Source organism: Procambarus clarkii, chromosome 47 (genome assembly GCF_040958095.1).
Source record: "Procambarus clarkii isolate CNS0578487 chromosome 47, FALCON_Pclarkii_2.0, whole genome shotgun sequence".
Taxonomy (NCBI): Eukaryota; Metazoa; Arthropoda; class Malacostraca; order Decapoda; family Cambaridae; genus Procambarus; species Procambarus clarkii.
The window spans coordinates 20,802,791-20,930,254 of NC_091196.1; the positions used below are offsets into that span (position 1 = coordinate 20,802,791).

The 127,464-nt window shown below is 41.7% G+C and overlaps 7 protein-coding genes across 11 annotated transcripts in view; 2 read left to right on the forward strand and 5 right to left on the reverse strand.

The window, feature by feature from the left end:
• LOC123762939 (hyccin) overlaps nt 1-28,599 on the reverse strand; it is a 39,181-nt gene extending 10,582 nt beyond the window's left edge. Inside the window, exons 1-10 of one of the 3 annotated variants that reach the window (XM_045749743.2) lie at nt 28,476-28,599; nt 25,314-25,476; nt 24,125-24,269; nt 21,509-21,634; nt 21,025-21,242; nt 19,857-20,009; nt 9,263-9,340; nt 6,479-6,574; nt 5,056-5,186; nt 2,624-2,740 (exon numbers count right to left, since the gene is read on the reverse strand). In XM_045749743.2, the coding sequence (XP_045605699.1) occupies nt 2,624-2,740; nt 5,056-5,186; nt 6,479-6,574; nt 9,263-9,340; nt 19,857-20,009; nt 21,025-21,242; nt 21,509-21,634; nt 24,125-24,269; nt 25,314-25,456 (1,207 nt within the window). In that variant the 5' untranslated portion in view covers nt 25,457-25,476; nt 28,476-28,599. The remainder of the gene's footprint in view (nt 1-2,623; nt 2,741-5,055; nt 5,187-6,478; nt 6,575-9,262; nt 9,341-19,856; nt 20,010-21,024; nt 21,243-21,508; nt 21,635-24,124; nt 24,270-25,313; nt 25,477-28,475) is intronic. The other 2 variants (XM_045749746.2, XM_045749747.2) reach the window with 2 other exon arrangements.
• Nucleotides 28,600-29,910: 1,311 nt separating this feature from the next.
• On the forward strand, nt 29,911-33,349 carry mRpL52 (mitochondrial ribosomal protein L52). Of its 2 annotated transcripts, none has more exons than XM_045749742.2 (4): nt 29,911-30,004; nt 30,653-30,722; nt 31,195-31,321; nt 32,298-33,349. In XM_045749742.2, the coding sequence occupies exons 1-4, from the start codon at nt 29,965-29,967 to the stop codon at nt 32,436-32,438; spliced, it is 378 nt and encodes a 125-aa protein (XP_045605698.2). In that variant the 5' UTR covers nt 29,911-29,964; the 3' UTR covers nt 32,439-33,349. The 2 variants fall into 2 exon arrangements, with proteins under 2 accessions (XP_045605698.2, XP_045605697.2); XM_045749741.2 differs by having other exon boundaries at nt 29,948-30,047.
• Nucleotides 33,350-34,489: 1,140 nt separating this feature from the next.
• On the reverse strand, nt 34,490-52,430 carry LOC123762935 (uncharacterized). Of its 2 annotated transcripts, XM_045749739.2 has the most exons (13): nt 52,247-52,430; nt 47,886-48,021; nt 47,608-47,717; nt 47,009-47,104; nt 45,695-45,785; nt 43,675-43,796; nt 42,946-43,065; nt 42,170-42,339; nt 41,685-41,890; nt 40,344-40,565; nt 37,701-37,825; nt 36,328-36,446; nt 34,490-36,090 (listed from the first exon to the last, which is right to left on the reverse strand). In XM_045749739.2, the coding sequence occupies exons 2-13, from the start codon at nt 48,001-48,003 to the stop codon at nt 35,619-35,621; spliced, it is 1,971 nt and encodes a 656-aa protein (XP_045605695.2). In that variant the 5' UTR covers nt 48,004-48,021; nt 52,247-52,430; the 3' UTR covers nt 34,490-35,618. The 2 variants fall into 2 exon arrangements, with proteins under 2 accessions (XP_045605695.2, XP_069158173.1); XM_069302072.1 differs by lacking the exons at nt 40,344-40,565; nt 52,247-52,430 and having other exon boundaries at nt 47,886-49,256.
• Nucleotides 49,319-52,239, reverse strand: LOC123762934 (meckelin). The gene has a single exon (XM_045749738.2). The coding sequence runs from the start codon at nt 52,217-52,219 to the stop codon at nt 49,319-49,321; it is 2,901 nt and encodes a 966-aa protein (XP_045605694.1). The 5' UTR covers nt 52,220-52,239.
• Nucleotides 52,431-58,663: 6,233 nt separating the features above from the next.
• Nucleotides 58,664-114,573, reverse strand: LOC123762933 (uncharacterized). The gene is made up of 9 exons (XM_045749737.2): nt 114,246-114,573; nt 105,083-105,390; nt 73,970-74,158; nt 71,884-72,042; nt 70,168-70,478; nt 69,580-69,688; nt 68,896-69,031; nt 66,282-66,446; nt 58,664-63,642 (listed from the first exon to the last, which is right to left on the reverse strand). The coding sequence occupies exons 2-8, from the start codon at nt 105,144-105,146 to the stop codon at nt 66,362-66,364; spliced, it is 1,053 nt and encodes a 350-aa protein (XP_045605693.2). The 5' UTR covers nt 105,147-105,390; nt 114,246-114,573; the 3' UTR covers nt 58,664-63,642; nt 66,282-66,361.
• Nucleotides 114,574-123,311: 8,738 nt separating this feature from the next.
• LOC138350866 (spermatogenesis-associated protein 31H1-like) lies at nt 123,312-125,925 on the forward strand. Its single transcript, XM_069302314.1, has 2 exons — nt 123,312-123,953; nt 125,899-125,925. Exons 1-2 carry the CDS (start codon nt 123,312-123,314, stop codon nt 125,923-125,925), a joined length of 669 nt encoding a protein of 222 aa, XP_069158415.1.
• A 351-nt stretch (nt 125,926-126,276) lies between these two features.
• LOC138350868 (uncharacterized) lies at nt 126,277-126,666 on the reverse strand. The gene has a single exon (XM_069302315.1). It carries the CDS (start codon nt 126,664-126,666, stop codon nt 126,277-126,279), a length of 390 nt encoding a protein of 129 aa, XP_069158416.1.
• Between the last annotated feature and the right edge of the window lie 798 nt (nt 126,667-127,464).

Below are 127,464 nucleotides of genomic sequence, written 5' to 3' on the forward strand. Positions count from 1 at the left end.
CATTGCTCTCTACTGTATGTTACAGTGGGCTGGTCTCTCAGTGATGGTCCAAGTTATTACGTCCTTTAACCACTTGCCATTACGTCCTTTAACCACCTTTATCAGGCTTGGGAAAAAAGTTATAAGAGTCTAGTACTGTATTGTATTATTGTCCTGGTAGTCTCAATTGCCTCTGGCTCAAAGAAGCATCCGAGGGGAATTGGCTCAAAAACTTGCAAAATAATAACCCTTTTCAGATGACACTTCTATATCTATTTTCTTCTGCAACTTTAGTTGTCCTTTAAGTGTATACTGTAATGGGCAATGTCACATAATGTACGCTAAATCATTCCTTTCAAATACAGTAGCATTTTTTAATCCAAATTATCATAATAATCAAATATTCTTACTCTCTCAGCTCATTTAGGTAATACACATTTACAAGGAAATTCCAAAGGCATAGTGTGCGAACATTACAGTTCTTAATGTCTAAACGTAAATGGTATAACACTACACTTGGGTAATTACATGTTAAGTTGCACAGAGCATTTTCCAAGATTTAATAAATGTGGCAAATCTGTTTCATACTTACACTTTAAGAATCCTTTATTTTTACTTAATTAAGTACATAATACCTTTGTTACTGAATTTGGAAAATCCACTTAACAAATTTCCAGTCTCTGTTATTAAACCCTAAAGGCAGTGTCACAATTCCCCTGCATAGCTGGGAAAACTGCCGCTTCACTCTCACCTTCATCATTGATAGCTTCCTCACAACACTACTCCATCTCAACCAAAACCTACATTCATCGTCAATCATCCGTTCTGAAGCTCAAGCAAAATCTAGGCGCCTGTATTAGACAACGTCACGATGTCAGTTGTTCCGCCAGATGTTTCGTGCCCAGGCTGTGGTGTCTTCAGTGTAACTATTCGCAGTCACACATTTTATTCTCTTTGTGTTAACGTAAAATTTCAGGTGTTTTTTCTTGCTCTTGTGTATCAGCCAAGTGGTGTAAGTCAGGGGTTTTTGTAATTCAGATGTAATTTGTTATATTCTTTTATCTTTATTATAGAGTAAATTGTTATATTTTTGTTAATATATTTATACGGATATAATGGAGTTAACCTAGGCCTATGAAACATTTTGTACTAATTTTATAATTGCTTATTATGCAGTGAGGTTATTGTGTACTAGTGGCATGTGATTATCATCACTTGCAATTTGGTGTTTCTTAACATTGTTTGAGTTTATTCATGGGCAACATTTCTAGAGAGAACAGCAGCAAGGAAGTGGGTTGCAAGATATTAGCTGTGCCAGCAATAGGTTTACAACAGCAATATAGGTGTACATGTATTATATTGTAGGCTACAAACAGTGCTCACTGTTTTGAGAAGGGCTGAACAAGGGCTCCAAGAAGCTAACATACAGAGATAGCTCCCCATTACTGAACCGGATCAGCCTTAGGAGTACTTTACGGCCTATTGGGGACCAGAGCCAGAACCTTGGCTCCCTCACAGAGGTACAGGGAGCATGGGATTGTTATGATTACCCTCACCGAGAAAACATCCAGAAAGTAAAGCAACACAGACAGCTGCCAAGTTCATAGAAAGCAAAACACTGAGACAGCCAAACGACTCCACAAACAACTCAAACTAGATCAAACCTCCCTAGTTACGACTGGCCGCCAACCGGTGGTAGCGCCGCCAAACGCTCCTGGCTTCCACATCATCTTAGCCTCAGTCTGGAGCTGAAAGATCATGAAATGATGCACCTGGCAGGGGACAGGAGGAATCAGGGAGCCACTGAGACACTACCAGAAAGAGGTGTTTCATTACATTCAACGCTGGTTTTCTAGAGGGGCCAAATGGTGGCTCTCTGTAGCTAACAACAAAGTAGAAGGAAAACATGGAGGAGTATTAGGAAGGAGGAGAGCAAAAACGACGCTCACGAAGATGAGACGCTGGAATGGGAAACCTCACACAGGGCATTATAAGCTGGGGTCGAATTATCACTCTTTCTCCTCCTACTTTCAAATTAACTCTTAACACATTTCCTTAACAAAATCTATCATAATTAATTTAACATGCCCTAGTCATCTCAGTATACTCAGCCCTTGCTATATTTACAACAGTGATGTAAATATAGTAAGTATAAGAATAAAGGAAATTGCACAATACCTATTGGCACATAAGAGGCAGCTCTTTTTATATCCACCCAAACTCATTCATACTGGAAATTTCTAAATTTTTAAATAAGAATTTAGTATTGAATATATATATTTTTCTCAAAATGAGCATAATTACATAAATCATTGCAATTCAATTTATGCAAAACATAATGGTCAAAATGGTCAATTAAATGGCAAAACATTTAAAGCTGAAATGCAAATTTAGGTTTGATTTACACAGCAGGATTAATATTGGTAGAACAAATGAGAATGTAGATTTTAAAAACTTTTCATTCAAGTTTGTTCAAGAATTCAAATACAAGTACTGTCAAATGTACATCACTGCCTGATCCGCTTCTGGATGAGGATTTACAAAATCACACAACTAATACAGACATCAAGATAGTATGGTTTTTGTGTGATCTTATAAAACTAGTGACATAAACAAGCAATTATACAAACCAGCTGTCACCTACCTGGCAGTTTTTTGGTTCGGAAAGAGGCATTTGTGATGAATGTTTTTGACAGTGGCGTAGTAGTGGTAGATGGAGTTAGAGCAACACTAATGCCCATTGGTCCATCACTGGGTTGTCCTGGTGGTCAATAACATGATATATTAAAGTTTAAAATAGTCCTTAGTGTAGGAAGCAGAGGCTGGCTGCAAACAATCTGGTCTGTAACCTTAGTACAGCTATAAATATACTTGAAAAAACTAAAACAATATATTTTAACTCGCACATGCACAAGCACACAACTGTATGTCAGACTGGAGACGTGGCACTAATGGAGTACCATAGGGTTCAGTTCTTGTATCAATAATGTTCATTGTTTATATAAACAATCTACAAGACGGGATTCAGTTACATAAATATGTTTGCAGATGACGCTGCCATGCCATACAAAATGACCTAGACATAATAGTGTGTGCAATAGGAGGGAAAACAGCCACACTTATGAAATAAATTTTGTAAAAAGATACTAAAGAACAAAGAAAGAGATCCAGGGTTGGTTCTGGATAGTAAACTGTCACTAGAGGATCACATCAAAGGTATTGCGAGAGGAGCCTATGCCATGCTAGCAGATTTTAGAACTGATTTTATGTACAGTATATGGATAAAGAAATAGTAAAGAAATTATTCAAGACACTTGTAAGACCGAAATGAGAATATGCAGCAGTTGTGTGGTGTCCATATCTCATGAAGCACATCAATAAACTAAAAAGACATACTACTAAAATGCTTCCAGGACTGAAAAAAACAAGAGCTATGAGAAGGGGCTGGAGACATTACATATGCCAAAGTTGGAAGACAGAAGGCAAAGAGGCAATATAAAAACCATGTACAAAATAGTGATCAGAATACACATATTTGATAAGGCGGCTTTTTGAAATCTACAGTTTTAAGAACAAAAGGTCATAGATTCACACTAAGGAAACAAAGGTCGCAAAACAACATCCAAAAGTTCTCTCTTTTTTTTTTTTTATCTGAATCATGGAAGTTCCTGTTTAACAAATCTATTTACAGTAATTTTGATTATAGAGCCCCAAACATTTTACAGGAAAGAGATAGTCGAGCTAACAGTATTTATGTAGATCTAAAACAAAAAAAACTTTTGACAGTCCAACACAAGAGGTTGTTCAGGAAGCTGAAGCATTATAGAGTGATGACAGGCAGACTGTTGAAATGACGAAAAAATAAATTTAAACAAAAATGAATCAGAGGCAATGTATAAGACAAGGAATGTTATTGGTGGAATACCACAAGGTTCAGGTTCAGTTTTAGCACCGGTAATGTTCATTGTGTATACAAACGATCTACCTGAGAGAATACAGAATTATATGAGCATGTTTGCTGATGATGCTAAGCTACTGGAAAAATAAGTGTGTTAAAATATAGCCATACCCTTTAAGAACAAAATAAGTTTATGGAACTCAACAAATGGAATTCAGTGTGAATAAATGTCACACTATGGAATGTGGAATTGGAGAAAATAGGCCCCACACAACCTACAAGAGCACTAGGATATTAAGTTGTCACCTGAGGGCAACTAAAGGACATTGTGCGAGGAGCTTATGCTACGCTTTCCAACTTCAGAATCAGTTTTAAATACATGGATGCTGAAATACTAAGGAAATTATTCACAAATTTTGTGAGACCAAAACTGGAATATGTACGGTGTGGTTAGGTACAGTTATACAGTGCCCATATATCCAGAAGCACATCAATTAACTGGAAAAGGTGCAAAGACATGCTACTTAACGGCTTCCAGAACAGAAAAACAGGAACTATGAGGAAAGGCTAGATGTGTTAAATATGCCAAAGCTAGAAGATAAAAGAGACACAATATGATCACTACACACAAAATAATAATGGGAATTGACCAGATTGACAAAGAGGAATTCCTGAAACTGGCAATCTTAAGAACAAGAGGTCATAGATTCAAGCTAAGGAAACATAGGTGCTGAAAAAAATATTTAAAAAGTTTTCTTTTGCAATCAGAGGGGCAGACAGTTGTAATAAGTTAAGTGACAAAGTTGTGGGGGGCCAAAACTGTCAGTAGTTCCAAAGCGTTATATGACAAAGAGTACTGGGAAGATGGAACACCACGACATGACAAAGAGTACTGGGAGTGTGGAACACCACATTCTCATCCTGTTACTTCACTTGGGTAATTACAATTTTTTTTTTTAAGAATGAGGCACTTGTCAGGACTGGATTAGCCAGGAGCCAAAAAAAGTCTGACATTAAATAATCCTTGATATTTTTTGCAAAAGTTTTTATATATAATAACAAGATTGTGGTCCCATACATATTGTAGTATTCACTCACAGCACTGTACTATGACACCAAAAGATGTTTTACAAGTTCAATGGTTCCTTCTATGAACAGAATATGATTACAACACTTACCACTAGGATTAACCTTCAGAGAGTTCTTGATGGCATTTGTCATTAGTAAGACATCACCAAAAAGTTCATACTGTGCTCTCATATGGATATCTTCAAGCGCTTGTATTCCAAGGCTGGCAAATTCATTAAACCTGTAATATAGGCCAAACATTATACCAAACTGCTGGAGAGCAATTATCACTATATATTCATTATCTTGAGCTTTCATAAAAATTCACTGATTCACATAAAGTAAATTATTTTGGGCTATACAGTAAAGGTTATATACTGTATGTATATATGTGTATGTATGTATGATGTATATATATATATTATATATATATATATATATACACACACACACATATATACTATATACAGTATATATAAATACTTTTACGGATGCATGAAATAAAGCGCCTGCATATCAAGGGATACAATCTTAGAAAAATGATAGTCACATTCAATTAAGAGACCAGGTGAAGGTAAGAAATTTACGGTACATTAATATACATATTTATAAACAAATATTATAAGTGATAAAGCAAATTGGATGAAGTAAGATGGGTATCTTCATCATGCAAAGTCTACACATTCAGACTTAATTTAATTTGAAATTCTTGGGTAGGATAAGTCATTATATAAAGACTAGGAAATTCCCAAGTACCCTCTTCACGAAGATAACTTTGGAAAGTAGTTTTGGCAAAGTGACCTTGCAGCTTTATGTCATTCAAATAAAAATATCCAAGATTCAAAATAAATTATTAAAAGTACAACTACATATGCTACATTCATCTAGTGACACCCCAGTTGTCCACTGTAGGTACTAGTGCTGCTATACTACCCTGTAGTGAAGAAATGAAGTTAAAAAATGAGAAGCTTCCAAGTGCCAGCATCCAGCTAGCTGCAACAAAGGAACAACAATAAAGGTAGTTAATCGTGGCTTGGTGTAGTATTCCTCGACCTCTACTGACATGTACAGACCAGGTACTGTGGCAAGTGTCGTGGTGCTTGTAGTCTTTTGTGGGGGCTCGTGTTCTAATTTGTAACAATTGGACACTTCTTGTTACAGTTATGAATAATTACACTATTTCAACAGGTTTTATAGTCAATTAACTTTTTATTCAACAATCAACACTATAGAGTGCCAATCTAGATGATTAACGATCTACAAGGATGCAGGGTTAAGGGACCGTGGGAAGAATCTTCTAGAATACTGACAGTAGGACTGAACTCCAGGTGTATCGTGGGTTAAAGTGGGAAAACATATCGGTGGGGGTGTTGACAGAGGTTCTTAAGAGCCACTAATTTTGCTCTTACTCTATGCATGTATATTCTGTATAACTATGTATACCACCACCCTTCATGCATCCTTTTAGAATAAGGTAATTGAAGGAGTGAGCCCATTGCAAGCACCAATGAAGCTGGTCTGTAACAACACTACCTGCGTAGTTTGACATGTGGACTATGGTAACACTGTCCAGCACAATTCGGCATCATAGCAGGGCACTGGGTCCCTTCTCCTTTGGCGGCATTGTGGCTGCAAATGAACAAATTTTGACGAAACCTATTCCAGCCACATTACACAGTTGAGATTAATTATTGTCATGGCCCCTTGAAGCTGAAAAAGCTGGTTAATGCAGGCTGCTATAAAATTATAAGCATAGCAGGAAATTCAGTTAATGGTGATCAATCACAGACATAGCATTAGGGATTGTGTCAATTATAAAAGTTTACTGTTATTATTAGTAAGCACATATTATGACCTAATACACTCTTCAAATAAAAACAATCTTATAGCAAAATTTTAATAAATATTATCTGGTAACCAAGTATATACTCAGACATAAACCTTGAATGTATTCAAGGTTTGTGTGACCATAAATTCAATCTTCAATGACCATAAACTGATGTCCATTGTATGTGATAAGTGTGTGTGTGTGTATATACAAATGTATGCATGCATAATTGAACTATATACAGTATATATATTTCCTTTACCACAGTGAAGTCAGGAAAACTTCTCTAAGTGGTTTTGAAACAGTGAGCTGTTACAATGTCAGTTACAAAATTATTTAAAGAAATATTTGTTTGTATTAAATTCTGGTACTTTTGCATAGAGAGTACTTACTATATATATATACAACAAATATGATCTTACCAATCATGGGGGTTCTGTGCTTTTAGATTGGCATGAATGGCATAGCAGAGCTCTGTAACATAAGCCCCCAACATGCAGCTATTGTCATTGGTTCTTAAGAGCCACTACAAGGATGTGGCTTTTAAATTAACAAGGATGTTTTGGCCCCCCTATCTCCATGGGGGGGGGACCACTGCAGTTACCATCAGTTATCAATTTTTTTTTTATTATTGCTCAGTTTTTCCTGTGTTTACCTGAGAGCTACTAACACTAGTGGCCTCGACGAGGACAGGAAGATGGCGGTTTGTCAAAAGTCCCCCCCCCCACTTGCTCTGATGATCTTTTCCATGACGAAAAGCATTAGTATGATAAGCTTACTAAATTTATACCAATGATGGTGTATAATATTACAATCGATGGTTATATTATTTATAATATGGATACAATGGAGTTAACTTAAGATGGTAAAACATCTATTATGAATTTTGTAATTGCTTACTGTATCATGATGTTCTCAAGTACTAGTGGCCTACAGTTCCTTGATAGGATTCCCAGCGCAGGAGGGGTTGCAAGGTGCTCCGTATGAGCTGTACCAGGAAAAGGTTTATGTATACTATCGGTGTACATACTGTATTGCATTACATTGTAGGCCTGTTTACTATACAGTATTCACTGTTTTTATCAGTTGTATGAAAATAAATCGAGTTATTCAACACAAACACTACATTGTGTTATAAGTTTTTAAGTGAAGCAATAATCATTAAAACTATTCATGTTGAATATTCAAGTTCTCTCCCCTGTACAAGTGTCAGCACACTACACCCGCCTCACCAAACCAGATAAAGATTAAGATATTTGTTTTTATTTATTTGTGCCTTTCCTAACCTTTTACATGCAAATTCTATATATTTTTTATAAATTTTTGCACAAAAATGAGGTAACAATTTTGATGATAGCTGCATGTTGAGGATTATGGAAGTTATTTTTAGAGATATTATACAATACCCGTATAGGTTCTAAGATTTGTCCATGTTTTAACACTGTACAGTTAATTCCTTAATTATGAAGAGTGATTTGTTTTATTAAGCCTACTACATTCTAAGCAATTTCCTTGGTGTTGGTTAACTTTTGCTGGTTAACCAGCAAACTTTAACTATAGCATGCTGGTCCCCGCATGCTAACCTTATTTCTCCCCTTAAACTGCACGCCAGTAGTTTGCACCTATCCACCCATGTGCAAAAATCATCTACAGGTCATTAAAGCCATGCATCCAATTGCTTGAGAGCAATCGGAGCAATACAAGGGTTAAGATAGCTAGATTTTGGATCTAGTTCTCGGAAGACCTGTGTAATCTTAGGAGCCTGATACAATTGGGAGTAGCTACAGTATTAGTGCATAAAGTGCCACACAGATACTGAGAAATAAAGCACAAAAGAATATTAAAGTCATCATAGGTTTACACACACCATTAAGAAAATATATTTTCATAATTATAATTCATTGTGTTGGGAAACAGGCAGCCAGGGTGTATATATACAGTACATACAGTATTAGGCTTATATTGAGGTCCCCCCCCCCCAGGTCGAATTAATGACCCCCCGAGATGCAACCCCACAACAAGCTAGCTAATTCCTGGGAACCTACTTACTGCTAGGTGAACAGGTGCATTAGGTGATGGGAAATGCACCCAACTATTTCTGTCCCACCCAGGATTCAAACCCGGAATTCTCGATTGGGAGTCGAGAATAAACCCAACTGTACTATGGGGACCCCTAAATATAATATATATAACAATATATAATATACAGAGACCCTGCCAAAGAAAATAACATTTTAAAATACACAGGTAACATACAGTACTTGATACTTCTAACATAAAAATGCATCCAATATACAAATTCATAAGAATGTAGTGGTAGATAAAAAGATTAATAATTGTGAAACATTTTACAGTTTTCAATTATTAAAACATTTATATTTTTCTGTGCAACTGAAATAAAAATGGTAATGGAAACAAATTGACATACACAAAAGCTGTAATTTACCAGTAAATTAAGTTGCAAAAAAAAAAAAAAAAAGCAAACGCACCTTGAATAATGGAAGTGTGCAAGAGGCATGCTTATGGACATAAGTGGGGGCAGGTCATGCAGGCTTCGTTCAGCTGGCCTGTAACGACACACACACACACATTCGTGGATTATCAAAGGTTAGGTGTGCCGCAGTAACAGTCAACTTGAAAAAACTATTCCATGTATCCATGCACATGCTTTACCATCATCACAATGTGCTCAGTCTAAAAAGGCATTCTCACAAGATTATTATAACAAAAATTCACACACAAAATAATAAACAATGAAGGTGACAGAAAGACCCAATATATGTGTAAGTGTATTAAACACTGGATTTTTGGATGTGACTTTCCTTGTCTTAAGATACTCTATACAATGTTCTGCTGCATATTGTATAGCAGAACATTGTATAGAGCCCCTTGAGAAACTATGTAGGTGACATCGGCAAATTTGGCTTTTATTGGGTCTTTCCTTCACCTTCTTTCAAGCACTATGGCATTGTTGTAAGTTTCTCCATAATAATCAATCACTATTCTGAACAAAAGTTAATGAAGTATCTAGAGGATAAAAATAAATGACAATTTTTTAGGTATAAAAAAGGACTACAGTAACAATCACTGAGATTTTAGATAATGATAAACACAAAACACGAAGCTTTAATATACCTTGACAGAAAAGTTCCAAAATTATTCAAATTATAGTTAAAATTGGAAGGAAAGGACTTCGTCCTGACACTGTAATAATACCCATTTATTAGTGGGAAAGATCAAATTTTGATGGAGTTTGAACGAAGACAAAAATAAAGAACCACTGCGTGTATGCAACATCATGTCTTAAGCACTATAGAACCAATCCATCTTCCAAAAAGATAGGACTTATAGCAACTACTGCTTGAATGTACACAAAAATAACTGCTGCACCCAGAAAGTTCACTTTTGGTACTATTGAAATACTCCAAATGGCATGCCAAAAAGTAGAAAACTATACAACCTAACTTGCCCTAGGCCTAAATAAGCAAACCTAAGCAAAATATATACCTTCTTAGGCCTAATTTAGTACATGTGTGTGCTATACTTGGCCTAGGAATGTTTAGGTGTCATTACTGCCTTCTGTCTCAGCCCTCTACAGATTTAATAGTATAAAATGTAAACTTTGTGTGTGTCACACACTATTTTTGAACATTCAGCCAATAACTACAATGATTACTATCATTTGTGGATAATAGATGGGATTCAACACAAGGAAAGAAGTTTATTGGGGGACTGGATAGTAAACTGCACTCAGAGGGCCATATCTAGGACATAGTAAGAGAAGCCAGTGGCTAATTTCACGGTTGCCTTTAAATATATGAATGGAGAAATACTTAAAAAATTGCTCATGATATACATGAGACCTAAATTACAATATGCAGCAATTGTATGGTACCAATTTCTCAAAAAAACATACCTATCAATTACAAAATTTGAGAAAAAACAAAAAACATGCTACTAAATGTTTAGAACCAGACCTAGAACACAAGAGGTATGAAAGGCTGGAGGGTTCTGATATGCCAAAGCTAACAGATGGAAGAGAGTGAATTATGTAATCACCAAATACAAAATCATGACAGGGATCAACAAAACAGATAAAAGAGGAAATTTGAAATCCAAATCATTAAGAACAAGAGGCTATAGATTCTAACTAAGAAATCAAACATGCCAAAAGATTATTCAGTAATTTTCTTTTTTTAAGCATAATGGTAGACAGATGGAATAAATTAATTGAGAGAGAATTTTACACCAAAGCAATCAGAAGCATCAAAACTTCATTTGATAAAGGTTATAGAGAAAATAGACCACCACAAGCCTAGTTCCCATCCTGTAACTGCATTTAGGTGATTACACCATGCATCATGCCCCACACAAAAGTAAAAAGATCTTACATAACAACATAACACTAATATTTTAGAGTCTGTAGTGGTGTCCAAATGAATGATTAGTCACTCAGTTAGAAATAAGTGATTACAAAAAAAAGGAACAAAATTAATAAAAACAAGAGTGATATAACCTGTAGAGACCACTATGAGACTGTCCTCTTTGTTTACACTGGACCAGTCCCTTGGCGAGTTAACCTTGTGGATACACTAGTCAATTGCGGTTGATTCAAGGTAAACATGCCTGTGACGCAATACTTCATGTGACTTCCAACTGGATAACTACAAACATGTTTCCAAACCATGTAATCTTTGACTAGGTTATCTTGAGATGATTTCGGGGCTTTAGTGTCCCCGAGGCCCGGTCCTCGACCAGGCCTCCACCCCCAGGAAGCAGCCCGTGACAGCTGACTAACACGCAGGTACCTATTTTACTGCTAGGTAACAGGAGCATAGGGTGAAAGAAACTCTGCCCATTGTTTCTCACCAGCACCCGGGATCGAACCCGGGACCACAAATCCTGCCATTGGTTGGCGATACAAAATGTCATAACACATGGTAATGCCAAAAACTGGCAATTATGCTTCCTACAAACTCTCACCCGTTTGCACCTCACACACACACATTTCTAATATTTCTTTTACATAATTGTGTGTTATGATATTTTACAGATTGTATAAAAAACCACACACACACACTAGAAGTTGTGCAACGACATACTGTATTACTAAATTACTTTCAGACCTATAAATCAAGAGCTATTACGAGAGCTGGATGCATTAAATATGCCAATGCTAATACAGTATATAGAAGGGGGAAAAAAAGAGGGGGATATAATCACACACAAAAAATTAGCAATAAACAACAAAATTAACAAGAATGAGTTTTTTTAAAATCTCCAACTTCAAGAACAAGAGGCCACAGATTCAAACTAAGAAAACAAAGGTGCCCCAAAAACATGGGAAAGCTCTCTTTTTGCAGAGTTGTAGACAGATGAAATAATTTAAAAGAGGTAGTGGGTGGCTGCAAAAACAATTCAGAAGCTTCAAAACACTATAAAATAATGACTGTAGGGTACACCACAAGCATAGCTCTCCTCCTGCAACTACATGTAAGTAATCACACACTCGGCTCTTCTCACCTCACCTTAACTCTCTGATTATAAACAACATTGGAGTTGATTTGCATACTGTACTTGGAAAGAAATTTTATATGTACACTGTAAATGTTTTCATATTCTTGTTCAAGACTTGTTCCTCATTTTCTTTACTATAATTATTAACGTTAAATGTTATGAATATTTTTGTCTAATTAGAAATGTAAACAAAACACAAATTATAAAACATAGACCATTGAGAAAATAACACAATTCAATATTGGTAAAACCCAAGTGTTGATAGAATGAAATGCCCTCTTGTGGTGGGGTCCTAGTAGCTCCTTGAGTGTAACTCTGATAATTGTTATGCCTTAACTACACACACACGTGTGTGTGTGGAAATGTGTGAAACATTAAACAAAAAGTTCCAAAGTGTGTTTGTACAAGATGAAATCTTCTGGGAACCAGACACAATAAGAATTCCAGAGAACAATATAGAGCACAAAGACGTGTCTAGAGACGAAGTGGTAAAAATGCTCAAGGAGCTAAGTAAGAACAAAGCAGTTGGTCCAGATGGAGTTTCACCATGGGTTCTGAGAAAATGTGCACCTGAACTCAGCATTCCACTTCAACTGATTTTTCAAGCATCCCTGTGTACAGGCGTCGTAACTGATGTGTGGAAGAAGGCTAACAGTTCCAATCTACAAATTCCAATCTCAGGAATTCTTCCCTATCAATTTTATCTATTCCCATTACTATTTTGTATGAAGGATCAAATCACCTCTTTTTCTTTCATCTTCTGGTTTTGGCATATTTAATGCCTCTAGCCTCTCCTCATAACTCTTTTCCTTCAGTTCTGGGAGCCATTTAGATGCATGACTTTGCACCTTTTTGAGTTTGTTGATGTGCTTAAGATATAGGCACCATACAACCACTGCATATTCCAGCTTTGGTTTAACAAAAGTATTGAACAACATCTTTAGTATTTTGCCATCCATGTATTAGAAGCAATTCTGAAGTTATAAAGTGTAGCATAGGCTCCTTGCATGATATTCTTTATGTGGTCCTCGGGTGATAGTTTTCTATCTAGAACCACCTCTAGATCTCTTTCTTTATCAGACTTCTTTAAAGATTTCTTATAATTTACTGGTTGTGTGGGGTCTATGTTCTCCTATTCCACATTCCATAACATGGCATTTATTCACATTAAATTCCATATGCCAAGTAGTGCTTCATACACTTATTTTGTCCAGGTCTTCTTGAAGGGCATGACAATCATCTAAGTTTCTTATCTTCCCTATTATTTCAGCATCAGCAGCAAACATGTTCATATAATTCTGTATTACATCTGGTAGATCGTTTGTGTAGACAATGAACATTACCGATGCAAGAACTGAACCCTGTGGTACTCCACTTGTGACATTTCTCTAGTCCGATACACTTCCTCTTATTACTGCCCTCATTTTTCTATCAGTCAGAAAATTTTTCATTCATGTTAGTAGCTTACCTGTCACCCCCTACAATGTGTTCCAGTTTCCAGAACAACCTCTTACGTGGAACTCTGCCGAAAGCCTTTTTTAGGCCCAGATAGATGCAGTCAACCCAACCATCTCTTTCCTGTAAGACCTCTGTGGCTCGATCATGGAAACTGAGTAAATTTGTTACACAGGATCTTCCAGATTGAAAACCATATTGACAGTCTGATATTATGTTGTTTCTCTCCAGGTATTCTACCCATTTAATTTTAATTACTTTCCCAATATTTTGACTATTACACTTGTCAATGATACAGGTCTATAATTGAGAGGGTCTTCCCTGCTACCACTTTTGTAGATTGGAACTATGTTAGCCTTTTTTCCACACGTTTGCTACGACTCCTGTACACAGGGATGCCCAAAAGATCAGGTGAAGTGGAATGCTAAGCTCAAATGCACATTCTCTCAGAACCCATGGTGAAACTCCATCTGTGTTTACTGTACTTAGCTCCTTGAGCATGTGTGTGTGTGTGCGCAGGCACCCTACTGTGTTCTTTACTTGTCTACCTTATGTAACTATTATCTAAACAAAATTCTTGTTTTTCTTGCTTGCCAAATTTGGTTTACCCTTCAACTTTCAGCATTTTAAAATTTAAAGATTTTACAGCAGCATATAATACAGAAGAAAATAAATGAATTTTACATCAAGCAAAATTTATAAATTTTAATGGAAGCAAAATTTATAAATTTTAATGGAAGCAAAATTTAGGAATATTACTGAAAGCAAAATTTGAAGTACTGTACTGTAATTATGATCAATTTATTATTATTATTATTATTATTATTATTAAGAAGGTGTACTGTTAGTCATAATATTTACAAGATGTACATGTTAAAATGTGTTTGTAAATTGCAATCCAAATACATTACAGCAGAAGTCAAGAGACCCTTCTTCCTCCAGCTGACAAGAGGAATGTGAGGTGATGTAATGGATGTGGTGAGAAGAGAAGGCTCTCCGTGGACACTCTACTGCACACTGAAAAAAGCTCTGCAAGATTTTAACGTATGTCAAGAGGCATTCCTGGGCTTGTGACATTAAGCCTACAGTATTACCAATTTACATAGCACCCATATCTAAGTTCCGAATACACTAAATTAAAATTTAGCCTTCATTTTCCGCATTCTTCAAAAGTTAACTAATAAAATGAAGAGGATACAATTGGTATGCAATAATCCAGTATCATAGAATATTTGGAATTAAAGCCGTTACAATGCTTAGGTGCACCTACACTGTCCAATCCACTTTAGTTATAGCTGGTTCAGGATGATAAACTGAGATGAATAATATACCATCACCCAATTACATCATCACATACCAATTTTCGTTGCACTAAAACAAAAGTAATAATTCATTGTCAGGGCACAGGAAGCCAGAGTGTATTCATACATGTTAGGCTTATATCAATATCCCCCTGCCCCCTTCCCCTCAAGGTCGAATTACTGACCCCCACCCAGGATGCAACCCCACAAAAAGCTCACTAACTCCTGGGTACCTACTTACTGCTAGGTGAACAGAGCCATTAGGTGAAAAGAAATGTGCCCCACTATTTCAGTCCTGCCCGGGATTCGAACCCGGAAAACTCGATTGTGCGTCAAGAACGAATCCGGAATTCTCGATTATGCGTCGAGAATAAACCCGGAATTCTCGATTGCGCATCAAGAACGAACCCGACTGCACCATCGGAACCCCAGGTAATGAACCTCAATCTCAAAATTCCCTCTGGACTAAACATTGTGAAACAACGAATATGAAACAATGAGTACTGTATTTATTTAAGGAAGACCCAGCTATGATCTTCGATACACCCAACAAATAATAAAATACACATGTGTATTTGAGGAAAATATTTGTCAAAAGGAGCTGATGGCATATTTATTGTTAAAAGTGATTCAACAAGAAAAAATACTTAAGCTTTCATGTTAAAAAAAAAATCCATCAAGAGTTAAGGAACAAAAACTTGAAAATAAGATGAATATGAAATTATTTAACATACTGGGTAAGCATACAAAATTACTGAAAAGTGAGGGAAGGTTTTACAAAGTATTGCATGTTTTAATGAGACTTATGTTTGAATTCCTTTTTCACTAATGACTAAACCAAACTTTTAGTTAAAGACCTACTTCAATTTTACTAAAAACCAACAAGGTACCCTTGTATACAACAATTTAGAAAACTTATTTTGATCATATAACTAATCTGCCCTTTAATAGATTCATAACAAGCAAGAAGTGTGCCTTAAATAATACAGCAAAATTTTTTGGTTAACATTTTCTAGAGACAAAACGTAAAAGTAACTGCCTGTACTCTATGTGCTTAAGAAACATGCAAGAAAAATTAGAAGGGATTCTTAATAATGATGAGCTCATGAGACATGCAGAAATAAATAATTGCCATATAGTGAAACCTCATTTATCCAGGAAAATGGTGCTCAAGGTTATCCGGATATCTGACTTTCAGTTATAAGCAAAAAAAATTAAAAACAAGATGAGCTTACCAATTTCGGTCACTTTCAACATGTGTGTATCTTTTTTAACCCTTCTGCTGCTGTTAAATGATAGTAATTATAGTTTATTGGATAATATACCCACACTTATGCACTGTATTTACAAAATTTATGTAAAGATTTATACCAAATCTATTGTTTGCATGGATGCTTTGTCAAGGTCTGAGTATGTGGTTAGTGGGAGACTTACATCTCATCGATTAATGAGGTTGCTACCCCTGGATCCAATCCTTGTATCCTTCTTGACCTCCTGACCATGTCACCTCTATTCCCGACTGTCGATGTATCTGTGGCGATGTCTTCTATGAAATTCCATAAAAGAATCAGAAAGGACACCCAATAATAATTCCATAGAAGATATCCCCACAGGTACATTGGCAATCTGGAGTAGAGGTGACATGGTCAGGTCAAGAGGATTAGATCCAGGGATAGCAGCCTTATTAGTCGTTGATAAAGTCTCCTCCTAACCACATACTCATACTCAGGCCTTGACAAAGCACTCAGGAGGACACGAAAGACTGTGTGTATATCTTTATATAAATTTCATAAATACACAAATGTGAGTTTTTATCCGGTTATTATGTCTGTGAGAAGACATTACCATTACTTAATCCATAGTATCGAGGGACAGGCAGCCAGACTGTATTGATACATGTTAGACCTATACCAAGGTCCCTCCAAGGTCAAATTACTGACCCAGCCCAGGATGCAACCCCACAACAAGCTAACTCCTGAGTATCTACTTACTGCTAGGTGAATAGGTTCACCTGATGTTTACTTTCCTTCCCCAGTTCTTTATCATCATCAGCAGAGGTCTACTAACTAGACTCAAAAGATGAGCCTTGCAAGGGCCTGCCATCCTTGGAAAAAAAAAATGCTCTTGGGTACAAAAACCTCCCACCACCACCATCACAGACAAATGATATTTACTTGAATTTACCCAAGGGCTACAATTGTTCCCAAGGACTTTTTCAACTGAATTTTGAGTGAAAATAGTTTCTTGGCATTTACGGCCTTGGTGGGTAGGCCATTCCATGGATTGAAAATGGGTGGGTGAAAAAAGGGCATATGAATTAGATACAGACCTTCCAGATATTAGAACTTGTGAGAGTTCTAATATCTGGAAGGCTGCATCTCATTCACATCTGCAATCAATGCAGTGAGCAAAAATATTTTTCAAGGGACAACGTAATTGAACTAAGAATTAATCCCGAGATATGTGCCTGAATATAAAGGCTTACCACACTAACAGCCTAATGTATAGCTATACAAATTCTGACATAATATTCACTGAAAGAGGAATCTGGCATTGGCCAAATGATGGCTAGGAGCTGACACTTCCGAGCTCAGCTACTTCCCTGATCTCAGATTAAGTGGGTTGAATGTTAACAGTCATCAACGGTGTACATCATCACTACACACAATCCCCACTACAACCTTCATTACATCAATACCCACAATATTGATTACACATAATCCTCATTGTGCACAATCTTGATCATCTATGGGTCCTCACTTAACACAATCCCTAACTGAACTTTGCCCAGGTGAAGATCCTCACCGTGTACAGTGAGGATCTTCAATGGTACTGCCAACCTCCCCAAAGTATCCCCAGATCTAATATTCTGTGGGCTATGAAGGATACCAGTCTTTGTGGTCCTTCCTTATGTCTTCCTTAACTACTTATAGGCCATAGCCACTTTCAGGAGACTTCCAACATCTTTAGTCAAACTTGTTTGAATATCACTCAATAGATGTGAAGGTATACTGGACAAACTTTGGTATATATAATTAACATGTGGTTCTCTTTTTCCCTCCTTTAAAAATTAGTACTGAACATTACCAATGCTGTTCACCGATTTTTTTTGTTTAATTTTGCCCCGAGGTACGATTTTATTGGGCAGAGGCACTCATCCTGTGAGTAGACATACCGTCATAGCAGCATGTACAACACCCCCCAATAGGAAGGTAACTTGGTGGGTTGTTCATCCTGTCACTTGTACTCAGACACAGCTGGGATTTGCTTAACTGTCTCAATGAGTAGCTTATCTAGCAAAAAGATTAACATGTCAATGTTTGTTCAATGACTATAAGTTACCCCAGTTGGGGCAGATTAGCAGCACTCCATTTATACCTTTTCTTATCTTGAAAGGCACACTGAAGTTTAAAACAACACTTTGAATGTCAGGAAAATAATTCACATAAGATTACAAATTTTAAATTTATTTAAAATTTAAATAAGTTAAAAAAAATTATATTAGGTTAAAGTTATCTGTTTTTTATTTGATTTGATTATTTTTACATCCAACAATTTTGGAATCTGAGGTGATACTTTATTATAACTGTATTTGTGCAACAGGTTTGCTTAAAGTTGTATTTGTGTTATGGCTCTTTGGTGCATTTCAGTATTACAGTATAGCAAAATTTTGGTGTCACTATGGAAAGTAAAATAAAAAAATATTGTAATACTGAACCTAAACACTGCACTACTATGTTTCAGCTCAATACAGTCCACTATAAGCATCCCATCCTCCTGTTTAGATAGTATCTATTGTGACGATCGTCAATAATCCGAATTCTTACGTACTTTTAGATAGTACTATGTTGACTAGTAAGTAATTCATTTAAAATGAAGCTAAAACACAAACATAAATGTTCCTAGGCCTAGTATAGCTCATATGTAGACTAGTAAATAATTCATTTAAAATGAAGCTAAAACACAAATATAAATGTTCCTAGGCCTAGTATAGCTCATATGTACTATATTAGGCCGCAGATATCGTGTATTAGACCTAGGGAGGTTAGGTTAGTTTTGTTTGTCAAAATGAAAACAAGTTTCATCTGTCAAAACAAGTAAAAAATAGTTTTCCCGGTTTGTCCAACTCAATAGTGCCGATTTCTACTTTCTAATTTCGTTGTACGTCGGTATACAGTACTATGGTCCTCGTCATTACTATAAGTACATGTACTACCAAAACAGGAGGATGGGCTGCTACAAGATACAGAAGATGCTGCTTCAATGCAGAGTACAGAATTTAACTAAGGAAAGCAAATAACCAAGCCAATCTAGTTTATGATTGATATGACAATGATTTTATGATACCACTCTGAGTCAGTAAAGTGCCACTAGACCCACATGGCCAATGTGAACAGAATGTGTGTTGAGTCAAGACAAATGGAAAACTTTTCCGGTATGTGAATAATCTACAACTGCCTATAAATAAAGACTGTATCTGGAATTTTGCTGATAACTGTACTTAGTCCAGATTTGGGATAATTTCCAGAACCATCTAATGATGTCCAGATATTTTTTATTTCAGGTTATCTGAAGTCGGGATAAATGTAGTTTCGGATTAATGGAGTTTCAATGCATATGCATAACACACAAATAATCAAGCATAAAATTGCATACAATACATTTGATAGTAACTGAAAGATTTTTTTCAGTTTGGTGTTTATCTATAAATTAAATTAAATACATTATTAGTGAATATATTGCTCTTAAAAATTCCCACAGGATGCAAATAAGGTGCAACAGCATGATGTATCAAGAGAAAATAACTTACATGGCAAAATATACAGCATGTAGGAGCTCTTTAAGAAGCTCTGAGGTAACAGGTATTCTGGGCGTCGGCCTGGGATATAGACCAAAGCTGCTTTCACTTCCGTAAGATGAGCGATGATGATGCCCCGGCCGGTTGAATCCCTGACACAGCATTCTACGTAGAAAAACAAATTATAAACAAACATTTATCTAAAGCTCGCAGCAAATATTACAAATATTAAGTATATATTATTTTCTTTCTACTACTACTGCCATGTTAATGAAAACATTAAATATTTTTTAACATATAAACAACCTAAATTTTCTAAAATATGAATTTTTCCAAACATTTTCTCTTATAGAATGATAGAGTTTTAAATTATAATATACTACATAAAGATTTTTTTTATTACAATCAAATCTAACTTTGAAACTTGACCTAACCTAAATATGCCAATTATTTCTCAATACTTCCTTACTTCCCCTCAAATGCTTTCTGTGTTTTTCTCCGAGGCTATGGGTCGCCTTCTTCCAGCCAGATATAGATATGGTACCACTGTGATTATTGATGTCCTAGTACTGTATACTGTGTGCGTATTTATTTACTTATTTTATATATATTATAATTATATATACATACACACACACACACAAATACTTTATTTGTATATACATGTACTGTACAAGCAATCCCTAATTTGCTAACAGAATGGGGTCCAAAAAGGCATTCGTAAGTCATCCATTCATAACTCACAATCAGATTTCCAATAAAATGCAATACTACTGTACACTATAAATGGGGGGATGTGACCTTGAACCATAAAAAATGAACACACCGTATTTAACAGATTCTTTTTGAAAAATAAAATATATCTTTTTTTTTACCTTGCATGATGCTGTTGCCCTGCTTGTCTGATTTTATGCTCTGTTAGACTTTAAGCTTTGTTAGACTTTATGCTCTGTTAAGAGTTAAGGTGTAATTATTAAATCAATATTTGTAAGAATAAAATGTAAAACTAACATTTTTGTTCTTTTAGCCCCATTTAGACCCCCCCAAAAAAAAAGTCGGACTGAAACAGAAGTGCTGTAACAAAGGGTTAAATAATGAAAGCTAAACTCTGCACATTCATAATTTTCATTTCACGTACTTATGAATATAAATACAAATACGTATTAACATTAATAATTACTTGGATACTGCTTTGCAGAGGTGCATAAGGGCCATCTTGGGCAAAGTTGCTAATCGAGCATTAAAGGCAACCATAATGGCAGTGGCCAGGTGATGCCTCGTTGCTGCAGTAACCGAGGTCATCTGAGTTGGTGGACCCCATCGTACTGTATCTGCATCTCCAGCCTCCAATCTTTGTAGGGAGTCCACGGTGAAAGAAGCAGGAGCTAAACTAGCAGGCTGTAATATGAAACTTGGTGCTTGACTTTTTTTTTTTTGTACACGAGATACATTAAAGAAATGTAGTGACACAGCAATAAATTAAATCCTTTGGAATGCATGTATGGTGTACTAGACAAAATGATTAAAGGTCAATAACAATTTTAGTTCAGATCTGTTATTTTTTTTAATGAATCAAGTACATCAATTACAAGTTAAACAAATTTTTGCAGCAAGAAACATATTACTAGTACTTGCAAAAGCACACAAAAAATAAACTAGCACACCTCATGAAAGAGTGACTGTCGTGCGAGGGTAGGAAGACGAAAGGGAGCGATCCGAGGCTGTCCTTGCTCATCCAACACCTCCATATTGTACAAAGCCAGTAGAGCCACTTCAACACTTCCAACTCCCTAAAAAATAAAAGTAATGTTTAATATATCTACACATGCATAAAAAATACAGTAGAATTGGGTGATGGTTCAAAATCATATAAGGAAAACAGATTTTATTTTCATAAAGAGAAATACAGTATGTCAAATGAACATATCAACTTTACAGTACTGCATGTCAAGTTGAAACAAAATTTTTCAGAATAAAAGGAAAGTAATATTTATAAGTGATATACTGTATATGGCAAGTTGTCTCAAATATAAACATGTAATAAATAATTCATACACTACATAAAACTACAATGCAACAAAATGACTGCTGAAATTCAAAGGAAACAAAAGGGGGAAAAAATTACCAAAATTAAGGAGATAAAGATTTGTTTGAAAAGGATATTGCATAGAAGAGCAAAAAGTAACCCATTTTCATTTTTAAATTCAATAGAAAATAAACATGATTAAATGTTAAGGGGATGGAAACATGTTGAAGCAGAAAAAATATTGTGTTAAATATAATGAGACCCCCTTTTCTGGAGGCCTTCAGTAGCTCCCTGAGCTAAGTAATAGTCCAGCCAAGCCTTTAGGAAGATGCACTAATGCCTCAAAGACCTACCCTTGCCTACAGGGTGCAGAGACAAAAATCTGACTCTCTACAAGGTAAAGGGAGCTCGGGGATCAAAGATCAACCCAAAGCAGAGAAAATCCTCACCAGAAAGCATGAACTCTACAAAATAAGTAGCTGCTTGAAGTGAATTAGGTACCCAGAGGGAATGAGGGAAATAATCATTGCTGCAAAGTAACTACACTAACTCAGGGTCCCGGTAGTACAGTTGGGTTTGTTCTCGGCTTACAGTCGGAAATTCCTAGTTTGAATCCCGGGCGGGAGAGAACTAATTGGGCAGGTTTTATATCACCTAATACCTCTGTTCACCTAGTAGTAAGCAGGTACCCAGGAGTTAGTCAGTTTGTTGTGGGGTTGCAGGTTCAACCTACGGGGAACCTCGATACAAGTATATATAATGAATATATACACAGGCTGTCTGTCCCCAACAAAATGAATTACAGCATTATTATGATCCATCTGGCAACGCAGGTCACCATGAGGTATGCTGCTTAACCCCTCTCTCATGAGCCGCTTAATTCAAACATCCTCCCCCCCCCTCTTTCCCTGACAGAAAAAAAGGGAACAGGGCTAGAGTGGGAAGGAACTACATTCAATGCTTGATTTCTGGGCGGACCCCTGTGGTAGCACTCTGAGCTAATTCACAATGACACCTCAACAGAGGCTGAAATTTCTAAAAAAGAAAAGATATGTAAACGAAGAAGAAAACTAAAGCAGGGTTGTACCCTCTGCATACTAAACACAAAAGAGCATCACAACAGCTATGAGGCAGAGGGACACCTTCAGCAGTGCCAAAAGCCAACACCCAGGTGGACCTTATTGTGCCCTCATTGTTGGTCTGGTTTCCTGTATCCAGGTCTCCTATTCTCTTAAGCCACTTCTCTTCCCAAGCCATAGGAGTTTTTCATCCAAGCTCTTGCTTGATTATTCTCTCAATGGTGTTAAGTCCTGTTTTTAGCAATAGCTGTTCAGTATTTACCGTAATTACCGTCAAGAGCTGTACATGAATACCTGTAAATGTTACATGAATATATATAAAGAGGGCAATACATTATTGCACTGTAACTACTGACCAATCAGCTTGAATTTGGAAGCTGGTAAACTAATACAGTACAACATTCACATCACTATCATTATCCAATGTACAGCAATATTATCCAATGGCAGTCTCCGTGGTGTAGTGGTAAGACACTCGCCTGGCGTTCCACGAGCGCTATGTCATGGGTTCGTATCCTGGCCGGGGAGGATTTACTGGGCGCAATTCCTTAACTGTAGCCTCTGTTTAACGCAACAGTAAAATGTGTACTTGGATGAAAAAACGATTCTTCGCGGCGGGGATCGTATTCCAGGGACCATAGGATTAAGGACTATAGGATTAAGGACTTGCCCGAAACGCTACGCGTACTAGTGGCTGTACAAGAATGTAACAACTCTTGTATATATCTCAAAAAAAAAAAAAAAATGTAATGTTTAACCACTATCAAAGTAAGGAAGCCTGTACTTCCTTACGGAAGTCTGTACTTAAGACTAAGGAAGCCTGTACTTAAGCTCATTGAGGTTTCTCCCTTTGGCCAACTACTTACCTTCCCAAACATACAACCCTCAACAGTTGCCTAACTCCTAGGTCCCAATTTATTGCTAGGTGACCAGAGGCATCAGGTGAAAGTAAATGTACTTAACTATTTCTGTCCTACCACAAGAATCAATCCTGGGACCCTCAGTTGAGTCAACGACATAGACCACTGCACTAGAAAACCCTGAGGACTGACTGAGGGTCCCTGAGTGAATGTTATAAAATGTAGCTTAGGGCCATTCTACACAAATAAGTATACAAGTGAATAACAAAATAAATGCTATACAGTATATATATATATATATATATATACATATACCTTTTTGTCACCAAAGCTGATGGATGACAAATATATATAGAGAAGGCAGGGAGCAAACAAGAGAACAAACTCTCGTAGTCTTTCATCTTTACTGCGTGCCAAGGCAAACAGCTGCTTCACTGTGCTTTCAAACAAATCTGGACACCTAAAGAAAATAGAAAATTGTGACAATGATAAATTTCAGTGTAAAACATAATTAATCTTAGCAAGCACTATATTTTTACATTCAGTTGGCATAACCATGTGATAAGAAAGCTAAAACATGTAGATTTCTCTAACTAACTTTTTAATATTACTATTAAACACAATTTAAACAGTTTACACAGTAAACCAAATACTAACCTAAATAATCCAAAAGTCAAAAGTTAACGCTTTGTTTTATATTTATCAAGGCATGTGTACAGCCATGTCTAATGATTCTTCAAATTTTCCAAATTAATACACTGCAGTCACAGAAAATAACACAGTATGGTAATAAGTACAGCATTTAATATATAAAGAGTTGACTGGAACCCAACAAGTTATTTTCAGCTGTTAGCAAGACCTTCCACAAAGAATTTGTTGCCGTCATGCATTGTGCATATCTCAAAATACAGAATTTATTTCGTGAACATATTGTTATCTTATATTGAACATATTATTATTATATAATATATTGAACATATTATTGATCAGTTATCCAAAGCCTGCTGAATTGAATATTTGGGTTATCTGGCCAAAATCATGACCGGATAATCTTCCTGTATAACTTCACCTTATCCGGACAAAAATCCAGATAACTAGATGTTATGTAAATTTGTACACATACGTACACATGTGTATACATACATGTATATATACATACATGTATGTATACATACATGTATACATATGTGATACATATGTATCACCCACCAAGTGAGGTGATTTGATGAAATATCTATGCCCAAGTTGACCACCGAGCACTGTCGGATCATGGATAAATAGTCTCACAACTACCAAGATATTTGTACAGTCAGTGTGGTCTAGTGGTTAAGGTACCAGGTATGCCAAAGTGCATATATACACACACACATATATACACATTGTATATATGTATACATACATATTCCACACACAATTAATGAGATTAATAAAACCTTGTAATACAGAAAGCTGAAAAACATTAAATAATACAGTACACAGTACAAACTTAACTGAGGGAACATACCTTGATCTCTCATCAAAGACTGTATATATTGCATGAATAAGTCTCTCTTGATCACTTTGCAAATATTCATAAATTAGTCTGCAATCATTGACACTGTCACATTCCCCAAGCCAATCTTCCAGGACACCCACCAGTCCATCCATTGTAGCATACAAATAAATTTCTGAAATACAGTAAAAGATAAAACTAATGACAAGCTCAAAGGAAAAATGCCTTAAAAACTTCAGAGGCTTCAGCATTCTATTAAAATAAAACGCACATTCAATTTGATCTAAAGAGGAAAATAAAATTACTGAAATATTCATAGTACTACAGCAGTTAGAGATACACAGATCCAAAGTTTTATCTCGTGTTTCCCAATTTGTAGTTTTTTTTTAATTCCTATTTTTCACGCCAACCTTTGAAATAACATTAACCTAAGATCCAGGAAATTGGCATCACAGCAACAGTTGTATATGGCTGCCACATTTGATTTGTGCAAGACAGAGAACAATGACCAAACTCCTCACTACAAAGGGCCCAAGATGTGTTGAACTTTACACACCTCTCTCTCTCAATTTGTTGCCAAAATTCAAAATGCATAAATTTTAAACATACACTACGTCCTACTATGCCTATTACCAAAATTTGCCAGTGCAGGCTACTAAACATATGGCCCTGTATGACTAACCATCCTGCGAGATGGGGACTTTTATTACCACTGCTATCTTATTCACTCTTGTGCTCATGATATCCTCATAATGTACCCAGAGTCTGCCAGTGCAGACTACTTATCACATGCCTCTGTATGACTAAACATCCTGTGTGATAGGGATTTTTTAGCATCACGTAGCTAGCTTTTTGACACTCTGTACTCCCCCTCGTGTAGTCTAGGATAGCTTCACAAATGCAGATGTATCTAATGTATTAATAAAAAAAAAAAAAATACATCTGAAAAAATTCTCAGGAATAATGAAAAAATAAGCCATAAGCTTCCAGTCTGTCAAAGTCACTAGAAATATTAGGCTTAATCCTTAAACTGCTCCTGTTGTCTTCAAGTGATGGTGGTCTATCTGTGTGTGTGTGGGAGACTAGTATTCAAAAGTCCTAAAGATTCTATATGAACATCATTCGACAATAAAGACCTCTGATAATAATGTTCCATACGGGAAAAAATATTGTGAAAGCCTTGGTTTCCTTCCCGAGCCAAAGTAAAAATATAGACCTGGAAGATATTAGTTCTGATAAATCTATTACAAATGACTAGATTGAGAATTATTTATAAAAAATAATGTCAATCTTTCTTCACCTCACTACACGCAAACTAAAATTATTAGAATGTTTTTTCCATCATCAGAAAACTATTTTATGACATAGAAAGGAAAAATATATATTTTTATGCATACCTGAAAATCAATCTAATTTAGAATGTGCAGTTAGGGGTGAGGGAAAAAATATTCCTTTAAATTTTATATCTGTCATTTGTAATAGCTCTCTCAGAGATAGAAAACCAGTTTAAAAGAAGGGTATTATAATACAGTACTCGACTGCACTCAAGCTAAGCCTGATTTTTTTCATAATTTATACAGAGTTAAGCTTGCTTAACTTTTTTTGCTAAGGGCAGTGTAAGGATAGTCACATGATAGTTACAAGAACTGGACCACACTGTTCTCTATGCCAAGTAAGTTAAAATAACAATCAATTGATTACAATCGATCTCTAGTTTGTTCATAGGTCTTCAACAGTCACACTCATTTTAAGTGTGACATGCAAAATAAATTTTAGTTGGAATATTCACCTCAGGGCTCTTCATTTCAGGTAAAATATTCATAGTATTTTTTTTTATTCATAGTATTTTTTTTTTATTCATAGTTTTCTACAGAATTGATCTCTGCCTGACCTAACTTAACCTGGGCTATCTTAACAAACTTCACTGAATACTGTGCATGTTAAAAAAAAGTCATTTCTGTTTAATACTCTAGCTTTATGAAAAATAATCATGCAAATTTTAAATATAGAACTGTATTACCAAATTAAGCAGGAGAATATAAACAATAATTTTCCATTATAAATCAGAGACTGAAACTTCAAATTGTATACAAATCTTCTCCCTCCTACTGATACAAGTATTTATAAACAAGAATATAACGTATATTACAACAACAAAATTTAGCCTGAAATTCCCATAGACATCAAGTACATCAATGACGCTCCCAGTGACAGCGGTGGTCCTAAACCTCACACTCATCACAGGAGAAAGTTTAGAGGGGCCAAACATGCATTTGCATTTTCTACCAAGTAACTTGTCAAGACTGAAGGAGTAAGGTACAAAACTTTTACAAATTTATGCCACCATATATCATTGCTGCTTTCAAAACAAGCCTAACCTATTGTAACCTAACGACAAACACGCCCCCAGTTTCCTACCCCTGTCGAGGAAACTTTTTATATATTTATTTATTTATATACATGAAGGTACATTGGGGGTTAAGAAAGAACATAGAAATGAAGTTGATTTTACAGTCTTGTAAAGCCACTAGCATGCACAGCGTTTTGGGCAAGACACTAAACTAAAAAGATAGCGGCACTGGGATAAATGCAGGTAAATATATATTGTGAACAAGGTGCATCAAGTCATCGTTTCCAGTCGAGGGATTTTTCTGGACAGTACTCCAAGTCGGGACTGAAACGAATCGCTTGGGGCAGTAAAGCCCCACAACCACACACACACACACAAACGCTCTGTAGCTACGGTCATTAGAGAAGTTCTACCTCACAACTGCCAACATCTGTTAATCCCAAACTTGCTAATGATGAGAATGACTGCCACAACCACTGTACTGGTCCAGTGCCCAGAGATGGTCCAGTGCCCAGAGGCGCTGCTGGCGCCACCTGGAGGCCCATCATATCAGGGCTAAACTCACCCTACACATTCATGTACTACCTCTTCACTTTCCCTTCAAGACATCATAATTATTCGATAGGGCAAAAAAACAAAAACAAGAGAATGAAGTACTGTAGAAAGTACTGGTACTGAATAGGACAGACACTAGCACAGGCGAATTACAAGTTAAATAAACAAATACTAACTAACAACCACGTCTTCCAAGATCACAAAGCGGCCTTATGCAATATTTGACCTTATTATCCCAGTGGTATTAGCAGATATAAGCGTTTACTCACCAGATACGGTAAATTCTGTGTCATTTAGATTTCCCCATGTCGTCTGCCATATTGACACTAGCAGCTCTTGCTGGTGATTGGTCAGTCAACGCCCCCTTTCTCCTGATGTCATAACCCGCCACGTTCAAATAATCTTAAAAAAATATATATGCCAAGGTCTTTTCTTAATTTAAACCTATCAAATTTCCATCTATTATTTTGGTCTCTTTTTTGTGTAAATATATTTTTCAATATATTATTATGATGACCAAACCATACGTCAGGAAATGATGATATAAATAAATAAGTAAATAAATAAATAAATTAGTAAATAAATAAATAAATAAATAAATAAATAAATAAATAAATAAATAAATAAATAAATAAATAAATAAATAAATAAATAAATAAATAAATAAATAAATAAATAAACAAAATAAATAAATAAGAAACGACGACGTTTCGGTCTGTTTTGGACAATTATCAAGTGGTGTGATATTAGAAAAGAAGGTAATGGCAAATAAATAAGGTAAGAGAGAGAGAGAGAGAGAGAGAGAGAGAGAGAGAGAGAGAGAGAGAGAGAGAGAGAGAGAGAGAGAGAGAGAGAGAGAGAGAGAGAGAGAGAGAGAGAGATATGAGTCGTGGATCTGGTAAGAGAAAAAGGTAAGAATAAGATGAAAGGTGAAAAATAGCCTTCATCTTGTTCTTATAATAGGATGAAAGACATTCATCCAATCCATAGAAAGGATGAAGGTATGGGTAAAAGGAGGGTAAGAATAATTTAAGATGAAAGATAAGAATAAGAAAAGAGGTAAGAATAAGAGATAGTGGCAAAGCTTAAGTCAGATCACGTTTGTTAAGAAGGTTGGAGCATTAATGTATGTACTGTGAAAGGGAAGAGTCAACAGCAACAGAGCCAGGACTCAGGTTCATGTTGGGTAGGTTGTGTACCAGAACCCATTTGACAAGACGTCGTCTGTGTAGAGTAGAGGCAGGAAAGATTATTTTAGAAAAAAATCCAATCTATTGCACGATTATAATACCTAACACGACAGTGGAGAGCATTATTTGTGTCTGAAGACTTTTTACCTGATTTGACCTACTTTACATTGAGTTTTACTTAACACTTCTTTTTGAAGTCTGAAGTCTGTCATTGGGTGTACTGGCCGTGAACTGTTATAATGAACCCCATACCCATCCTGTGGGCGGTATTGGTCAAAGTTACAGAGGCACATGAATGATTTTTGACCGAAACGCTATGCGTATTAATGGCTTTAGGTATTGTATGCACTAGCTCTATCTATAAATCCAACATTATGTTTGTAACTCTGCATCTATGTGTGTACTTTTCCTGAATAAAATATTATTATTAATATTATTATTATTATTATTATTATTATTATTATTATTTTATTATTATTATTCTGTAGAAGGCAGATAATAAATTAGACCAGTAGTCCCCGCTGTGGTGCTGCTGGCCACAGAAAACGGGAGGTAAACAAACACCAGCATGGCTGGCTCTGTTGCTCGAGGCCTCTTCAGCGTCAATGGTAGTCTTGCTGGCATTTTACGCAACGTTTTTACTATTTAATGGTAGATAGCAAGTTGTAAGATTACATGTTAATAATAGGTTGTTTTGGGGTTTTGGTCTGGTGGTGAATAGACAAAATTCTATGAATTTGTGAAATCAGAGGTACCACTTTCAGCCGTAGATGGACACCGGGAAATGCGTACATTAGGCTGGTCGCTGACGGATTTTAATAATAATCACTCGTTTTGTCGTGGACATGAAACCTATATGTATATATATACATATACAATGTATATACACAAATATGTATATTCTGTACATATATACGAACTTGCTGGTGGTTTTCTCCGGTTAAACTTATCAGGAAGTGTGACATTAGTACTGTATTACTCTGTATATATTTTCTCTAACAGTATACAGAAAATTATTTATAAATATAATGTCTTAATATAAATATAATGTAATCTTATTATAAAATATAAATATAGTCTTATTATATTTGCTACAGATACATAGGTTTGTTATAGATATATTTGTTAAATCTGTGGATATATACACAATACTTGTAATTGTATAAGGCAATATAGTACATTATTTTTAGTGTTGCTATATCATATAGTACATTATTTTTAGTGTTGCTATATCTCGATATACTCTGTTCTTCCAGGTGCTTTGAGATACGCAAATTCCAGGCATATATCAACTACACCATGTGCATTAAGAAAGTTCCAAAAAGGGTATGTTAAAATTAACGAGATATTTGCATTTAGTAAGATGATGATGAAAAACTATAGATATATAGTAGGATTTGTATTTCTCTCTGGTACCAGAGCCTCAGGCAGTAGGCCTCCGAGGGGCTAGCTCTGAAAAACTTTTAACAAATATATTGAGTCAAATTTGGGAATACAATCATGTAACAAAGATTAATGAAAGTCAACAGTTCAAAAAGTTATAACTGCTCACTTTTGCTGTGTTATGGCCATTCCCAAATTTGACTCAATATGCTTTTTATTTTATGTAGTTTTAAAGTATAAATATTAGCATTTTGAAATTTAGTGCCAATGCATGAATCCAGCAGCTTTGAATTAATCCATACTGTTGTGTGGAACAAGTTAAGGAACTTAAGTCTGTAATGCAATACAGTAGCAGAAAAAGATATGAATGGCCTGTATATTTTGACACTTTTATATCTCTTTAACAACTCACTAGTTTTAAAACATCAATGGGAGCCTGTGGACCACTGATTGATGGGGTTGACTACACCTTCATTGACGGTCAACCCACTCCACTTCGTGTTGGACAGAGGAGAAGAGCTCAGGAGCAGCGGGAAGTTTCGGTAATATTGGTATATTTACTGTACTCTAGTATTGAGATAATATTTATACAAAAAATTCATGGTATGTAAGAAAACTAAAAAAATGTCTATGCTGCATCTGCTGGATTATGTCAGCATAGTCAATCGATAACAGGTGGCTTGATTCCCACAACAAGAGATAAATATTTGGGCATACTGTACTTCCTTTCATCTAGTGCCTCTGTTCATGTAGCATTAAATATTGTAGGTTTCTGGAAGTGTGGCAATTGGTATGGATTACATTCTGGAGGTTATAAGTTAGTCTTGGGGTACTTGATAAGCCTAAGCAGGGTTCCTGTCCCCCAACAATGGGAAACCATTTAGAATACTGTACTGTACTGATTTAAATTAGAGTGCTGTGATTAAAAAATCTGTTGTGCTTTCTTTTAAATAAATATATATTTTATAAAAAAACTTATCGTTTGTTTGGGATGGTTTAAATTTTCTTCGTTGGTGACATAGAGCATTATGATACTGATCGAATTAACCATGGAAAATACAGCCCATTTTCATGACATGACATGTCATATTTGAAATGGTTTTGCTTAACCAGAAGCATTTGAAGCTAGGTAACCCAGTTAACCCTATCGAGGTTGTTACTCATTTGTCTGGTTAACTGTCAACATTAGCTTTTAATTTCATTAAACCACTGGAATTTTGATGTCACTGTTGTCAATATTGTAGTGAATTAAGCGTGAGGACAGGTTGAGAGAACCTAAATAGTAGTGGTAAGATGTGTGTGTCCAGGTATTACTCAGAACTGCATGCCAGTGAAATAAGTATGAAAATTTAAGTACATACTGTACAGTGGTAGTGGTTGAATTTTGTGTAGTATAATGTAATGTAATGAATGAAAGTGTTAAGTGGAGTTGATATTACAGTATATGTATAATTGTGAACAAGGAATTTTTTGTTCTGTTATTAAATGTTGCATTAATCTATGACTTTTTCTTAACAGGCTAAAGTCATACAACTTATGAAAGAAACAAAGTTTGCCATTGAACGCCAGAAAAGTCTCCAACTTGAAAAGCAGAAAATAAAACAGCAATTTTTGGAGGAAAAACTCAAACCAAAAGGTTACAAGTTACTACAACAATAAGCTAATGACCAAAAATACAATTATTATGTTTTCCAGAGATGTGTATTGTTGAACTTGAATGTTACATTGATAACTGGTGTCTGCTAGAAAATACATTCTTAAGGACTACTATAATGTTGAGATCTGTGCTTGGCAGCATACTGTAATTTATTATCAATTCAGAGTATTTTAGTAACCATTGTACTTTGGGCAATAAATACAGTATAATAAATTCAATCACTTAACTAGGAAGAAAAAATCCAATTAATTTTTTTTTTTGAGAGGTGGCTGGCTGTACACAGGTAAATTTGTCACTTCTTTACTCTTACTAAATAGTATATATAAAGTTTATAGTAGTTAATTTTACTTTTCATGTCTGCTTAAAATATTTGTATGACTATTCAAACATATAATAGAACACACTTTTGTGCACATTTTTTTCATTTTTATAAGTTTATTATTAATAGTAAGTTTGTATACCCTTATACTCAATAACAACATATTACTATTTGGTTACAAGGAATCTACTATTATGGAGGTGCATTGACCACCTTTCTTCAGGTGGAGAAAGCCTGTGCATTCAATGTACCAGAATTTGGTGACCTAGTTTAACAATATCTTTATATTTAAAACTTCCCAAAATTACTTGAAACCATATGTTTTTCAACTGATTTGAAATTCTTTACAACTTCTGGTCATTGAATTCTGGTTCAGTACCTGCTTGCTCCACCCAAGATTTAAATAATTTTTTCTATTTCCTGTATAACCAAATGTAATGATCGTTCTGTCAGAACACTTCTCCCATTACATTCAGCTTACAAGTGCACCAATTTTTATTCAAACAGGATTCTAATGTACTGTAAATACTAATTATTACACTTTTGACTTTGAAAATGTAATGTACATAATACAAATCTAAAATGATAGCTTAATCTGATGTATTATTAATACTTTCCAAACACTTCCATTCAGAGTAAGACCACAAGAGAAAAACATACAAATTGCCTAACATTTAAAATGCTCCTCGAAGCCTTTTCCTTGCCCATACATCCTCATGAGATCTCCGACTCATGTACCCCAAACTGTACTACAAGACCATAATACGAGGGGGGTGCCTGCATCAGTTCTTTTTCCCGACTTGTTCTCTCGTGCTAGATGGTGTGCATTTCACCTTGAAAGCACAGGCTTTCCTATTTTTTTTTTTTTATGTTCCTCACATTCTAAATACAGTATATCAGAATTGAGGTTTTGAGTTACAGTATATGATATGAATGCACTTGCCTATGCCTTCCCTTTTCAACTGTTCAGAATGTGCTGCGTTGCATCAGGATGAATATGAGGTTGCTCAGCTGTAGAATCATAGATGAAGTTCCTAGGGGCTTTTTCTTGGCAGTCACTTGTGATATGAATGGAGTGTTCTGAAGAGCTTGAGTTTTATGATTGAACTGCTTTTAGTCATTCAAGGCTGGAATGAATGTTCTTCAGTAACTCCCTAACACCATTATGACCCTATAGGTACTCATTGGAAATTCCCATAGCTAGCATAGAACCAGCTGAATTATCTACTCGGAGAGGCACTTTACATATGCAATAACTGAAGGCATGATTTTTTATGGCATTAAGGAATATAACTATAGTGGGTGTACTATAGTTATAGTACTACCAACTATAGTTATATTCCTTAATATCTTTAAACCTGAATGTATTATAATATAAACTACCAAGTCTACTTCAGTAAGGAAAGCTTATTTTCATGATGACCAAACCACACACCGGAAAATGACGATACGACAAAGTTTCGGTCTGTCCTGGGCCATATAAAGTCATGTGACTTACTTATTTTCATGTTATGTATTATACTCTAGGAGCATAGTAGCAAGGACTTGCATACTCGGTTTCAAACTCTCTCTTATATGGTATCACACGTGGCCATTGCTGGGGTGACTGGTGGACAGTCAATCAGCCTTTTCAACGTGTGTTGAAACAATAATTTAGCAAGAGAACTCTAAGACACCTTTTTACCAAAAAGGCACTTACCATCAGGTAGATGGTAAAGATATATAAATAGTATAGAAAATTAATATTTTTTATTTATATATACAAGAGTTCTTACATTCTTTCAAAGCCACTAGTATGCATAGCATTTCAGGCAGGTCCTTAATCCTAACTTTTTCCCTGGAATACAACCCACCAAATCGTTTAACAACCAGGTACCCATTCACTGCTGGGTGAACAGAGGCTACAGTTAAGGACTGGCACTCGGTCAATCCTCCCTGGACAGGATACAAACCCAGGCTAAAGTGCTCACGAAGCTCCAGCCAAGTGCTTTACCAGTACGCCACGGGGACTGATTATTTTCTATTAAAACATAATTACTTTCAAGATACAGCCATGAACAAACCTGGCACACTGATTGACTATTATTAGCAACTGCTACTTCCATCAATCAAAATCAAATACAGAATGCCACAATGTCTAAATAAAATAAATTAAAAGAAATTCTGCATATAAAAATGATAACATCTGCTGCAAAATATAATAATACTGTATTGTGACTCAGGATACATACATCTGGATTGTAATAACTTTGTGGTTACTATGGCATAAAGAATCTACCTCAATACCCTGACACTACAGTATCCTACAATATGCAGTGCACTACAGTAGTCTACTGTATACAGCACACTACAGTAGTCTACTGTATACAGCACACTACAGTAGTCTACTGTATACAGCACACTACAGTAGTCTACTGTCTACAACATACTATAGTAGCCTACTGCATACAGTGAACTACAGTGTCCTACTGTGCAGAGCATACTACAGTGTCCTACTGTGCAGAGCATACTACAGTATCCTACTGTATACAGTTCACTACAGTATCCTACTGTATACAGTTCACTACAGTATCCTATTGTATACAGTTCACTACAGTAACCTAGTGTATATAATACATTACAGTATCCTACTGTATGCAACATATTACAGTATCTTACTGTATAAAGTACACTACAGTATCCTACTGCATATAGCATACTACAGCATCCTACAGTATGCAACACCCTACTCTGTACAACAATCATCGCACTATTGAAAATATAATGCAATTTACATGGATACTTGTCTAAAATAATTTGAGGATATAAATGAAAAGTCAGTATGCATTAAAAATAATTACTTTCACCTTAAAAAATTGTATCTTTATTCAAGATATTTTACATATAAATTATCCATTTCACATTGAATTTCATGTAATTTCTTTCTCCATAGACAATATACTTGTGCATCAAATGTTACATCTCCCTTCCTAGCTAAAATATCTTCCCTCTCATTCATATATTTTTCATTATTAATCTGAATGGCTTCCTGTGGTCCACCTCTTACATTTTTAGATCCGACTTTTGTTTGGTTATTCACCTGTGATACTCTTGACTGATCTATTATTTTGATATCATCAGCAGCACCTTTGTGCATTTTGTGTAGGTTCATCTGAGCTTTGTAGCCATCCACAACATAACTGGTGGCCTCTTTCATCTTGGCCAGCAGCTGATGCCGTATCTTTTCATTGTTGGTGTCAAAATCCTGTAAATTTATGGTCGATGGTTGAATGTTAGCATCATTAGGAAGTACTGCTAAGATAGAGTGTACCACCAATAATGCTTGCTTTTCGTCACTGTAAAATATGTTATGACAATTATTTAGATACTAAAAACAAATGAATAATGAGCTACAAATTATTATTTTTGTCTTGCCATATCCTCTTTCTTGGATTAGTTGAGAACTTAAAAATACAATACATTAATTTTTTAACAAATTGATTTTAAATTTCTTTCATATTCACTAAAAATATAGCTTTTCAGTACAGTACATCAAATCACTTAAACTTAGTTAAAAAAAAAAGACTGCTTACTTGGAATAGATTTTAAGGTCCACTTTGTGTGTATCCACTGGGAGATAGGTGAAGGCTGCATGACTAAGTGGATGGCACTGATTTGGATAAAAGCAGTACAAATCACTTACACCACAAACCTGTGATGGAAATCATTTTTTAGTGCCACAGTAAAATCAGCATCCAGCAGAAGGGTGACAAGCCACAATGTCAAAGAAGCACCCAGAGAAGCCACTAAGCAAGATTGGCAGCAAATTCAAAGGGGAGCACAACACTCCCCCATGAGCAAAACTTGCTGGGAAACTAGTGTACTGGAACTTAACACACAACAGATCATCAGGGAGGTTAGGCACTGGGTAACATAATCGAAACTCATGACAACCTGACCTTGGAAAATGCAGTGAAAGGACCCCGGAAGGGGCCCCTGAAAGAGAAGGTAACCCCAAGGGTGGACTTCCCAACCTTTTCAAGAAAAAACAACAGAATGCAACTCTGGCCACATGCAACAGGTTGGCATAAAAAAAATGCATGCGATGCAAGAAAAGACAGAAGCACAGGCCACCAAATGGGACAGAATTCAAAGAACGGCCAACACTTACCTGAAATCTGTGGGCTGGCACTCACAGAGCCAGGAAGAACTAGGAGAACCTGCACCATGGGGTGCAGCAAGTGCATAAATGATTGAACAGATCACTTTGGAACTCTGGGCTGCCATCCGATGGCGTGGATGTGGAGCAAACAAGAAACTGGGTTCGGACAATAAGCATGTACTCTACATGCTTATCCTTTAGAACAGGAGTGCAAATGTTGTCCAAGCAAGTCCCTTGTTTTTTTTTTATTCTTACTTTTCTGTTTTTTTTTCATTGTCTAGTAGTAGTCTAGTACCCGTAGATTTCCCTTGCCTCTATTGAGAGGGCCAGATTATTGTGCTAGTCTCTGGTAAGTACTTGTGATTCGATGGAGCCTGGTGTTGTACCAGTTTGAAGGACTGCAAGTAGGTAGCTCAGGAAGATATAGAGGAAAGTCCTTCCATAAAACCAGCTGCAGCAGCTGTATGCAGAGATGGAGGAGCAGGATGTGTAGATTTGAGGGACAGGTGTACATTGAGATGGAAAGGCAGTGGTATGTAGATATTTGAGACAGGTGTGTTTAAATGGACAGGTGTGTTTAAATGGACAGGTGTGCATTAAGATGGATGGGTAGGTACACTGAGATGGATGAGCAGGTGTATACTGAGATGGATGGGCAGGTGTAGGCTATAAAGATACCCCATGCATATAGTGGGCATAAATTCACAGAATACCATGTTTCCAGTATTTACCTAAATGTTACTATTACAGTTATTGTAATATAAATCTGAGTCAAACAATTTAATATGAACTATCAATACTAACCTTAACTAGATTGTAGCTTTTGGAAACCCTGGATATAAACTCCGTGAGTGGGGACACAAGGCTGGTGAAAGTGACGCTGTTACAGATGCTCCCAGCAATTAATGCCACACTGCTAAAGGACACACCTATAAAATGAAGAATAAATGAAAAAGATCATTACACTCATTTTAACAAAATTCGGTAAATATTATTTATAACTATAAAATAAGTACAGTAATATAACCGAGTCTTATGAAATAAGATACTAAAATTCTCCAATGTCCTACTTTATTTTGGGCCTATCATGGCCTATCATGGCTCGGTCAGTTCATCACCTATTCAACATTTCAGATGACTTCTATGTCCTTGGTTTGCCAGGTGGTACGAGGCCAATTTAGGCTCGTTTTCCCTGGATGTGCGGAAAGCTCGTTGTTGTTTCCATCCAACCACAGTTCGGAGATTGTCTTGAGTGGCACACCTCACATATCACTTTTGGGCTCAATTTGCCATCCACAATTTTCACTTAACAGACTCAAGTAGTCCTGCATGAGCTTTTCCCCCACCTATCGGTGTGGGTCGGCCAAGCGGATAGCACACTGGACTTGTGATCCTGTGGTCCCGGGTTTGATCCCGGGCGCTGGGGAGAAACAATGGGCAGTTTCTTTCACCCTATGCCCCTATTACCTAGCAGTAAAATAGGTACCTGGGTGTTAGTCAGCTGTCACGGGCTGCTTCCTGGGGTGGAGGCCTGGTCGAGGACCGGGCCATGGGGACACTAAAGCCCCAAAATCATCTCAAGATAACCTCAAGATGCCAGGTAAGGTCTGTGGTCACCAAGGTTGCAGTGAGCACACAGTACTGTACAGTGAGGAAGTTAGTTGAAGTTTGGATAGCACTGGCACATCATTCGTCATTTTTCTCTGTGAGCTGGTACTCTGAGGATTGTTTCATTTCTGTCGTCTTGGAATTAATCTTCAGTGCAGTTTACATTCAAGGCATGTAGAATACAGTAGCGTATTCTCATGGATAGTTTCACAAGAGCTTGAGGAGAATAAACTGGATAAAGGAAGTCCACTCAAATTTAAAAACAAAAAAGGTAGGACAAGGTGACATCAGTGGAAACTGGGCATGCAATGGAATCTAAGAAATGTATAGGAGTTCTAATTTCTTGTACATGTTGTAAGAAAGTGGAATGTATTGAAGGAAGAGGTTGTTGAAGACAATTCCATTCACAATTTAAAAAAGAAATATGATGAAAATGTTAATACTGAGAGGGGGGTAATTAATGTACCAGGTATAAACATCTAGGAGGTGAGGCATAAAGATCTAGATCTCACTTCCCTGTAGTCACTGATAGGTAAGCACTGATAGATATGCACTCACTCCTGGCCAATTTTGAAGGAGTGGGATGTGTACAGGGCTTACTTTCACTGGGTATGTGAGATATTCGAATCCCCAGAAGTGAATCTCTTTGCCTCGACTTGGACTCAGCATTTTCCACCAGAGTGTATGTAGCTCCATTTCCGGATCAGGAGGCCTTCATGGTGGAATGCATTTTGAAGGGAATGGAACCACTGGAGATACATATGTTTTTCCCCCTGCTTCAAGTTTTTCTTTATGATCTAAAAAAGATGGACAGCATTTGGGGAGGGGATGGGTGCACATCATTCCCTGGGCTTCAAAGTGGCAAGATAAACCCTAGTTTCTGACCATGCTCTTGCATTTTCTGCATCCAATGGCATTTCTGAGACCTAGTTTCTCATAGGTGATTAGCAGCTGGACCTATCTGGAAGATTCTAGAGCTTTTAGGCACTCCACTGACGTATTTTCTAGGATTGCTGAAATGTGGCCTGTATAAGAGGCAAGTGGCAGACTCCCTAATTTCTCATTTTTGTCTTGCTTGTGGTGGCAGGATGAAGTGATTTAGAGGGCATTTCACAAGTTCTTGACCCTTCAGCAGGTTTCTCCCTTGTTGGTGGCAATTGTGAGTACCTTTGTCTCGTGGCTAATTGTTTGTTTTTTGCTGGCTCATGTTCCTATGTAACCAGTGTGGTACCTTCATACGGTGTTGGAGTTTCTGTCCTCTCCTCTTTATTTTTGGGTGGCTCCTTTTCCATTAGAATCTATGTTTTAAGGCAGAGTTCCTGTTAGCCCTTGCTTCTGGAGATGGTGTTGGAGCGTTGCACGCTCTTCGGAGGTAGCATGCTGCATGTTCTTTTGGGACAGGTGACTGTTTATATTATCTATGAACACCCTCCTCATTTCAGAATGAGTCATCAGCCTTTTGGTGGATTATATGAATGCTTACCATTCAGTCTCATTCATTGTCAAATGTTGCATGTAGGCTATATTTTATCAGTGCTCATTTTATGTCCAGTGCTGCCTTCATCTTCCTTTTGAACAACTCTCAGATTCACTGCAATCTACTTTCTTAATCAATCTACAATGCAATCATTTTAAAGCTATCTTCACTCTAACAAGTTACAAACTGTTTTAATAAACCATGTTTTGGATCATAAAAAATTTAAATTATAAAATAATTATAGTATTCTGCAATTTGCAAGCTACTTTTTAGAGAATATTAACAATAAATGTTTATATTATAATATGAATAAAAGATACAAAAATCCTGTGATTTTTGTATATAAAATTTATAATTAGTACCTCCTTTAACAGGATTCTCCTCTATTGTAATGGAATAGTTATTTAGTTCCTGGGCTAAAATTTCTATTGGTTCAAAAGACATCTGGCATTGTTGCAGTAGACCTTCTCTTTCCGGTACCAACACCTGAGTTGCTTCTGTCTTGAGTGATCTACACTTGTATGATAAAATTCCTGAACAGCTTACAGTTGACCCGTCACTAAATATTGGGATGTCACACACAGCTGTCAAAAAATTAATCTTTGAAATTGTAAAAAACCCTTCAAAAGAAACTTATGCCACTGATCCCAAAGGTACTCTAAGGTGATCCTCTGAGCCTTGTCAGGATTATGGCACAGGCAGAAACATATATATAGCAATGATGCAACAGGGTCATATGTATGTAAACTAGATTATTTGGCACCTATACAGGGATCACATAAAAGTGTTAGCTAGGAATCATGAATGATTATAGCTCCCTGGTCAGGATAACATGCATTCAGAAGTATCCTTTCTGAAATCCACTAAATAGGTTCCAGTGGTGTCAAGGATGTGACCATCAAAGGAAACTCAAATTAACCTAACTAGCAATCACAACACCTGGGTACTAGGAACATGTGTTCCTAGTACCCAGGTGTTGTGTTAGTACCTAGTTATTCCTACTACCCAGGTGTCTGCCCAAGTAGACAGGGCAGACAAATACAGATTATTTAGCAGGGGTGAACATGAACACAGGAACACACAAATGGAAACTAAGTACCCAAAATGAGCCCCAGAGATATTAAAGAAGTTTTTCAGGGGTCAGGATAATGAACACATGGAAAATGTTAAGAAGCAAAATGGTGGAGGCAAGCTCCATTCATAAGTTTCAATGTAGATATAACACGAGCCCAAAAGGCTCTGGAACCTACACACCAATTAAGGGTTGAGAGGTGGGACTGAAGAGTTGTAGCTCATATACCACAAGTACAACCAGGTGAGCACATACTTTCTAATATTATTTTACACCATAAATATTTAAAGCAGTCTACAACATTTACAAAAATTTGTATGATCTTTTATTTATCATCATTTGCTTTAGCTTGTTTCACTTTCCACATAAATGATCTACTGTAATAACATGATCAAGAATTATATATATTTTATATTTCACAGAAAAATGTATATTTTTTATTGCCATGTACATATTAACAATAAAATTTTCCATGTACATTATGCTTTACATATGCCAACGACAACATTATCACACAAGTAACTTGAATTTTTTATTTTTTTTTAAGTAAGATGTGGGTTACTTTAAGCGTCTAGAAAAATACTCCCATAAATGCAATAAATTCTTCCAAATACTGCACTGACTGAGTTACCTAGTACGCAAGCCCTCTTTTTGGGTCTGAGGACTGGTGGTTCCAGTTTCTCAATTGAAACTTTAGTATTTAACACTGGTCCATCCCTTTCCTCAGCAGCTTTAGAATTTCTGCGTTGCACTATCTTCAAGATGTGAGAGGTGTGAGATAAAACACTTGCTCCAGTAGTTACTTGTATTATCAGCTGAGGACTGCATACTAATACTCTGCAATAAATGGAAAAATCAAGAGTGAATGCAAAGAAATGCCTCTTTCTAGGCAGTCCCTCAGTAGCTGCCATGAGCCATCAGGTCATGCTCATGGGTATCAGAGGCCTGGTGTGCTCACTAAACCTTGGTCACTACCAAGGTGTAGTATGAAGGAGCTATTGAGGGTCCGGGCTCTCCTAGAAAAATTTGCAGATCACTTAAGTGTGCAAATTTTTTCTGAATAAATATCATGTAGATTAATAATGTAAGAGGATTAAAAGTTTAAATTAAACTTACCTCTCAGCATCATTTAAAACATTCAGACCGATGACCCATCTGCCATGAACAATCTTGTGTCTCACATTAAGGATCTTCAGGCAAGATTCCTGAAGTTTGGGTGTTGTGATTTGCTTTTCTCTGCTTTCTTCATCACCATTACCGTCTATAGTTAATACTGCCATCAAGTTCTTTGCAAGAAAAAAATTACGTACACTTTAACATAAAAGAGGGAACATTACTGTAAGTTGCTAGAAATTTGAAATTATACTCAAGTGATGCAATCAGTTTTGCATTCCCTGCAATAAATGGGGAAGAGCCCCAGCTGAAGACTCATGTTTCATTTAAAACCAAGTGCAACCTAATACCTTGAAAAGGCAAAATGAGGCAATGATGATGGATGAATATGCATGAAGAGTGCTAAACACAGTACAGTAAATATAAATTAGGAAAAGTCAGTAAGTTATTCTGCCCAATCTATAAGAATAATGATTTGCTGCATATTAACCAGATTAAGCCACACTAGGGCAAGACAAATATTTAGCACTAATGCAAAAGAGCCTAAAGTTTACCCCTTCAAGACCATATAATGTACATGGCAGTGACTGGACAAAGACAGATCCAGTCAGAAAAACAGGTATTCAGCAGCAGCAAATAAATAGCTCAATCTACAGAATAATGTAGTTCATAAATAGGTTACCCCATAAAGATTATCAGAATAATTATTTTATAAGATACCATTATCATTTAAGTATGAAATTTACTTGCACTTTACAGTACAGTATAGGAAAACTTACATTTTCATCTGAATCATGAAGTCCCTGAAGTTGTGATTGTAAGGTTACTAATTTTTGAGCAATGAAATTTTCTTTCATTCTTCTCTGTGAATTCAGCTTGCCAACATACCTGATGCCACCCTGCAAAAGCAATTACTTTGATAAATATCATTACCAGTAATTATATCAAGCGCTGCTACAGTTCTGCAACATTTATATCAGTAGTTCACGATCACCAACCCTTCTTTCTCATGTCAGGGGGTGTGTTTAGGGTTGAGAGTGAGGTGGGTGTCATACTGGAGCCCTGAGTTGTCTAGGCTGCCACCTGCCAATGGTAGGATAGGGGGGCAGGGTATCAAGGAATGTCAGTGCTGTAAACTGAAGAGTGTTAGAGGGAATATGCCTACAAAAGTAATGCGTGACAAATTACCCACTTGGTTATGTAAATTATGCAACATTGTGATTTGGTATGCACATGCATAAACAGTATATTAAACAAAACAATTAAATTATTAAAATGATAAATTTAAGTGATATTATTATTATTACAAGTATGATTATCAAATAAATGATGAAATAGAAGAAATGCACTGGTGCACAACATGTTACTGTACAAGGTATCTGGAGCAGCATATACTGATTCAAATATTTATAAAACACTCCAAATTCAGCTAAACAATAACAAAATATATAATAATAATAATAATAATAATAATAATAATAATAATAATAATAATAATAATATTATACCTTTAACCTCCGTGCTAATGCTTCCACCGCATCACTTTTCCCCTTTTGGCCTTCCTCCTGCAGGGTGTCATCAGGGCCAGACAGTGTCATCAGTCTGCTGCTAGACACTGTCTCAACCTCTCCTAAAGACAAGGATTTGTTTCTACTTTAACTTCCTATGATCAGTAATTCACAAGCTTTAAAACAGGCATGAGGAATCTTTCCAAATCCAAGGGCATAAACAACTGTTGTTAAGCTTGATGCTGGCCATGTATCAAGGAATGTGATATGTGATAGTACAGTGATATGTTAGTACAGTAGTGTAATTTAATCAACACCTAAGAAGAAAATAATGCAACACAATCACTCTGACTGTATCTTTAACTAGCACAAGAAATACTAGTGTCCTCACATTTTTTGGAAGCACAGGGTACAATGTCAACACATGATCTGTGTCTGGGAACACAGACACCTAGAGCATGTCACCTGTCAGTGGCTGCTGGTTTGGCCAGGGGGGGGGTGAAAAAAAAAGAGCTCCTCTGAAGTCTAACTTGGAAGTCACTCAGTATACGAAAATGAGGATTCTGTAGGACATTAAGTCTCTATAGAATTGAGCTTGGATTGAGTTTATCTCCAGTCTCCCTAGGCCATAGAATTACCCAAATCTACCCAAATCCTGCTAGCATTGCATAAGTAATGAAGAAATATGGTATATTTACTCACTATAATGTTGAGGCTGAATGCAGAGCATGATCAAACCTATTTTTACTCTGAAATAATCTAATTTCATAACAAAATTACAAGTAAATATGTTGCAGGTGATGCCATAGGAAGTCGAGGATCCAAGAGACAATGTTGTGGAGCGACTTATCCAAGATATATTGTCAATGGGTTTGTAAAGTTTTCTCTAACATTACCTAACCCAAACTAACCTTACCTAACCCAAAATAACCTTGCCTAGCCCAAACTAGCCTTACTTAACCCAAACTAACCTTACCTAAATTTGCGACAATTTGAGCAAAGAAGTACGACGACTGGATCACTGTGTACAGGAGGCTAATATGCCAGCAAATAACTCCATGCGACAATATATCTTGGACAAGTCGCTCCACAGCATTGTTGCTTGGACCCTCAACTTCCTATGGCGTCACCTGCTACGTATATACAGTACTTCTAATTTCGTTATGAAATTAGATTTTTCAGAGTAAAAATAGGTTTGATCATGTTCTGCATTCAGCCCCAACATTACAGTATAGTGAATAAATATACCATATTTCTTCATTACTCACATAATGCTAGCAGGATTTGGGTAGATTTTGGTAATTCTATGGACTGCTCTCTAGCATCATATGACCCTCAAGGAAAGTTTGAAAAGAATCCTTAGGTGCCAAAGCCTAAAGTTTTGAGGCTTTAAATGGTGGAGGCAAAATGTTCCTGTTCATGAAGCTTGTCTGTGGAAGAGTGGATTCTTACACAGTTGGAACAACCAAAAATAACAGCTCAAAATATTATTTAATAGATAATTGAATTATAATGCTATACTCTACCATTTCTGAATTGTAAAGACAAAAAAGACAAGGTCTTTACACACACAAATCACAATAGTGTGATGCATCAAATGAACAGATCCACAAGGGCCGTGACGAGGGTTCGAACCTATGTCTGAGAGGATCCCAGACACACTTTAATCGACTGAGCTACAACATGGTATAAGAATTGCAACCGGGAAATCAACTTGATCTATCATGGATCCTGCAGTCTCTCCAAGACACAAACCAGGTTTTTACACAGGTTAACGAAGTCAGAGCGAAGAGGTAGCACAGCTTATTGACAGAGCTCGGGGTGCATGGGGGAATTGTGTTAAAACCTGGTTTGTGTCTCGGAGAGACTGCAGGATCCGTGGTAGGTCAGGTTGATTTCCCGGTTGTAATTCTTATACCATGTCGTAGTTCATTCAATTAAGGCGCATCTGGGATCCTCTCAGACGTAGGTTCGAACCCTCGTCAAGGCCCTTGTGGATTTGTTCAAAACAAAGTCTTACCTGTAAGTCTAGACAGCTTTAAGTGAGCAAAACCAGTGGCCTGGGCATCTTCAGAACTAATATCAGAGATGTTGTCCCATTCATGAAGTATCTGTAAAATTCAATAATATTCAACAACACATCCATTATTGGATATAAACTGTGTACAGTATATAGATGAGACTTCTACTCATTAATATTAAGTATGGGTGCATGAAAGCTCATGAATTAAGAAAACAATACAGTAATCCCTAAAAGTAATTTATTAAGAAAAACAGAGCGCTGAATGTTGTGAAATGCCACCTTGCATGGCTCCTTAGTAGCTTCCAAGAATTTAAGGCATTAACCCTTAAAGACCCAAGGAGACCCAGGGCTGTCCCAAAATTGTAGGCTCTCGAGTCTTTCTTGGCTTGCTGGCAGCAAGTACCAATATCTAGCCCCCTCTCAAAAACAGGTGAGGGAAGCACATGAGGATCAAAGAGTAACCCGGAGCAAAGGTAAACCACTCAGAAGTCAAAGCAAAACCAACAACTCTATGAGAAAAGAAGAAAACTGAAACAACCAAACTGATAGTTAGAGAAGGGAACTGTCTGCCCGACAAACACTGAACGAACCTTTATGGCATTTCACCATTTTTCAAATTATTTCAACTTTTTTTATTTTTCGTTTTTTGTTTTTTATTTAAAAATCATGGAGCAGCGTACCTGCCGAACACCAAACGAACCTTTTAACATTTTTGGTTTTTCAAAATTCTTATTTTTTTTTTTTTAAGAAACATGGAGCAGCCTACCTGACAAACACTGAACGAACCTTTTTGACATTTGTTCTTTCTTTAAAAAAATTCATTTAATTTTTCTACAAAAAAGTCAATGCTTTGCAACATCCCAGCATCAATAGCATCTTCAAGCAAAGAAAAATAATTTATTTGCATCGTCGGAGGCGTCCGAGAATGTGCAAGAAGCAGCCCGCAACCCCACCATGTGGTGCTGACATTATTCAAACGAGCGGTTGCCTAACGAGACGAATTGTCGGCAATTGGGGCATTCGTTACCCAAATTGGTCGCCATTTTAGGTGGTCGTCACTCGAGGTTTTACTGTATTTTAAAAGAATTCTTTACTAGTCAGTATACTACTATCTAAAAACTAAGTACGTATGAATTCGTGACTATTAACACTCAACACAATACCTACTATCTAAACAGGAAGATCAGTTGCATAATTACATACTGTAACTTTTTCAGTCTTTTTAATAATATATAACCATAATCCCAAATTCTCACATATATTACATGCAAATAATTCCACTGTTGGGCCTAGTTCAAATTCTTTGCTCACCTTGAAATCATTGTATGACAAGATGACTGCCCGGTGCGTGCTGTACAATAGGACAATATAGAGTTGTAGTGGACGAAACTCATGATGAACCACAATCTGATAGAGGAAACTGACTATTAATGACAATTTCTTGAACTATGTATAATTATAACTTTTCTCCTAAATGAGCACTAAGGATGACCTAGAGGGAACTACTCTAACCACTTGTTATGCTATACTTATTTATTATTAACATCTTTATTGACAAAAATTTACTTATGCCATTCATGAATAAAAAAAGAAAAAATGGAAATCTGGATTCGTGCTGGACTAGGAAGTCTAGGAAGTCTAGGAAGTCTAATCAAGTCTAGGAAGGATCAAAATGTTTCCACGGTAAGTTTCATGTGAGTAGGTTCAGTTATTTGTTTTCAGCCATTCTATTACAACTCATTTTTTGTTCACAACCTTTATAAATGCTTCAATACCTTCACCACTATAATACATGACCGAGGTAAGTGAATTATTGTATAATTTCATTAAACTAAATTTCCCAGAGAAAAAGTGCGGTCATGTGAGATAAGCAAGCATATTATGCCTACTAAACCAATAACATATTTTACCTTTGCAACATCTTTTGTAGTTAGTTTCACGGAGCGCAAAACCTTTTCTTCTTGAAGTTCAATCAGGTGACCCAAAGATGTGGCAATTATAGTATGTTTCTTCATCGATTCTGTGCAATATAATAATTTAGTTTTTTTACTATACAATTCATAACCAATTAAACAGGTCCCAATATAGTATAGCAATATTACAAAAATTCCAACAAGTCATGAAATGCAATAAAATTATTGAATGTGCATTACAGTATTGCAATATTAAAGGCCTTAAGATGCTTTACCTTCTCCCTCCAACTGGTCCAAAATGTTGACAAGTTTGTAGAACGAAGAACTTGCCAAAGTAATATTGGCATATTCTGGCGGTATGGCTTCAGGGATTTTGTAATTGACACACTCCATTTTGTTTCAGCATATTTTCTGTATGCATAATATTGCAAAAGTAATAACAAACTACAGGTAACCCCGACTCAAAAAACAAAATTTTTTTTTTAATTTACAAATATGTTCATTATACAGTTTTACTAATACAGTATATGCTATAATGTAGTTACACAGAACTATTTACCTATTTAAATATTTTACTTATAATATAAGAAAGTACACTACAGTGTATATAATTTCTACACTATATGATCAATGTATTTATTTTCCCGTGACAACTTTATGATAAATTGACATTAACCATACTGTACATGTGAAGGGAGATGTAAATTTAAACTTAACAGGAATAATGCACATCCTACAATAGTACATTCAGTACATTAATGTTGTACTAATATAATTCTGCTCAGGTGAAAATGTTTGTAGAATAGGTGAAAAAACAGCTATATTGCTGCTCTATATAGATTTTGGTAACATTAGAACAATCGCCAATTGGAGTACAGAATGTGCAACAATTTTTCTACAATTATTTACTAAAATTGTATATACAGTATATGTAAGGTTAAAAAAGGCACATATGTATTTATGAAGAATACACAAAACATTCTGTCATAATAAAAATATGTCGAGTGATGAAATCATTTTAGTTATACAGTACACACTGGATGGAGCACTGCATTTTAGAATTTTTTTGGTGTTACTTTAGCATGTGGTCTACTACAATATTCATAGTCTATGCTGTGCAATGACCTGACCTATCTACCGAGACCTCAGCCGATGTTGTGGTTTAGGTTAGGTTGCTGAGGTAGACTGCACGCTAAAGAGTAAATGGCCAGGTAGCCCATATGCTAATGTGACATCCTTTTTTTATATTTATTTTTGTGCTTATAATTTATTCAGATCCACATGACATGATAAACACACAAAAATAATATGGCAACACACTCAGCCTAACTTTTGCAGGAACATTATATCTTTAAGAAGATATTGATACAGCACTGCATAGCAATACACTGTAACTCTTTAATCCAACATAATTTCTGGTGAAGGTATATCAGAATAACAAAAGTATCAAACTTTCTTCAATATGTTCTCACACATCTTCACATAAAATATAAACGAAGGTCTTCACTGAGCAAAAACACTGAATGCAGTTAAGACTTGTGTTTTGTTAGTGTTTCCTTCAATACAATATGTTTGAAGCTCCTGTACCTTGTCAGTGTTGCTCAGGAACATACGTAACCACAGTACAGTACAGCAAATTCATGACAAACTCATGATTTTGCATAAACTGTATGTTGCTCAAGAATTAGATAGTTTTTTAACTTTAATATTAAATTAAAAACCTTTGATCAACTAGAGTCTTGTGTACCACATTTTTCTGGCCACCTGTGTTACGGACCTTTTTCACTATATATGAAAATATAAAAGTTACTACTGCTGCAAGCACAAAATCATATGCAACTAAATCAACAAATGTAAAAAGTAGCATTTCAAACAATATGAAAGATATTTCATGCCCATAAAACAGAACTCTATCAAATGCATGATTATTGTCCCTAAAAAACAGACATCTGTCATCAGCCTCTTGAAATTCAAGATCTAAAATACTTTCCAGAAATAGTTTCTCTTTGACAATATAATCTAAATCTTTGAGAGCATGCTGAAGAAACATGCCAAAAAATCTTTTCATAGTTTCATGTGCTTGGAAACTTTGCTGCATCTCTACTGAAGCCATTTTGCTTCGACCTGCTGGCCGCCTTATGCCTGCAAACCCATGTACAGGTTGCAAAATGGTGTCAAACTGCTCTCTAAACTTGTAAGTAACAGCTACTTCAAACATCTGACACTCACTGGATGGTTCAAGACCTCGATGGCCACATAAATCTTCTTCTTCTCGTTTCATTTGTTCATAAATTGACTGCATGTCAACATCAGCGTAACCATGAGCAGACCGTCCATGAATGTAATATCCATACATTTTGTGTTCAAGAATAAATATACTTATGTTAGCAATTGAACAGAGATCAATAATTTGCTGGAGCTTGTTTTGAACATAGCGCTCAATAAAGGCAACCCTGAAGATCCACTGTACAGCAGCAATAAGGGCATAAACTGTCATACTAACAGTAAATCTACACACATAACTCTGAGGGGAATTATAATTTCCATTATTAGGAGAAAAACTACTGTCAGGATCAGCAGCTGCAAGATTTTCAAATCCAAATACTTTTAAAAATAAAAGTGTTAAGAACAACTGGCATCCCAAATCAATTTTCCTGTAAGTCTGGAGTTCATGCCATTCATTTGCAATGAAATAGGTTCTCCAAATACTAATTGGCTGTTCCCCTTTTGATTTTTCCTCCTCTTCTAGATTGTTTGACAACTGTGGATGAGGAATAGAATTTCGTGCCCTTGGTTGTTCCCAATCAATAATAAACATATCAAGGGTAACTTGAACATAAACAATGTGAATGACTTGGACTAACTTTAGGAAACATGCAGCTGTAAGATACTGTTTAATAAGTTTTTCTTGATTGTTTGTTAAAAGAAATAAATGAACAACATCCTGCCTCTTGAAGAAAATAGTCCAGTAAAAGCATGAAAAATACATTACCAGAAAGAATACATTGGAAAGATTTCCACATACAACAATAAAAAAGTGGAATATGGTAGGCAAATCCAAACCAACTTTTCCACATCGCCGTGACCAGCTCCAAGCTCCAATAAGTGACCAAATGATAGCAAGAGTGCTCATAACACCCACAGCAATCGATAAATCTTCACGGACTTTGGAAAAATTCATGGTATACAAAACTTTTAGATGTGTCACCACACTCTGATTGGACTCATAATACTCATCCCCAACTTCACCATAAGTTATTTTTATCAATGGTGGATAGATTAAACCATCCCCTTCACCCTCACGCAGCTGAACAATTATTTCAATGCTCTGAGGATATCGTACAACTCTGGCTCTCCTCTTTTTATCCATAGTATTTGGAGAGAGGCTCTCTTTTCCACTAATGTTATCAAATAAGAAAAATCTCCTTGTAAGCTGCCACCTTTTTTGATCCTGCTGATTTACATGTGAGCCACCTTCTTTATAGTTTCTATTAAGAACTGGAATGGCATAAATCATATGCTCATCATCGTCATAATATTGTAGAAATACATCATAGAACTCTGTATCATATTTATTCCATAAATCTTTCACATTTATTAAGCAACTCTGAGAAAATGTTGTTCCAAACTGAACAGCAGCATCAAGTTGAAAATCAATGGGGGGACAAAGAGTTAACACATCTTCTAGTCGTCCATATTTAAGAAATTGACCTTCAGCAGAATATTTTGCAACAGTAAAATTTAACTTTGAATCTGGATTACCTTTATTAAAGCTGTAGTGTGTTTTCAATCTAGTCTTAGAAAGATAGACACTTGCTTCTCCTTCAGTATAATACAGCCAAGGAACATAATCAGGCAAATTAACAAAATTATCACCAAATCCTTCTCTGTAATACTCACAAGCATTGAATTCATCACTGAAGTCATAATGCAAAAGGACACACATATTACTCAAAAGTTGACAGGCTGATTTATTGTGACTGAATGTACAGGAGTGAGCAGCCATTCTATAGTTGGCCTCAAAGAAAGAAGACATCACTTCTTGCCCATTTTCATACTTTACAGTGTAACAACTCTTTTTATCTGGGATTTTAACAAGCTCTGACAATGGAGTGCAGATGCCACCAAGGTCAACATGAGTATTTGGGCATGTGCAAGAGCCACCACTAGCCATGTAAAAAGATGTATGACATGGAACACAACGATCATTTCCTGGAACAGTATCATTAGAACATTCTATACATGACAAACTATCTAAATTCGTTCCATTTATAGCTTTATCGGTCATAATATCAGAGGAGGAGCAAGGCTGGCATTCCTTAAGGGTATCATTAAAATAAGATGATTCATGGCACGCTACACAGCTTCTCTTATCTGTAGAAGTAACATGCAGTGGAGGACAAGCCTCACACTTCACCTCAGGTCCATCACCCACAGACCTGAAGCCAGGCAGACAAGTACAGCCATTGGGGTCATTCCCTGCCGTCTGATTAGCGGGACAAGCTCTACACTGAAGACTCATATCATCAAAATACTCATCATTAAGGCATGACTCGTCATCAAAAAATTTTGTAAACTCAAGATTACGAGCACTGGTGAAACGTAGCATGAAAAAATACAAGAAGCATTTTGCCACCTTCAAAAGAGACATGTTTACAAACACTAGACGGCCACGTTCGAGTGTCCTCCAAGCCCCGCCAAGCCAATAATATTTAGTATCCGAATGCTAAGGTAATTAAGAGGAAATTCTAGGCATCTGCATAACAAAGTATTAAATATGAGTCAAATTATTAAAATAAAGAGTTTAAATCACAAAAACTATTTCATTCCTTGGTATAAATAAGTGAACGAACGTATACGAATGTGCCAGCAATCCGACTTGTTTTGGTCCGTAGACTTACCCAGAGCAGCGTTGCCAGATTGGGCTACAAATAGCGAATTGGGCTACTTTTGAGAGCCAAGCGCTCCCAAATTTTTAATTTCGCTACTTGCTACTTTTTGGACTAATTTAAAAGCAAGATGTGTTAATTTGGGATATTAAAGTTAAGAACGTACGATTGCGAGTTGCATGAAAGTAACTAAGCTATAAATAATTGTAATTAATAATAATTGTAAATATTAATTAATACTAAATAATATTATTTAATAAATTAGTCCCAATTCAATGCAGAGTTTTCTTCCAAGCACAGAAACTTGTAAATATAAATACAAGATAATAGATAGACCGATAAATAGACAACTTTCAAATATTGCACCAAGTAATGGTGAGAGGAAAAAAACTAGACAGTATACATTACATTTGAAATTAATAATGGATCAATGGAAATAAATTGGTGTATGTTTGTATGTATACCAGACAAAATCCATTTAATGGCAGAATTTAGCCATTTTGTGTAAAAACTTTTATATCTCATATTATTAATTATAACAGTAATCGAAAAAAGTCATAGTTTGTATATACAAGCGATGAAACAGAGAGCCATGAGCTAGAGCGATGTGCTGGGTCCATAAGGAGGCCGAGCTTCCAGAAATACCTTCCTGTGATTGGCTGTTGCGGGGAATACCAACACTCTTTTATGAATAAAATTTAAACCAAGAAATAGGTCCTTGTGCACAACAACAAGGTTGTTGTGAAAAAGAACAACAGTTTCTGTTTTGCACCTGACAGAAATCTCCATCTAACTGAATAATTTACTCGAATAAGAGGGCAGAGCAGAGTATCATTATTTGTGTGAGGCAACCCCCACTGATGACGTCACAAGCTAGGTAGCCAGCCTATGTTTCTGTAACACCCGTTACATCCTGCAGTATTTAATTATCACTATATTAATACTTTTAAATACTTAACATTTCACTTTTTAGGTAGATTAAAGTTGAAGCAGAATGTCATAAGCAAGGATGGTGTGCTGAATAAAGATGATTTATTAAGTGGATGGAGCCTTTAGCTGATCCCTTCCTGTGATTGGCTGTTGTGTGAATGTCAACAAAGAATATCTACCAATGATATGCCATTTATTATGCACCCCATACCATCTGTGGGCGGAGCTTGGAACTTCCTACCCGAGCACAACAACCCGCCTTATGGGTTGCTGTTTGGCTATTTATAGTGCGTTGGAAAAAACAGAGATGGCGCTAGTTGTATTTTGTAGGGTAATTTGTTACAAGTGTAATTTGATGTCAACAGATGGCGTAAGCTGTATCTTATGGCCACTGTTGACCTGCCAGTTGATAGTGTTCTTATCTGCCGACAGATGGCATCAGCTGTAGTATTATTATTTTAATAATATTATTACATTAATAATAATGTATTATTATTACTTTAAACACTGATCTATACGTCTGGTAGCTTATAATAAGGTTTTATACCATGCTGGTATTAGGTAACTAGAATTCTGCAATTACTTTTTTTTATCTACTGTTGAGGATATGTAAGACAAATGTAAGGTTTTGAGGCTAAGTAACGAAGATGGTTACAAGATACGAGCCAGATGGTGTTGAGATTGCAAAAGGGATTATGATAAAAACCTAAGCCAAAAAATCAATGCATAAATGTTCGCAAATATGAGACTGTGATTTATTTCTCGAAAAGTTAGCAATAAAATACGCTTTCTAGTTCTTTATTTTTAAAATTAAGACCAGGGATTCTGTCTAACGAAGCTGCAAGCTAAAACACCGTTATCCTATAATGTTCATCTGTAGCTTGACCCTAAATACTCGTTTATTAAACGAATTTATTGTTAGAGTTCATTAGGAATCAAATTTGTTGAAGGCAGAGTTTCCAACAAATACTTTCCTGTGATTGGCTGTTGCGGGGAATGCCAACGCTTATATGAATAAAATGCAAAATAAGAAATACGTCCTTTTGCTCATTAACCTTGTTGTTGTACAAAAGAACAACAATTTCTGTTTTATACAAGACAGAAATTTCCATCTAACTGAATAATGTAGACCAATAAGAGGGCGGAGGCATTGTATCGCCGATATTATTTGTGTGAGGCAACTCCCACTGATGACGTCACAAGATAGGTAGCCAGCCCATGTTTCTGTAACACACGCTACGTCCTGCAGTATTTAATTATCACTATATTAATACTTTTAAATACTTAACATTTCACTTTTTAGGTAGATTAAAGTTGAAGCAGAATGTCATAAGCAAGGATGGTGTGCTGAATAAAGATGATTTATTAAGTGGATGGAGCCTTTAGCTGATCCCTTCCTGTGATTGGCTGTTGTGTGAATGTCAACAAAGAATATCTACCAATGATATGCCATTTATTATGCACCCCATACCATCTGTGGGCGGAGCTTGGAACCCCCTACCCGAGCACAACAACCCACCTTATGGGTTGCTGTTTGGCTATTTATAGTGCGTTGGAAAAAACAGAGATGGCGTTAGTTGTATTTTGTGGGGTAATTTGTTATAAGTGTAATTTGATGTCAACAGATGGCGTAAGCTGTATCTTATGGCCACTGTTGACCAGCCAGTTGATAGTGTTCTCTTCTGCCGACAGATGGCATCAGATGTGTTATTAATACTTCCGAATTCCCTTTAATCACTGATCTACAAATCCCTTGGCTTATGATAAGGTTTTATACCATTTATGATAAGTATTAGATACAATTACTTTTATTTATCAACTGTTCAGGATATCATCATATAATGTCTGGTTAGGACGTACTGCTCTCGATTGATGAAGATTAAGCCACCCAAGAGGTGGCACGGGCATGAATAGCCCGTAAATACTGCTCTCGTAATATTATTTAGGGAGGTGCGGGAACTATCAAGTGAAAGCGCCAAGCCATTACGACTATATAGCTCTCGGAAGGGGTCAGGATATACGGATTTGGGATGGAACGGGGGAAAGGAATGGTGCCCAACCTCTTGGGCGGTCGGCGGTCAATTGAACGGGGATTGAACAACCTCTTGGGCGGTCGGGGACCTGTAGGAAACGAGACCGTTGCTCTACCGTCCAGCCCAAGTGGTTAAGTGTAATATTATTAAAACAACAATTTATGCATATAATAACAGCATTTCACACTAAAAATACTTGGATATATTGAAATTTGGTAGTGAATTCCAATCTAGAAATTGCTATGACTAAACTATACTTTTTAATCATTTTTTATGTACTTACTACTTATTATTAAATTATTAAGTACTTACTATAATAATTAAATAAATTATTTTATTTAATATTTAAATTAAATTATAGAATAATAGGTAATAATAAATCATTGTGTAGGGGGACAGGCAGGCAGTGTATATATACATGTTAGGCTTATACCAAGGTCCCAGAAAGGTGCCACAAAGGTGCCAAATTAAAGACTGGGTGCTGCCGGGGCGGGCCCAAGGGCTACTGGCGGCCCTGGCCAGGCTGAACTTCCGCGCCCTTATAATCACCAGTGTTTAATAATCTTCACAGGGAGAAACAACTGTAAATATGGGAACAGTTTATTACAACATACACGGTAAAGAAAACAACTCAGAAACTAAGGAAATAAAGCTGCCGAAAAAACATTAAAGTCTACTTCAAGTTCAAGCATGTTTATTGATACAATAAAAAATACATCTCAAAGGGATAGAGTAGCTTAGGCTATTTCTAACCCCCCCCCTCCTACTTCAAGTCCCTCAAGGGGCTACCTTGAGGTGCTTCCGGGGCTTAGCGTCCCCGCGGCCCGGTCGTCGGCCAGGCCTCCTGGTTGCTGGACTGATCAACCAGGCTGTTAGACGCAGCTGCTCGCAGCCTGACGTATGAGTCACAGCCTGGTTGATCAGGCTATGTTGAATGTTGGTCACACCCAATTAACTCATGGTCAGTCAATGGAATGACATCCTGTTCCCTTTTCTTCTAACTGCATTGTCCCACTTAGCCATGCACCTCCTTATAGAATGCCCTGCTTTTCAGTATGATTGTATGTCTTTCTTTCCTAATATCCCTGGGGCCATTTGTCCCTTGATACAATCCTTAGTGACTCTGATACTGTACCTTGATATTGCTCGACTTAAGCCCTTCTGCTCTCGTTTTGGCATCTCTAGTGCCTTTTGAATATCTGGCAACACAAATGGTACTACATAGTCATTCAAGTTTGGCACATTTCAATAATTACTTGCCAGTAACTATGGGGTGGGAGATCTAGCTATTTATGCCTCTTGGCCATTTATACCAGACATGCTAATTATCTCTCTACATTCATGTTTCCATCTTTATTCTCAACCCTCACGTTTTTTTTGGCACTCCCCTGACAACTGTCTGTCCAGGCTGACATCCATCATCCCAGCAGTAAGTGCTTTCTGCTCTCGTTCTCCCTCTCCACCCGAGATGGTGGAGGCTGTCACAAAGTACACTGCTACTGGCATGCCTGTGTCAAAAATATAAACCTGGTTCCTCCTAATTCCTTCCCAGTGAGTAAGAAGACTTCAGTCACTTCACCACTTTCCACCCCATGCTCTATCCCGGCATTCTTCTTCCATCCTAGTGGGGTCCTAAGAGGTTCTACTGACCTCGCAATGGAAATTCCTGTAGTCCTTGATTATCCCTCAGGTGCTATCCTTGACCCAGTGCACACTTGCTGTTTCTGTTCACTCCTATTCCTTCAACCACCCCTTCCCTGTATCTCCTCCTTCGCCAGACCCTGTCAGTAGGCGGACCCTTCTCGGACTCTTGTCTTCTTTCAATTTACCTATGACCTGATTTCACGTAATTTGTTCCCAATCTTCCCTAGTAGTGTTCTTCTTTACCTTAGCTTTTCATTTACTGTTATCTTTGTTCTTAACTGGCATTCGATGGAATATATGTAGCTCTTGCACCAATTTCCACAACCAACTTCTGATCTTGGTTTCTCCGTTCTTTCCCGATGATTGATGTTCGTCCTGGTCCCTTCTGTGGTTATTCCTTTCTTCCCCTCCAGTTTATACTGGGGGCCCCTAACTCTATTGCTCTCTTGATCCAGAATAATTGCTTTGCCCCTTGCCCTCCTCATGGATTTTCAGTCGAACATTAATTCCTCTACTGCCTGTATCTGTGGGCAAATAGAAGATAAATGGTCTGTCCATTTCTCTTCTCTTCACCCCACTCTAACATTCCTCTTTCTTGGGGTCACCAGAATCTTCCTGTTTTAGTGCCTTTTTTTATACACTTCTATTACTCTAAGATCTTGCATGTAGTTGTCATATCAGCTTGTTTATTATCTCCTAAGATTGTGAAGGCGAGTTCTCAGTGTGTCCTCAGAGTATTTTAATATAGATTCAGTAGTCTTGTGCATGCAATCTTGCTTGATGGTACCTTTAGCAGAGGTAGCAGAGGTAGTAATTAGAGGGGCTGGTCCCAAACCTGCACACAGAAATAACATCACATGAGACCAGAAGACATGGCAGGATGTGCAGAATACCCCCGTTGAAAAACAGAGGTGCAACTGGTAATCTTAGAGAGAACTCTATCAACATCAGAGGTCCGAGACTGTTCAACACGCTTCCACTACACATAAGGGGCATAACTGGCCGACCCCTCACAGTGTTCAAGAGAGAACTGGATAAGCACCTCCAAAGGATACCTGATCAACCAGGCTGTGACTCATACGTCAGGCTGCGAGCAGCCGCGTCCAACAGCCTGGTTGATCAGTCCGGCAACCAGGAGGCCTGGTCGACGACCGGGCCGCGGGGACGCTAAGCCCCGGAAGCACCTCAAGGTAAGGAGAATAGACTATAAGTTTAGGGATGATTATGCATATTACGTGCCACTTTGCTTATAAATTTTCCCACAATTTGTTCAGTCTTCCCTTGTTTGAAATTCCTGAAGCACATTGGTTTCTTGTAAATAGTACATTCAATGGCATAATGGATGTGAAATGAATTTTGGGTATACTGTCCAGAAAGATAATCCAATAAATAATTACAGTATATTAACATGCTCTTGCCAAAATGTAAAATTCATGAGCGCTAACACTTTAAAGTTGTAGAACCACTTTAATGTATTACAGTAATTTTATTACAGTAATGTAATTTTATTACAGTATATTAATGATCATATCAGGTTTAGCAATAATAATATACAGCAATCTTCAATGTATTTTATAAATCTCTCCTAGGTACATAAAGATAATTCACTAATAAATACATATATTTGCCTTTATTAAAGAGGAAAAAGTATCCTTACTGCAGGTTATATATATATACAGTACATGATTCACTATTAACAGTTTTTATTACAGTAAGTAATTTGTGGAAAGTTAATTAGCTGTGCCTGTAACATTCCCTGCTTCACAATGTGCATCACTTAATGTCTTGGTGAAACACCTTTATGCTCACCTTAAATACATACAGTACTATAGTTTAATGTTTATTTAGGTAATTTTAAAAATATTATATTAAGAACAGTAAAGAAAACCATCTTGGGCATAAAGGTATTAGTCAAATATGGCACAAAGCGTTAATAAAATTCTCGTCTAGACATTTAATTTCTCGGTTCAATCTACAGTAGATTATGAACAGATATAAATTTAATATATAAGTGTAGTATTAATGTTTTCTTTGGTAGAATGAATAGTAAGATTCACTAAGTCTAGCTCTTAAACTTATTAGGTTTATTAAAAACAAGAAATCCAAAATTTTAGTTGTACAAATAGTCAGTTCCATGTATTATGCATGTCATTTATTGCATCAAAAGAACAGTAAAATGTTTGACATGTCAAGAATGAGAGCAAAGGTTGACATCAGTGTACTATATACTGATGGTCAAATGTTGTAGATGTGCAAGCGTGTCATTCTGATACACTGGTCTGGCTAATAACTGGATGAATAAGCTAAGAAAAAGGGAAACACCACGCGTTACAAAACTGTGGCCTGCCAACTACTATTTACAGTATCATTACTCGTCTCTCCTCTCCCCCCCCTTTTTTCTTGTCAGCCTGATCTTGGTGTGCATATATAAATGTTAAATCTAAATGTACTTCAGGCATATAACATAAGGCAGTTTGATGAGAGATTGTTCACGTGGGATACACGTGTACACAAACTTTTAATGTAGAAACTGCTAAAGTAATTATAAAACGGTGCCAAGCCAGGGAAGACTATGAAGCACCATCAGATGTGTGGGATATTCAAAAGGTGCCAAGTATCACTAAGGATGCCAATACTAAAACAAAAGTGCACAAGGCAAACGATATCAAATATCTGATTCGCCAAGGATTCTATCGAGGGACACGTGACAGCGAGGGACGGTTGGGAAGCAAAACACACGCACTTCCTGGAAGTTGTGACATTCAACAAGGATATGCACAACTGTGAGAGACAATGCAGTTTGGACAAAATGGACCGCCACCCTGCTCCTTAAAGTGCCTGCGAGTTCAACATGTATGGCCAATATGTAACTTCGCTAGAGCCACTTCCCACCGCCGTTTGTAGTGGTAGGAGGAGGGTCATGGGGAGACACTACCCTCAAGTGCATGCAGTTTGTTATCAGTAACAGAAGACCAACGACCCTGCCAACGGGCACAGCTTGAGGAATGAATAACCGGGCAGAAGTCGAAATGAGGAACACCTTTGCAGGAAATGGGACAAGTGCAGATAGCCTCCTTAGCGGCACCATCCGCATGCTCATTGAAGGAAACACCAATATGGCTGGGAACCTAGCAAAACTCAACTGTCTTAAATCTGCTGGAGATAAGAAACGATAAGAGATAAGGTCAGTGTTGAATTTTGACTACCACTGGATGGACTGGATTAAAGGACTCCGGAGCCATGTGGGCACTGCGAGTCAAATACAAGAAAACAAAGGAAGATTGACAGCGAGAAAGCAGTTGGAGGAGGCTCTATTGGCTCCAATAAATATAATCAAACTCTAGTTAGTAATCAAAGACCTTTGAATGATATGACAAGAAAATGGTCATTTAGCTGTAGACCAGAGATGGGGTGGGGACTGCTCTTTCAAAAAAGACCATTGTATTAGAAAGTCAGTGTAGAGTAACAAAAATCAAGGAACAGTTTCCTCCCACAAAGAAAGACTTAGAACCTCAGGACTAACTACTTTGCAAACAAGACATGACATAGCTGATCTAAGGTCATTAAAATGCACAACAAATTAGCAGACAATCCAGTTTGTCAGACCACTTCCTTGAAAGGTTCAAGCACAGCAAACCATAATGCATGACAGATGAAAGAGTTTTTACCCAGTGGAGAATTTAATCTATAGAATTGCCTACTCATTAAACCCATAAAAACAAAGACAGCACTAGCTTTAAATACACTGGAAAAAATATTCAGGAACACTAATAGATGGGACCTTTCACATGGTACTGTCTTCCTGTATCCGTTGAGGCCACTAAATGGTGGCTCTTGGGTAAATACTATTTTTTGTGATTACTGTATATGGTTTATTTCAGCCTCTTGCTTCAGACCAATATATTAAATTATGCTGAAATCTGTAAATATTAATACTGAAACTATTGATGATATAATTTACCTAATAACAAAATTTGCCAGGTATTGATACATATATTGCTTACCATAACCAAGTCTGTCCCCTCATACCCCTACACACCAGGGTGACCTTCCTCCAACTTTTTGTTTTCCACCCTACCACATAGCCCTTGTCTATACAGTAGTTTAATTGTAACTTTAAAGTGTCAGACATGTTTAATATATATACTAGCATGAGCAGTTTTAACTTGGACAGTTGCATGAAAGCAGAACCTAATGAGAACCCAGAATGTGAGACGAGTTAAGATTTGTTGCCATGCCGAGCTATTAGACCTGCTCCAACAATATTTCTTAACTTGTCAGTATCTGAAATTTGACTGACAAACTTCCATAAAAATGTGCCAATAAGAAAACATTCAAATACAATCCTGTACTCTTGTGAAAGCAGAACTCAGAGCATGTGGGACGATTGAGGGATACGGGTGTACAGTATAGGGGAAATATAACTACAGTATTTAAATTATTATACAATAGTACTGAATGTAGTACAAAGCATGGGTTCATATATCCCCTTCACTCCATTGTATGGAATCAAAATATGAATGTCATGAACATATTTAACTACAGGAGATGTTGCAAATGAATGCTTATAATTTTAAATTTATTAGTTGGTAAGAAAGGCAGATATGAAACATTACTATTAGAATGAGTGTACACTGCTGAAGCAGATTATCACAAATTACATCAGAAAGATTAAACAAACAGCATCAAACTGAGGCAACTGAAAAAAATAGTTACCCAAAACTACCTGTAATGTATTACAAAGTCATTAAGGACTTGCACTTGTTGCACAACCATAAACATTAAAAGTCAATTAGGCTCTGAAAATTTATCCAGCAACTGTAGAGATTAAATTTGAAAACAAGACATTGACCAAATGCATATGAATTATCACCTCACCCTGACTCAACACTGCAAGAGTGAGATGGCTGCATCTGCTCGAAAACTAAAATGTTTTATCTAACTAAAGGATGAAGGTGTCTCAGCATCTTTGATCTGGACGTGACAGATTCGTGCTCAGTCAAGATATCAGCTGGTTGTAGCATAACTAACTCTCCAGATGAAATAGTAAATACAGTATAATAACAGAATTGAAAACGCATGATGCTTATGAAGAGAATGGTTAGCACAGCATTACAAAATTACAAGTATAGAACTGCTTAATTTAGCTCATTTAAGTACTCTTCATCAGCTTGAACATAATCACTGAAAAGTATGAAAGTTGCTAATGTGTAGCGATATACATTAGAATAATGAATATATTGCTTTGACAATAATTTGTCTGTGTATAACATGATTCAGAAAAGAAGCTATTCTATACTATCCCACCAGAGATGAGGTAACACATTTTCATAAGTACATCATCTCTTATAAATTCTATATACAGTACACTAACTTTACACACAGAAATCACACTAACGTGATGTATCAAATGAACAAATCCACAAGGGCCGTGGATTTTAACCCTGTTGTAGCTCAGTCGATTAAGGCAGTGTCTGGGATGCTCCCGGACGCAGGTTCGATTCCTCGTCACGGCCCTTGTGGATTTGTTTACAGTACACGAAATTACAGTACATTGTGTTTCACTTCATATTTAACGAACTACTACTGTGAATTCTTTTATCCCCATTTAAAAATTATAGAAACTTAGTTGCTCAACAATATATGTTCCTTTAGTTTCATACACTGTCAGTGCTTTTACTTGGTGATGGAAATTTTAACAGTGCTGCAATAGGTATAAATTCTGCATCAAGACAATTTTGTCCTGGCTGTATTCTTGCAACAGTGAAATTAAAGAAATGTTACGTAACAAAGCCAAATGTTCATTAAGCAAAGATTTTGAGGCAATATTAAGCTTGCACAACTTTGACTGCTACTTTTATCATAAACTTATCCAAACTACATTTGGCTAAGTAGCACATGTACTTGTTATTCATAGCTAACAAAATTAATTAACCAAGCAATCGTGATCACTTGATGAATTATGCACACTGCTGTATTGATCTGCAATTACCAGTCCAATTTAGTCACATAATAGAGCAGCAATATTATTCACTTTACATTTACCATATTAGTTATCAAGCTAAAATCATTCACAAAAAACACATCAAACCCACTTAGAACTCATTCATGTTAAATACATTATAACCAGTGACAAATTAACTTCTTAGTTGAGCAGTTAGCACACAACTGCAGTCCAGTGTAAAACTTGTTTAGTGGTGGTGACTATGAACACTTAAATGAATAGGCGTAACAAGATTTGCCAGGTATTGATACATATATTGCTTACTATAACCAAGTCTGTCCCCTCATACCCCTACACACCAGGGTGATATGGCATGTTCAACAATATTTTTATCTAATTAAATAGATGTCTTATAATTACCACTCGTGGGGTAAAGGAACACTGTACGTAATGAAAACAATAATAATCATCACTGTGCTTCCTGGTGGTGGGGTGTGTCAAAGGCCAAACATAACAGCCAGAGACAGTAACGTCAACAGGACAACCAAGAAACTGTCACCAATCCCATAAGCTGAAGAATACATTCCTGGCTCTGTGAACAGAAAAAAAAAAGACACCATAAACTATGTTATCACCAAGAATATACTATGTATGAAACTCAATTTACATTTTTTTACATTTTTTACTATGTATAAATGCAGTGTAAACTAATGTCACATGCAATATGATTTTTATGAGTGAATGATTTAGGGATCCCAAACCATGTTACAGTATATATCATAAGTAATTATATACAATGCTGTTATAATAACCCTGTTCTCAAAGAAATAAAAAATTATGAACTGTCCCCAGGAAGACAAAAAGCCCAGACCAACACAGTACCCAATATTTTAGGGATATATATAAATTGTGTAATGGGGCTGAATACTTTAAAGGGCACATTACCTTGCGCAATCAATGGTAGGAGGTTTATGACCACATGCATAAGGTTAGACCCTCTCATAATTGGGCTGTGCCATGTCACATTGTTGTTTGACATCACAGAGTGAAGGTGCCTTAACTTTGATGCTCTGAGTTACACTTTAGCCTTTGCCTATATAAGCAAGAACAACCAAGAGTAAAGCAGTGGCAATATATGTGAAGCACTGTGTGCCAGAGGACACACTCCAAAGCTGCACAGGTCAACAGTACAAAGATTTCAATGGAAGACTGATAGGGACGAGAGAGCTCTGTCACAGTAATTGGCGAGACTTCCCATTTTCTGGTCATTTATACATTTACAGCAAGTCAGCTGGAGGAACAATATGGATTATTTATGACATATTGCAAGTACAAACACAAGTGGTCATAGTCTGATTGAAGTTGGCCCTACTGTTCGTGCTAATAAACATTACCGAGTTGTATTACATTTGTCCTGCAATCCATGACGTTAGCCACCTGATTTGAGATACACCCAAGAGATCTTGGGTGCCTCTTTAAGAACTGAGGCACCTCCCAGGGCACTGTGGCTCTCGAATGGTGACCCAGGACCTTCACTTGGGGGAAAAAAAAAACTTGAAGACCTGTAACACACACCTAGCAATCTACAACATACATTGGTTAAAACTGACCTTGGACTCTTTAGGGCACTTTCCCCGTGGATTCGGTGCATAAACCAGCAGGTCTGGTACTGTTTCCTTTGCTCAGAGATCCAGAATAAACACTACTGGAGCACTCACCTGGAGAACTGGGATGCTCCAGGAGAAATAAAAACTCATCCAAAGATCCGAGACAACCCCCTGATGCTCCAAGGTATCCATGAAGAAGCTGGGGCACTCATAGATATGGGGGCACACACCCTGGAAGCAGGGTACCTGCAGTGATCTATACCAGGCCTCCCTGGAACCACAGCATGCACCCAGGAAATGTTCCAGAGACCTGAGGCACACACCTGAGGACCTAGTGCATGTACCAAAAGAATTGACACACTAACCCCATGATCCAAGGCATGAAATTGACGAACCTGATACATCATCCAGAGAGTCAAGACACTTGCCCTTGCAAAAAGGGATATTTGCCCATTTAATCGGGTATAGTACTTGCCTGTTGAACTAGGCATCTAAAGTGAGTGAGGGGGACCACTAATGACCCAACTAGTAGCAAACAAGACAAACGAACCTGTCAGAGGTACAGATAACTGGCAAATCAACACAGACTGAAGCTTCAGCCAGAACAAACCAGAATGCTACAACAGCAGGGATGACCAAAGGTGACAAGAACACTGCAGAACATCATGGAACAGCTGAATCAAGTTCTGAACTAGCTGGAAGACTGAATCTCAACTTTACCAGCATAGGTAAACAACCTCCATATTTTTTTGGAATTTCCCACTGGAATGGGAAAAAGGGCACAAGTAGCCTGGAACCAGGGAATAGTCATTCAATGTCTCACTCAAGTGTAAACTCTGCAAACATTGCTGAATTTTGGCCCTCCCTAATACCCAAAGTGCCACTTGTAACTCTACCACAATTCACTATTGTTCCAGTTCCTCACTTCACTTGCAATTCATGTAAAACTGCCCAGCTTGATTCAACTCTAAATGCATTGTTTCCTTCCCTAAAGGGGAATCAAAATTCTAAAAAAAAAAAAAAAAAAAACTGATGAAAGTCGATCACTTGTAATATCAATGAAACTGTAAATGAAAAAAAGTAGCAAGACAAAGGTAAGAGACATGCAAATCAAGTGGCACACATGCTAGTTGAAGTTTGAAACGCAGGACCCCTACGCTTGGTCACCAATTAAAGAAGTGCAGTAGGTATCGTGCAATAAACCACTCATCAAAAAACACCAGGTGAGAGTATGAGAAGGCTTCTTCACCTAGACCTTCTGATCTAACTAAGAAAGGATTAGGTTGTTCATAAGAGTTGTTCGGCGATTAGCGGTTGTCAAATAATTTTTGTTGAAGGTTCAAGTGGTGTGAATTTCATTTACTTGGACTGTTCACCTTTGCTAACCACGAGATCTTCACTACTGGAAGAAGAAAATGTGAATTGGGTAGGAAATTACAAAAAATAATCCCACATACCTGCTAATAGGCCTACATTAAAAAAAATGTAACCATCATGGTAAACCACAGTAAAGTGGATTGTGGCTGCAGTCATACTGTATGTACTTAATGGTAAGGGCTTGTTAAATTGGAAGTAACACAGTGCATAAAAAATATGTCATTTAGTGCTTTGTGCCTTGACCTACCGCAGTAAGGTAGTCCTGCAATGTCGAAGAGTGTGCCCAAGTTTTTCTTATCTTTATCGCTACGGGTGCGCCAGCCAACATCATTCTCCTGGCAGCTGAGCTCCTACCTGCCAACCACGCTTCACAGAGCCATCGGGGAACTTGGCAGTATGACCAGCTGGGCAACTGAGAGCATACAACACATTATTTTAAGTTATATATACAGTAACAAATATTTTCTTAATGGCGCCCTAATAGTTAAATGGAGTAGTTTGCAGTTTCCTTGATACATTCTTCCCACATGGCAACAGCTAGGCTAGTTAGGGGTTGTCTGACATACTCTGACCACCTAGAGGCCAACACTGGTCCTTTGGCACAGTGGACTATATATATTGGTTCACAACCCAGGAATCTGGGTTATTTTTTATTTTATTTTATTTTTTTTTATTTTATTTATATATATACAAGAAGGTACATTGGGTTTGTGAGAATACATTGGATAGTACAGTATTTACATTCTTGTAAAGCCACTAGTACGCGCAGCGTTTCGGGCAGGTCCTTAATCTAGCAGATAATTTTAAGTAGGTAATTTCAGTCAGAATTGATAAATGATAAAGATACATTACAAGGTTCAATCTCCATTTAGGACCGAAACGGTTGGGTAATGTGATTATTATTTAAATTTCTATCAACATCTCTAGTGAGCCACACTAAGTGAACATGAATATATATGAACAGTGAAAGATACATTGGTAAGATAAGTACAATAAATAAACCCACTTGCACTTTTGGGCATGTACAGTATACTTTTTAGTAGCAATTTATTTTTTACACAGGTGGGTACATGAACATACTACTTTCGTGTAGACATGCTATTGAATATGACAAAGGACGAGATCAATGATTTTACCAGGAATCTTCTCTTATAATCAAATCCACAAGGGCCGTGACGAGGATTCGAACCTGCGTCCGGGAGCATCCCAGACACTGCCTTAATCGACTGAGCTACGACAGGGTTAAAAGGGTTGAAACCGAAGTTCTACTGAACTTTCTGTGTGTGTGTCTTCTCTTATATTTCTTCACTTGAGAACAACAGAAAAATTAACTCTACAAAGTTCATTTTACAGTTTTATTATGGCCCGATGCTAAGAAATGCATTTTGCTGATTTGAACATTTTCAAAGGCAGACAAGTAGTTGCTGCACTATAGCTGCAGCAACCCAATAACATAGTGTGAAGTAGTAAGGTGCTGCATGGGCCAATAGGCTCACTGCGGCCTCCTTACTTTCTATGTTCTTATGGAGATTGAGGCAGTATGCTGGATGTTGTTGGTGTTAAAGATGGTAGAATATAAGAGTATTGTAACATTGTGATGTGTTGGACAATACACACACAATATGGCAACTAAAGATATATGATGTAAATAGTTACAGCAGTGGTTACTGTATGATACAACAGTCGTGATAATGTTTAGCCGTAAGACTCTGTAGTGAGTGCCAGTGGTGTTAGAGAATGGCCACAATTGGTGGGACCGAGGATGGTAAGAGAATGTTGGGGCTGGCTGCAATGTTGTGAGACTGTTGGTTGAGGTAGATCAGAGGTGTTACTTCTGGCTGAGCTGTGTTCAGACATAACATATGTTGTTGTTGTTGTTGTTGTTTTGGATTCGGCTATGCTGAACAAAAAGTTCCAAGTAGCATGGGCTATGGTGAGCCCGTAGTGGACTTACCTGGCACAGGAGCGGGGCTGTAATGCCAGATGTTATGGTCAGATGGGCCTTATATCCCTGTTTACCTGATTCTGTTTACAGCAAGGCGTCTCATTATTTGGTTGATGGCAAACGCCTTGATGTAATTTGCAGTACGTGTAATTGTTAAGAAATATGTGCGGATGTCATTTATAGTACTACAGTGTATATATATATATGTAGTCCACTACATATCAGACAATCTCAACCAACTACCTGTATCAACTGCGAGCAAACACTTAACAATAGAACATCCAGCACACTACCTCAGCTACCATAAGAACATAGGAAGTCAGGAGGCTGCAGTGGGTCTACTGGCTCATGCGATAATTTACTTCACCTCTACCGATTATACTTAGGTGGCTGCATCTAATTTATGTTCACTTCTACTTTGCCTTTAAAAATGTAGACAAGATCATCAAAGCGTATCTCTTAGCATCAGGTACTAAAACTATAAAATGAACTTTAGAGTTAATTTTCAACTTCCTTGTGCTACTAACTCGCCTGGTATTTAACTAACTTGCCACCTGTGGTTTTGTTCTATGACTGGAAGTTGAATTTGTCGAGGGGGCTGCAGCTTCCTTGGTATTGAACTAAATGGAAAATGTGGAGTCTGTTCTTAATAGGGTGAACTGGACGTTGAAAGGTTCAACCAAGCCCACGTGGATTTTCTACCTGGAAGATCCTTTAGGAGAGGAGCCATGTGCTCATTTATACACAGTTCACGAGGTAAACATAAGCTACTGCGACCCAACTCTCGTGCAATGTTAAAGCATTTCCCTGAGGGTAAGGGGAGCTACGGCAGGACACCACTTTAATAAAAAAAATGGAAAAATTCCGAGAGGCTCAAGGACCCAAAGATATAATAAAGAACTAATAAAATGCTGACCTGAGCTTTGCAATAGCTGCTCCGTTCCTTTCAGCAGGTATGACATCATCGTGACAAGTGTAAGTGGCATCTTGAATTTCCACATTTAGGCCAGGGGCATGATCCATCGTCAGCCCCGGGCATCCTGTGTTGTCAACTGACAACACAATTGTGAAATATTTTCAGCATTATTAGGTTATCAACAAGTAAAATATATACAGATTTTGATGCTAATATAAACACATTAATTTACATCTACCGCTAGTGAATGTCCACTAGTAAAAACTAGAGCGCTTAGTGCAATGAAACGCCAGTATGTAGCCTTCAGTAGAAAATAAGTGATAATTTAGCGTAGCCTTCAGTAGAAAATAAGTGATAATTTAGGAGGTGTAAAATACGTTCAGCAACAGAAATGTAGCGTCTTACTTAAAGCTATGATGGTTTTAACCACGTAGACCCGTAAAAACTTTCCTAAAATTTCTTAAAAGTTTAAAGATGTAGTTATTTCAAAGCATCTTACCCAACAGGAGCTAAACAACATTAAAGTTACCAAATTACTTGGATGGAATTAAACCGCTATTAAACTAACAATAATATACTGGTTAAATATTCATATAAGATAGATTACTGTCCTATCAACAATAAAATAATACACATCAACTAATCAGTAAATGTACCTTGGTACAGAAGCTTATTAATACCTACTTAGAGCATCAACAATAAAGTCATCGTCAGCTTTTATAACTTTCTTGTAGGAGGTTTCAGGGATGCGGACGGTACACCCAAGACGGTGGTTCTTGGGTATGCTGGCCACCTGCCGGCAATAACATTTCTATTTAGCCTTAATATACTTTGACATTACACAATACTTATTTTTCTATACCCGATAGATCTGTGCAACCTTACAAGTCTTATAAAAGACCGGGTTGGTCTCTTGATTGACTTAACTCAAATATTAAATAAAAAATAATGAATTATTAATTTCAAAGTAATAATAATGAGGGATTCAAACAGATTTCTCTACTATTCGCACCTGTCATATATGTGGTCAAACCCCACAGTAGCATGAAATTTACAGATAAATCAGGTGTTCCCTTTCAGAATATATGTGAAAATAATTGGCAATGCCAGAATTCTTAAATGAATTAAAAGAACAATGTTCTTATTGCTATTAAACACATCAATAACATCAAGAGTGGGTTCCCATGCCATAACATATTTTGCTAATAACAAGAGCCATAATTATTGTAACGTGTTGCTATTGTCTTAGAGGCACCGACTCTCCATACTGACCTCTATATGAGTGGACTCGAAAGAGCCCCGCCAGGAACCATTAGGAAACTTGTGCATGGTGAGACCAGCAGGGAGGCGCTGGATGACGTCGTCGTGATCAAAGGAGTAGTAGCCGCATGTGACGTTGGGTCTGGGGAAGATGGCGGGGGTGACGAAGGACCACACTAGAGTACAGTCAGCGTTCTCAAACTCTACAATGTTTGATGGTTCAGTGGTTGTGACCTCGTACTTGTTGTCCTCGTGGGTGCCGCTGCTGTTGTTGATGACACTCAGCACCTGCACCCGAGTGTTGTAGGGCGCAGAGGACGCATCTGAAACACTGAACACGTAAGCAGACGCCAAGTGATGGGACACACGTGTTAACAACATTACGATGCCCACCGGTAGTAGGAGGTCATCCATCAGTCTCAGGAGACTATGGAGTTGCGCTCTGGTGTCGGCCTGGTCTGGAGTGGCCTCACCAGGGCGCAAAGTCAGGGTAGGTTTGCGTCCAGCAGTCATTCATTTATAGATATGAGGTCATGTACAGACCTAAATGACTGAGATTTTCTCATTTTTACTGTGAGCATTTTAATTCATTATATATGCATTGAACAGATTATCAGCGTCAATTTCTCAACAATCTGTATTCCTGTCAAGTAAACATTTTTCTAATGCGAATTGTTGCCATTGAAATTAGGCAACTTTTAGTACTGTATTCACAAAGTATAATTCCTGAGTCAGAAAGAAACCCCACAAACTAACCTGTAAAGATAAATCTTCAGGAAGATTTACACCATCTTTGAAAGTTTCCAAGTGAAAATTCTTATTAGTTTTACTAGACTTCCAGCTTGACCAAGTGACCTCGACTACGCTGTAGTAAACTTCCATACCAAATGTTAGAAGCTATACACACTTTAGAAGGCGGTTGAACATACTTGTTCGTATATGACCACCAGATAAACAGACATTTTAAACGACTTCATGTTAGAAAGCTTTACTGTAGATAAAGGATACGAATATCGTTTACACCACGAAATCACAATAGCGTGATATATCATATTTGTGATTTCCTCGTGTATCTGAAGGGAGCGAAATGGTGGAGAACTCTATACCTACTCCAGAGTGTATGCGGACTGTTCCTAAAGACTGTGGCAATAGGTGGGGTCTACAGAATCCTTAGAGGAAACAGTAGTGTCCAGATTAAATAACTGTTTAGCATGTGACACAGAGGTATGGCGCGCGTCTGGCACTCTCCTATACGCTGGTTCAATCCCCGCTCAGTGCCAGTGATCCTCTCAGTACGTCTGATACCATACTACTTGTGTAAAGGAGGAAATGTATATGTTTATCTCTCAGAATGTTTGGTAATATGTTTATTGTTTGTGATGTGTGTATATGTATGTATTAACACGATGTACTGAACGGGGTGAGAATAGCTTGAGCTACCTCATCTCTTTGTGTGTATTTTACATCAATAAACTTATTTCAATTTTCAATTCAATTTCTCAGTATCGTTTAGGTTTGCCGCGACAAACAGTATTAATAATTCAGTAAAGATAACCGAGACTTGAACACTAATCCCTAATTACAGACGCTAATGATTATAGATGATTTAAGAGACCATCTTTCAATTCTGTTAGTTGATGTGATGAGTGGTGGGTTAACAGGGCGGAGGAGAGCGCTGGGCTCCCATCCCTGGCAACAAGGCTGACGAGGGCCAGCTAGGGAACTTGCCTATAACGTAGAGGGAGTAGGTGTCTTCGACAGTGGCGGTGGCGGCGGAGACCTGGCAGGTGTAGTTCCCAGCCAAGGTGTAGTCAACGTGAGTGAAGTGGATGTTGTGAGGCTCCTTCGCTGGGTTGATGTCCACCAGGCCTAGCAGTGAGTGCGACACTGCCCACACAAAGTGGATTGAAATGGATGAGAAAATTCAAGCTTAAGGCAAGATGGAAACAATTGGCTATACACAGCACAGACAGGAATATTTGTTTTCCATGCATGATATGGACTATTATCGGCTGCTTACAACTTTTATATGCATATCTCGGTTGTCTGACATACATACTGTGCTAACCAGGTTTATAAACTAAGATAGGGATGAGAACAATTCAGCTCTGCTTATGAAATCTTATAACCACCGAGAACAAATTGCAATTACAGCATATGTAAAGAACATTTCCCATTTATATATTTAATATGTTTAAAATACAATTTAATTTCACAATGTAAGGGTGAAGCATGCCTGAAGAGTTTTGTAGCATTTACTCAAAAGTGAACAATCTTAGTGTAGTTGCAAGTCTTAATGCATTTACAATTCTACATTATAAAAACCAAATATATGATCACTACATACAAAATATCGACCGGAATCGCCAAAATTGACCGAGTCCTGAAAACTGTAACTTCAAGAATAGGTCATAGATTAAGAGCTAATGAGGCAAAGATGGAACAAAATAGAAAATTATCCTTTGCACAGTCTTAGATTGTTGGAACAAGTTAATAAGTGCGAAGCGGTGGATGTTAAGACAGTTAGTAGTTTGAAAGCATCATATGACAAAATAAGTACTAGGAAGACGGGACACCACGAGCGTTGCTCTACACTTTGGTAATTACAAAAAGTTGTGAAAACAAGCGACTTCAACTGACACACACACAACATATGTTGTTTCATGTGTACAATAAAATTGTATCCCAGCCTTGAAGACGTGTACACACACACTAGTCTGTGACGTAAAAGACCCGATTTATGACGACTGTCCGAAATATATATAAATCCTACAATACTGGAGAAATGGAAAGAGATATGATTACATGGTCAAAGAGAGAGGAGCCGACACGGGGTGGACCCAGGACGACAGGACACAAGGGGTGTAAACCAGGACGAGAAGGGTGTAAACTCAACACCTAAATGAGAAATATATATTAAAATTACTTGAGCGTGAGAGGGAAGGTGCGAGGGGAGGATGTAGTCAGATTATAAATGATGTTATATAGACACATCAAACTTCACACCGCAAGAGAAATGCTTAAAAAGACCATTAGGCGATTCCATAAACATTGAGCAATGGTCAAAACAGTCGACTTAACCGAATGGTCCCAGGGTTCGATTCCAGAATAGGACTATAGACGTTAAGGCACTAGCTTTTTTTCCCTTACGCCTGATGCTCCTGTTCACTAAGCAGTAAATAGGTACCCAGGAGTTAAGAGACTATTGTGGGATGTATCCTAGGGAGGTTGGTCAGAGTCATTGGCCTTGAGGGACGTAGATGAGGTACACAGTCTTCCAAGACAATCTGGAACAGTCTTCGGTAGCGTTTGGTACCGAGAAGACAAGTAGACAAGTAGAAGAACTACGAGAAATGTAACTCAAGAATTTTTAAATAAGGATAAAGGTGAATCACGTCATCGCATTTCCTCTCCTCTATGGAGACCAAGTGATGCTGCAGACAGCATCCCCTCCTGCCTGCCAGCCTGCCTGCCAGCCTGCCTGCCTGCCTGCCTGCCTGCCTGCCTGCCTGCCTGCCTGCCTGCCAGCCTGCCAGCCTGCCAGCCTGCCTGCCAGCCAGCCTGCCTGCCAGCCTGCCAGCCTGCCAGCCTGCCAGCCTGCCAGCCTGCCAGCCTGCCAGCCTGCCTGCCTGCCTGCCTGCCGGGGAAAGGTTGGAATTCAGTGTTAGTGGCGCAGTGAACGCCTCCTTCGCATAGCAAGGTAAATATTTAGGTTTAGAGGGAAGGATGTTGGATGGTATACTCACCGTTTTTCTCGAGTATTTTAAGACTACTGCAAGTGGAATAAATGAACTAGGAGAGCGAGGGAGAGTACCTGTGGGGTTGTGGTGTTCCCTCCAGGTGTAGACCGGGTAGCCGAACATGAACCAGCGGACCTGCTGCACGGGGTCGTCGTAGCCCGTCCTGTAGTCGCACCTCAGCACGAACTGTGCCTTGGAGCCCACCTCCAGGTACTCCTTGGACCCGCCATCCAGACTCAGGCCCAGGATCTCCAGCCCAGCACCTGTAATACGCTCCACGTTACTGCCACTACTTCATACAGGGAAGCAGGCTTGGGGACAGGAAATAGAGTGAGTGAGTGAGTGTGTGTGTGTGTGTGTGTGTGTGTGTGTGTGTGTGTGTGTGTGTGTGTGTGTGTGTGTGTGTGTGTGTGTGTGTGTGTAGGTGTGTGTGTGTGTGTGTGTGTGTGTGTGTGTGTGTGTGTGTGTGTGTGTGTGTGTGTGTGTGTGTGTGTGTGTGTGTGTGTGTGTGTGTGTGTGTGTGTATTCACTTAGTTGTGCTTGCGGGGATTGAGCTCTGGCTCTTTTGGCCCGCCTCTCAACTGTCAATCAATTTTTTTCAACCCCCCCCCCCACCCTCAGGAAGCAGCCCGTAGCAGCCGTCACTCCCAGATACCTATTTACTGCTATGTGAACAGGCGCATCAGGATGAAAGAAACTCTGCTACTTTGTTTCCGCCATGGCCGGGGATCAATCCCCGGTCCCTAGGACTACGAATCCCGATCATTGTCCACTCAGCCACCAGGCCCACCACACCAGGTGGTGTGTGAGAGAGAGTGAGTGACTACAGACATTGGGAATACCATCGCCTGCTACACTGCCCCAGCATACTAACAAGTCCGTGATGTAACACTTTCTACCCCCGCCTCCCTCCCCCCCCCCCTGCCCGTCTCTTGCATTGCAAGATAAAAATATCACTTGCAGTTTACCGATTCAACGAATAGAATGGCGATTTACAGTATAATTGCAACAGGAGTTGCTGAGTGAGCTCCTTAATTCCATATTCAAACATTCTTGCTTAGGATACAGATAGACTATTAAACAAAGTGGTAAGAGTTCGACCCAAACAACAGTGTATCATGGCCATGGCACTATTTACTGTGCTTCTTACACACGTCTCTCCTAAACCGTAAGTAAATTGTGCTCAAGTCTACGTCTTACTGAATTAGACTATGCTGGGAAAAAATGTACCAGCCCACACGCATGAGCACACACGTACAGGGGCCTGTGGCTGAGTGGACAGCGCCTGGGGTCTCGTAATCCTTGGGTTCGGGTTCGATCCCCGGCGATGATGGGAAAATAATGGGCAGAGTTTTTTCACCCTGATTGACAGTTGAGAGGCGGGCCGAAAGAGCAGAGCTCAACCCCCGCAAGGCACAACTAGGTGAATACACCCACACAGTTACGTTCAGAGTGTCTCAGAGCTCAGGGGCGTTGCCACCTTTCGTTTGACTGTTAGCACCCTTTGCCTCAGACACCCTGATACTCTCCTCACCTGTGTGAGTATGTGGTATACCTCCTCACCTGAGAGTATGAAGTATATTTCCTCACCAGTATGTGGTATACCTGCTCATCGTGGACTGTTGGCCCGTAATGTTCCCCCTTCCAGAGTGTTGCGTTACCAGACGTTAGTGTGGGTGGGGGGGGGGGGGTGACAGTAACCGCCCCCCCCCCCCAACACCTGCCCAGGTGTGGGGGGGGGAGGGAGAGGGTTAAGTAACCACACCAAGGAACTTAGTGTACCGAATGAAAATAATAACACCCTCAGTGTTAATAAGATGTAAACATGTCCGTATTTGACTTTTACATCTGGCAGCCAAGTGGCAGTATACCCCCTCCCCCCTATGGGGGAGTATACTCTGTATACCCAGTTGAACTAGACCCCCCCCCCACAACTTGTGGTGGGGTCCTCCCCCCCTTATTGAAGTCCACTTAGGTCACCGACTGACCTTCCTCAAGACGCAGCTGACAACAGTTACCTATTTCCATGTGCCTATTTACTGGTAGATGAACAGGTGCTTCAGGTGAAAGGAAACTTGCCCAAACGTCTGTCCCGTTAAGGGAATCTACAGAGTGGCAGAAACGACGCACGTCTCCATTCATAGCTTCTACATGTGGATTACATGTTCATATTTTATACTTAGAGATGGTAGGTGTGGTCGTTAGTGAAGGTTGGTCTATAGTACTGACCACAAAACGAACAGTAACAGTAAAACAGTAAACAATAAACAGTAAAAAAATAATGTTTATTCAGGTAAAAGTACATGCATACAAGTGCAGGCGATGAGTCACAATACCGTGGCTGGAGTATGTTGACCAGACCACACACTAGAAGGTGAAGGGACGACCACGTTTCGGTCCGTCCTGGACCATTCTCAAGTCGATACATACATACAAGATGAGTTACAAACAGAATATTGGATGTCTAGATAGAGCTAGTACATACTGTGCCTAAAGCCACTAATACGCGCAGCGTTTCGGGCAGAAGTATAGTTGGAATGGAGACAATGCAGGCTTATAGGTGGTATACTGTGTGCAATAATGCTCATGCAATATGACCAACTACTCGTACCGCTTAGCAACAAGAGTAAGTGCTTAGAGCAACAGCACAAAATCCATAATTAATTCGAATAGAGTATACGTCGCGTGTAACTAAACCTGTGAAGCTGGGAATTAGAGCTTCAGTTCCATCAAGTTTGTTAACGTGTTACTACTATGACATGGTTCCCTTTAACGGGGACGACACATGTATTCAAATTCAAAAAATTCAAATGTTTATTCAGGTAAAGTACATACATATAAGAGGTTATACAAAAATTTATAGATTTATCGATAGAGCTAGCACATACAATGCCTAAAGCCACTATTACACAAAGCGTTTCGGGCATAATATCTATATCTTTCGGTATATCTGAGGGAGAATCGACCAGTGATACAACCATGTGTAAATTAAAGTAACTAGTTCATTACTCTTAACCATACACACGATGACCAGACCACACATCACAAGAGGCAGAAACGACGACGTTTCGGTCCGTCCTGGACCAGTATCAAGTCGTGTGTTGATAATGGTCCGAAACGTTGTCGTTTCTGCCTCTTCTGATGTGTTATTTGGTCATCGTATCTTCAGCCACGTTACTGTGACTCATCTTATGCAACCTACACACCAACCCGTTCTCGCACTTTCTTAGTCAATATTGACTTATTAAATACGTGCATATGTGACATACTAATACACATACATGGTTTGGGAAATGTCATTACTCCGCGAATCTCTACAACACATCTTAGGTGTTTCACTAAACTTAAGACTGCAGTAAATGCTACAATTCACTGCACGGCTGCTTATAACACACCCACCATGATCAAGGAACTTTCACGCGAGCTTAATGGGATGCTCGGGGTATAATTGACATGCACAACAGGCTGACGTGTGTTGGAAATAATCACACACGTCCTCGATCTTGTGACCAGCACTTGGGACAGCTGGGTCCTCAACACTGCCTTAATGTCTCCACTGCCTCGATACGCCTCAGGAGTCAATGGCGAAGCCGACGCTGAATATTTCTGGAGTATCGTTACCTGGGAGAGGAGTATTCGAACCAACACCCTGGGTACACCCAAGCACGCCTTAAACCCACGAGTGCCAGGAATACCCAAGAGTGTAACTTCGAATCCTTCTCATGGTTCAAACTGATTTTCTCAATAATACATCACATTAATGTGATTTTTTTTGTATCGCAATAAAGATCTATATTTCGCAATTAATGTTTACCGCTTGATCGTTTTATTTGTTCATTTAATTTTGACCGTGTTTTATATATTTCGTCTTAAACTACCATTATTAAAATTTTATTGTCCAGCTGATTTTCTTTTTTGGTAATGGAGGCGAAGTTTGGGTGGTAAATGTGCCTGTGCTGAGAGCCGCACCTTGCCTGTGCTGAGAGCCGCACCTTGCCTGTGCTGAGAGCCGCACCTTGCCTGTGCTGAGAGCCGCACCTTGCCTGTGCTGAGAGCCGCACCTTGCCTGTGCTGAGAGCCGCACCTTGCCTGTGCTGAGAGCCGCACCTTGCCTGTGCTGAGAGCCGCACCTTGCCTGTGCTGAGAGCCGCACCTTGCCTGTGCTGAGAGCCGCACCTTGCCTGTGCTGAGAGCCGCACCTTGCCTGTGCTGAGAGCCGCACCTTGCCTGTGCTGAGAGCCGCACCTTGCCTGTGCTGAGAGCCGCACCTTGCCTGTGCTGAGAGCCGCACCTTGCCTGTGCTGAGAGCCGCACCTTGCCTGTGCTGAGAGCCGCACCTTGCCTGTGCTGAGAGCCGCACCTTGCCTGTGCTGAGAGCCGCACCTTGCCTGTGCTGAGAGCCGCACCTTGCCTGTGCTGAGAGCCGCACCTTGCCTGTGCTGAGAGCCGCACCTTGCCTGTGCTCTTTCACAGACTCGTCACATTCGTCGCCAGTTTCCCGACCATCTGACACTGACTGATGAAGACTAAATCACCCAAGAGGTGACACGGGCATGAATAGCCCGTAAGAGTCTGACACTGTACTTGGGTACGCTTTAACCTCTACACACAAGATTCAACTTCATTGAATATCACACAGGTCATCATCCCTACTTAGAGTAAATCAAGATTGGGGTATCGAGCTTACAGCCTGAACACGGCTCCAGTGAGCAGTGTGTTGCGTGGGTCTCCTCTCCCCTGGCAGCCTCCATCCCCCTACCACAGGGGGCGGGCGGGGCCTCTCGGGTGAGAGTTTACTCTGGTTCCTTACACAGTCACACATGACGCGGCCCTGACCCCGCGGGAGATCATGGGCGGGTGGGCCCCACGCACCTCGTAGGTACGCTCCTCTACTGTTTTCCACATGTGGTCTGGCAGGGAGAAGGTGGTGGTGGTGGGGGAGGTTGTAAATTATAATGTCGGTCACGGTGAGTGTTGGCCGGCGTTGTTTGTCACCCGTGCCTGGGCGGGGGAGTTGTGTAGCGACTCTCTTGTTTACGCCTCCACACGTCTTGCTCTTGGTATGGATACCACGGAGCTCGTCAGGTACCTGCTGGCTGACTAGGGCGCCTTGGTACTGGTGACAACGTGGGATATACAATTCACAGTCGTCGATTGATTGGTGAAGATTAAGCCACCCAAAAGGTGGCACGGGCATGAATAGCCCGTAAGTGGTGGCCCTTTTGAGCCATTACCAGTATCAAGAGCTGATACTGGAGCTCTGTGGAGGTGCGACTGTACCCTACGTGACGAGAGATGTCTCCCATTCACAGTCGTGTTGACGGCACCGCTGCTAGGCTCCCCACCTCCACCACCCCCACGGAGGGGGAATATTATCTGAATGAAATGGGTTACAAGGAGGAGGTTGATTACCAACACAACCATTACCTCCCCCCCCCACACACCTGCCTAAACAATGTCCCCCTTTTCTCACTTCCAGGATGTCAATACTCCCCCCCCCCTTCCCCTCCCCAGCAAGACAAGTCAGGACAGTAAGTACAATACTTTCCATCACATTACCACGAGTTGTCGTCGCAATTATCCTCTCTGTCCTCTGGTACAGCGCCGCTACACGTCAGGAGGCTGCTGACGTGTTGAGCACCACCACCTGCTGCTGCTCCAGGTGGGGGGAGGGGGTCTGTTGGTGCCTTGCCCGCCCCCCCCCCTCTCTCCCTAACTCACTCTCTCTCTAATTTCTCTCTCTCTCTAACTTTCTTCCCCTCTCCCTCTCTCTCTCTCTCTCAAATTTGCATCAAAGCGCTTGTGCATGCAGGTATCTGAGAGCAGGTTTGGCACAACACCAAGCCCAGCGGGGACGAAGCAGCAGGATCAGCACAAAGGAAGCTCCCCCCCCCCCCCCTCCCATCCTCCTCCGTCCACACACGAAAAGGCTAGAACCTCGCGCTCTGAGGCAAGAGATCCCGCAGGGCAAGTGTTAGGGCAGAGTGGGTAAGAGAAGCAGAAAGAGGAAATGCTGACTGGTACTAGGCTCATTACTTACCCCTCCCCCCTCCCTTGCCGTAATATTTCCCTCGGGGAGGTGCATGACCGTGACATGTGCCGAGGAGTGCCACAGCCTTCAGTCATCACGGTGCCTTCTTGAGTGATGAAGTTCGACTCCTAAAGTGACCGTGAAGAGCCAAGTGCTCAAGCTAGTGAGCAATGCAGCCCTAAGGCACATCTCATATACCCTCTCGCCAGCAGTAGTTGCAAAACATTGTATAAAAGCACAGGTTCGTTCCTTTCTTGTGAGATCACCACACAGCACCGCTCCTGTGCCAGGTAAGTCCATTACGGGCTCACTATAGCCCGTGCTACTTGCCCCGCTCCTGTGCCAGGTAAGTTACGGGCTCACCATAGCCCGTGCTACTTGCCCCGCTCCTGTGCCAGGTAAGTTACAGGCTCACCATAGCCCGTGCTACTTGCCCCGCTCCTGTGCCAGGTGAGTTACGGGCTCACCATAGCCCATGCTACTTGGAACTTGTTCCGAGTAGCTGAATCTATAACAACAACATCCTTTCTCGAGTATGCACCACTCTTCTGGATGGCCTACCACCCAATTATTTATGTGAATTCTGGAAATGTTCAGAACAAAGCAAGAAGACCAATGCAGCAGGGATGTGATCTTATGACTTTTATACACATCAACTTGTAGTTCAGCGCAATTAGCATTAAGTTTTAGTTAAAAATAAACAGAAATAATAATATAAATAATTTGGGTAGGTTAGACCATTAGAGAACGGTACAAAATTATGAACAAAGAGTTAGTTAGATCAATGGGAAAGTGTAGGTGAGGGAGGGATGAGGAGGACCTAGGGGGGTGGGTGGGGGTTCTGGCTTTGGGCGAGTGAGGAAGGGCAGCGGGTGGGGGTGGTTGGTGGGAGGGGGTGGTTGATGGGAGGGGGGGTGGTTGGGAGGGGGGGTAGGGGGGTTACTTCATAACACTCTGGATGCGTCACCGTCATCAGCTGGTGGTCAGCATCACAATTCAAACGATATATTTTCCCTGGCGTGGAGAGATGGCGGTGCCAGGTACACCTTATTGTGTCTACTTAAAAAATTATCTGTTAGATTAAGGACCTGTCCTGAAACGCTGCGCGTACTAGTGGCTTTACAAGATTGTAAATACTATGCTTTGTAGTCTCTCAAACCCAATGTACCTTCTTGTATATAAATAAATAAATATGTGTGGCTACACCCGCTGCTGCTGCTGGATGATGTGGCACAAACGAGACAACTATGAATTCACTTAGTGGTCAGTGTCTTCATGTTACAGGGCTATTCATGCCCGTGCCACCTCTTGGGGTGGCTTAATCTTCATCAATCAGCCATCAGAGCCTTCAAGTACAACGCCGGTGAGGAGACTGGGAGCAGGAGGAAGGCGGCCGCTGGTGTCTCACCAAAGCTCAATGTCCACACACAACCATAAGCACGGAATTAATTACTTCAGTAGCACATGACCAGTATAACTTGGGCGTCACTGTACATACTTGGGGACTGTGAGAGGACGGCCACGAGGACTCGACCAGTAATGTCTCACACTACTGTGCATGACCTACCTTGCGTCCAGGAGGAAAGACACTACACACATAGATCACACTAACGTGATGCATCAAATGAACAAATCCACAAGGGCCGTGACGAGGATTCGAACCTGCGTCCGGGAGCATCCCAGACACCGTCTTAATCGACTGAGCTACGACAGGGTTAAAAGGGTTGAAACCGAAGTTCTACTAAACTTACTGGATCCCGTAGCCTCTCCGAGGCACAAACCAGGCTTTTACGATTCGACGAGGTTCGAATCCTCGTCACGGCCCTTGTGGATTTGTTCAGGAAAGACACTGTATATATGTAAGTGACTTAAAAACAAATTTTCGGAATGCAACTTACATCCTTTCTCACAGTCCTGTAGACAATGTTGTACTTCAGAACACGCTGTATACACCACTATGAGAAAGAATGAAGGTTACATCCGAAAATTTGGTTTTAATACACTTACACATCTATTGGTTCTTCCATTAACCTCCATTGAAGCACTACGGCATTGTAGCAAGTTTGTCTTGACTTGCCCAGTGCTCCTGCCATCCCGGTACCTTAAACTAGTCCGGTAATGAAAGCATGTGACGGCTAAAGATCTCAATGCTCTAGAAACACACACACAGAGGAGATATGATAAATGCGTAAAAGGTTGACAAACATGCAGTTAACAAGGGATGAGATCATAATGCTATGTCACCCATAGACACTAAACATCCAAGTGGTCAGACAGGAAACACATATAAGCTTGACGAGACGAATGTTTAGTGGGAACTGTTGAGTCGAGGACTCTGCCTTCACTCTGTCCTCTTACGTTAAGAATTAAGGAACCTGACTGACTGCACAAGTTACCCTGAACCTCACAGACGCTGGCCAACTTAAGCAGCAAGTTCAAACCCAAGTTGTTTCTTAACGAGATCCGATAAGTTTTATTGTAGGGGTCTTCATCTGCGGTTATCAACAGTTCAAAGTGACTGGTTAATTGTCCGTCCCCCCACCCCCCCAGGGCGCGGCGCCTCTGGTGAGGTAGGAGCCGGCCCAGGAGAGTCAACACTCCTCCTCGCCCAACTCTACACCAACCCCGGCCCAACTGGTCACCCAAAAAAATCTAATGTGAGGAGAGACAACATGGCGACCGTGCTGCCGAATCTTGGGTTGGTGTGCGAGGACACTAACAAATGGTTGGTTGGTTGGTTGGTTGGTTGGTCACCCCTGGACCACATCCAGCACGGGACCGGTTACCCTCACTCTCACACCACAAGCTTCATATTACAGGCCCACACCACCACCACCACCAGCCCCCCCTCACACTCCCCCCCGCACATAAATGATGAAATTTTATAGACTCTGCCAACCACCTTCCACTTATTTCATGGGGGAGGGGGAGGGGAGGGCGACATGGTATCCGACCCCACCCTGCAATCCTTTAATGGTAGAAAAGGGCTGAACCTGACTCGCTCATGCTGGTCACATGCCCCTCACCAGTCACCCTGCAAAGTGGTGTGAGGCTAGCCCGAAGCGTCTGGCCTCCAACCTTGGACAATTAAGCAAACAGACACACACTCACAAATATAAATGTACAAATATATGCATGTATCCTAGAATTCTCAATATACACAAATTAATGAGGTTTAATAATATGATGATGAGTTTCGAGTCCAGCTGATATGCATGCCAATTTTTTCATGTTCATTTAGAAAACAATCACACAGGTGTAACTGCACCTGCCTTCCTCACCTGGCCTTGACGGGTATTGACAACGGTGTGATGTGGCTCCCTAACACGCCTTCGATACTGGTAATAATAACACACATGACTAAAATACCCGACGTCAATCTAAATTATGAATATTAATGTTTTATGAACTATTAGTCGGGGGGTTTCCAGCTGTGCCGGGGTCTCTATCCCCCTCTCCTGATTAGGAGCGGGGGAGAGAGAGAGGACAGGGATCTCCACTATCTGCCCTCTCCCCTATCTTCCCTCTTCTTCTCTCACCCTCTTCACTTATCTTCCCTCTCTCACCCTCTTCACTTATCTTCCCTCCAACATAACCTCTCCACCCCTCTCTCTCACCTCTCTTTCCCTAACCCTCTCCCCTTTCCTCTTCCCCCCCCCCCATTTCCCCTCTTCATCTTTTTCTCTTTCCCCATCTCAAAAAATATATTGCAAAGCTCTAACCAAAAATCTACGGAAAACTAATCCCTGCTTTCAGACAATGAAAATTACAGAGGAATGCTATAGATGCCGATATTTCTTCAAGGGTGGCACTGAGGCCGACCCTGACTGGCTCTCAAGTCTCCTATACCCCCCCCCAACCCCAAGTTGGCCCAGGTTACCCCCACGCCAAGCATCTGGCCTACAACTTCGAACAGATAAACAACCAAGTTAACAGATACTATTTTATAAATTAAATAACAAAGCTAAAAATTTTATGAAACACTAGGAAGAACGAATTCTCCGTTCAGGAAAAAGGTGTCCTGGGGGTCATGCATGACTGACATTTATCTGACGCCATGAGAATTAGGCGGTGTCAGTTATTATTAGGGATGACCCCTGGTGTCACGAGGTCACGGTCACGCCATGTATATTCCTTCCCCACACACACCCCCCCCCCCACTACACCCAACACACACACACTAGGTGAGTTACTAGGTGTGTACATACCCACCCACCCACACACACACACACACACACACACACACACACACACACACACACACACACACACACACACAGTTACGAGGGATGGGATATGAAGAGCGGCTGAAGGAACTGAACCTTACGACACTAGAGAAAAGAAGGGAGAGAGGAGATATGATAGGGACATATAAAATACTCAGGGGAATTGACAAAGTGGAAATAGATGAAATGTTCACACGTAATAATAACAGAACGAGGGGACATGGGTGGAAACTGGAAACTCAGATGAGTCACAGAGATGTTAGGAAGTTTTCTTGTAGCGTGAGAGTAGTAGAAAAATGGAATGCACTTGGGGAACAGGTTGTGGAAGCAAATACTATTCATACTTTTAAAACTAGGTATGATAGGGAAATGGGACAGGAGTCATTGCTGTAAACAACCGATAGCTAGAAAGGCGGGATCCAAGAGTCAATGCTCGATCCTGCAAGCACATATAGGTGAGTACATATAGGTGAGTACACACACAAGACGGGATCCAAGAGTCAATGCTCGATCCTGCAAGCACAAATAGGTGAATACACACACACACGCGCGCAGAGACCAAAGAGCCAGAGCTCAACCCCCCCCCCCACAAGCACAACTAGGCGAGTCCACACATGGCTAGTGTATGAACTAGCCGCCAGCACAACTTGGCCTACACTGAAATATTACACAAGGGGAAAACCAAGAATGGATACGACCATCACAGGGTTAATTGGGAGTCATATCCAGAGCCGGTCACACACACACACGTGGCCACCCCGAGCTGTGGCTGTGTGAGCCGTGTTTCGTCTGCTCGGTGAAGACTTCCACCGTCAAGGGCTCTACATCCCCCTTCCCCCCCCCGCGGTTCCCCCCTCTCTCTCTCTTCACCCTCCCTACCCCCCCCCCCCATGCGACACGCCACCTGCAGGTGTTGCACGGCTGCACACCTGAGGCGTCAGGTGTCAAAACAAGGAAAGAACTTGTGTTCCTTGTGTGCACCCGTGTTGGTGCTCTGGAGGGCTCGCCTACCTCCTCCCTCCGAGACCTTCCAGGTGTGGACGAGTGCCGCGGGGCGGTGCTGGGTGCTCACTCCTCCACCTCAACCATTGTTCTCTACTCTTTAAACTTTGCTCACGATCTGGTTCGTGTTAACTGAACAAAATGATTGATATAGAGAACACACCTGTAAGAATTTCAAAGGTTGTGGGAGATGACTGTGGGTGTGTGTGTGTGTGTGTGTGTGTGTGTGTGTGTGTGTGTGTGTGTGTGTGTGTGTGTGTGTGTGTGTAGTGAGGGGGGAGGGGGGGTCGTAGGGTCCGCCCTCGCCCCCACTACCTTAAGTTTCACATCATAATTAGAAGGAAGCCTTCAGGACTCGATACTCTATTTCAAATGCCAAAAATACTTACCTATCCGGCTACGTCCCTCTGGATAGAGTCGAGCTCTATTTCTATATACCCCTCAGGCGCGTCCTGACGGCGCGCCCCTGGCGGCAGCTGGGTCAAGTTCAAGTATGTTTATTGAGATAAGCAATAAATACATCTCAAAGGGATAGCGTAGCTTAAACTATTTCTACCCCCCAAACAGCTGGGTCAGGGCAGGGAAGGAGGCCCACCGACATCCTGGGACACAACGGTGTATACCGTAACTGCATTCGTTGACACATCCTGACGCAGGTCACCTGTGTTATCGGTGTTTGCGTCAACATTGCAAGGGGGAGAGGCTGCACTGATGGTGTTGCAACACCCTCGGTGCTGAGGTAGCTACACTTGTGCACACACCACCGCAAGGGTTACGGTCGTTACATCAATTATTCTAGTGTGAATCTTTTATTATGTTCTTCGCTTGGGATGGAAGTTGAAAAATTAACTCTCCAAAGTTCATTTTACACCTAATGGATCGGGACCGCGTTGAAGGACGAGTCGTTAATTATTTTCTGGTTAATGTTTCTCCCCACCACACCTGTGACGGCACCCCCCCCCCCCGTCCTCCATCATAATTGACACTGGGGGTGTGACGCACCAGGCCTGGGGTGTCACATGCCATGCCGGCAGACATGTCCACTGTCAGGTATGTCCGGCAGACATGCCACTGCGCGCGTGTCCGCGGCCACCCACACCCAACCAACATCTCCACCCATCTCCTCCCCTCCCCCCCTCCCTGACGGGGTGGAGAGCTTCGAGTTAAACTACCTGACTAAAGTTCGAGTCTAAACTAATCGAATCTATAACGCCCTGGATTCGAACCCGGAATTCCAGATCGCGAGTCGATCGATTGCGTTGTTTTAGATTTAGCTACACGGGACGAAATGTCCATATGTAGCACGGGCTATAGTGAACCCGTAATTATATACTTCCGGCTTACTTGTGTCTGTAACTTCCAGTCGTGGGGGAAGAGGTGGCAAGGCGTTGGGGGGAGAGACACACACCAAGGCGTGAGGACGGAGTGCGTGAGGACGGAGGGCGTGAGGACGGAGGGCGTGGGGACGGACGGAGAGGGCGTGCGTGGGGACGGACGGAGAGGGCGGGCGTGGGGACGGACGGAGAGGGCGTGCGTGGGGACGGACGGAGAGGGCGTGCGTGGGGACGGACGGAGAGGGCGTGCGTGGGGACGGACGGAGAGGGCGTGCGTGGGGACGGACGGAGAGGGCGTGCGTGGGGACGGACGGAGAGGGCGTGCGTGAGGACGGACGGAGAGGGCGTGCGTGGGGCAGTAATATCCACGCCACCCGACATAATCTGGTCCCATCAAATAATCACCAGCCGGGACGCCCGCCAGGTTTCCCGCGCCCCCAGACTCGTGCAATATAAAGAGGCGGCGGCATTAAGAACTTCCCGCCACCGCCCCGCCCCGCCCCCCGTGTACCATGATATGATAAACGTCTCTCTCAGCGTCCGCCTCTACGCTCTCCCTCCAGCGACACTGCATCCAATTGTATAAACCGCATTAATGGAAATTGGTTTTGTACCTAATGACAACATCCGTGCGTTAAACCAGAGCTTTCTAGTGTCAGTATGACTAAGGAAGCCTCAGCCATTTGTGGCTATTTGTTATCCTAATGAGGTCATTGTTGGCCTTCCGGTACCTCTCGTTACTGACGCCGATCTGGCCTCCCGCCCTCCTCTATATCTGGCCATAATTCCATCTACCTCTCTTATAGGCCGGAAACGGGAGGGAGGGGGGGGGGAGGAAATTGGCATTGGGGGAGGGGATATGAAGAATGGTGAAGGGGTGAGGTGGATTGTGTGTGGGGGGGGGGTTGGAGTGCGTGCGTGTGCGTGTGTGTGGGGGGGGGGGTTGGAGTGCGTGTGTGGGGGGGGGGGAGGAGTGCGTGTGTGTGTGGGGGGGGGGGAGGAGTGGGTGTTTGTGTGGGGGGGAGGAGTGGGTGTGCGTGTGGGGGGGGGGGAGGAGTGGGTGTTTGTGTGGGGGGGGGGGGAGTGGGTGTGCGTGTGGGGGGGGGGAGGAGTGGGTGTGCGTGTGGGGGGGGGAGGAGTTGAATGGGTGTGTGTTTGGGGGGGGGGGTAGAGTAGACGTATGGGCGACACCACCTTCAATAATGCACACTGTTGGTTAGGCTTCCCCCCCTGCACATTACGCCTGGCCGGAAAGAGAGTCCAACTTTTCCCCCTCTTAAGACTACACACGTGCCCGGGTCCCCGGCTCCTATATCACCTGGGATGTGATCCAAGGTGGGGGGGGGGGGCGAGCATGCTGGTGGGAGACCTCCGGGTGCACCACTCTCTCAAACAAGAGGGAAAATCTCGAGGGAGAATTTGAGGGGTTGGGGGTAAGATTTGAGTGACAAAAATTCTTCAGGCACAGTAACAAGGAGTCATTCAGGTCCTATCACCTCTTTGAGCCAGGTTTGAGCTCTGATTCGCCATCAGCGTCAAATCAGAGACGCTGGCTCTGTGGCTCAGCAGGACCACAGGACTTATCCCTAAAGGATAGAGCACTCTTAGTCTGTCGCCTATCCTTCGGATTGAAGATGGGCTCCGGAAATCGGGCTGCTCTCCTCTGGGTTGTTTGAGAACGCTTTCCCCTCACTCCTCAGTGCTAGTGGTGTGCCAGGGCGAGGCATACAGGAGGTTAGCGTCCGCGGGGCCTACCTTACCTTGAGGTAAGGTAGGCCCCGCGGGTAAGGTAGGCCGCGCGGGGCCCCTACAGGGAGGTCCTAGGGAGAGGGAGGAGGCACTCGAAAGGTTCCCTGCATCATAGTAATGATCATTACTTTAATTAACACCGCTGGGAATGTTACGTAAAAAGCTTTGATCATTAATCATGGTAATCATGCTGATTATCATGATTAATATTACAGTAACTTACCTGATGATACACAACCATGAAAATGGCATTTTTAATCAATATTTCCCCCCTTCAGCGCGAGGAAGGGCGTCACACGCCACGCGTGGGAGGGACCTAATCAATATTGGGTCATCAAATCAAATATTTTAATCAATATTTCCCACCTTTGCACCCCACAACACTCCCTCTTGCCCACACCTGCCCTCCCAACACCCCACATGCCCACACCTGCCCTCCCAACACCCCACATGCCCACACCTGCCCTCCCTCCCTCCCTCCCAACACCCCACATGCCCCAGCAAGACGACCAAGATCGTCCCTCTGGCCAGGTTAGGACGACTGGGGCACCTAACCTGGCCCGTCTCCCCTCAAGGTAGGTCTCTGCATGCGTGTTGCCTTGGGGGGGGGGCATGGGGGGCCCGAGGGTACAACTATTACTAGGTTGTGCACTGGAGGAAGCTAACACTGATTTATCTATACAGTTCCAGTGCTGGACCCGAGGGTTAAAAACAACAACAACCCCTTCCCTCCCCTCTACCCCCAATTCAAGTTTCCAATGCCTTCCCCCTCTCCCCCTCCACCATTTCCCCCTCCTGTTCATCTGCACTCAAAACCCGTTCTCTCTCTCTCTCTGTCCCACACAGACCTTATATTGGATCACAAGTTATGCAAAGCTTTTAATAGAAACGGTAAAAATATATAGTCTAAAAATACCACAAGGAACGTGTGGAACAAGCAGCAGTACCGCCAAGTACCATTCAGGCGCGCAGGCTAAGCACGTTGAGTCTCCTGGAGCGCATTCAAGTACCCAAGCACCAAGGTGATCCCATCCGTCAAGAACTGGGTGCCGCGGCCTCCAAGCTACCAGGGTAACATGCGGCCTCCTTGCCCCGTGTGACAACATGGTTTACATTCTACCAGCGCAACACAACCCATGGGTCCAAGGCAGCAGCTAACGCCTCATGCTCCACATGCTAAAAAAATCAGACAATCACGGGATATCGACAAGTCTACCGTTACTATGGCAACACGGACGGCTTTGACAAGTTCCTCCAGCGTATTTTTACGCAAGCCTTCATGTTTCTCGGTTAATCAATACCTTACAAGTCGCTTGTGAACTCTACCATAAATCTACAAGTTCCCGTGAGTATTTCAAAGACTCTGCCTTGGACCTTAGTTGTATGGCAGCCTGAACGGGGCAGGTGAGTGTCAGCCAGCCGTCTCTGCCTGTCTGTCACTCATGATGTATGCCAGGCCTCACAGGGCTAAACCCACTCTGGTATAAACCCCCAGAGAAGCGCTCAGCCCTGTGAGGGCTCACCATAGCCCGTGCTACATGGACACTTCGTTCTGAGTAGCTAAGTCTAAAACAACAGCTCAGCCCCTGCCAATCTGAGGCACGGTAATGGGTATTACAGGTAAGAACATTATTGGAACTAGGCCGAGTTACTAAGCCTTCAGCAGTGACTGGACTGGGACCACTAGGCAGGTGCCGTGTATTACAGGTGAGACCCGGGCCAAGCACCAGCACACACACACACACACACACACACACACACACACACACACACACACACACACACACACACACACACACACACACACACACACACACACACACACCGTCAACAAGCTGCCGGAGAGCTGGAGCCACTCAAGACCACCGCCAGACACGAAGCTCTAACAATCAATATAATAAAGGCATCAGTGGAGCATGTAGTATGTATGGATGTCTTTACTAAACATAAATTGGGCCTCAGAAAGGGAAACTCGTTCCCTGCAAGCCAGTCGTAGACTCTGATAGGGTGGTGGTGGTGGTAGTGTTGGAGGGGTGGTGGTGATGGTGCTGGAGGAGATGGTGGTGGTGGTGGTAGTGTTGGAGGGGTGGTGGTGATGGTGCTGGAGGAGATGGTGGTGGTGGTGATACCACTTTAGTGATCACATTATGGATCAACCCACGTATAACAACCACCACCACCACCGCGCCAGGGTCATGTACAGACACACACACACACTGAAGATAAACAAGGATGACTCGCTCTCAAGTGTTCACACACATGACGGAGAGGCTCAGTGTGTGTTGTTGTCTGGAACCCTCACTTCATCCCTTGATACACTGGCTCCCCTTCCTGTACACCACTGTGGACAAACACCACCAGATGCCACCTCTTCCTCCACACCAAACACCTCCGGAGGCACATATAGCTCTGATAACAAGAGCGGCCCACCACAGCTATACAAGAGCGGCCCACCACAGCTATACAAGAGCGGCCCACCACAGCTATACAAGAGCGGCCACCACAGCTATACAAGAGCGGCCCACCACAGGCACCGAGCAGTCAAAAGTTACTGCCTCGTACGGCCACATTCGTCCCACAAATCCTAAAATAATTGAAAAACTGCCGAAGCCGCGTCAGAAAACAGGAGCCGTGACAGGGACACACGACCCCTCATAACACTAAGTGCATATTTTACCGCGATAATCCTACACATTTCATGATCCACGTGAACGCTTTCCTCCGTGCTCAATACTGCATGGCCAGAGAGGCTGGGACGCTGGGGAAAATTTCACGAATATATCCAAACTAGAACGCCTGATAGCTGAGTGGACAGCGCTTCAGATTCGTAGACCTGAGGTTCCGGGTTCGATTCCCCGGTGGAGGCGGAGACAAATGGGTAAAATTTTTTTTTTTCACCCTAATGCCCCCTCTTACCTGGCAGTAAATAGGTACCTGGGAGTTAGACAGCTGCTATGGGCTGCTTCCTGGGGTAGGGGGGGGGGTCGAGGAAAAAAAGGAAGTCTGGTCGAAGACCGGGCCGCGGGGACGCTTAGCCACGAAATCATCTCAAGATAACCTCAACATAAGGTTATGAAAGCTGGTGAACAGTTTTGATATCATGGGATCTGCAGATCTGAAACTGCCTTTGCTGTATTCCTTAACTCTCGGCTACATCAATGCTAATTATATTTAGCATTACTGGAACCATGTTTGCCCCAACATCAATGTGTGTTGGTGTGTGTGTGTGGCTGGCGGCCACTCCAACTCTACCTCCCACCAGGACGCTGAGACAAGCACCCTCCCCCCCCTCCCCCAAGCCTCCTTACACCCACGTGAAGACGCTAGATAAAGAAACACTACCCGTCACACACACAGAGATCACACTAACGTGATGCATCAAATGAACAAATCCACAAGGGCCGTGACGAGGATTCAACTCTTAATTAACCCTGTCGTAGCTCAGTCGATTAAGGCAGTGTCTGGGATGCTCCCGGACGCAGGTTCGAATCCTCGTCACGGCCCTTGTGGATTTATTCAAACACTACCCGTCTCCCTAATACTCATGTCAACAAAAGTAAAAAAAAAAAAAAAAAAAAAAAAAAAAAAATTACACCCACCCTTGGGTGTATTTGGGTATAAGTAAGAGAAATTGTGTGTTCCCATTCACAAGACAACAAGCTTTAACTACCATTAATTTAGTTGGATGTTGTTGTTGTATAAGATTCGCTACTTGGAACAAAAAGTTCCAAGTAGCACGGGCTATGGTGAGCCCCATTTTCCAATTATGTATGAGAACTTAACAACTTTATCCTCCGTCGCCTTCAATTGTTCCACTCGCAAACAACCTGTCACCTTGAAGTACCTCAAGGAGACGACTAGAGACTTTACACCGCCCCCACACGGTACAGACCCGCCCCCACACGGTACAGACCCGCCCCCACACGGTACAGACCCGCCCCCACACGGTACAGACCCCGCCCCCACACGGTACAGACCCGCCCCCACACGGTACAGACCCGCCCCACACACACGGTACAGACCCGCCCTCACACGGTACAGACCCGCCCCCACATGGTACAGACCCGCCCCCACATGGTACAGACCCGCCCACACGGTACAGACCCGCCCCTCACACGGTACAGACCCGCCCACATGGTACAGACCCGCCCTCACACGGTACAGACCCGCCGTGGCCCTCATGGCTCCAGTAGGATAAACTTTCCACAATATCTCTGCAGCGTAGAATTCAGCTGTAGTTGGCACTAGAAATAATAAATCAGTTATGTAAACAGATGTTGAAACATTGCAAACAATAAGGAGACAATTAAGGTGTTTGTGTGGACGCGGAGGAGAGCTGGCAACCCTCCCTGGAGACGTTAGTCAGGATCTTGTTACGGCTGACATCTGGCAACCTTCCCCGGCCTAGTGGAGGCTTCAGCGTCTTGTGCACCTGTCCTGTCCCCCTGCTGCATGTTGGAGGTCATTGTACACCTGTCCTGTACCCCTGCTGCATGTTGGAGGTCATTGTACACCTGTCCTGTACCCCTGCTGCATGTTGGAGGTCATTGTACACCTGTCCTGTACCCCTGCTGCATGTTGGAGGTCATTGTACACCTGTCCTGTCCCCCTGCTGCATGTTGGAGGTCATTGTACACCTGTCCTGTACCCCTGCTGCATGTTGGTGGTCACTGTACACCTGTCCTGTACCCCTGCTGCATGTTGGAGGTCACTGTGCACCTGTCCTGTACCCCTGCTGCATGTTGGAGGTCATTGTACACCTGTCCTGTACCCCTGCTGCATGTTGGAGGTCATTGTACACCTGTCCTGTACCCCTGCTGCATGTTGGTGGTCATTGTACACCTGTCCTGTACCCCTGCTGCATGTTGGAGGTCACTGTGCACCTGTCCTGTACCCCTGCTGCATGTTGGAGGTCATTGTACACCTGTCCTGTACCCCTGCTGCATGTTGGAGGTCACTGTGCACCTGTCCTGTACCCCTGCTGCATGTTGGAGGTCATTGTACACCTGTCCTGTACCCCTGCTGCAGGTCACCTCGCCCCCAGTTGTGTGGGATACTATGCAAAAATATCTTGGTGACGCTTCCTCCTCCAAGACGCTGGCTTGGTGGAGGGAGGGTAGACGCTGGCACGATGGCGGGAAGGTAGACGCTGGCACGATGGCGGGAGGGTAGACGCTGGCACGATGGCGGGAAGGTAGACGCTGGCACGATGGCGGGAGGGTAGACGCTGGCACGATGGCGGGAAGGTAGACGCTGGCACGATGGCGGGAAGGTAGACGCTGGCACGATGGCGGGAGGGTAGACGCTGGCACGATGGCGGGAAGGTAGACGCTGGCACGATGGCGGGAGGGTAGACGCTGACACGATGGCGGGAAGGTAGACGCTGACACGATGGCGGGAAGGTAGACGATGTCTACACATCACCGGCGGATGTCACCAGCCTCCGGACACGTCATTCCTATCGTGCATCCATTTGCCGAATCGCTGCGCCTCGTCCACAGGTCATTTAGACCCCAAGAATGAGGCGTCCCTTGCCTGACAGGTGGGAAGAGGTGGTCCAGCGTCTATCAACAAAACCCTAGCGGGTGTTCCTGGCCGCGTCTGACCTATAGGTATTGGCTGAAGTTGAAACGCAAGTGTAGTCCCACACCAACTGTCTAGCATTCTTCCAGGGGTTCACTGTGATTCCGTCTGGGCGACCGACAGGCTCATCAGAGTTGCGGGACATTAGGTAACGGGGCTCTCTCTCTCTGCTGGACATTAGGTAACGGGGCTCTCTCTCTCTGCTGGACATTAGGTAACGGGGCTCTCTCTCTGCTGGACATTAGGTAACGGGGCTCTCTCTCTGCTGGACAACCGGCTGTGGTAAGGCTTCTCTTAATTGTGGTCTGGGTGTGGTGGCAGGACGCTCTCTGCCTATTAGTGCTTGTATGTATTGTACTTATCTTTCAATTCCCCACTGTTCATGTATCATATGTATTCTTGTATGAAAGTATACATTACTGCCAGAATGAGCCACTCTTCATGCACCTAGCCAGGTCAGGGGCACACACACTCTTTAGGAATTCAATGCACAAGATCCACTCAGTTATAAAATCTCAATTACAATCAGCGGCCTAAAGTTGTAAACAGCCGCGCGTCATTACCATTGTCTGAAGGCTAATAACACTGTGACCTCCCCCCCCTCCCCACCCTCCACGTACTCGTCTAATATGAACTGGTCAAATAAGACGTGAAGACCACGTGAAGGAACGTCTCTGCCCCAGGCTGCTGTACTCGTCTGGGTACAGACGAGTACAGAGTATCAAACTGACGAGTTGTGCTTGGACCCCCGAGGGGCGAGTTTATTGGGCAGCGCCACTCATCCTGTGAGTGGACACACCGCCATAGTGACAGTATTGGGCAGCGCCACTCATCCTGTGAGTGGACACACCGCCATAGTGACAGTATTGGGCAGCGCCACTCATCCTGTGAGTGGACACACCACCATAGTGACAGTATTGGGCAGCGCCACTCATCCTGTGAGTGGACACACCGCCATAGTGACAGTATTGGGCAGCGCCACTCATCCTGTGAGTGGACACACCACCATAGCAGCATGTACAACACTCCCCAATAGGAAGAAAACCCGCTGCGATGCTCATCCTGTCACTTGTACCCAGACACAGCTGGGACTGGCTTAACTGTCTCAAGTGAACAGCTCCTCAAACAAGAAGATTAACAATTGGTACTATTGGCTTCGGGGATTCCGGACGGGGGCAGAAACGGTTGGGTACGCTTCCTTTCACCTAGCAGTATATAGGTACCTGGGAGTTAGACAATTGTTTACGGGCTCACCATAGTCCGTGCTACATGGACACTTCGTTCTGAGTAACTAAATCTAAAACAACATAGGCAATTGTTGTGGGGTTGGGTCCTGGGTCAATAGTTCAACCTCGTGGGGGAATTAAAGTTGAAATAAGTTTATTGAGGTAAAATACACACAAAGGGATGAGGTAGCTCAAGCTATTCTCACCCCGTTCAGTACATCGTGTTAATACATACATAGACACACAGGGGACCTCGATACAAGCCTCAAGAGTAGTTCAGTAGTCCCAGTTCCCGACAACGGCAATTAACAATTAATTATAAACCTTCACCCACATCATCTGGCTGGCGTTCACTTGAACAACATTCCGCCCCAGAGTGCCACAACGCCACCACACTGCCACAACGCCACCACACTGCCACAACGCCACCACACTGCCACAACGCCACCACACTGCCACAACCAACAAAGCTTGCCCAACATATTACAAACAACAACAAGCTACAACTTTGCATTTGTAAATTTATCTTGAAAATATCTCATCAACGAGAGGTTAACAATTATGCCAAGCTAACGACCTTACTGAAACAATCACGAGGTGAATGTTGTGAAGCACAGTGTGAATCCGAGAGGAGTTCCAGCGTGCCACTTATGCTCCGGTGCACATTAAGTAGCAAAGCCTATGCTAGAGCTGTCCGAGGTCATCTTGCGGGCGCTGCGCCGCATGCAATCTTGCTACAAACGTATGCAAGATGTCTTGGATTCTTATGAACAGTCATCAAACCAAGAGCAAAACCAGGTAACTGACATCAGAACTACAACCTCCGAAATGAATACTTTCAAAGGAACGGCCTAGTCTCCCGGAGCAGCAAGACTCGACCCCCTCATCTGGGGAAATAATTGATAAGAGTTAAGACTACATAATGCAGCGGCTCTACTGCCACATGCTGGCAATACTGTATTAATATTAACTATGTATTAATATTAACTATGTATCACTAAAGTACAGTTTAATAACTGGTTCAAACTGCCACTTCCTGTGACGATAATCACTAACGTTTCACACTTGTGAATGTTGTATACAGAGGAACGGATGGAGGGTGTTCTTTGCTTGCAACGTGGCATTCCTAGTCTATCCGGCCAACCACAGATATCCTTCCTATCCATATTTAGAGTCTATCCGGTCAGATATGCTGTTGCTCGCTATCAGCGTTGTTGGTCAAGCTGACCAGACACAATCTTGCCAAAGGCTGCACCAAGGGCTGTGGAGACAGATCTCTCTTGTTAGTGTTCACACATTCATGTTAGGCGATGAGTCACAATAACGTGGCTAAAGTAAGTTGACCAGACCACACACTAGAAGGTGAAGGGACGACGACGTTTCGGTCCGTCCTGGACCATTCTCAAGTCGATTACCATGGACTTGAGAATGGTCCAGGACGGACCGAAACGTCGTCGTCCCTTCACCTTCTAGTGTGTGGTCTGGTCAACATTCATGTTAGTTCCTTCTGCATGTTGGTAAATACTACATGGGACGCTGGGCATGGGACGCTGGGCATGGGACGCTGGGCATGGGACGCTGGGCATGGGACGCTGGGCATGGGACGCTGGGCATGGGACGCTGGGCATGGGACGCTGGGCATGGGACGCTGGGCATAGGACGCTGGGCATGTGGACGCTGGGCATGTGGACGCTGGGCATGTGGACGCTGGGCATGGGACGCTGGGCATGGGACGCTGGGCATAGGACGCTGGGCATGTGGACGCTGGGCATGTGGACGCTGGGCATGTGGACGCTGGGCATGGGACGCTGGGCATGGGACGCTGGGCATGTGGACTTGCCTCAAGCATCACATCAACCGAGACTGATGTTGACTGTGCTCTGAGGACCAGCGAGGCACGACATTTCTTCCAGCAGAACTGCTTCTTCGGCTTCAGATGAGATTTCTCCCGTCCTACCCCCAGTTAACAAATGCAGCCCCCGCCCCCCGGGGCAGCTGGCGTCGCCCCCCGGAGCAGCTAGCGTCGCCCCCCGGGGCAGCTGGCGTCTCCCCCCGGGTGATATAGAGAGGGCTGGAACCCCTTCCCCCTCCCCATTGTTTCGGAGGGAGAGTATACACCGCTTCCTGTATAGACTAGGGAAGGGGTGGTGGGGGGGGGTGTATGGGGTTTGGGGGAATGGGGGGTGATAAGGGAGTTCTTGTGGATTTAGGGAATTGCAATTGGGGAGGGGTTAGGGGAAGTTGGGGAGGGGGGGGGTGCTGATTGTTCAGCACCACAACTCTCCACGTATTTCTAGGGTGTGTGGATCACTGGTTGATTGACAGTTGAGAGGAGGGAACCCAAGAGCCAAAGCTCAACCCCCGCAAGCACAACTAGGTGAATACTTCCCTCTGGCTCAATGCCTTCAATACTGATCTTTGTATATCACTAACTGGCGTATTTAAATGGTTTACCTTACATGTATACAGTTATACACCCACGTGCACATATACATACGTAAGATATTCATTCGGCACGAGCAATACATACACGTGTATATATATATATTGTTCGACCTAACGGTTTGGCAAATATTTATATCCACTTGAACTCATGTATGCATACACACTCACCGGGCTGCTCCTGTGCCAGGTAAGTCCACTACGGGCTCACCATAGCCCGTGCTACTTGGAACTTGTTCCGAGTAGCTGAATCTATAACAACAACAACGCCTAGCTGTGAGGAGACCTCCCGCCACTGCTGCAGGCCCACTGCAGTATAAAGCCTGCTCATACCTACGTGTACCTCACCGGGCTCACCATAGCCTGTGCTACTTGCCCCGCTCCTGTGCCAGGTAAGTTACGGGTTCACCATAGCCCGTGCTGCTTGGAACTTGTTCCGAGTAGCTGAATCTATAACAACATACGTGTACCTTAGCCTGGTTGTGCCTGGAAACTATTTTGGGGGTGTCATCTCCCTGTTGGACCACACGGGCGTGCGAGAGTAGACTGTGCGTGCACACCAGCTACTGCTTGTGTATATTTGAGGAGCTGGTGACTAAATAATTGGCCAGGGGTGAGGGAGTGGGCCCTCACAGGGGACCACAGGCGACCACAGGGGACAACAGGGGACCACAGGGGGACCACAGGCGACCACAGGGGAGATGAGCACCGCGGACACTTCCCGCCAACATGTGGGTGGCAGTATACTCCAGGTGTCCCGTGCTGCGTCGCAAGTGCGCAGTAAGTCGTCCATGACGCGGCATGTTTGTAGCGCATATATGAGGGGTGAGGATCAGGTTGGAGAGGCGAGGAACACTGGGGGGGAGGTGGAACACTGGGGGGGAGGTGGAACACTGGCTGAGGTGGAACACACCTCAAGTGCACATATTACACTGGGTGAAGCTGGCCGCCAGCCCGGAGCTCTTCCCACAGCACAGCACAACACAGTACACAACTCTGTACACAACACAAAACAACACAGTACACTACACAACATTACACCGTACTGGAGTAACGCCGCCCAGCACTAACTACCCCAGTATACTCTACTTACAGCAACATTATGACCAGAGGTAGGAGAGAGAGCAGAGAGAGAGAGAGAGAGAGAGACAGAGAGAGACAGAGAGAGAGAGAGAGAGAGAGAGAGAGAGAGAGAGAGAGAGAGAGAGAGAGAGAGAGAGAGAGAGAGAGAGAGAGAGAGCGCAGAGAGCAGAGAAAACAGGAAGAAAGAAGAGCAGGGCGTTTAGGCAAAGGAGTACATCGACTAGCACCACATAGAAAACCTAGACAACAGCAGACAGATATATAGAACTTTGTTACCTTGAAGAAGACTGCAATAATACCTAACGGGATCACATTTTATACAATATATATATTATATAAACATGGAGCAATTTAAGGATAGAGGGCGGTAGCTTGTCCCATCAGAAGGTGGGGCGCTCCACAGGCACTTACTGCACCAGACAAAGGTAGCGTAGTGTGGTATACAGTGGTATAGTGTAGTATAGTGTGGTATAGTGTGGTGTAGTGTAAAGGTAGCGGTGGTTTAGGTGACGCCTCTTGCTAACAGTAGCAATAATCACCCCACCCCACCTTCCTACACACAAACCAACAAACATTTCCTCCTTGTGTAAAGGAGGAAATGTATATGTTTATCTCTCAGAATGTTTGGTAATATGTTTATTGTTTGTGATGTGTGTCTATATATGTATTAACACGATGTACTGAACGGGGTGAGAATAGCTTGAGCTACCTCATCCCTTTGTGTGTATTTTACATCAATAAACTTATTTCAATTTCAATTTCAAAACCAGCAGAGAAGATTGTGATGGACCAGAATAAGACATCCTAAGCTAATAACAAAAATATGTAAACAGTATAGCCAAGACGAAAGAACGAACAAGATAAAGATAAAATACTCGGCATTGTCAATATGCGACAACATTAACTAAATAAAACTAAAAAGTAAAAAAAAAGGAGCTAAAAAGTAAAAAAAAAAGAAGCTAAAAAGTAAAAAAAAAGAAGCTAAAAAGTAAAAAAAAAAGGAGCTAAAATGTAAAAAAAGGAGCTAAAAGGTAAAAAAAAAAAGCTAAAAAGTAAAAAAAAAATGAGCTAAAAGGTAAAAAAAAAAAGCTAAAAAGTAAAAAAAAAGAAGCTAAAAAGTAAAAAAAAGAAGCTAAAAAGTAAAAAAAAGAAGCTAAAAAGTAAAAAAGGAGCTAAAAGGTAAAAAAAAAGGAGCTAAAAGGTAAAAAAAACTAAAAAGTAAAAAAATGGAGCTAAAAAGTAAGAAAAAGGGAGCTAAAAAGTAAAAAAAGGAGCTAAAAAGTAAAAAAGGAGCTAAAAAATAAAAAGAAAAAGTTACCAGGAAGAGAAGGTAAGGAGAGGAGAGAAAGACAGCGAGAGAACTAACCAGAGAAAGAATAGAAAAGACTTTAAACTTTTCCAGGAGTGGTCACTAGCCCAGGGGTTGGGAGCGGGCAGTGACCTACCAGCAGGCCGGACCACCAGCGGGCCAGGCAGGCAGCAGCCGTCCTCACCACACACACACACACACACACACACACACACACACACCTGGCCACTAATAACCAATCCCATATACCTCTGTACATTCTACATTCTTCTGTAGATTCTGGTTAGCATTGTAACTATTTGGCCCACATCTGTGATTGAAAATAACGAACAATAATAAATCCTTACCATATACACAACCGCTCGTATATGCATACGTATATATACATGTACATGTATGAGAGTGTGTACATGTGTATACAACATTAATAATTTTGTAACTACGTCAAAAATTGTTATTTGCTTAGCTAAACGAACTAGAGGGTTCAGTTCCTGAACCGATTATGTGCCTCTGTAATCCTTTACACCACCGCCCACGGGATGGGTATGGGGTGCATAATAAAGAAAGAAATTGAATTCGTTTAAACGACGTTCATAAATAAGGGGAGAATTGCCTAGCAGCTAGAAAACGGTACACGTGGTCTTGCTATACAAGAGAGAGACTATTTACCTGACAATTATATTGAACGTCGGAACAGTATCTTAATTCTGTCCAGATATTCAGCTTGATTTGTAAACAAACACCTGCGATTTGTATGTTGTCTGTTGGGCGATTTGTTTATTTTTGTTTGATAATGGGTTATCACTCCCGTTATGTCAACTTTACTGGGGCTTCAGAATATCATAAAAGAGTGGAAGAGTATGGAAAGGCAGCAGAAGAGGAAAGCAGGGCAACGTTAGAGAGAATGATAAACGTAGAGAAGGTGACTGATAAATGATGAAGTAGCTAAAGGATGAGAAGGGGATGAGAGATCATCAAGTCAACAGTGATGGATGCTGTAAGCCCCCCCCCCCGAGGAGGTAGTGAGATGTACGAGGCAGAAGCTGCAGAGGAAGACGTGGAGAGTCACACAGGCAGGAGCTGCAGAGGAAGACCTGGAGAGTCACAGGCAGGAGCTGCAGAGGAAGACCTGGAGAGTCACAGGCAGGAGCTGCAGAGGAAAACCTGGAGACACAGGCAGGAGCTGCAGAGGAAAACCTGGAGACACAGGCAGGAGCTGCAGAGGAAAACCTGGAGACACAGGCAGGAGCTGCAGAGGAAAACCTGGAGACACAGGCAGGAGCTGCAGAGGAAAACCTGGAGACACACAGGCAGGAGCTGCAGAGGAAAACCTGGAGACACAGGCAGGAGCTGCAGAGGAAAACCTGGAGACACAGGCAGGAGCTGCAGAGGAAGACCTGGAGAGACACAGGCAGGAGTAACCAGAACAGTACTGAAACACAGTATAGAGTGCCAAATAAGCAGCAGCTTGAACCACAGTTAGGGAAGAGAAGAGTAGAGATGTGTGACGTAGGATAACAAGCAAGAGAGCTTCAGGAGCCACACCAGCCCTCCTCTACGTCAAGGATCTCTAACTCCGTGGCAGAGAGCGCCACATGTCAGTGTTGGCATATTATGCTGAACTAACGAGATGGGTTGAGTCACAGGAACACTGTATAATAATCAAGGATGAACTAAACTGCGGAGTTGGGCCGAGAAATGGCTACTCAAATTCAATACCAGCAAGTGCAAGGTGATGCAAATGGTGGCACAAGAAAAAGACCAAGGAGTAGCTATAGCGCCAAGTCTTATCCTGCTCATACGAGTCTCGGCTCAATTACATCATTCTCTAAATTGGTGAACGTCCTAGCAACGTTCAGGAAGCTCATTAAGTAGGCAATGAGAACACACTACACCACCTACGTGCGACCAACTCTCTAATATGCAGCCCGTCGTGAAGAGGCACATAGGTTTACAACGAAGACTCGTCCCAGAATTACCTGGAAAGTGGTACGAAAAATTGTTGAAAGCAATTGTCATAACGTCGCTAGAAAAGTGAACAAAGCGTGAAACATGGTAGACAAAATATATAGAAGAATTTAAAAGACTGAAAAGTTGAAAAATTTTATTACTGGAATCACACGAGAAATTTAAATCAGGAGATATTGCATTAAATGACCAATAACTGGAAAGGTGGGGACCCAATAGCTGAAGCCCGATCGTGCACTCACAAATACGTCAGTAAATACGTCACTTTAGTGTCAGTAAACTAGGAGAATAAAGTGAACCACTAGAGGGGCAAGGCTTAACATGAGTTAAGGGAAGTACAAGCTCTGAGCCTGTTAACAGGAGTCAGAAGGGCAAGGGAGATGTAAAGGGTCTTATAGATGGGACAAGCAACAATCTTCGATGTAAGAGGAGGAGAGATGGAAGAGAGAGAGAGGACGGGCTCACCATAGCCCGTGCTACATGGACACTTCGTTCTGAGTAGTTCAATCTAAAACAACAGATGGAAGAGTGAGGTATATAGTGTAAGTCCCACCGTCACACTGCCACACACGGTGTGAGTGTGTATCAAGGTGTACCACCAGCGAGCACAACACAACACTGCCCAAGAGGTGTCTACACCCTTGATATTTGTTGAGAGCGCCGCCAGCTCTGGCAGCAGTCCAGGGGCCCAGTTACACCAGGCCCGCCACACCATCTAGAGCTGGCTCTACACCAGCCACACACCCCTAGAGCTGGCTCTAAACCAGCCACACCACCTAGAGCTGGCTCTACACCAGCCACACACCCCTAGAGCTGGCTCTAAACCAGCCACACACCCCTAGAGCTGGCTCTAAACCAGCCACACACCCCTAGAGCTGGCTCTAAACCAGCCACACCACCTAGAGCTGGCTCTACACCAGCCACACACCCCTAGAGCTGGCTCTAAACCAGCCACACACCCCTAGAGCTGGCTCTAAACCAGCCACACACCCCTAGAGCTGGCTCTACACCAGCCACACCACCTAGAGCTGGCTCTACACCAGCCACACCACCTAGAGCTGGCTCTACACCAGCCACACCACCTAGAGCTGGCTCTACACCAGCCACACCACCTAGAGCTGGCTCTACACCAGCCACACCACCTAGAGCTGGCTCTACACCAGCCACACCACCTAGAGCTGGCTCTACACCAGCCACACCACCTAGAGCTGGCTCTACACCAGCCACACCACCTAGAGCTGGCTCTACACCAGCCACACCACCTAGAGCTGGCTCTACACCAGCCACACCACCTAGAGCTGGCTCTACACCAGCCACACCACCTAGAGCTGGCTCTACACCAGCCACACCCCCCCTAGAGCTGGCTCTACACCAGCCACACCCCCCCTAGAGCTGGCTCTACACCAGCCACACACCCCTAGAGCTGGCTCTACACCAGCCACACACCCCCTAGAGCTGGCTCTACACCAGCCACACACCCCTAGAGCTGGCTCTACACCAGCCACACCCCCCCTAGAGCTGGCTCTACACCAGCCACACACCCCTAGAGCTGGCTCTACACCAGCCACACACCCCCTAGAGCTGGCTCTACACCAGCCACACACCCCTAGAGCTGGCTCTACACCAGCCACACCCCCCCTAGAGCTGGCTCTACACCAGCCACACACCCCTAGAGCTGGCTCTACACCAGCCACACCCCCCCTAGAGCTGGCTCTACACCAGCCACACACCCCTAGAGCTGGCTCTACACCAGCCACACACCCCCTAGAGCTGGCTCTACACCAGCCACACACCCCTAGAGCTGGCTCTACACCAGCCACACCCCCCCTAGAGCTGGCTCTACACCAGCCACACACCCCCTAGAGCTGGCTCTACACCAGCCACACACCCCCTAGAGCTGGCTCTACACCAGCCACACCACCTAGAGCTGGCTCTACACCAGCCACACCACCTAGAGCTGGCTCTACACCAGCCACACCACCTAGAGCTGGCTCTACACCAGCCACACCACCTAGAGCTGGCTCTACACCAGCCACACCACCTAGAGCTGGCTCTACACCAGCCACACCCCCCCTAGAGCTGGCTCTACACCAGCCACACACCCCTAGAGCAGGCTCTACACCAGCCACACCACCTAGAGCTGGCTCTACACCAGCCACACCCCCCCTAGAGCTGGCTCTACACCAGCCACACACCCCTAGAGCTGGCTCTACACCAGCCACACACCCCCTAGAGCAGGCTCTACACCAGCCACACCACCTAGAGCTGGCTCTACACCAGCCACACACCCCCTAGAGCAGGCTCTACACCAGCCACACCCATCTATACCATTCTATTATCACTCGTATATAGCGTAATGTAAGACGATAACAAATAATTATAATCAGCTGTGGCTTTACAGTGAGCACCTTCGAAAATCTCACTACACACTCTTTTACAGTGTGTAATGAGTACTCTGTACACTCTACTGTACAGTGTAGAGTGAGTTTACACTCCCAAGTGTAGGCTGAGAGGTAAACTTGGGCCAGGAGTAACTTGTGCAGATGGTAGCTATCACGAATGATCTGTCACGTATTGTTATGTTAAAATAACATAAAAATTACATAGTTAATGTAATGATCAAAATTATACTCGGATCATTACATCTTTCAAAATCCAGCACATTTCCTGCTTCATCATGTCTAACGACTCATCATTTTTGAAGTAAATGTTCATACTTAAAAAGATTGTAAATAATCCATGGTTCTGGTGAGCGGGAGGTTCAAGAGAGCCATTACCCTGGGTCGTGCAGGGGGCCCTGCTACCATGTGCACGTACGTGAGACCATCCCAAGACTGCTGAAGGGCCCCTGGCGCACTGTTCCCCACCACCAGTAACATTCAATGTTCCGCAGCTCTATGGAACCGGACACAAATCTTACTGGTCTTGGGAACGGAACATCTATGTAAATATGATGGTGTTGACGAGCGCCCACCCAGCTGTTTACACTACTGGAGTGAGAACGTGAGAGTGCATTAATACTCTTAGTCACAACACCGCTGGGTTGTGTCTGTAGCCACAACATTACATGCGCTCATGCGCTTACCTGGACGCTGAGGGCATCTGCAGGGGAGGGCGTGGGCGTACCTGGACGAGGGGAGGGCGTGGGCGTACCTGGACGAGGGGAGGGCGTGGGCGTACCTGGACGAGGGGAGGGCGTGGGCGTACCTGGACGAGGGGAGGACGTGGGCGTACCTGGGCGAGGGGAGAACGTTGCTAGGAGACAGATTAGTGGGAGGTAGGTGGCCATGGCGGTCATGTCCTCTGGTCGACACACTTGCACTTGTCCTGTTGCTCTCCGAGTCACTCACACACTGCCAGACCTCACGGGCTTGGCTCCACCAGGATCACCGCCAGGTGGCGCTGGGGGCACTTGACATCCTTGGACGTCCAAGTAGTATATAGTGTGGCGGAGGGCGGCCACACTGGCTAGTTGCCGCGGCCACTTGCCGCAGAGACGACGTGTTGGGCCGCCTCGCGGTACTCCTCCATCCCGGGTTCACCTGCAACAAACAAGAACTGTCAATAAGTCACCTTGAGGCACAAGATAGCGTCAACTTATCATTCCTCCCGGGCGGCAGGTGTCTTCCACGCCCAGCACGGCCACTCATATTTAAATCCGAAATGATACAAAATGTTTCTGGAACACAAAGGACACGACCCTTTTTTCCCGCTTTCAACGGTAACTGAACTATATTGTTTCCACCTTAGTATTGTGCCTGAGCGGAAGTGTACAGGCGGGAGCGGCATAGTCTCCGGCAACACTCCGCACAAGTGATTATGAAGGTCAGAGAGTATACCAAAAAAATACAAGCATGCAAGTTTTTGCAGAGTGAGTCCAGGAACAACTGGTGAGCGGTCTTCCTGCCTCCCCGACCCAACACTGACGGAGTGTCGTAACCAGAGTGGGATAACCATGAGTCCTGACTTCCTTTACCAGCGGCCCTGTCTCTCTCACTCCTCACAGTGCCCCCGTCTTCCTCCCTCACTCCTCACAGCGTCCCTGTCTCACTCCCTCACTCCTCACAGCGCCCCTGTCTCCCTCCCTCACTCCTCACAGCGCCCCTGTCTCACTCACTCCCTCACAGCGTCCCTGTCTCACTCACTCCCTCACAGCGTCCCTGTCTCACTCCCTCACTCCTCACAGCGCCCCTGTCTCACTCCCTCACTCCTCACAGCGCCCCTGTCTCACTCCCTCACAGCGTCCCTGTCTCACTCACTCCCTCACAGCGTCCCTGTCTCACTCCCTCACTCCTCACAGCGCCCCTGTCTCACTCCCTCACTCCTCACAGCGCCCCTGTCTCACTCCCTCACTCCTCACAGTGAGGGAAGAGGTGGGTGGGGTGGGAGGGGATACATCAAAATTCGCGAGAGTCCTCCATAAATACTACAGTAAGTTGGAGTCCTGGAGTGAGTCGTGATGAGATGAGCCTCACCAATGAGGGTGGTGGAGGGGCGCCTCACAACTCCCCCCCCCCCCGTGTAGTGAACACAACACACTCACCACGTGCTCCTTCAAACCACAACCCAATCCCACATATCCGTTTGCCAATTTCAACCGATTGTGTATTCAAAATAGGTACCCGGATATGTGGAAGTTCACGCCTCAGAACTGTTTGTCATACTCCTCCCTATCAAATAAATTTACCTATCAAAAGTTGACACATTAATTAAAAGTGACTTATCATCCGTGACTGCACTCAAGACCTTCCTGAGATGGAACCAAGGGGGGCGGGGAGGGGTTCCAGGATGGACCGGCGTACCCTAGCACTGGTCAGACGTATTAAATGTCTCCTTATTTAGGTTGCTGGATAATGTGCTGACTTTCTCTCCAGCGTAGAGTACACAGCTGATGGTATCCGGCCACTCAGGATAATCCTACACAAGATAGGCATCCGGCTTCTTGTTCCCGTCTTATGAAAACTGTTCATGTATTCATATGTGCTCACCAGTTAGGCTTAGTGTTGCATCCACTTCCAGGTCGTTGTCTCCGGTCGTTACAGGAGGCAGTTCCCCTGAACACGAGGGAGAAGGGAAGAAAATGATCTCAGTAAAATGGCAAAATAGGAAAATAAGAGAGAAGAGAAATAAAGAGAGAGAGAGATGATGGAGAGGTTTCGGAGAGGGAAGGTGGCTCGCTGCGCGACCATTAAGGGTGAGGAGGGAGGGGGGCGCTGAGGGTAATTATCTGGGGCTCTGGAGAGTACTAGAGGAGAAGCCGTTTGTATTCCTTAATTAGTTGTTGCAGGTAGAAGAGGGTAGATAGGGATGGGGTGAGGGGGAGATAGGAAGGGAGGGGGGTGGGGGACGATAGGAAAGGGGGAGGGGGAGTGAGGGAAGATAGGAAGTGAGGGGAGGAGTGAGGGAAGATAGGAAGTGAGGGGGAGGGGGGATTAAGGTAATTGCCCCAAGTCATTACAACTATATACGAGGGGTGAGGGATGGGGGGGAAGAGGGGGTCAAGGGGAGATGGGGGAGGGGGTAAAGGGAGGTGATGGGGGAGGGGGTAAAGGGAGGTGAGGGGGGAGGGTAAAGGGAGGGTATGGGGAGGTGAGGGGGAAGGGTAAGGGGGGGATGTAGTATAGATGTGAGAGTGAGAAGAGTGAAAGTATGCCACCACCAGCCTACACTCAGCCAGCCTCGTGACCACCAGCTGACCTTCATACCTACGCAACCTTTCTTCTCAGGCTGTGTACCAACACGGATGCGTATACAAGTGTATATACATGTGTATGTATATTTATGCATGTGTAGCCTATACATACACAAGCCAGAGCGTGACATGGGTGACCTCTGGGCCCTACATTTCCTTCACAGACACAATAAATAACAGAATAATGCCTGGCATTTGCAGCGCCCCCAACTGGATCCTCTCAGATGGAAGTATAGAGTAGTGGATCCCATCCACCCCGGTGGACACCATTAGAACAAGCGCTCCCAACACCAATGACAGACTAGTGTATTTCTTTAAGATTCGCTACTTGGAACCAAAAAATTCTAATTAGCACGGGCTATGGTGAGCCCGTTGTGGACTTACCTGGCACAGAAGCGGGGCTGTAACTTGTCGTCGGACTAGTGTATATAATCCAGAAGGATAAAGTGAAGTTTGGTGTTATCCAGTCGATGTTGGCTGGGGCAGTAGGCGAGGCGTGGCTCGATACCCGACCTTGGTCTTAAAGATTATAACATGTATTTAAGTGTAGACTGTCTGTTGATAGTTGGAAATGTGTAGTTGTAAGAAATATGTAGTGAAATATGTACCTATACCTAATCCTCCGTACACGTGGTATCTCTCAATTACTTCGGTGTTGTTGGTCAGGAGCCAGATTCACGAAGCAGTTACGCAAGCACTTACGAATCTGTACATCTTTTCTCAATCTTTGGCGGCTTTGTTTACAATTATTAAACAGTTAATGAGCTCCAAAGCACCAGGAGGCTGTTTAAAACAATAACAGTTTATTGGGAAGTTGTCATGCTTGTAAACTGATAAATTAATGTAACCAAAGCCGTCAAAGATTAAGTAAAGACGTATACGTTCGTAAGTACTTGCGTAACCACTTCGTGAATCTGGCCCCTGGATATCTATGTGATGGTCTAGCGGTGCGTAGAAGTTGTGTTTTCTCAGAGTTTTGTTTGTACATTGTCAAGTGCCTTGAAAGCTGTTACTGTCGTACCAATACACTGTGATCGTTGGGGATGGCAGTCCAAGTGGGCATGTGGGAAAAAAAATAAAGATAAGCCGATTCCTATTTAAACCAGAATTACACGATTCTTCTTCAGTTAAGAGTATAAATCAACTGTGATGGTTCCCAAAGTTTGACATTTGTAAACTAAAAATTACAAAAAAATTAAGGGGGGAATGAAGGGGAGGGGGGAAGTGATGGGGCAATGAGGGGGGGGGGTAGGGACGGCGGGAGGAGGGAGTGAGTGAGGGGGGGGGGGGGTGGCACGGGTCCATTCACCTCCACCTTCCTATCTCCTCTCCAATAAGCTGACCCCTCCATGCCCCCCCCCCCTTGCAATTCCTAAAGCTATACCCCCCCCCCCCCACATCCGCATACTGGCATCGCTTTGTCATCATTGTACACACTTTATATTTGCTTTTGTTCCTCTCCCTTAAAGCAACGGAGATAATATAATCATGCAACATGTGTGTGTGTGCATGCAAGCAAAGCGCCAGAGTGCAGAGAAATCAGTCACATGTGCAGAGTCACAGTCGACACAAAACGTGCCTAATTCTCGAAATGGAACACATTTCATGTATATGGTGTGACGATAATCTCTTTCAAGAGAGATTGAGCCTGCTCTTCCCTCCAAAGTATGTCACATCAACAAATAATATAGAAGATATATCCAACAAGTATCTCCAAAACGTTTTGCCCAGAGAGCAAAACGTATCCAGCACACCTGCTCGCCCCCGCCACCGTTAACCGGCAAACTGCTTGTCCATCGCCTGCCTGTCGCTGATTGGCTGGTGTCCAGTCGCACCTGCCCCACCACCCTCCGCCACGAGTTGATGTCTGGGCTACAACGACCCAGAGAAGGCAGAATATCCTAGTGCTCCTTGCAGTTGACACGTCTCATTGGTAGACTAAGCCTTGGCTTACGTGTACTAAGGGAGGTGGCAGCTCGAAGCCAATATTCCAGCTCCATTTACTTTGCTATTACTCACTTGTCTTAACGTAACTTTTCATTTGCCAGTGATTCTTATTATTTTGTTTGTTGACTTGTCTGTTACATTTTTATACTCAATTTTATTCATGTCTTGCTTTTCTAACAGTAATTAAAATTTCATTGTTAAATTTACTTGTGTTTTGTGTGTCTTCCCATTACCTTACCACAGACGAAAGTTCCAGCTTTTCTCTTTTTTTTCCTTTATGTGACGAGGCCCTGCCCCTAGCTTTTGAAACAGCCGAACACCAACGCTTTACCGTCACAATGGCAATCGGTGAAAAATCTTGGGCCAATTCCATTGTTAATTTAAATTAAGATATATATAAACAAACATACTCAGGTTATCTTGAGGTTATCTTGAGATGATTTCGGGGCTTTAGTGTCCCCGCGGCCCGGTCCTCGACCAGGCCTCCACCCCCAGGAAGCAGCCCGTGACAGCTGACTAACACCCAGGTACCTATTTTACTGCTAGGTAACAGGGGCATGGGATGAAAGAAACTCTGCCCATTGTTTCTCGCCGGCGCCTGGGATCGAACCCAGGACCACAGGATCACAAGTCCCGCGTGCTGTTCGCTCGGCCGACCGGCTCCCTAAATTCTTCTAAATTCTCTAAATTCTCTAAATTCTTTACTCCTGAAGAAAGTAAAGAGTAAAAACTATGAAAGAAAACGAGTTTACCATAAACTTGTTATATTTTAAATCAATGATTTATAATACAATACAGTTATTAAATCATTGATGTACAATACAATATAGTTATAACTTGAAAATATTCTCTGTTTAAGACAAAGGTTTACTTGCCAGTTTGCAAGCACAGAATACAATTATTGGAACTTTAATAATGCTTTCAGACCATAACAAATATCTAGATAATTTGATTTGGTGACTGAAATCACTTTACCCTGAGAACGGACTTCAATAAATGGTTGTAAATCCACATAACCTTCAGAATATTATGCAGACTAGGCTACAGAGAAATATGAAATAAATTTGCAACAATAATATGAAAAATAAATTACTCCTAACGTTAAATCCATCCTCAAAGATTTCTTTAAACAAATTCTTCCAAAATGTTTACTGAAAAGATGGGCCTTCTATTTGACATTGACGTCTGAAACACGACAATGAGCAAATGTTCAATGATGAACAAGGCCTTCAGTTCCAGCTGCATGGGCGACAATGATAAAAAAAATTAATTAAAAAAGCCTCAAAACGATACACACATCAGACCACAAAACGACACACACACACACACACACACACACACACACACACACACACACACACACACAACAAAACTATACAAACCAGCATAAACACACCCTGACCAGACAAACTCTAACCATCCGCCAGAAGCTTCAGATAATATATATATTTAACACGTTATTAAAAACAGAACGAGGTCCTTAGTCTAGTCCTTAGCGCACGGCAACTAAGCAACTCACTTAAGCCAATATTAAAATTGGAAAGGAAATAAACTAAATAATTGTCCTATATGTTTGATACCGGCGTTAGTAATAATGATAATAAACTTTAAGGATAATTATTCAATTTCTTGACCACAAAAATAGCCTAGTTCACGTACGGGCACACACACATTGACATAACAGATTCTAACTAATGTGTACATTAGTTAGAATCTGTACATATAAGAACATAACATTACTACATATAAGAACATAACAAAGGTAACTGCAGGAAGGCTTATTGGCCCAAACGAGGCAGCTCCTATTTATAACCACCCAATCCCACTCATATACATATCCAACCCACGCTTGAAACAATCGACGGGACCCCCACCTCCACTACGTTTCGTGGTAATTGGTTCCACAAATCAATAACCCTGTTACCGAACCAGTATTTACCCAAGTCTTTCCTAAATCTAAACTTATCCAATTTATACTCATTGTTTCGCGTTCCGTTTTGTGTTGATATACTTTTAATACTCCATTAATATCCCCTTTGTTGTGTCCATTCATCCACTTGTAAACCTCCATCATGTCACCCCTAACTCTTCGCCTTTCCAGTGAATGCAATTTAAGCTTTGTTAATCTTTCTTCATATGAAAGATTTCTAATTTGGGGAATTGACTGTCATCCTACTCTGGACACATTCAAGTGAATTTATATCCATTCTATAGTACGGCGACCAAAACTGAACTGTATAATCTAAATGGGGCCTAACCAGAGCAAGATATAGCTGAAGTAACAAGTAACACCAGGTGTCTTGTTACTAACGCTTCGATTAATAAATCCAAGTGTCCTATTTGCCTTATTACGAACATTCATGCATTGATCGTTTGGTTTTAAATTCTTACTAATCATAACTCCCAGATCCCTTTCGCAATCCGACTTCACCATCTAGCTCGTATATTGTAACTATCATCATTACTTAGCCTCAAAACTTTACATTTATCAGCATTAAACCGCATCTGCCAATCTTTTGACCATTTCAAAACCCTATTTAGATCAACTTGAAGTGATAGCGAGTCTTCTTTCGTGTTGATTTCCCTACCGATTTTTGTATCACCGGCAAATTTGCAAATGTTGCTACTCAAACCTGAATCTAAATCATTTATATATATTATAAACAACAGAGGTCCCAGGACAGAGCCTTGAGGCACTCCACTTACAACATTTTCCCACTCTGACTTAACCCCATTTATAATAACTCTGTTTCCTTTGTCATAGCCACGCCCTAATCCAACTTAACGATATATGATACTACACAATCAAATTCATAGGCCTACAACGTTTTAAGTAAAATTCTGTATAACAGATTCCAATATAATTAACACACACTACCTTATAAGCCTAACTACATACATCTTTGTGTTACAAAAAATTAACTTTCTATTCTACATGACAGTTAAAAGACATTTGCCCTAAGAGACTAAATTTAAAGTGATCTTAAAACATATTTATTTAGAAAATTGCAGAAATCTAATTGCACGCACACTTGACAAATGGTCCTAAACATGACTGTCAAATTAACAACAACAACCTCTTAAACACACAGGTGTTGTAAATTTCATGTCAATCGTTCTAGAAATCAAACGACAAACAGATCTAACAAAAATGTTTGAAGTATACGGTATCGCCTGACAAATACACGAAACGAACAACAATCATGCCATGTAATCCAACTTTAGGTTAGTCTGCCACACGGTGACATCACCCCCATGTTCTGTAATTACCTGCCTAACCCCTCCCATCCCCAAATTAGCAAACTGTTCTCCATATGCAGGCGAGGAGTCACAATAACGAGGCTAATGTATGTTGACCAGACCACACACTAGAAGGTGAAGGGACGACGACGTTTCGGTCCGTCCTGGACCATTCTCAAGTCGATTGTGATCGACTTGGTCCAGGACGGACCGAAACGTGGTCGTCCCTTCACCTTCTAGTGTGTGGTCTGGTCAACATACTTTAGCCACGTTATTGTGACTCATCGCCTGCATGCGAATGCAGTCACTTCTACTTAATTAATCCTAACCAAACAACAGTAATGCAGTGTACCTCATCGTAAAGAGGGGGGGGGGGGGTTAGAGACTACTTATTAGTACATAATTAAAGCACCGCAATATTGACGTTATATGCGCATCGGTCTGAAATCAGTTGCATTGTTTAACGTCATGGTAAATCGAGGAACGAGCTGCATTATGTTGTTTCCTAAGTAACCTGAATCAATCACAAACTGCCAATCAAATACTCAAAGTTTGCAACTCCTTCGTTAGAGTACTGTCAGTATATATTCTAGTTCAATTTTGTCAAAATCTTCTACTGTATTGTTGTATCCAACTTTCTGTAAAAACAAAAAAACAGGATTGCATTTTTAAGTTCAAGTATGTTTATTGAGATAAGCAATAAATACATCTCAAAGGGATAGAACAGCTTAGGCTATTTCTACCCCCACCCCCCGACGCATTTTCAAATAGCAAGTTTAAATGAAATATAACTGTGGTCTGTGGTATACCCCCAACAGTACCCACAGCCTCAGCACCCTCCTCTCGCCCTTGCACTATGACAATGCAGTTTGCTCCGTTGGATTCTTGTGTATATATAAAAACACGCTCATATACACCTCCACAAAAACAAATATCAAAACGGCACATGTTGTGGGCGACCATCGTGGCGGCTGTGTCCGTCTGGTGAAAATGTTCAAGGAGATTACTAGGGACCATTTGGTCACCATTTGGTCCGGGAGACATCTCCGTCACGCAGGGTGCAGTTGCGCCTCCACAGATCTCCAGTATCATCTTTTGATGCTGGTAATGGCTCAAAAGAGCCACCACTTACGGGGTATTCATGCCCGTGCCACCTTTTGGGTGGCTTAATCTTCATCAATCAATCATCAGATTACTAGGCTAGTTGACCATCCGCGGCTGCTAGTACTCTGTTACCCTTGACGCGACGCCTCACGGTACAACGTGTCCACTTGTTATGTAATACACAAGAAAAACTCGTTAGCAAACGGCTAATTACTGAAACAAGGGCTAGGAGGTGATCCCGGGAAGCTCTATATACTGACCCATAATGTTTGACTACGTCCCGTCCAGTTCATCCATATGAATACATTCATATGTATTCTCATCCATGGAGCTCATTCATATGAAGGCATTCATATTGGGCCCCCTACTACTACCACCACTACACACGGACACGTGCTTGCAATATTTACTTACCAGCCTCTTTGTTATTTGCGTATTACTATTATCGTAAGAGATGTCAATGACTAGTTGTTAGTGTGTAGGGACGCGAATTACCGCGAAGTTTACTCCCTGTCACGTTGGGGCACGACACCTGCAACACCAGTTCTCAACACCCGCGGCCAACCTCTCACAACTACAAAAAACACACAAGACACTTTTCAGACTGTATTTAAAATATCTGCAAAGCTAGTCTCTCTTTTTTCTTAAGAATGAGAAGCGAGGAGGAGCGAGCACTGAGGCAGTAGTACGCAGCTCGAGGGACACGTGCGAGCCCTTCACCTAACACACACACACTGAGCATCTCACCTGTGCCGCCAGACCTCCCCCACCCGCCACACAAACCCACTGGTTCAAATATTATGCACCATGTTCTACGCCATGTTAGGCTTTATACCCCACAACACATTCGCAAATCAAGTTCCAGTATCACAAAGGGGAATACAGTATACAAGGAGTGTCGTCCACACGAGGGAGAGATGGGAGAGGAGCGGTGAGGGGTAAAAGGTAGGTGGCACCTGGCTGTGGAACAGGTTTGTATCGCCAGCCATCGGTCGCTGCCACAATATTCCGGTCACGAGGTTACTACACAGTTAAGGGGTAAAGGAATAGTTATTGGAGCGGTGTTCTTAATCTCCAGGGGATGCTCAATGAATGAACGGTCTTGTGAGTTATCAACACAAAGTCTTGCCGCGCATCTGTTGCCTCTATCACGCAGCAGGACACACGTGTCCGCCCGGGCAGGTCCAGTCATACTAAGCTCACTCCCAGCATAAATACTACAGATGTTTGATTTTATGACAAAACAATGGAACTGGTGAAAGACGAGGAGTAACGTTCCGGTAGGGAAGAGGAGGCAGGTGTAAACACCTGTGGGGGATTGAAATTGAAATAAGTTTATTGATGTAAAATACACACAAAGGGATGAGGTAGCTCAAGCTATTCTCACCCAGTTCAGTTCATCGTGTTAATACATACATAGACACACATCACAAACAATAAACATATTACCAAACATTCTGAGAGATACCTGTGGGGGTGGCATGGTACTTCCACCACTGCTTACCACACCATCCTCCTACAGCTCCCACACTGTCAGAGTGTGTCAGAGTGGTTGACAAATGGAATGCATTAGGGGGTGATGTGGTGGAGGCTCACTCCATACACAGTTTCAAGTGTAGATATGACAGAGCCCGATAGGCTCAGGAATCTGTACACCTGTTGATTGACGGTTGAGAGGCGGGACCAAAGAGCCAGAGCTCAACCCCCGCAAACACAACTAGGTGAGTACAACTAGGTGAGTACACACGGCCACTCGTCGACCCGTTACCTGGGGATGCCCTCCGGGGGGGCCGGAACAATAGGTTTACCCCGTGGTCTCATCAACAGTCCGTACCCACTGCCGTGTAGGTAGTGGGTACGGACTGCCGGTGTTTATGGAAGCGGAGGGGACAGTCGCAGGTGGGTGATTACTGCTCAGGAGAGATCCCACAGCGTGCGGCCGTGGTGGCCTGGGGCAGGGGGTGAGACGAGCGCTCACATCTGCTTAAATGTAGCAAGTGTTCACATGTTGCTGTTTCAGACTCAGCAGCAACTCGGAACAAAGAGTTGCCAGTAGCCCGGGCTATGGTGAGCCCGTAGTGGACTTACCTGGCACAGGAGCGGGGCTGTATATGAGTGTTCAGATTAATTGATTGATGAAGATTAAGTCATCCAAGAGGTGGCACGGGGATGAATAGCCTGTAAGTGCAGGCGATGAGTCACAATAACGTGGCTAAAGTATATTGACCAGACCACACACTAGAAGGTGAAGGGACGACGACGTTTCGGTTCGTCCTGGACCATTCTCAAGCCGATTGTGGTCAAATAACCCATAAGTGGTAATTTTTTTTTAATGAATGTGATCGTTGGTCGTAAATGAGTGTTCAGATGTGAGCAATGTTTTTATTTGATCAAGGGGGTAGAGAGGTGCGGCCTGCTGCTTGTGTCAATCGCCACCAGTGACGAGTGAGGCTCCACCAGCCTAATGGGGGCTCCAGAGTGTATACACATCCAGGGATGTTGTTGTAGGTTGTGGTGTGAGATTGTCATCATAAGATGACATCAAATTGTCATCATCTTATTTTACCCTTATGGTTTTCTTGTGAATTTATGGGTTTAGCTCTTCACCAGGTCGATAGTGTGTACGACTGCGAATGTACTCAAACAAATTTGAGTACAAATTTGGGGTTCCTCGATTGTTTCAGGCGTAGGTTGGACATTTATGAGTAGGATTTGGTCGTTATAAATAGGAGCTGCCTCGTATGGGCCAATAGGCCTTCTGCAGTTACCTTTGTTCTTATGTTCTTAAATCACACGAACGTGATATATATATTAATAAGGTAATCAACTTGAGCAATAAGGTGACAGGAGTCAGCCATCAGGGACCTCCCAGCCGCGCACCTTACCCCTGTACCATGGGGTAAGGTACGAGACTCAAACCTTGATTGCTCGTTTGAGGCACCTCAGTGCTCCGATTTTTTTTTCAGTGAGTGTATCGGCCAAGTTGTGTTCGCATGGTCGACCATCTGCTCTTAAGCCCCGCCTGTCGACTTGTCGACTATCAGAAGTTCAACGCAATGATTCATTTCAATAATTTTTCTTATCATATTTACATTTAATGCTGAGAATGGAAAAGGCTTCGTGAGTTTCCTCATCTAGCCCCTTTCACTCATTTACCCCTTTTTAAACTGAAAAGGTTCTCTCTGACAGTTCTCCATCTTATCTGGGTTTCCAGTATCTAATTATGTTCTCTCGTTCCACTGTTCCTTATTATGAATGATGCTTCTATATTTGTCAGTCCCTCTTAGCTTTAAGCCTTATCATCAAGTCTGCCCTGATCCTTCTTTCCTCCAGTGTAGCGAAGTCTAGTTCCCTCAGTCTTTCTTCGTAGCTCAGGAACGACCCTTGTTGTATATCTTTCGACTTTTTTTTTTGAGATATATACAAGAGTTGTTACATTCTTGTACAGCCACTAGTACGCGTAGCGTTTCGGGCAGGTCCCTGGAATACGATCCCCGCCGCGAAGAATCGTTGTTACAACCAAGTACACATTTTACTGTTGAGTTAAACAGAGGCTACAGTTAAGGATTTGCGCCCAGTAAATCCTGCCCGGCCAGGATACGAACCCATGACAAAGCGCTCGCGGAACGCCAGGCGAGTGTCTTACCACTACACCACGGAGACTGGTAAACTTTTTAGCAAACTTGGTAAACTAGACTTTTTCAACTTTTGTGTTGTCTTTCTTTAGGTTGGAGTTCCATGCCGGAACAGCATACTTAATTCTGGCTCATTGCACATATTTGGAGCTTTAAATTACTTCTTTTTACACCAACAAATATGCAAATTAGTGATTGGTCTTCTCTTCTCCAAATTTCGCTTATCCAATGATGTCGTGATTCTCAACCTCAGTATATAAAAACAATGTGTAACAATTTATTGAATAGCCTTTTGACATTTGTGTAGAAGCACTTTAAAACTCTTGCATTATTCCCAGGGGGGATCTAGGAGATTAACAATACATCCTGCACACCATTGTTCAAGGAAAAGAAAGTGGTACTCAACTGTTTAAATAGCTGTGTTTTCACGGGCTCGCCATAGCCCGTGCTACATGGACACTTCGTTCTGAGTAGCTAACTCTGAAACAACAACAAACAATAGCTGTGCCTTCCCCCCCTCCCCCCCCCCCACGTCTGAATTTACAGCACCCAAGCATAGATATCTTATATTTAAAATGACATATCTGCTGTGGAGAAAGATCAACACACAGCTATAAAAATCATCCCAGTACTAAGTCAGCTCTCATACCAGCACGGTTGAGCGCCACACGACTAGCAAACACTCAAATTTATTTATTTATTTATTTATTTATTTATTTATTTATTTATATACAAGAAGGTACATTGGGTTAGAGAGAATACATAGCATAGCATTTACAATCTTGTAAAGCCACTAGTACGCGCAGCGTTTCGGGCAGGTCCGTAATCTAACAGATAATTTTAAGTAGGTAAATTCTAGCAGAATTAATAAAATGATAACAGATAATCAGACATGACAGGACTGACCTCATTGAGACATTTAAAATACTCAACAAATTGTTATAAGTTAATCCAGGCCACTTCTGTAGAAGGTACATTGTAACACGAGAATAAGCGGCAACAGCTTCCAGCTTAACGAGACACTTTTTATTATTATTATTATTATTATTATTTTCTACCACAGACGTGGCCACACATTTACAATGCTAACCAGCATATATACATTTTCTTCTGTCCTCCATGGACAGGGTTAGAGATGTGTTAAACATATAGTTCAAGGGTTTATTGAACACTCAACCACAGAAGGTGATTCGGTGCTTTTAAAATGCTAAGCTAACCTACATACGTAAATACATAGATACACAGATTTACATATGCCCTACATAAAGTGTTCGATGTGTCTTTTACATAGTGTCATTAATGTACATTCACAAAGGTGAAGTGTAATTCTGATCAGCTTCCATATATACTTTATACCCATACATATACATATACACACACATATATACATACATATATATACACACACACACATGCATTCACATACATTTGTCTCATTTACTCTGACAGGGTGAGGTAGCTGATAAAGAAACTAGTGTGCACTATGCCACTATGCCAACGAGCCACTATGTAAGACAGTATACAGATGATGCTTTCTCACCTATCGGGTTATAAACCCGTGGAACCACCTACCTGCCGGAGCCGAACATGTTAATAAGATATTGGTAAAGTCTAAAATTGATCTGGAAAAAATGACTGGAATAATGAAGGACCTTCAAGAAGCCGTCGCCTTCCTGGACCCGTCGAGGCCACTAGAGATGGAGACCTTCAGGTAAATTCAGCACGTTCTAAATTTGAGTTATAGAACAATATCAGCAAAATCAAAATATTTGTTAAAATTATCAATTACATTAGAATAATCGATTATACCATGGATTAAAGGAATTTTGACAAGTTAATACACTGTCGAAAAACTTAGAACACAATACTTTGGTTGCTTCACAAGACCTAAGAAGATTTAGTTTAGTCCCTGCTAAAGTTAGAAAGTTCATTTTCTATGAGTTGACAAAGGTTACTGAATTAGAGCCCTAACTAATAGAAATGTCTCCCACGCACATAATTGTGTAATTTACTGACAAAATTATGTAATTTAAACATTAGCAGTGGTTTATATAATTTAGATCCATTTTTGAATGATCAGTTAAAGGGCGATTTGAGTAGGATCATTGATACACATTTGTTTCACTAATTCATTATCTTATGCTATTATTATCCATATATCCAAAATCTCTCCAAAATCAGATATTATGTACCTAACTCTGCTCTCATCTCTCTATATTATGCACTAATCTATCCCTATCTTAATTATGGTATCTGTGCATGGGGTTCAACCACTGCAAACCACCTCAAGTCCATCATCACCCAGCAAAAATCTGCTATCAGAATAATAAGAAATTCTGCTTTCAGACAACACTCAGCTCCCTTGTTTAACTCACTAAACATGCTAAACATAATCTCACTCCACAAATTTTCTTGTGTCAATTACATTTACAAAACGCTGTTCTTAAACGCAAATCCTGCTCTGAAACTCTCCCTGGACAAATGTAATAGGACCCATTATCACCACACCAGAAATAAATATATCTTTGATATCCCCAGAGTCAAACTTAATCTGTGTAAACACTCTATGCAAATAAAGGGACCCAGTCTATGGAACTCACTCCCTGATGAATTGAAAAGCTGTCCAACTTTTGCATCATTCAAAAACAAAACTAAAAAGTACCTAATCTCATCTGCATAGTTTTTTTTACCTTGTTGCTTTAACATTGCATTGTATCTATTGCTACTCAATCTCCCTAGCTTTATGTACCCAATCCGAACATCTTTACCATTGTGATCATTGCTGTCTTATATGTGCTATCAATCTGCTGTATGGTGTCTGTTAATCTTGTTTAAATTACCAATCAAGTTGTCAATGTAATCAACAAGAGCTTTAATATACCAATGTGCTTTAATATACTTACTAATCTCTTTCATCTCATTTTTTTCTTGCAATGTATCTGTTATCATTTTATTAATTCTGCTAGAATTTACCTACTTAAAATTATCTGTTAGATTAAGGACCTGCCCGAAACGCTGCGCGTACTAGTGGCTTTACAAGATTGTAAATACTGTACTATGCTATGTATTCTCACAAACCCAATGTACCTTCTTGTATATAAATAAATAAAATAAAATAAAATATGATGCAGCTCTTATTTATATCCACCTAATCCCATTCATATATTTGTCATTGTACCTCACTTCACTTCTCTCTCATGCCTATATATATATATATATATATATATATATATATATATATATATATATATATATATATATATATATATATATATTATATATATATATATATATATATATATATATATATATATATATGCGAACAAGCCTGAATGGTCCCCAGGACTATATGCGAATGAAAACTCACACCCCAGAAGTGACTCGAACCCATACTCCCAGAAGCAACGCAACTGGTAACTACAGGGCGCCTTAATCCGCTTGACCATCACGGCCGTCAAAAGGAAGTGTGGCCGAGGCTATTTGAGCCACTTCCCCGACGGCAACTCGGATGGTAATCTTGGGCATAGCATTTCACCAAATCACCTCATTCTTTGGGGCACACGTGAGGAACACAAATGCGAACAAGCCTGAATGGTCCCCAGGACTATATGCGAATGAAAACTCACACCCCAGAAGTGTGCCCCAAAGAATGAGGTGATTTGGTGAAATGCTATGCCCAAGATTACCATCCGAGTTGCCGTCGGGGAAGTGGCTCAAATAGCCTCGGCTATCACTTCCTTTTGACGGCCGTGATGGTCAAGCGGATTAAGGCGCCCTGTAGTTACCAGTTGCGTTGCTTCTGGGAGTATGGGTTCGAGTCACTTCTGGGGTGTGAGTTTTCATTCATATATATATATATATATATATATATATATATATATATATATATATATATAACTGAAAACTCACACCCCAGAAGTGACTCGAACCCATACTCCCAGAAGCAACGCAACTGGTATGTACAAGACGCCTTAATCCACTTGACCATCACGACCGGACAATAATGAGGTGATAGCCGAGGCTATTTGAACCACCCCACCGCCGGCACTCGGATAGTAATCTTGGGCATAGCATTTTACCAAATCACCTCATTCTTTGGGGCACACGTGAGGAACACAAATGCGAACAAGCCTGAATGGTCCCCAGGACAATATGCAACTGAAAACTCACACCCCAGAAATGACTCGAACCCATACTCCCAGAAGCAACGCAACTGGTATGTACAAGACGCCTTAATCCACTTGACCATCACGACCGGCAGCTCGACTTTAGCTAAGCTTTAGATACAGTACCACGCGAAACAATGATTAAAAAGACAGACTTTAATAAAGATTTTAAGTTAGCATAACAGAACACCACCACCACAATAACAGAACACCACAATAACAGCAGAACACCACCACCACAATAACAGAACACCACAATAACAGCAGAACACCACCACCACAATAACAGGCTCCACTACCACCCCCCCCCCTGAACCACACCAGTGGCACACCTCAGAGGGTGACACATGGGTGACAATGAGACCTGGCACCGTCGCTGTGGGCGCGGCCTTGACGGGTCTAACACGTGTGGACTGATTTTATTTATTGACATTGTATCTGCATGCGATTCCCAATTAAAAACGTCATCTGCTGTTTATACAACGACGAATAGAGTATCGGCCTTGTTTATCTGTTATTTTGGTCATTAACTGCTGTTGTAATTTACCTCCTGCTTAATAATATATTAATTATTTTAATTTGTTTTATGGGGGGGGGCAGGGGTGCAAATTATTTGTAATTTATTCGTTTGCATAATATTCTGTTGCATATTTCCTAGGATAATGAATTAGTTGTTGCTTCAGTTCGTTCCCACCGTCACTATAAAGGGGTGTACACAAGTGCCCGAACCTAACCAACCCGAGGACCCAAGAACAGAAAACGGGTCACTACATCAATTTCGCGAGCCGCTGCCATTTTTAATACCTCGGTTTTTGGCTGTACGTGAAGTCTACGTCAAAATACGATATGCTATCGTATAGCATATACGATAGCTGACGGGTTGTTGTTGCTTAATGACCCTAATTGGTCTGATTCGGCAGTGAAGAACTTTCAGTGACGATCGTTAAGTAACTGTCAAGAGCATCATGGGCCGCTCCAAGCAACAGCCTGGTGGACCAAACTCTCACAAGTCAAGTCTGGCCTCAGGCCAGGTTTGGGGAGTAGAAGAACTCTCAGAACCCCATCAACCAGGTATCAACCAGGTATCATGGCCCAGGTGCCTAGCCGGTGGCCCAGTAGGGCGCCCCCGGGCCCTCCCCAGTAGTGCCAGGGGCACCACTGTGCAGGGTGCCCCTGGGCCCTCCCCAGTAGTGCCAGGGGCACCACTGTGCAGGGTGCCCCTGGCCCGTTCATATACGGAATTCTTAAAAACCAATCATCTTTATTATTTATCGTGGTTTTGAATATAGTTATGTCTATGGCATATACCAAGATACCCAGTTGACCAGACCACACACTAGAAGGTGAAGGGACGACGACGTTTCGGTCCGTCCTGGACCATTTTCAAGTCGATCTTGAGAATGGTCCATTCGACTTGAGAATGGTCCAGGACGGACCGAAACGTCGTCGTCCCTTCACATTCTAGTGTGTGGTCTGGTCAACATACTTTAGCCACGTTATTGTGACTCATCGCCTGCTCACAACTGCACTTCCAGCAAAGTGAGAAGTTTTCTAGAAATGGCTCCAAAAGTGACCAGTTGAGAGGCGTGTGTAGGTAAAGGTGGGTAGATACATTTCACTCCTAGGTCTTTGAGAGTAGAGGACTGAGAAGCTTCTGATCGCGGCCGAATAGTTAAGGAATGGCTCTTAGTCAATCCTTCCTGGCTCGAACCCAAACCAAATCGCTGGCGGGGCGAGTGTATCACCTCCGCGCCATCAGCGACTTGTTATCCATGAGGAAAGTTATGACATTTTCACGCCACCTTTCAGGCAACTCTCCACAGCAGAGAGAAGTCAACTCTCCACAGCAGAGAGAAGTCAACTCTCCACAGCAGAGAGAAGTCAACTCTCCACAGCAGAGAGAAGTCAACTCTCCACAGCAGAGAGAAGTCAACTCTCCACAGCAGAGAGAAGTCAACTCTCCACAGCAGAGAGAAGTCAACTCTCCACAGCAGAGAGAAGTCAACTCTCCACAGCAGAGAGAAGTCAACTCTCCACAGCAGAGAGAAGTCAACTCTCCACAGCAGAGAGAAGTCAATTCTCCACAGCAGAGAGAAGTCAATTCTCCACAGCAGAGAGAAGTCAACTCTCCACAGCAGAGAGAAGTCAAATCTCCACATCACAGTGAAATCAAATTTTCACAGCATGGAGAAGTCAATTGTCAGAGAGAGAAGTCCGGTGAAGTCCAAACTCAGAGAGATGTCAAGCATCCACAGAGAACAGCAGTTAACAACAACAACAGCGAGCGAGAACTGATGATGATAACGACCCCGTTCTCTTTGGTGGTTCTACCCCCCCCCCCCAGCCCCCCCACCCTCAGGTCTCACCTGGTGGAGGGGGGAGGGGGGGCGGGGGCGCCTCATTACACTAACCTTATCTTTGATCAATGGCGAGTGTTTAATATTTCCAAATTATTTGCAATATTCAGGAAATGTTTCAACTCTTATTAAATTATTAGGATTGACCGCGTTTAACGTCAGAGCCGCTGTGGCGAACGACTCCTAGTTTGACGAATGAAAGAAAAAGATGGCGCGTCCATTCGACGTCGACGTATGACGTCGAGTGTCAACTGGCCGCCAGCCATCACCTCGAGGAACAACCTGGTCGACCCCCAGCTCGAAGGGACGAGTCTCAGGTCCCTTCTCGGCGTATACTCACGTCTGACTAATTATACCAAAAGAATAATTCAATTACTGTACGATTTAGAAGGCAAACAGACCCAACAAGGGCGGAGTAATATGTCACCCCAGTAAATATATCCCGGACCAATAATTCCAACATATATATGAATTAAACATAAAGTCTGCACGAGCAAGATTTCGTGTTTGTGGTAAAAAGTGTGAGAGTTGTTGATGTGGCGGTGGTAGGAGCTCCTGTGATGAGGTTAGCGGTAATCGGCAAGTCTCTGGGGCGCTCACCACGGGCCTAACACACCCATGATCCAATTACCCGCCAACTAATCCAATTCTCATGGCGAACACATAACGAGCGCGCCAACCTGAGCCGCACTTCCTAACCCCAACAGTTCATCAATGATTTATCACCCCCGCGACGCCCGCCACCGCATGCGTCGCTCACCGCCGGTAAACGCCTCACAGAACGCTGAGGAAGACGATGAACCGAAAACAAAAGTCAGAACACACGCACGAAAGGTGAGAAAATAACAGGAGAACGAAGCTGTTGGCAACCGCTGGGCTGGTTAGCCCTTGGGGCCCCCGCCTTGCCAGAGCAAAGAGCGGGCGGACCGTCAATGGGGATTTAAGTTCTGACGGAGAGGCTCATCTTGGGTCTCTCCTCGAAGCGGTAACGTGATTAGCTGATTGTGTGCCTCGAATATTGGCGCTAAAACACGCCATTAGCCGTCATATTGATTTTACCCGGGGCTCACTCACCAGCCAGGTGAGGCTGCCACACGCCGCCGGGGCCCTGGCACCACCCGCTGCCACGCCACGACCTGCCACGGAGGAAGGAGAGAAGAGGAAGGACACGGAGGGAAGGACACGGAGGAAAGGACACGGAGGGAAGGCTTGCACAGGAAGCTCTCGGAGGAGAGAAGGTTGAAGGAGACACTGACGAAGCCAAGCTACACAGAGTAAGGAAAGTTACACTGACGAAGCCAAGCTACACAGAGTAAGGAAAGTTACACTGACGAAGCCAAGCTACACAGAGTAAGGAAAGTTACACTGACGAAGTAAACTTACAAAGAAAGACAAATTACACTAAACAACCTTGCGGGTGATTCCTAGGATCAACGTCCCCGCGGCCCGGTCTCTGGTCAGGCTTCCTGGTTGGTGATCTGGTCAACCAGGCTGTTGGACGCAGCCGATCACAGACTGACGTACGAATCACAACCTGGTTGATTAGATATTCTTTGGAGGTGTTTATCAAATTTTTTCTTGAACTTGCCTTTATTAAACCTTATTATTTTCCGAGGCTCATCGAATGCCCAGATTTACATAGGTTTGCAGGCTTCCTGTATCCTCTATACTGTCTACTCTCACGACAATTCTACTGTCATCTGCAAATGATGATACGGAAATATAGTTTTTGTTATCTCTGTCCGATATCAGGAAAAGGAGAAGTATTGGAGGATAACGCTTCCCTCAGTGCATGGACCAGATTTTACTTTATTGACTATTATACTCTTGGTTCTGTTCGCTAAGATATTAAAGATTCATCTTCCTAGTTTATAGGTAATTCCTTCTGTGCACATTTTGTGTGCAATAGAACCTTCTTGAGGTTAACTTGAGATGATTTCGGGGCTTTAGTGTCCCCGCGGCCCGGTCCTCGACCAGGCCTCCACCCCCAGGAAGCAGCCTGTGACAGCTGACTAACACCCAGGTACCTATTTTACTGCTAGGTAACAGGGGCATAGGGTGAAAGAAACTCTGCCCATTGTTTCTCGCCAGCGCCTGGGATCGAACCCAGGACCACACGATCACAAGTAAAGCGTGCTGTCCGCTCGGCCGACCGGCTCCCATGGTTGCACTAGTCGTATGCTTTCAGGAAATCTGTGTAAATTGCATCGCTTTTTGCTTGTCTTGCATGACATCTGAGGTCTTGTTGTAGTGGTCAAGTAACTATGAGAGGCAGGAACGCCCTGTTCTAAACCCCATATTGTCCTTCTAAACCCCCATATTGTTCTTCTAAACCCCCATATTGTCCTTCTAAACCCCCATATTGTCCTTCTAAACCCCCATATTGTCCTTCTAAACCCCCATATTGTCCTTCTAAACCCCCATATTGTCCTTCTAAACCCCCATATTGTCCTTCTAAACCCCCATATTGTCCTTCTAAACCCCCATATTGTCCTTCTAAACCCCCATATTGTCCTTCTAAACCCCCATATTGTCCTTCTAAACCCCCATATTGTCCTTCTAAACCCCCATATTGTCCTTCTAAACCCCCATATTGTCCTTCTAAACCCCCATATTGTCCTTCTAAACCCCCATATTGTCCTTCTAAACCCCCATATTGTCCTTCTAAACCCCCCATATTGTCCTTCTAAACCCCATATTGTCCTTCTAAACCCCCATATTGTCCTTCTAAACCCCCATATTGTCCTTCTAAACCCCCATATTGTCCTTCTAAACCCCCATATTGTCCTTCTAAACCCCCATATTGTCCTTCTAAACCCCCCATATTGTCCTTCTAAACCCCCATATTGTCCTTCTAAACCCCCATATTGTCCTTCTAAACCCCCATATTGTCCTTCTAAACCCCCCATATTGTCCTTCTAAACCCCATATTGTCCTTCTAAACCCCCATATTGTCCTTCTAAACCCCCATATTGTCCTTCTAAACCCCCCATATTGTCCTTCTAAACCCCCCATATTGTCCTTCTAAACCCCCATATTGTCCTTCTAAACCCCATATTGTCCTTCTAAACCCCCATATTGTCCTTCTAAACCCCCCATATCGTCCTTCTAAACCCCCATATTGTCCTTCTAAACCCCATATTGTCCTTCTAAACCCCCATATTGTCCTTCTAAACCCCCATATTGTCCTTCTAAACCCCCCATATTGTCCCTCTAAACCCCCATATTGTCCCTCTAAACCCACATATTGTCCAGGGTTATGTGAACACTGTGATTCCGTGTGTCTTCTTATCTTACTCCTTAGCACTCTTTTTTTTCAAGATTTTTATGATGTGTGATGTTAGTGCAATCGGTCTATAATGTTGTGGGTCTGCTTTATTACCTCGTGTGTAGAGTGGCGTTATCTCTCCTGTTTTACGCATGTAGGGGATAACATCGATATCTAGGCTCCGTCTGGAAAAAATATTTAGGACCT

Excerpts from the sequence above, each read along its gene's own strand:
- LOC123762933 (XM_045749737.2), bottom strand. The coding sequence starts at position 105,146 with ATGACCGCCATGGCCACCTACCTCCCACTAATCTGTCTCCTAGCAACG. Across the intron at positions 69,032-69,579 it reads CTTTATTGTTGATGCTCTAA|TTGACAACACAGGATGCCCG; the intron begins GTAGGTATTAAT and ends TTGTGTTGTCAG. Across the intron at positions 66,447-68,895 it reads GCAGCTATTGCAAAGCTCAG|TTGCCCAGCTGGTCATACTG; the intron begins GTCAGCATTTTA and ends GTATGCTCTCAG.
- LOC123762935 (XM_045749739.2), bottom strand. The coding sequence starts at position 48,003 with ATGGAGTGTGTCAATTACAAAATCCCTGAAGCCATACCGCCAGAATAT. Across the intron at positions 47,105-47,607 it reads CTACAAAAGATGTTGCAAAG|ATTGTGGTTCATCATGAGTT; the intron begins GTAAAATATGTT and ends TTCCTCTATCAG. Across the intron at positions 43,066-43,674 it reads CATTAGCACGGAGGTTAAAG|GGTGGCATCAGGTATGTTGG; the intron begins GTATAATATTAT and ends TTGCTTTTGCAG.
- mRpL52 (XM_045749741.2), top strand. The coding sequence starts at position 30,002 with ATGGTAGTCTTGCTGGCATTTTACGCAACGTTTTTACTATTTAATG. Across the intron at positions 30,048-30,652 it reads AACGTTTTTACTATTTAATG|GTGCTTTGAGATACGCAAAT; the intron begins GTAGATAGCAAG and ends CTGTTCTTCCAG. Across the intron at positions 31,322-32,297 it reads AGGAGCAGCGGGAAGTTTCG|GCTAAAGTCATACAACTTAT; the intron begins GTAATATTGGTA and ends TTTTCTTAACAG.
- LOC123762934 (XM_045749738.2), bottom strand. The coding sequence starts at position 52,219 with ATGCTACGTTTCACCAGTGCTCGTAATCTTGAGTTTACAAAATTTTTT.
- LOC138350866 (XM_069302314.1), top strand. The coding sequence starts at position 123,312 with ATGGCTCTTAGTCAATCCTTCCTGGCTCGAACCCAAACCAAATCGCTG. Across the intron at positions 123,954-125,898 it reads TAACGACCCCGTTCTCTTTG|AACCTTCTTGAGGTTAACTT; the intron begins GTGGTTCTACCC and ends TGTGTGCAATAG.
- LOC138350868 (XM_069302315.1), bottom strand. The coding sequence starts at position 126,666 with ATGGGGGGTTTAGAAGGACAATATGGGGGTTTAGAAGGACAATATGGG.